The sequence below is a fragment of the Diadema antillarum genome, unplaced genomic scaffold (assembly GCF_040938485.1).
Source record: "Diadema antillarum isolate AM-2024a unplaced genomic scaffold, OU_Dant_1.0 scf00000162, whole genome shotgun sequence".
Taxonomy (NCBI): Eukaryota; Metazoa; Echinodermata; class Echinoidea; order Diadematoida; family Diadematidae; genus Diadema; species Diadema antillarum.
In genome coordinates, this window is record NW_027271051.1 from 1628781 (window position 1) to 1772959 (window position 144179).

Here is a 144179-nt window from a genome sequence, read left to right on the forward strand (position 1 = left end):
CATCTAAAGAAATCAAATTACCTACAGGTGCTAAATTAAGGTACAGTTCTAGAGTTTAGGCTGAACGTATGTAACATGGACGGACAAAACTGTAACGTCCATGCCTTTTCACATGTTGCATACGTTCATTGTTTCTAAAAGTGTACTATAGTGCACAGTTAATTTGAATTTTTGGGGTGATATTGTATCTTCTTATCCATATCAGTTGTTTTAGTAAAGAAAAGCTCAAAAATCCTGACATTCTGGTCGTCACTGGCTTCCGCTAAAAACATGGACTGCACTACTGCACCATGACAACTAAGTCATGACACAGGTGAAGTTTGTGGTTTTGATAGGATAATGTCAGCTTCTTTGTATTGTGGCCAGGAATGGTTTCAAGCACGCAGGCTCGGGAATGCATTGTTTTGGCTTGAGTGGCTACCCTGAATGTAATCAGCTCTGTACATTGTGGGGATTAAGTGGATAAAAACTTTTGTCTGTGGAATCTTTTGTTTGGCTCTCTTTCTTGGAGGAAGGTTTCAATGTTGTTGATGAGGCAATACACAGCTGTCAGTACTTAGTGTCTGTAACTTTGCTCAGTTAGGTGTCCCATACAGTCCCACATGTACCGGGTAGACAAAGCCTTTCATAGTTATGTGGAGGGTTCTCTTTCTTGGAGAAAGGTTTCAATGTCGTCTCATATATAGGGTGTACAGAATGATGAGTGTACAGAATGAAGCTAGAGAATTGCTTCTTAGGACAAGTTCACCTTCATAGACATGTGGGTCAAGTTAATGCAGCAATATTAATAAAAGACATTGGTGAGATTTTGAGGAAAGTTGAATAGTTTGTTCAAAAGCTATAAATTTTTGAAGTTTCTGCTCAGTCATGGGTGGATGACGTGACTACCGTACTATAACTATTTAAAGCAGGAGATATTTCTTCGTTAAATAACTATCGCCCCATCTCAATCTTATCAACCATGAGTAAAATTATAGAAAGGGCCGAACATCAACAACTACATTGTCAGTGAATTCTTGAATGCAAATGATTTATTACACCCTAATTGATCTGATTTTAAGATGACTGTTTCACTGAACAAAGTAATTGGGTGGATTATGAAAGGGAAAATTTCATTCTTTCATTGAATGGTAGTCTGATTAGAATAGTTCATCTCACCAAATGTTTAGATGTTTTGATATATGAAGAACTGAAATGGAGATTTAAAAAAAAAAAAATCAACATTTCCATCACTTTATTCAAAATTAAATTTTGTGAAAATCTCTCTTTGTTTTCGTTCTATCGTACGCAGGTTACATCGTACACTTTAGTTGTCTTCTCATCCTGTAGTGAATGCTCAAATACTTGAAATATTCATAACGGATTGTCCGATTTTCCTCAAACTTTCTCTGATTTCTCATGTAGCCCAAAGTTGCCTGTATTGCCGTAGATTTTACATACCCTGGTATTTCTTTTCTCTTTCTATTTTTTTCTTTATATGAAGCAGGACCAGTGGAGAGTTCCAGTGTCCAGAGTGTCCACAAGTCTACAGTCACCGCGCCAGTCTCTTCAAGCATCGTCGGCAGAAACATCCACAGTCTGCATCAGCGGGTGGCCAAGTGAGGTGCCTGGAGAGTGAGTGTCAGTTCACTACCCACAGTCGTAAAGGTCTCCGCCAGCACCTCACCGTGGCTCATCAGATATCCATGGAGGAGATTGAGCTCACGTTGAATCCAGAGAAGGTAAATAGATTAAATGTTTTCATTTTTGGAGCCATGATGAGCAAAACCATAAGTGATCTAATGCTGACAAAGTAATCCTGGACATGTAATGAGCAAAGATTTCGAGGGAATGTCAAGCTTTTCTCTGATGTATATTGTACTACAAATCTATGCAACTATCGTTGATTTTCTTTCAAATAACCATTACCTACATGATTGTATAGAAGGCATGACTTTACTCACAAATGGATGTAACTAAGATTTGGCAAGTAACTTAATTTATCCATTATGGATAGTTAAAAGCTGTTTTTAATAGCCACATTACAATTTGTACATCAATTTGTTCTTTATCCATTCATCTGTTATGTTACTCAGTTATGTTACTCAGTTACCATGTTATCTATTAAATCAAGATTGATTTGATTTTTTGTTGTCTTCTTGTCTATGTTTGATAGGATTAACTCTGCTACTATTTCGTGTCTCCATTTCCTTTGTTGAATAGATGTCACCTGGGCTGGCAGTTGGAAGCAAGTTCATGTTTCAAGTAATTGCATTGTTAGTAAGTGCAAAAAGTCAACACACTGATTTCTTTTCCAATGTGGTTTTTATTCATTATTTATCCTTGCCCTGCTCACATGCGGCAAGAAAACTCTTTTTCTTTCTGCTGATATGTGGCAAGAAAACCTTTCTTTCCACTGGTACGTGGCAAGAAAAAATTCTTTCTTTCCACTGATATGTGGCAAGAAAACCCTCTTTCTGTCCACTGGTATGTGGTAAGAAAACCTTCTTTCTTTCCACTGGTATGTGGCTTGAAAACCCTCTTTCTTTCCACTGATATGTGGCTAGAAATCCTTCTTTCTTTCCGCTGGTATGTGGTAAGAAAACCTTCTTTCTTTCCAATGGTATGTGGCAAGAAAACTCTCTCTTTCCACTGGTATGTGGCAAGAAAAGCCAATTTCTTTCCACTGGTATGTGGCAAGAAAACTCTTTTTCTTTCCGCTGATATGAAGCCAGGTGTATCGGTATCATCAGCCTCACATAGGAAAGGAGATTTGACAGTTGCAGTGCTGTTGCAAATTGTTAAAATGCAATGAGTTTTTTGGGGCCATAGCAGGAGCGTTCTCGTCGCGGTCCCTGTCAGTTTCTAAATGAATCTGCGAATCCTGCTACATCACAGCATTATGCTATTGTGTGTATTGTTGTGTAATGCTAGAATTGTTGAATCCAAATCCAAGAGTACTACCTCCTTTATAAAACTAGTGATGCCTTTATTTCAGATTCACTGTTTTGGAGCCGGAGATTTGCCATGTCATCTTGCAGTCATGACTACGCGTCATTAGATGCGTCACTATGGACACTGCGCGCTACCTCTATCTGTTTAGCGCGGTGACTTCTTTGAAAGGTGAGTTTCAAAATCCGTCTGCCCATGATCAGACATGTTTTCATGTCTGTTTCAGAAACGGGTTTGATTAGGATCTTTTGTCACACCATGGGCACTGATGAAGAGTGTGACCTTGCCTTTCAGTATCTGAGAGCTATGCTCCGTTTTTAAGATCTTCAAGATCTATGATTTATTTTTTGACGGCATTCTTCTACTAATTGTTTTACTATATATATATATATATATATATATATATATATATATATATACATATATATTTTGTACATAAAATGTGATGTGATATGCAGTAGGAGCTAGTGACCGGCATGTTGCCATATATTCAGTAGGAGCTAGTGACTGGCATGTTGCCAAATGATATATTCAGTAGGAGTGACCGGCATGTTGCCATATGATATTCAGTAGGACTGACTGGCATGTTGCCATATGATATATTCAGTAGGAGTGACCGGCATGTTGCCATATGATATTCAGTAGGAGTGACCGGCATGTTGCCATATGATATTCAGTAGGACTGACCGGCATGTTGCCATATGATATATTCAGTAGGAGTGACCGGCATGTTGCCATATGATATTCAGTAGGAGTGACCGGCATGTTGCCATATGATATTAGTAGGAGTGACCGGCATGTTGCCATATGATATTCAGTAGGACTGACCGGCATGTTGCCATATGATACATTGTATATTCAGGAGGAGTGACCGGCATGTTGCCATATGATATTCAGTAGGAGTGACCGGCATGTTGCCATATGATGTTAGTAGGAGTGACCGGCATGTTGCCATATGATATTCAGTAGGACTGACCGGCATGTTGCCATATGATATTCAGTAGGAGTGACCGGCATGTTGCCACATGATATTCAGTAGGACTGACCGGCATGTTGCCATATGATGTATTCAGTAGGAGTGACCGGCATGTTGCCATATGATATTCAGTAGGACTGACAGGCATGTTGCCATATGATATTCAGTAGGACTGACCGGCATGTTGCCATATATGATATATTCAGTAGGAGTGACCGGCATGTTGCCACATGATATTCAGTAGGACTGACCGGCATGTTGCCATATGATGTATTCAGTAGGAGTGACCGGCATGTTGCCATATGATATTCAGTAGGAGTGACCGGCATGTTGCCATATGATATTCAGTAGGACTGACAGGCATGTTGCCATATGATATTCAGTAGGACTGACCGGCATGTTGCCATATATGATATATTCAGTAGGAGTGACCGGCATGTTGCCATATCACAACTGATCGACTGGCATGTTGCCATATATATGATATATTCAGTAGGACTGACCGGCATGTTGCCATATGATATTAGTAGGAGTGACTGGCATGTTGCCAGCATACATGATTTATTTAGTGGAACTGACCAGCATGTTGCCATACATGATATAGTCAGTAGGAACTAGTGACTGGCATGTTGCCATATATTATTCAGTAGGACTGACCGGCATGTTGCCATAATGATATATTCGGTAGGACTGACCGGCATGTTGCCATATGATATTAGTAGGAGTGACCGGCATGTTGCCATATGATATTCAGTAGGACTGACCGGCATGTTGCCATATGATACATGTATTAGTAGGAATGATCGGCATGTTGCCATAATGATATATTCGGTAGGACTGACCGGCATGTTGCCATATGATATTAGTAGGAGTGACCGGCATGTTGCCATATGATATTCAGTAGGACTGACCGGCATGTTGCCATATGATATTCAGTAGGAGTGACCGGCACGTTGCCAAATGATATTCAGTAGGACTGACCGGCATGTTGCCATATGATATTCAGTAGGAGTGACCGGCATGTTGCCATATGATATTCAGTAGGAGTGACCGGCATGTTGCCATATGATATTCAGTAGGACTGACAGGCATGTTGCCATATGATATTCAGTAGGACTGACCGGCATGTTGCCATATATGATATATTCAGTAGGAGTGACCGGCATGTTGCCATATCACAACTGATCGACTGGCATGTTGCCATATATATGATATATTCAGTAGGACTGACTGGCATGTTGCCATATGATATTAGTAGGAGTGACCGGCATGTTGCCATATGATATTCAGTACGACTGACCGGCATGTTGCCATATGATATTCAGTAGGATTGACCGGCATGTTGCCATATATGATATATTCAGTAGGAGTGACCGGCATGTTGCCATATCACAACTGATCGACTGGCATGTTGCCATATATATGATATATTCAGTAGGACTGACCGGCATGTTGCCATATGATATTAGTAGGAGTGACTGGCATGTTGCCAGCATACATGATTTATTTAGTGGAACTGACCAGCATGTTGCCATACATGATATAGTCAGTAGGAACTAGTGACCGGCATGTTACCATATATTATTCAGTAGGACTGACCGGCATGTTGCCATATGATACATGTATTAGTAGGAATGACCGGCATGTTGCCATAATGATATATTCGGTAGGACTGACCGGCATGTTGCCATCTGATATATTCAGTAGGAGTGACCGGCATGTTGCCATATGATATATTCAGTAGGACTGACCGGCATGTTGCCATATACAGCTGCATATGATATATTCAGGAATGACCGGCATGTTGCCATATCACAACTGATCGACTGGCATGTTGCCATATATATGATATATTCAGTAGAACTGACCGGCATGTTGCCATATGATATCAGTCGGACTAACCGCCACGTTGAAATGATATATTTAGTAGGGGTGATAACTGGTGCATGTTGCCATACTATTGATATTCAGTAGGACTGACTGGCATGTTGCCGTATGATATCCAGTAGCTAGGCCCTGATGACTGGCATTGACTGTTGACCTATAATCAAATAATTCTTACATTATCTTTCAAAATCTGTTTGCCTTACTTGGAAGTTTGTTTGTTTTATTCTATTTATACAGTTCATCTGACATGAAGATCTAATTGTGGTTGCAATTAATGGTAGATGTCTCTGTCTGCTCCGAGAGTGAGAGACTTGGAGCATATCGAAACTCTCCATTTCAGTACACTAATGAAACGACTGTTGTGTAAAGTCTAATGAGTAGATGCGCTCGCACGTACTGTACTTGTGCGTTTGATATGCAGCACACCACGTACTTGCCGCCGTATGCCGATCCAACAGTAAACGTGAGCCAGAGGCAGTGAACTTGTGGTATAATATCTCATTCGGACCACTAATTTTAGTGTTGTATCGATATATTTGTACTTGGTATCTGATCCAAAACCAGGCTTGATTTGCTTAGAATTCTGTTTTGAATCCTTTAAAATTGTACGGTTGCAATTATTGGTAATTCGCCGGGGATTCTACGTACGGGATCGCACTGTTTTCGTGCTTCCGCACGTCCCTAACGGACCAATGAGAGGATGGCACTCCGTCGATCGCTAACGGACAGTTGTGTGGGATGTTTATCACGTTGTGGGTCGTTTCCGAGATTGTTTGTTCGTGATTGCTCATTTGCAAGGCGCACATGCACTTCATTTTCTAAATCTAGTGTAGCAAGTATCTTCAGCGGTAAAGGTGATATCGGCAAGAACATCGAAACAAAGGTAAGTTACCTTCACACTAATAATTTACACTGTTTCAGTCGGGGCTCAGTGATTGTTGTGTAGTCCTATATATAGACTTTCATGTTGTAAGTCTTTGTATGTATGTCATGTGATCTACCGCTTGCGTTTAGCTCTAGTCTAATACATTCTAGGCACGGGCAACGGGGAGGCGGAAAGCTAGCGGTGTACTTCCGACAAAGTACGAGTCAACTCGTTTGTCCTTCTTCGTCGCAAGGGCCATCGAACTGGGAGCTGGAAAGGGGGGGGGGTGGCCCGTGGTCAGTTCGGGAAACCCACTCACAAGGGGGGCCCCTCCTTATAAGTAACCCGTCCCCCTTATAAGTAACCCCGTCCCCCTTATAAGTAACCCCCGGGGCACCCCTTATAAGGAGTCTCCACGCTTTTTTGCAATGCAACGCGAAAATGAAAGGACTGCGGCAATTCGCTTGATTATGTCCATAAAGCTTCACAAGTTTCCTAGTTACTCACGAAATTTGAGCAAAATCGGTTTGAGGCATCATATCTAAAATCATGGATTTAAATGCGATGTCAAAAGACCCATGCGAATGCTGAAATGCGAGCGATTACTGGCGTGAGTGTCGCCAGGCGCGGCGGCGCGGCAAATGCTTGAGTGCAGACGTGGCGACTGTGTACATGTACTCAGTCGCCACGTCTGCACTCAAGCATTGCCGCGCCGCCGCGCCTGGCGACACTCGCGCCAGTAATCGCTCCTATTTCAGCATTCGCATGGGTCGTTTGACATCGCATTTAAATCCATGATTTTAGATATGATGCCTCAAACCGATTTTGCTCAAATTTCGTGAGTAACTAGGAAACTTGTGAAGCTTTATGGACATAATCAAGCGAATTGCCGCAGTCCTTTCATTTTCGCGTTGCATTGCAAAAAAGCGTGGAGACTCCTTATAAGGGGTGCCCCGGGGGTTACTTATAAGGGGGACGGGGTTACTTATAAGGGGGACGGGTTACTTATAAGGAGGGGCCCCCCTTGTGAGTGGGTTTCCCGAACTGTGGTGCAGCTCATGCTCCACACACATTTTGTTTTTGTTTTTGTTTTTTTGTTACTTTTTTTTTGTCTTGGAGAAATTAAAAAAAAAAGATATTGGTCTAGAGAGCCATAGAATTTGACCCTTGAGTAAAGCTTGACTAGAGTCTACTTGATCACGATCATGATAATTCAGCATGCTTTCCATATTGATCGTTGATGTAGTCTTCAAGTTGATCCCAGTATAGACTATACCGTAGTATCTTTGACTTCCTGTTATGAATGCCATGATTTTTCTGATAGGCATAGGCCTATGTTTGATGTAATTTGTATTTACCTGACATATTTGGTAAGCACAACCATTGCATTTATTCTAACCCAAACCCTTTACCACAAAATTATGCTGCGCTGTGATGACAGCATTTTTTAATATAAGAAACCATGTACTACATACTTCACTTGTATTTAACATTCTAACCACAATTCCTTTATGTCATACATTTCCTTTTATTTGAATGCTGATATTTCTACATCCTATTTCTAATAATAAGGCCTTCTAATAAAGTCAGTCAGTGCAGTGGCTTCAGTGCAGTGCATAAATAAATGAGAAGTGCCAGTGGAGAGTTCTTTCTGCAAGTCTGCAGACTGTTTTACGCTTCCTCCACCCCACCACACACATACATTAAAACAACAACAACAACAACAACAACAACAACAACAACAACAACAACAACAACAACAACAACAACAACAACAACAACAACAACAACAACAACAACAACAACAACAACAACAACAACAACAACAACAAAGAAATATGATATGATGATCAATACCTGTCATCTCCATAGACCTTGATAACTCACAGCTCCTACCCTTTCTCACTTGAAAATGGAGAGGGATTTTAGTGAATGCAGTATTTTGTTTTGTTTTGTCTGGTCAGGTCTGTTTTTTTCACTTTGTCTTTTTTTTTTTTCTCTCTCTCTCACTCTCACTCTCTCATGAGCAGGCATGGGTAAAAGGACAAAGAGTGCACAAGGATGTCATGTTTTTAGACATAAATGATGGCTCATGCTCCAGAAACCTTCAAGTCGTCGCAAAGCCGCACGTCATACAAGACAGCAGGTGATGACAAAACCCAAGCATGACAACTTTATACTGTCCTCTATCTTCAGTTTGTTGTTGGGTTTGCAGTTTTTGAAAAATCATATTCAAGCAGCTTTCACAACATGTGTGTGTAACTGTAATGCATGTTTTCAATTTTCCAGCGGTTCTTGGCCATACTGCATTAGTGAAGGGTGTTTAACCCGGTGAAGTGGCCCTACCTCACATCCAACTGGACCCCATGGAAGACCAGCCTAACGTACTGAATATGGGCTATCCAGCCATCTTCTCAGATGGAAATGAACAAACAAATAATCAAACATGTTTGGAAAAATGTAAGCTTGTGCATCTGTGTACTTTATTGTATTATGGTTATATACAATGTACATACTAATAGTTACTGACTGAGGAAATTCTAACCTGTTGCATACATCCTATCACATAGGTGAGCTATGCCTGTGTATTATTCAAATCTTTATGTTGTTGTTGTTGTTGTGTTCTTCCAGCAAGCATCAGCTCTATGGCAGCTCTGTGGAAGTCAAAGGTCAGTTAGTTGAGAGCAAGTCCAAAGGTCAAGACATAGAACTTCAAGCTTCCTCTGTAAACATCACAGGTCCGTGTAATCCTGAGGCAAGTATCTTCCACTGACTGTGTCTTTCTTGATGGTTGATAGGTGTAGATTTGAAGCTTAGATTTCACGTAAGAATAGAAAAGTGGAAATTCGTTTTGGCCTGCTTTTTGTGGGTTTTGACCTAGACAGTCACATATGATTGTTTCAATGATGATGGTGGTTATTATTATCATTATAATAGTAGTAGTAGTGGTAGTAGAAGTAGTAGATGATGATGATGATTGTCGTTGTTGTTGTCATTTATTCAGCATTTAAAACATACACAAACACAAGACAAGTTTGAATCAGAATGACAAAAAATTAAATAAATCATAACACAGCAACAAAGCAGAAATGAAAAAAAAAAACAGGTCTAGATCTTGACATAACAAACAGGGCTGCCAGGGGCAAGAAAAGGTAAACCTGAATACCGTGACCTGCAGGTCTTCTATCGTCATCAACATGGACATGATCTTGATGTAATTTCAGCATTATGTACTTCCACTGTTACTCTGTTCACAAATGCAGTACTGTACTGTCATTTTAATTATGAGTACTATTATATGATTATAGTCATATCCATTCAAGGCAAAGACAAGACACCCTGCAGAGTACACGAGGCAATTTCCTCACCTGCGCTCCAGAACACCCAACTTTGCCGCTCTCACCCGGCTGAGGAGCTCGGTGACAGCAGCGGTCCATGCATTCTTTCAAGACCAGGGTTACGTCAACGTTCACACACCGATTCTTACTGCGAGTGACTGTGAGGGTGCTGGAGAAATGTTTAGCGTGAGGGTAAGTGACCCAATCAGGATATCAATAATATGTTGGTATAGATATGCATAAATGGATTTGCAGCAGTGTAAATTTTTCTTTTGTTTTATTTTGTTTGTTGTTTTGTAGAGGCATTTCTTCTTTTCAGTGATCAGAGATTGCATCATTATACTGTAAACGAGGAATATTTGTGTGCCTTTTATTTTCGCGAGAGCCCAGATTCACGAAATTAAAATGCATGTAAAAGTTCTTATGTATGCTCTATGTATTGAATGCCAGTGGCAATTTGCGAAAATCTCATGCCGTGAAAATGGCCGTCGGCTCCAATTCGCAAAAATTTCATGCTGCGACTATATCATGTTTTACAGTAACTATTTTAATTTGTGAACCAGTATTGCATGTTCAGACATGTTTACTGTCGTGTTACCAGTACTCATATTGACATAATCATTTAATGATCCATGCTGTGTGTTCAATCTAGCTTCATTCCCCTGTGAGACTAAAGGCTTGAAGTATGTGCCTTATCTGGTAATATAAGCCCTTTGATCAGTGACCTTTGTTCAGACGTATTGATGTGCAAAGATTGACATTATGCTTTATCGCTGCTGCAATGTCATTTCCATTTGTAAGAGTGATAAACAATTAGGTATGATCATGTACCGTAACAAAGAGCATTAGTTATACAGGTTATATTTGTTTAGATTCAGAATGGTAAGATTGTCAAATTTATGATTCTTTCTGTCTTGAGGCATTTACTTTGTGTTTGAGGAGATATTTCATTGATTGCATTAACATGCCGCTTCCTAAAAGACCAATAGTTGTACAGTAGAATTTCTACACTGCAACCTTTCTTCAGACACAAATATGTACGCTGATAAATTATTTACTTGTTTATACCACATTGTGTTTATTTATTCTCAATCTTTTCAGTATTAAAAAGAAAAAAAAAAGATGTCTATGAAATGAAAAAACCAACAAATGATACACATACTACTTGGGTGCCAATGTTAGTATCTTTTTGTGTTGAATCACAACTTTAGGCACCTGGAGATAATGATGAAACAGAGGGGGATCATTTCTTTGGAGTTCCTGTACATCTAACAGTGTCGGGCCAACTCCAGCTGGAAGCTGTTGCATGGTGAATTGATGTTCCTCAGAGTTTTAATCTTTCTTCTGCTTGGGGGCACTTTTCATTGCTGAGTTTCTTAGTTTTAACCAACTTTATCATTGACTGGCTAGTTTTGGTTCTCCTTGGGACTTTCTAAGGCTGAATAATTCTCTCACACAACTTTAAACAGAAAACTGCCCAGTCAGATTATGATAATGATGGAGATGATAATGGTGGTAATGGTGGTGATGGTTTTGGTGATGGTGATGATGATGATGGCGATGGTGCTGATGATGATAGTGATGGTATATCACACAACTTTCAACACAAAGCTGCCCAGTTAAATTATAGTGATGATGATGGTGATAATGGTGGTGGTAGTGGAGTTAATGATGGTGATGATGATGATGACGATGATGACGATGATGACGATGATGACGATGATGACGATGATGACGATGATGGTGATGACGACGCCGATGATGATGATGATAATGAAGATTATGATGATGCTGATGCTGCTAATGATGATTATCATTGTTAGTATATAGCGTGTTGCCCTCAGTTTTATGACTCCTTCCCTTCCAGCTCACACTCCAAGGCATACACGTTTGGTCCGACATTCAGAGCCGAGAAGTCAAGGACGAGAAGGCATCTGGCTGAGTTCTACATGGTGGAGGCTGAGCTAGCATTCACACAGTCCCTGGGAGATATTACACAGGTACAGAATCATACATTCCCTACATAGATTTACTTTACTGTTAAGCTTGCATTTTGTACCCTCTCTGTTGTACAAATGCATTACTAATTGCCATAAGTAAAGAGGCTTATGTTTTGTATCCACAGTTCCTGAAAGCTGAATAAGATGTGCATAATATTTGAATCATGTTTTCATTTTCTTTTTTGATGATGGAAATGAATAAACTATTGAATTGAATTGAATTGAATTTCAGTAAAAGGACAATGAAACCGAAATAGGTATGTGGATTTATTAGGTGAAATTAGTAGAACATATCAGTAGATTTTTAGGAAAAGCTGACAATCCATTCAAAAGTTATTGATTTTCAAATAAGTTTTGGTGCTGCCATCACTGGATGACAAGACTACAAGAGTGTGTGATGTCACTGCAGGTCAACAATCATATTAAGGAGAATTCAACATATTGTTTACTTTTCTAGCCAGTGAAAGAGCATTGACTTATCTCTTTCAGAAAGCAAGGTAATGATATTACCCTCAAGACATATGTCGGTAACAAGTTGAGGGAATGTGTACTTTTCATAACGAAATAAAATTTTGTGGAATTCTCTTTATATTTTCATTATTGAGTATTGTCGTCCTGCAGTAACATCATATAATATTGTTGTCTTCTCATCCAGTGATGGTGGCACCAAAACTTTAAAATTGAAAGCTTTTGAACATATCTGATTTTCCTCAAACTTAATTGATGTGTACTACTTACATTGCTGAATTCACTTAATCAACATTTTAGTTTCATTCCCCTTTGAAGCAAAGAACAAGGAAGGAAATAGAAAGACTACCAAAACAACAACAACAACAACAAAAATGATAGAGATTCAGCTGCCCAGGTGTAGTTAGGCTTTATTCAATTTCACTATGCACTGATTACATTTAGATCTGTTCACTATCCCATCATGTTTGCAAATGAAAGTGGTATGTAATATAAGTTGGAGTACACATTTTGTTCAATGCAGATAAAGTCTTCACATAACTTTCTTTGTGTTAGTTTTTAGGTGGTTTTTTTTTTTTTGTTGTTTTGTTTATCTCTACCAAAAACAGGTTATGGAAGAGTTTGTGAAATCTGTGGCAGACAGTGTCTACACAAGATGTTCTGAAGATGTGCAATGTGTCACTGATCAAAATGTCAAAGGTCACCTGGTGAGTTCTCTTTTAGCAAATTCATGTATTTGCACTTAAAATATAAAAACAAAATATTTATGACAGGAACTGTTAAATAAAACTATAAGTTTCACGTACTGTCATCGCTGACTCTCCTTCCTGTTCAGTTGTACAGCAGTTGAAGAAATGTCGAAGAGCACTGATAAGAGATAGGGTATGATTCCCTGTTACAAAATTTGAAAAATAATCAGTTATACCAGCATAGATATTTTAAAAACAAAAATGTATGTAATCTGCCTTTCAAAATCATACCAATAAACACAGCACAACTGCATAAATGCACTCTCCGAAGTTGAGGATTTTTAGCCAGTCATTAATTTTAGGTTTTTTTTATTTTTTTTATTTGTGTGTGTGTGTGTGTGTGTGTTTAAAAGTCTTGCAGTTATCGTTGTTAAGTCATTGAAAATCAAGTTTATAAAATGTCAATCTCTTGCTCTGGCTGTCATGGCAGGATGAGGTCCAGCGGGTTCTGGCAAAACCATTCCAGACGTAAGTATAGCCGTTCTTGGTAGCAACTTCTCTCAGGCAGTTAATAGCATTTAGAGGTAAATGCATTTCAAAGAGCATGCAATGTCTGACAGTTGACGGATCTTGGCCGTAGACTGCTGCTGATGAAATCATACTTGTGCAGGTTGCACCAATGCAGTATGAACAGTGTGACTGCTGTGGAATACACTTTCTAAATAAACTCTTGAAAATGCCCAAAATTTCTCTCAGCTGAGATGGGATACATTTTCTCAATAAACTCTTGAAAATGGCCAAAATTTCTCTCGGTCAGTCTTTCACCATATCTAGTGTCTGCTGATAAACTTCAGGTAAACATTACTGAAAAAAAAAAGAGACAGATCATGATGCATTTCAAGTACCAAGTAGTTCTTAAGATATCTTATTACAAATATTATTCTATGATTTGTGATAATGAATATACTTGTTTCATTATGACTGTCTTCTGTACAGATTGTCCTACACTGATGCGATTTCAATTTTAGAGAAACATCAAGATGAATTCCAGTTTCCTCCATCCGTAAGTACTTTATGAACTAAATGTTAAGAAAAAGTCAATATCAGTCAAAAACGCATTTAACCAAAAGCAGAGAAGTTTCTATGAAATCTTAATTTGTGCATCTAAATAGGTTATAATAATCAAAGTTTTCACTGAGTGTTTTGGAACTTGTGTATAAGATAAGTGATTGACCCAGTAATGATTGACACATCAAGTGGACTGAGAAAAAATGCTGGAGGGTTTTGCTTATCTTTAATATAATTTCACGTTCAGTGCTTGAAGCCCTGGTACAGTTTTGGGAAGTCACCAGGAAAAAGCCGCAGGACTCATAATTCTCTGATTGACTAAAAGGGGATGTAAAATGGTATGTGTGCATGTTAAGTTGACACCATGTAATTGGTCTATTTGTTGATTCCAAGATTTGTCTTGTTTTGTTATGTTTTGGTCTGTTGTTTCTTGTTTGTGTTGTTTTGTTTCATTTTGTTTGTTTGGTGTTTTTTTATGGGGTGGGGGGGAATTAGCTGTAAACTATTGTATCTTTGAAATGGCTTGTTGATTTACTCTAATTTGTACTTTCTTTGGCCAGTGGGGCATTGACCTGCAAACGGAACATGAGCGGTTCCTGGTCCAGCACTGCGACGGTGTCCCAGTCTTTGTGACAGATTTCCCTGCTGAGATCAAGCCATTCTATTCCCGCGACAATGGAGATGGCAGAACAGTGAGTTTACCTCGCCGCAGGAAGGCTGAAGATGCATTTTAATGTACCTGTGGAAAATTTGAGTGTAATTCTAAAGGAACTTTAATGCCTGCAGCAACTGGTTTTTGAATTCCCTTTTTTTTTTACCTACAATCTCAATGTAACAATGAAACGTTGAAAGCTGCATTCCTAATTTCTGCATATCTTTGAGTTTTGTCATTGCCATTTGGTGTGGTAGGCCTACAGATTATTCTATGATTCATTACCTTGTCAAAGACAGAGTGCCACAAAAGTTCCATGCCCCACCCTTGGTTCAACTGTCCTCGTAATTTCAATATCTAATCCTAACTCTGAGATATAATCCTAATCCTATAACGTAGTACCCCATTGGGTGTGAACCAGCATTTTCCCTCTTCTCTGGATAGGCGGCAGCTGTGGACTTACTCGTTCCCGGAGTAGGTGAACTAATCGGAGGGAGTCTCAGAGAGGAGCGTCTGGAAGTTCTCCAGCATAGATTACAAGGCATGGGACTGGAGGATGAGTATCAATGGTGAGCTCAGGCTGTGTGGTAATGAATATTGATGGATGCTATACTCAGGGCAGACATCATTGACACATCTAAATTAGGGATATTCCAGTGAGGTTTCAGGGAGATAACATGAGTGCTACCCACCTTTTATTAGGATCGCTTTGTTTTACTTTGTTTCTGCTGGATATCTCAGCCATTTCAAAACCGATTTTCATCAAATAAACTTTGAATTCCTCTTAGAATTGTATGCTCTTTAACATTTTATAAAGTGTTTTCTAAGCATCTTGCAAAAAGTTAAAAGCTGAATCCTCACCTCAACCAACACTATACCATCCATTTAATCACCTTTACCTTGTCCAAGGTACCTGGATCTGAGGCGGTTTGGGTCAGTGCCCCACGGAGGTTTTGGACTCGGCTTTGAGAGGCTGCTCCAGTTTCTTCTCGGAGTGGAGCACATCCAGGACGTTATACCATTTCCTCGTCTCTTTGGGTCATGCAAGATGTGATGGAGCCCATGTACCATGACCAACTCGACATGTGTTCCGAGACATTTTGTATTCCTCGGTCATGCCAACATGACCACTACCTATTCGACGGTGCCCACCTTTCCTGGGTTTTGATCCAGACTATGTGCTAAATTATGTTTTTTGCTCTCAGCTGCTTACGCAAAGAGCCTCACATCATTTAGTTGAGGCATGAGATACATATGGAACCTGCATCATCAGCTTTATGTGGGACTACAGAGAGACGTGTACGCACAGTCAAGAATCATTCCTAGCTTAGGAGAAGCAATTTTCCACCACCCAACCAGGTTTGCAAATCCTCGTCAGCTCCATTGCGGGTTTGTGGATGGCGGCAACACAGACGATGCTCAGCTTATATCTGTACTTGCTGAGTGACATTTTTTCAGAATCATCCTTTGTTTTGGAGGATAATAATTTACATAGTCAACCTCAAATCCAATGGGGCCAGAGGAAATTCTTTGCTGATGTTGATTTTGACTTTGACAAAATAATTCACACTTTTCTATCCATCCAGGGCGGAATTTTTCTTCCACTAAGACTCAACTTGTGCAAGGTCGACTTACATGAGGTTGACTGTATGTATTTCTTCTTACACTAATCACAATTCACTCTTGAAAGTCATGAGCTAACAAGCTCGATTTGCTATTTTAAGTGTTGTGCTTGCAAAATATATGGTGTCATTAATATTCCAGTTTTGCAATTAATATATTTTCTGTCGTATGAGAGGCTAGTAATGTATATGTTCATCTGACTTACCAGCAGGTTACTGTTTCACTGAACCACTGGCCACTGAGATCCAATAATAATAATAATTCTCAATACTTGTGTAGCGCATTCTCACTTTTATGAATGTCTCTAAGCGCCAGCATGGGGAAAAAAAATCTGTTGCCAATCAGATTATAGTGGTCATGAAACTCTCGATTTTGATATACTGTACCAGTATTTGAAACATGAAGTATATCCCTGGGACTGTACGAGTGAAGAGCTTTTTGCCTTAATGGCCAGATTTCACAATCAAGAAGAAAGGAAAAAAAAAAATAGGACCATTTTGCTTACAATTCTTACCATGAAATTGTTTGTGACAAACAATCGATTTAAAAATCTTTTTGTACCTGCCTATCTACCTATAACTGTGAAGAACTGCATCTCTTATGTTTAGTCCAGTGGTTATGCAAGGTTTGGCATAAACTAGTTTAACAGTTCAAAGTATTTTGATGTGATATATGGCTGTTTATCAATAAATATCAAGACAAAATCATGAGTTTTCATTGCAATTTGCTATATTAAAAAATAATAAAGACAAATAAATGTATATTGTACCATCACATAAGAAACGGAAGAATGTGTTGATACTGCATGAAGTCAATTGAGTTCTCACCCTCTAGCCTTCTGAATTATATCAAATCAACTACCAATATTGCAGCAAAATACTTGACGTACATTGTCAGGAGTTATGTCATTAAAGAATCATTTTATGCCAGGAGTTGATTGTAATTATGTGTCTGCTCAACTTTATGCCCATGGCAGTGAAGTCTGAGTTAACAGGGAACAGAGGAGAAATTCTGCTGAGATATTGAGCAGAGGAAGTGGTCACCACAGTACAAATTATTACAGTGTACTCAGTCTTGTTATAACGAACATGGTTGTAACGAAATTCTGGTTACAACGTAGGTAAAATTCAGGCCCCAATATGATTTTTCTGTACATTTTTTTATTGGTTACTTGTTCAGTTTTTGATAAATTTTAATATAACAAATGACAAATGCTAGTCCCAAGGACTTCATTATAATGGGAGTCCACTGTATAAAGTGAAGATTGTTCTATTGGATAGGATAGCAAAGAGTGTGGCAATTTTTTGATTGAGGCAGTGTGATCCTGATTTTACACAAAGAGCTGACACATATGACTGCAGTAGTGGGTTGGCTTTTGGGTACAGGATGGGGGGGGGGGGGGGGGGGGGGCGGGAAATGGGAATGGGGAATGAAAGGTATGTCGTAGTCATCATAGGAAAGTATCAAACCCAGGCAGTATAACACAGCAATACTGTCTTGGTCATACCCAGTTTCTACACCAATCTGTAGCAGGTAAAGCGGCAATTGATGTACTTAATAATATCACACAAAGATACATTAATGAGAAAGACACTCTATAATGAGATATTACATTTCCTTTTTCAATTTATTCCCATCACCAGGTAAAAAGCACTTTAATATCTGTCTTGGAAAAATATGTTGAATTTTGTACAAAAATTATGAAATCACTCCAATCAAACAAATTTTGTTGTCTCCTTACAAACGGTGGGCAATCAGTGGTACAAGGTGAACATTGACAATTTAGATCTCTGACAATATCTTTCATATAAAAACATGACTCACTCAGGTGAAGAGGTTAAAAGATGAATGTTATTCATACTGGGTAAGAAAAAATAGTAATGTATACGAACCAGCTGCATGTGTGAGGTTTTGTTTGTTCTTTTTCCTTAAGAAAATCTACTTTGTCATAAAAAAAATAATAAAAATGGTAATAATGAAGTGTGACTTGCGTAGCTGCTTACTTTTCTTTTCTTTTTCCAGCAAGATCACAGGCAGAGACAAAGAGAGAAAAAGAACAAAACAAGAGTAATATCTGCATAGTTACAAGGCTTTTGTCTTTTAAATCCAGCAAACAGAAATCTTAAGTCATGAGATAATAATCGCCAAAACTGAACTGCCTATGGTCACACAAACTAAATGACAACATTTGAAGTCGGCGTGTTCACACCTTCTGAAGTAAGCATGGACATACCAACAGTAAGAATACAGTGGCTTATTTTACAAGTCCTTGTACACATCCATTGTTGCAGTCACCTGCCTCACTTGACTTCACTAACATGTGTCTTCACACAGTTCTACTTTGCCAGCTGACAATAGATTCCCTGTTCTAACTATGAATATGAAAACAGTCAGTGATTTGACAGTGTGAATTCCACTATTTAGCCAGCATACCCATGAAAGACAAGGCATTTTGCAGTATTGATGATTTCTAGAACAAAGACCAAGAAAGCAAATGTGGGTAAATACTGCACTCAGTTTTTCCTGATATCATTGATACTTGGCCAAGCCTTGAAGCACAAATAATCATTGGTACTGAGACAATTTACTTGTAGAAAAAGCACACAAAAACAGCATTTTATATCTACAGTTAAAAAATATATATATAATCATGATGTATGTGGAGCCACACTTTACTTTAGAATGACAATGTAAATGATTTCTGAGATACAAAACACTTCAAATATTGCCAGTTTGCTACATCAAATTTTGAACTGAGTGAGGCGATTGCTATGTAAAGGAAAATATTGCCAAGGACACTATTGCAGGTGAAACTTTGTAATCTACGTAGGTATTGCATCTGTCTCACAACACTAACTTGATGTACTTATACGGCTCTAAATGTCGTCATCTCATGAAATGGTATGAAGTCACAGAGTGCCAGCCCACATAATGCACCATTGTACACATTGCTTTTTACTGTATGCCTTGCCCTACTTCCCTGATTACTGTCTAAGTCAATGCTCTCCAATGAAAAGGCCTTGGCCAACATCAATTACTGCTCTTCCACGATTGACTGGCGAAGCACAGAAGTGGTCATGATGATACAACCATGTCTTTAATACTGCTCATATGTTTGCAATGCTTGTATTGAAATTTGCCAATGTAGATGTAGAAAGGGGTGTTGATTGTTTGTTAGATATCCCCCAAAAAGTTTACCTTAAAACACTTCTGAACTTGTTGGCCCCAATTAATGAAGGTGGTGTACATTTAAACCATGGTTTATGCAAATTTCTTCTGCGTAAATACGATTGACAGATTGCATATGCCCACAGACGTCCAGTAACAGACACGTGTTAATATGCGCATGTCAATTTCACAGTTATTTTAAACCATGGTCGAAGTTTAAACCACCTTCATGTATTCTGGCTGTTATGTTTGACACCACAGAACATCACAGCACAGGACACACATGGTTAGTACACTCTCTCTCCTAATTACACGTACCAGGGGGCTAGTGCCATTCCACAAAACTAGTGGGATATGCATGATACAGATACCACTAGAAATACCTACAACTCCACCACATTAAGTTCTTTTTTTTTTTCAAAGTATTTTTTTTCTTCAAAACTTTGCATAAAAACTGAGAATTAAGAAATCAAGGTTGACAATGTAGTCTGTACAATACCATGAAGCTTTGAACAACATATTTACACAAATGACTGTACCAGGATCATTTCTCAACCCATAGATAACATCAATACTCATCAAAATCCTATAGTCTAATGGTGGTCAGGAATGAAATACACACTACGGTGGGCAAATACATTGGAAATACAGTCAAACTCGGATACCTCGAAGTCGTCGGGACTGAAGAAATTGGTTCGAGGTACGCGAATTTCGAGGTACGCGTACGTCGAATTTTCTTCGACTTATCCGATTTTTGTCGATGTTCAACATGGTATCTGTTACAGTGCCTACCGATCGTTTGTATGCTTGTCAATTGGATTTGAATCAACTTTAATATGAATGAATTGAATGAAAATCGATGTTCTTCTTTCATCAGTGTTTTCTGGTGAACAATTAAATGACTTAAATCACCATAAAAACAAAAAGAAAATACCGGTACGTAATCGAGCGCAAGACAGGGTTGCAGAACATGCGTGCTGAATGTACATTGTCGCGTCGGCGTAGGTACCCCCTCGATCACTATTCGTTTTTCCTCCTTTTCTCTCTCTAAGTCATCATCTCGTACACAATATCCAACACAAGAATCAGTCTTAGCTTTGCAAACTATTAAAATTTCGCACAACTATGGGTGTACATGTAGCTCACCAAGACTGTGTAGAGCTACAGGGAGCGACGGCAATGTCGCACCGCTACGCACCGGTCTTCCATGTGTCTACCAGCAGCACTCACAGTCAGCAGGCGATACCGTTAATCATTTCCAAATGTAAAAGCAACGATCAGTTATTTATTTTAGTATCATACGGAGCAGAATATTACTGTTATTCATTTCTAAATTTCCAAGCAAACATCCGACATTCGTTTTACTACCATACGGAGCCCAATATTACTGCTGTCCACTTCCAAAAGTGAAATGAATTATCTGACAATCATTTTATCATCGAATGGAGCTGAATGTTACTGTTATTAATTTCGAAATGTATAATAGCAAATATCCGACATTTATTTTAGCATCGTATGGAGCAGAATGTTACTGCTATTCACTTCCAAATGTAAAAGCAATCATGACTGTGATATTTATTTTGGAATCTTCCGCAGCCGAATGTTCTTGCTATTTACTTTCGAAAGTAAAAGCAAACATCCGACATTTATTTAATCATCGTACGGAGTTGAATGTTATTGTTATTCATTTCCGAACGTAAAAGGGATCATTCGACATTCATTTTAGCCTATCCCGGAGCCCAATGTTATCGCTATGTACTTTCGAACGTAAAAGCAAACATCCGGCATTCATATATTATCATCGTACGGAGTTGAATATTATTATTTATTTCCGAACGTCAAAGCAAACATTCGAAATTTATTTTAGCATCTTCCGGAGCCGAATGTCATTGCTATTTATTTTCGAATATAAAAGCAAACATCATACGGAGTTGAATACTATTGTTATTCATTTCCGAACGTCTAAGGGATCGTTCGACATTTATTTTTGTATCTTTCGGAGCCGAATGTTATCCTTGTTTATTTCCAAACGCAAAATCAAATATCTGACATCAATTTAAGCACCGTACAGAGCTGAATCTTACCGTTATTCATTTCCAAAAGTATAAGTAAACATCCGACATTTATTTTAGTATCGTATGGAGTCGAATATTACTGTTATTCATTTCCAAAATCAAAAGCAATCATCCGACATTCATTGTAGCAACTTTCGGGGCCGATTGTTACCGCTGTTCATCTCCAAAAGTAAAGGCAAACATCCGACTTTTTTTTTGGTGGCCCGACGTGCGTTTTGGTGGCCTCGGGCCACTGTAAGTGTCGAGCCCTGAATAAGTGCAGCACAGTACATTAAGGATGGGCTACTAGTGAGTGATATCGCTAGATCAGATTCCGGCTATGGCTTCTGAGGACAGTGCTATTGCTGTAATCATAAATATTTACTGAAGAGGATTGTTCGCATTAAAAAAAAAAAAAAGAAGCGAAACAATCTTAGGGGGCCTTGACGATTGTGCTAGAAAAGAAAAGAAAAAAATACCGAAAACTCGAAAAAGATTCAATTCAAACAGGGGTAAAATACATGATGATTTCTTTCTTCTTCTTTTTTTTGTCTGAAAATCGTAAAGCGTATTATTCCGTTACTTCGAAATTTATCAAAATAAACTGTTGTTAAATCATATCTATACTATTCTTTATTATGCTAGGCCTATACTTCCAGATCATATACCACACTTATGCTTCATAATCGCATTGCTGAAAAAAAAAATATTCAGAGCTTGCGTTCTCGGGGAGAATTAATGAAACAAACTTCGTGAAAGGAAAAAAAAAAAAAACTAGCGGGAGATTGATGTTTGGACAGTGGACCTTGATTAATGCCAAAGATATAGCTGTTAACACCTAAGCAGGTGCGCCACGACGGTTAAGAAATGCACGCGCACGGCATGACTATCACGATCGCAAATCAAAACAGAGCGTAGTGCTATTGTAAGCTCTCCATTTGCACGGCTGCTACAAGTACTGTATATGCATTCCGGGTACGTGTGTAGGTACAGTAGGTGTTGGGGATTTTCCTTGTCAGCTGTGTATCGGGTTATTTGAGCGCACGATCGTTCTGGGGCTCAGAATATTTACAATCGAGTGTGAAAAGATTTGTGACATGTCTTCGCTGTCCACGCGCGCTTCATCGGAAATGCTGAGTGATGTTTGCAATTTCAATTCGAGCAACATGCTGGGAAAAACAATAAGTTAATTAAGATCGGGACATGAGATTTCCCTTCGAGGTAACCGAACTTCGAGTTAGTTTTTTTCGAGCTACGCGAATTTTAACACACGAAAACTCCATAGGAACAATCGGGACTTTCATTTTGCCTTCGAGGTAAGCGATATTCGGCTTATCCGAGTTCGAGGTATCCGAGTTTGACTGTAATGCAAAATTCACAGTAAAATATCTAGCTACTGTTCTGTCTCAAACAACATCATGGTGAGGAAAAAAAACGAACAAAGAATGGTCAGGGAATGTGTTGCGGCAGAAAGAAATACAAAACGTAAGAGGAAGTCTATGCTGGCAGGACGTCGAGGGAAGTGCTACCCTTGACTCCAGGGAGGAGGTCGGAGGTGAAACTGGCCAGGAACTTGCGATAGCCCTTCCTCTTTGGTGTAAGGCGGACTTTGTGGGTGATGCTCTCGTGGGGTTGGATGATCCTGTGCAACATGTAGAAGATTCAAAGAAAGCGGGAGGCAGATGTTAAGATACTGAGCTGTTATATGTGCACGAAAACACATATACTTTGGGTATTAATCCAATCAAAAGCACAGTAACACATGTTTAATAGAATGCAAAACTTCATATACTAAATCCTGTTCAGCTTACCTTCAGCAGAACATGTAGGGGGCTTTGTATTACTGTCTGTACACAAAAAGTGCCAAACTTCAGAGTGCCATAACTTTCTTATTGCTTGACTACATCTCAAATTATCTGAGTACTGATTCTGCTATCATCTCTCTTCAATTTCTTAAAGAGCCCCAACCTCAAGCAAAGCAGAGCAAAGCAAAGCAAACTTATAGCTCACTGATGAATATTTACCTGAACTTGTCAACCTTGTAGCCATCAATGCCGGGTCCCTCGATACGGAAGGAAGGGTTCCTGAGAGGCTTGTCCAATGGGTTGGTGAAAGAGATGGCCAGGCTGATAGACTTACCAACTTTCACTTCATCTGCGGTCTGTAATGCAAAAAGAAAAGGCAACATCATATACACAATTTAAATAGCCATCAGCTCATTACAAACTAGAAAAGCACTCTGAGAGCGCAGACCTCCGCCAAGCATGCAGCTCATTTCCACCACTGCGTGCTCTTCCGTAGAGATATCAGTGATTTCCACACATACGTACTTATAGATTTGTGTGCTGAAAGACGCCCGCCTTAGTTATGTCATAAACCCTCAGCTGCACGGCGCGCCGCGCCCTAGCAGAAACTAGAGCACGCACTTTAGGGCATGCAAACCTCAAATACGCGCAGCCTGAACTTCCAAGTTCATTGACCCTACCTGCCAAAATATCAAAAATCCTTCATAAATTCCCCCAAAATTCTCGGATCACTACCAAAAGTTAATTGTTTGTTACTTGTGTCATTCTCAACCTTTCCTGCAAGCTTCATCCCAATCCATTCACTACTTTTTGAGTTATTTTGCACACGGACAAACTAACTAACTAACTAACAAACGGTAACAAAAACATAACCTCCTCCCTTGGCGGAGGTATTGAAAGAATAAGTTAACTGATGCCATAGTTGCAAGAGCTTATAGCTGAAGAATCACAATTTTTCAAAAAACCACTCACCCTACTTAGCACTGTTATGAAAAGCATGATGGCAATCAATACTCAGCTTGATTTACCATGCAAGATAATATTTTATCATGGCCATGCAGCTTGGCAGGCATGAAAACTATGTGTAGGACAGAACGCTCCATAGTAGCTCACAATTCTTTTGCTGGACAATGCATAAATGTAGCTCCCTCCATGCCTAACCCTCTGATGAAATAAATTGTTCAACAAATACACCATCAACTGTGATGTGAAATTTAGCCTCCTGTGAAAACATTCATATACATACACAGCCTGAGCTTGTTCGTAATATCTATGTGTGTGTAAGTAACTGTATAATGTGTAGGCCAATAAATTGAACTTTGTGTAAGACATGGATGACCAATTCTGACCCATTTTTATTGGGATAGTTTTTTGTTGGGATACACAAAGGTCTTACTCTTGAATCATCCACATTAACCCCTTGAAAACGAGTCCTGAGTATACTTGGGCAGGTGTCTATGGGAAATGAATGTTGTAGCAAAATCAGCCTGTCTTCAACGGGTTAATCAGTGATCCCTGTATACTTGTAAAATACTTTGGATGACTATATATACCCTAGGTTAATGACATAATAATGATGAATAAAAGAAGAAGAAAATACTGACACTTAAAAAGTATTCAGCCATCTCTCACCTCTAGCTTCAGGGTAGGCTTCTTGAGGACAAATTCCTTTTGGGTGCTGAAGGCCTGCTGGGTCTGAGTCACCCTGGCCATGGCAAAGAAGGTGAAGCCAGCATACTCCGTCAGCTCAGGCATGTAATCAGCAGCATCAATGGTGAATGTCTCCGTCTCACCTATTTAGAGATGATAGTGGAAAGGGGGGGGGGGGAGATAAGGTCGTGATTAAAATTTGAATAGAAATTGTGATGGTGAAACTGCTACAACCCTCACAGATCTAGTCTCTTCAATTTCATATGATTTACAGAATGTTAGAGTCATCACATTTGATGCATATGTGTACGGCTGTTGTATCGCAAAACATCCTACCATATAAAAATTTTGCAATAAAGCCTAAAATATAAGGAGATATCACCATTTTTATCAATAAAGCATAACTGTAGAGGTTTATTCTGGAAATGATTATCATATTATGACTATCATTCACATTTTGTACATTTAACAACACTTAACACTGATTATACTTAAAGGGGATGGCTAGTAACTGATCAGTGGGAATCAGAGGGAATGCTGGGGGATGATTGTTCCAATCCTTGTGGGATTCATTTAAGAGTACATTATATATCTATTGTTGTGTGAAAATTATTTGCTTCAGAACGGTCTCATATTCAAGTAATATGCATTCTAATGCCCCGTCACTGTACAGGCATGCGAACCTGGAAACATTAAACTGCACATTACTTGAATATGAGACCATTCTGAAGCAAATAATTTTCAAACAACAATAGATATATAATGTACTCTTAATGATTCCCACAAGGATTGGAACAATCATCCCCTAGCATTCCCACTGATCAGTTACTAGCCATCCCCTTTAATAACACCGTTACACTTGTTGTTTCTATCCCCAACTCACATTTTAAAACTAATTTGAAGCACTAAGGCTGGGTTTCTGTTTCATTTGAAAATAGTAAATAATGCCTTTAAGAAGCAATCTCACAAGGCAGACTTCAGCTGGGAGTGACTCACTTTCTCCCGGGTTGATGGAGAATGACCTCTTGGTGGAGATGACCTTGTTCTTGCGGACACCTGTGTAGTAGACTGTGCTACCGGTCAGTGTCACTGACCCTGTGCGCTTCTCAGTACCAATGTTCTTGGAAGTCACCTGAATGGACGAGGAGACATAAACGTACATTCACATATGTAAAGTAGATTTGAATACTACAGTCAGAACTGCACGAGATCAAAGTGATCCCTCAGTTTCACTCTGCTTTAACTTCAAAAAAAAAAAAAAAAGAGTGTACAATCAATCTTGCCAACATTGGTGGACCAACAAAATTTGTAAAAGCGTGGCACACAGGGCATTATTTTCATGCAACAAAATAATATGAGGTAGTTCTACACTGTAGTTTACTCTATCCTGTCATTCTCTGGGTCATTCTGACACTGTTCTCCACATGCCACAACGCTTCATTACCTCTTACATAATCCCTGCCATATTCTCATCTTACTCCAATTTCTTCCTCCCTGTTGACTCAGACCGATTGCCGTGTGTATTTATTTGATAAGAAGCTACATTCATACGAAGGGTAATCATCAATCATAACAAATCGTCAATGATGATAACAGCTTACCCCTAAACTATGATGATCATCCATATGATACCAAATTTTAAGATTAAGCAAGAAAGCAAGTAAGCAAGAGTCTCGCCCTAAGATATATTCAGAGAACCAGAAGATATACATACACACACATCACTAGTGATAGACCATATACTGTGTGATGATACAGTCTGTTGCATACTGCACATGCATGCGCTGTGTTTTAATACACTCTGGAGGTTGACTTGGATGGTCAGGAGGTGTAGGTTCTCTGAGAGGTCATGTTAATTTTCCTGTTTGGCAGAAGACCGAGAAGTTTTAAGATTGCAAAGTCTTTGTGCTCTTTTGTCATCCAGTCACACTAGCAAAAGATTTAGAAGTTTGGAAGGGGCATGGGGGAAATACCCCCTGTTGGAGTGGGAAGTTTTGCGAAAAGGTTTGTGGTCGCACAGGCAAAACTTTGAGATCTTCACCTGTTGCGGATGAGTCCAAAGTATATTTGGGCAGGTGTCTATGGGAAATGCGTGTTGTAGCAAAATCAGTCCATCCTCAATGAGTTAAAGTTTGCAATCTTAAATTTCTCCATCTTTTGTAAGCACTTTATAACTCTCTCACCTTGACAGTGAAGTCACTGCCGATCATGACTCCCTTGGGAAGCTCCACAGTGAACTGAACGTCCTGCTTGATGTTCGCGCGGAAGTTCTTGTTCTTCTTCACATAGCGACTGGCGGTGTACACAGCAACACGCTCGAGAGTAGAGCCTGACGGTGTTAAGAAAACAAACATGAACAAACACTTAATTCCTTGCCTCTTTATGTGCCATGGTGTAAACCCCCTGTGTGCCACATTATTCTGAGGCAGCGACACAGTCATGCATTGAGAAAAGATTCTGTTTTTCAAATCTATGGAACTTTCGTAGATTTATTCTTTCTTGACAATGTGAGAGTCCTGAAAAGGACTGTGAACCAGAGGCGAGAGTAAGGAGAGCGAAGAGAAAGAATACTTCTCCTCTCACTCACTCTCTTTCTCGCTTCTTCCTCATCACTTATCTCTTATCTCCTCTTCCAACAGTCCTTTTCAGGACTACCACATGGTGAACCGCAAACCCAATACCCATTATCGACACCATCATACAAACCTCCTCCAACAAAGATCATCTTTCATAGATTTTTGTTACTATTGACACGTAATGAGCAAAGTTGTAGAGAAACTGCCAAGCTTTGCTCAGATATATATTGCATGACAAATCTGTGATTGTTTTTTTCCTGTATGGCCAGTAGCTGCATTATTGTAGGGTCATGACTTTTGCACACAAAACAGTGAAAGAAACTTTAAATTTACTTAGCAAATCCACTAGGAAATACTGCCTGACAGTTAATCACCACATAAAATGCCATCCATGACAGGATTGGAATCGCGAGAAACACTTTGGATGTATCTTGGCATTTGGCAATTTATCAATTGGTTTGGGCGGATTTGTGCGCTTGAGCAGAATATGCGAACTTGGCACGCCGTCAACTGACTCAAGCTGCCAATGTGGCACACGAAGAGTTCAGATATAAGTGTTATGCTTTGTGCATGATTTCACAAAAGACTTAATACAAATACACTTTCTAACTTGATTTAAAAAATCAATGTACAGAAAATTCATACAACTTTAGTTTTCACAAATACTGTGATTCTGACCCAGCTGTCATGCACGCTGGTAATAATGTTCAAAATGTCATCTCCAATATTTATTAGGTGATCCGAGTATCCTCTCGGATCACCTTCTGTTTTTGTACGGATTCTTTCTTCTTCTTCTTCTTTTTCTTCTTATTTCTCCCCAAAAGTTGTGCATCGATTAGCTCAGAAAGTCCTGGTCCTATCAATTTCAAACTTATACCATATACGTATCGTCTCCCAAAGACGGCAATCGAACTAAAATCAAAGTGATCAGTCGACCGTGACGTCACTATGACGTCATTATATGAAAACACATTCTCAATCATATCTCATTTATGGAATGGAATTTTTCTATGAAATTTACGTCACATATATTTCAAGTCAAGCGCATTCTACTCATATTCTCAAAATTCATATTTATCCTTAAAGCGTGCGCGTACGCGCGCGTTGAAATATTTGTATGCTCAAATCGAGCTCAAATTTTTTTTGCACACGTTTCAGACCATTTAGAGCATTTTTTGAAAAATTGAAAAAAATTTACGGACGCGTACGCACGCGCGCATATACGCACGCACAGCTCATATGCAATAGAAATTTCCCGTTTTTTTCACACTTATCGCCTGCCTGAAATGTCAGGGAATATGTCCACCAAGTTTCAAGTCAATCCGACTCAATATGACGTCATACGGGCCCGTCAAAGTTGAACTTCCGCGCGCGCGTCAATGGCGATATACAGTGCAACAATGCCAAAAAACCGCCAATTTTAAATCCGATTTTACTCGTTAGGATGGACGGTGACACCCCATTTTCTTTACATATTCTGAAAGCTGATGAGTTGTACATGTCATTTCATGGGTTGGCGATGCTGGAAAAGTGATTAAAAGATATCACATTTCTTAATAAAATAAAAAGAGTAAATTTTCAAAATGACGTCATCAAATTACAAGTTCACTCGAGCGTATCTCACTTATCCTTTGCCCATTTTCTCCCAGATTTCAGTATGTTGTAGCTTATTAAATGATCTTTCATTAATAATATTACAACATTTTAATTGGATGACGGCATCACCTCGTAAAAATGGATTGAAAGTAATATTGTCAAATTTGACCAGTTTACGTGTTATCTCTATGGGAGAGCAGTTTTTCTGGCAGTGAAAATTGACATGACTCTCTTTTTCGAGCACTAGCTCACTTATGCTTCAGTGAATTTCTCCCAGATTTTAGTATGTTGTAGCTGAGACTTTGGGCTATCGTAACTGTGCCCTCTATTTTTTCATACGACGTCGGCATCACGTCGAAAAACTTGGTTGAAAATGGCACGAGGCTTCGATGCAGCGTCATTTTGCTTAGTACACAGGGCCTATGGAGAATGAAATAGGTCATTGCGTAGCGCATCCGACTCGTAATCCTAAGGTCCCTGGTTCGAGGCTCACCCCTGCCAATATTTTTTTTTAATTTTTTTAAACACTTTTTTCTTCTTTTTCTTTAGTTAATCTCAATCTCCCTTTCCTCATTTTATCTTTTTCTGATTTTTTATGCTTCTCCTTCAAATTTCTATAAAATAACATAATTTTTCTTTATTTTACTTTCTTTCTACTACTTTCTGTGCAATAGATGAACAACAACAATGGCTATCAATCCCATATTTTGCACATGTTTAGTACATGTCACGTACATTATTTCATAAAATAACAACTACTTGATCGGACACCATCTTGGGTATGTAAATTAGGGTCAAAAGTCATAAATGTTTCATCCTGTATCTTGGTGAATACATGTCCTATCTTTCCCATATTTGGCACACGCAAAGACCATGTTACAAGAATCATTTCATAAATTAATCACTTTTTGCTTAGACGCCATCTTGGGTGTGCAAAGTGAGGTCAAAGGTCAAATATACTTCATTCTGTATTTCCGTTAGTGTATACGGAATTCGGTAACAAAGATGGCAGGTCTCACTCCCTTTTCTAAATGAGAATCCAAACATCACACGGTCAATGTCAAGTCAACACAGATGAAATAAGATATCCGGCTCACATGGTGATAACATCAGAGTTCCAGCCTTTCCTCTAGTTATATTCAACTCCCAAGTTATGAAAAGAAAAATCAAAATAAAGACACATAATAACACATTACTAGACAGCACTTATTGATTAAATTGTGTGTTCGTTAGGGGAAATAACATCTGGCAAAACTATCAAAATACTTTTTGCAAGCAGTGACTGGTCAACAAGTCTATGGCTCATCAGCAAGTTGCCTGTGAACCATACTGGATAGGATTACTTTAGGCAAGTTTAAAAGAGTATATAATTATGTGACTTCTGATCTTTCACAGATCTATACCAATATGCCATAAAGAGTGAGATGTTCTGGTACATTTTATATCTGAATTAACCCGTTGAGGATGAGTCCCAAGTATCTTGGCAAGTGTCTATGGGATATGCATGTTGTAGCAAACTCAGCCCGTCCTCAACAGGTTGAGCATGACAAGTGGTGATATTTTATGACTATATAAACTGAATTACGCCAAATATTCTCCAAATATTTTCTCTAAAAATGTTGCAAAATATACAAAATCCATAAATCTGACTCATTGTACACTGGACAAAGCTGCCTATGAATTTCTAACCTGATTTATGGAGTATTGTGGGGAAAAAATGGCTTTGCGTTTTTTTGATTCTCAAGAATCTACAAAGCTTGACAGAACGTGGCTTGATCAATTAAAATCTTCTCCATCATACTGCAAAACATGATATATCTGCGGCATGAAATTTTCACGAATTGGAGCCGATGGCTTCCTTTGCGGCATGAAATTTTTCGCAAATTGCCACTGGCATTTAAAACAAATAGTGTAGATAAGAACTTTTGCGTGCATTTTTATTTTGCGAATCTTGGCTCTCGCACAATAAAAATGCATGCGAACATTCCTCATTTTACAGTATCTGAAATGTTTGTGCAGCCTGATTTATATCTCAATAAATTGAGGTCGGACAGTGAGTTGCCATTCGTGTTTAACAGTCACTCCACTTGTAGCACAAAGTCCCGATAAGCATACAAATCTCATCATACGATTGGTGCCATCAGAAAAGGAGTGCATCACATCGGCCTGGAAATGTGGCAAGACCGTAGTCGCGTTGTACTATCATCGTATCATCGTTGCCTTCAGGGTGGGTGGATTGCAGGAAAGTGGCAGTGTAATCGCCTCGTAGGCCGGAAGCGGAGTTGAAGGGCGATACTTCTCCAGTTAGTGAAATTTTCATAGTTCACCACAATTGCCATTGGTGCCTTTCTAGCAAGATGGAAGTCTAAACAATTATTTCATTGTTCTAATCTCATTAGTGAAACCCTGTTCACAGCATCACGTGATGAAACATAACATTGCTATGACGTCAATAATATTGAAAACAAAATGCAGATGGAGACAAATGCAAACATACCATGACATCATGCCTAGTAGTATACAAACTCTAGTGCAGTATACCATTTATTGGCATCATTTATGCCAACTTTTTGAGTCATAGGGAACATTTCAGACATGAAAGTAGTAACTTAAAGGCACACATACATAGATCCCCAAAGAAATACTGTAAAACAAGGAATGTTTGCGTGCATTTTTGCAAATTTTTGCAAGCACCAAGATTCGCAAAACTCAAATGCACATAAAAGTTCTTGTCCACACTAAATGCATTGAATGTCAGCGGCGATTCGCGAAAATTTCATGCCACAAAAAAGGCCGTCGGCTCCAATTCGCGACAATTTCACGCCGCAAATATATCATGTTTTACAGTAAACAACAACTGAAAAATTCACATGAAACATAGAATTTGACATGATCTTGACAAACATCTTCATCTCAGATCACAATATTTGTTTTTAACCCTTTGAGGACAGGCTGACTTTGCTTAAACACACGTTTTCCACAGGTACCTGTCAAGTGTACTCGGGACTAGTCTTCAACAGGTTTAATAAATGATTTTGTTTTCCTCTTCCTCTGATCTGGAAACATGATAAACATGATGTATTCATACAATGCAAATAAAGCTAATCAGCCTTGTCAGAACCACCATCTGAAATTGTAATTGACATTCAATAAAAAAAGGCAGATGGTTGGTAATTTGGAGAGAGTTACAGGCATCTATAAACAGAAGGACTGATTTGAGAGCTCCAGCAATAACCACCTTTCTCGCAAGCTGGGCTCAGTGGCATATTAAAAAGTTGAGATCAAATTTGAGTCAGAGAAGTAAACATAAGTCTCTCAACACTCAATTCTGGTTGGCTGATACCTGACGTACACTTTACGTTGCTTTTCTGACTTATGCTCAATTGCAACTTTTAAATGCAACAGGGCCCCGGGGCTTGTGTAGCACTGCCTACTGTTTAATATCCTTCTTGCATTCTGGGTTTGCAGAAATCTACTCCAATCACAACACATTTAAGATTGCATGTATTATAATTTTGCAATCAATCATATTCAAATATATTTTGCATCACTCAAAACAGCAAGTTTGGTGTTCATATTGTGTGTGTAAGACAGCATTTTCACATATCATCAATGTCACTGCATTGAACAGCAAGCGGATTCCTATCTACATTTGCATGATAATACCCTAATTGATTGATTGGTAGCTCTTGTGGCAATGCATGCGGGTGTATAAATCTGGCATGACCACTGTATAGGAAGGGCCAAATACACTTTCAGATGACCGATAGGCAGCCAATTTCTTTCTCTCAACAGCTGAGGCATACAATACCTGCATCTCTGTTCTCCTATTTCAAAAATAAAATTAGGGGGCTTTATTTATTTGAGTGTTTACAAGCTGAGACTAACATAGTTATCCAATACTGGCCATGACCAATATGCAAAGTTAGTGTAGCTAATCTTTTGTTGTTGTTTTTTTCTTTCTGTCTTTCTTTTGTATTCCTGGGGTTATACGAACTATCAGAACAGGTATCATTAATCCTCTATCCACAGAAAACAAATAGGAAAATAGGGGTATATGTCGTACTAGGAAGATGATTAATTGCATGATGAGAACTTTATGGGACTTAACTGTGTATTAACAAGAATGAAACAGGCAAAAACAGCATGAGGGTGTATATTGATGAATTGATATATTTGTTTCAAAGTCCAGGCAGTGCACAGGTGATCCACCAGTACAATATATCTAACCCTCATAAAGTCACTTGATACAACTTTTGTATATCCTCAAAAGGTCCACCACATGATAAATGAGTTACCTCCTCTCCAAATGTCAAAGTCTTTGCTTTGAATCTTTCGGGTGTTTATGAAGCACTAACTTGATCATTGCATCAGGGCCAGATTTGCTGCAACTGGCTTTTAGAGCTGTGCGGATTGACAGGTCACAAGACCTTCTGCTGGGTTATGCGCATGGTAGTATTATGACGAAACCAAATACGCACGAAATGTTGTTTACTGAAAGGGCACTCCCACAGTGGAGTATAAAGGAAAGTTGATGCGAGGCTGGCCCATGCATCCATGAGGAGTGCTGTTGCTCAGCTAGCCTGAATTACATGTGTAAAAGGATTGCAAAGCCGCCTTGGGCCGGTCCGAGGCAAGATCCAAAAAGCACTCCTAGGGCTGAATTTCACATGTAACTGTTGTCTCAGATATTATTTACTACAAGTTAGTTCTTCTCTCCCTATCTATCTCTCTCTCTCTAATCAATTCACGCTTGATCATACTCATGGAAAATCGAACTAGTCTGTAAGCCTGACATGACCCTGATTCGCATAGTCACTTAAGACATGCTGGCAGTGCTGCAAAATCAAAAACCAAAGAGTGATAGCCAAACATAGATTGTTACTTCACAAATGCAGCAAGCAGAGTGACCTTCTACAAAAGCTGCAGCAAAGCTGTCACTTTATCATGAAATCTGCGACACACAATACGAAATGTAATCATGCATCTCCATCAGAGATGTGTAGATATTAAGGAGCTATAGATTTGAGACATGGACGTTTGAGATGATGATCGCATTGGCCATGATCTCCTCTCTCCCCGAGTTGTGTTGCAAACAGCTTTAGATCACACAGAGACGTAACTTTTTCCCAAGGAAAATGGCCCCCCATAGGAACAGGGTATCTAGCAGCTCTCTGCGTCGTTACTTGAGCGGATGTAAAAATAGCCTAGAATGTGTAGTTGAAAACTTAGTTGAAAACTTAGACAACGCAAGCTAAAAATAGATTGATTTTGATGAGCAATTTTGCGCATGCGCAGAACATCCTTTTTTCCTGTGAACGTCCGCATTGCAAAAATCTAAAGCTCTCTAGTATTGACACTGGTGTGCAACAATATCCATCACCTGCGAAGGATGTGGCATGATAATTATCCACATCTGATGTCACGGCATAATCTTCGTTCCCCAGATGGAGCCTATCTGCGCAGAGAACTGCAACTCATATGTCAGTTTGCCAGCTTATCTCAAAATGCATTCATTTCTTGGAGACCTATAGGTAGGTATGCATTTTTCAAGTCACCTATCACTGCATTATGCCTGATAAAACCTGAAATCCAATGTGCATTCATTCATTAATGCTGTGTTTGGCAAGGCCTATGAGAAGTCTGTGGTTATCATGACAATGCATTTTTAAAAAAAAATCCTTTGTTATAAAGGTATGAATTAAAATGTGAAAACCAGTGTGTTCATCAAACCGATAGCGGAAAATATGGCTGCAATATTTCTTGAAATAGAAAAGATGTTATACGTGTGACTGGATGGCAGTTACAAGTAACCCTACAGAGAAACCTGTAAGAGCAGTGTTTGCCTGTAAAGGCAAGTGCTGGGCAAACTAACTACAGACCCATGTGCCAACAAGCATTTACTGTCAGTTTATCCAACAAGACAGCTTCATAGTAATGTAGCTCTCTGTCAATGTTTAAGGTCTCAAAGTAAAAATATAGTGACCAGCATGCTATCTTGCAATCATTGTAAGCAAAGTCAAAGAAGATGGTGACTCCCAGGCCGTACCAATATTTACCAAATTTGTCTTTACGTAGCATCTAGACACAATTGACCCTTTATGCATCCAGGCACGTTCTGGTTAACTTACATAATAGGTGCATGCAAAATAGACATCCCCATACTGAGAGCTCTCCAACACATGAAGTGTGCAAGGTACACCTATTTCGTCCTTGTTCAGTCCCTGGATAAAATGTACCATGATGGTAAACAATGTAGATTTGATTTCAAACCATCTTTGTGGGTGATGTGACATTTGCTCCGGCATGCTCTTGTCTTATTTTCTCAAGGACTTCAAGGACAAGGGCTAGAGTTAGTGTTGTGAGAGAGATTTAAATTCATTTTGATATGAGGAAGAGGATTACGGTTAGGGTTATGTTTGTGGGTAGATTTTATGTTTGGCTTAGTGAGCAGATATTTCATGGGAGCAATTGTCGCAGAAGCAAATGTCACGGAGGCCCTTAGTGAATTATCAGGGCCCGTGAGATCATTCTTATTAGAGATTCCAACCCTCTCCCCTATCAACTATGAAATCCTGAAAAAATTTTAAAATTTTAAAATTTGAATTTAGAATTTAGAAATATCCTGCTACACCTGTCGACTGGAGCTCTTACCAAGGCTGACAATATACGGCAAACGTGAATGGCGCTGGCTCGATTGCGGTACGTCATCCCTGACTTGTGGAGCAGGCGGAGGGCGCATTCCAACGCGACCTCCTCAAACTGGACAAATAAAACAAATAAACAAACACACAAACAGGAACATATTCAGTTGGTGAGAAAGGGTAAAGCCTTAGTAAATATAAATAAAAACAACAACAACAAAATCCTACTGAACCATCTCATAAAGTGTCAAATTTTTGTTCAGCTTAGCATACTGGATTATCCCATCTGTAAAACATTAATACAGGTTCAATATGGAATCAACTGGCAGACTAAATACTTTATGCAGCATATTGCACAGACAAGAAATTCTCAACCTCCTGACTTCAATAACAACTACTTCATTATTGAAACCCCCAACCCACCACCACCCATCCCCCACAAGAACAATATGGCTGTTGAATTCAAGGGACGGTACAGTATTGGTGGAGATGAGAATTGGGCTTTTACGTTTTTGCAAGATACCAAGAAAACACTTATGAAATAGTACGGAGCATACTATTTAAGAGGAATTCAAAGTTTATTTGATGAAAATCGGGTTTGGAATGACTAAAACATCCAAAAACAAGTAAAACAAAGTGATAGTGATAAAGTGTGGGTCCCACACTTTATTAGAATCACTCTGTTTTGGATATCTCAGCCATTTCAAAACTAACTTTCATCAAATAAACGTTGAATTCCTCATGGAATTACATGCTCTTTCATATTTCATAAGAGGTTTCTCACTATCTCACAAAAAAAATGTTAGAAACCTGAAATTAGGTCTCAACCAAAACTATACGATCCCTTTACCAGTGGTGCAGTGGTGGGGAATCAGTATGTAAAGCCAGAATCAGATCAATTCACCTGTCCCTGGTACCAGTCAGAGCCTCCAATGTCTTCAGCTGTCCCGTAGAAGTACATGCCTTCTTCGTTCATCACATATTCCTTTCTCCAATCATCCTTCTCCATGTAAACTTCATCCTCTACAAAAAAAGTAATGCAACAGAAAAGGCACGGAAGCACGGTCAGCCGTGATCTCAAGATCATACCTTACGCTCTTATCTGCAAATGCACACAGAAAAAGAGTGCGTTTGAAACATCTACTAGCCGACAGCACTTCTGTTACCATTGGTACATAAAATCGTACCTCCATTACGAGATCTAATGAATACTGAGTACAATTACAAGATCCTTTGACTGCTGAACATGAATACAAAGATGAAGACTTGGTGCATCACAACTTTGTGGATAAGAAACGAAAGAAACTGTATCGTTTTGGATAATAATGGAAGGCACGATTAGGGTTCTGGCTATGTGGCTAAAGGGTCAACTGACTGAAATTATATCTTTAATAGAGGTGGACTAATGTGCCCTTGGACATATTCAGATCACACCTATGAAATCATTTTCTTACTAGAATTGGGGTAGCTGCCATGAATCATGGGTTACACTGTTACGGGTCCAGAGGGCCAATCACATGCTTTGAAACAATCAACAGTAGAGAAAGGGAGAATAAGCTTCCACCTGGTGTAGTCCTATGGCGTGGGAAAGACTTGAAGTATCTATTTTAAAGCGAGTACTACAATTTAGTACTACATTTAAAAAAAAAAAAATCTGATTCTAACTACAATTAATGCTTCATTCCATTCTATTCACTGAAGTCAAACTTAATTTTAACTTGAGTTTTCCTTTAATTTGTCCAGCATAACCTTAATTTTGTTGAGTGGAAATTTGGGCATAGCTTTGAACAATGTGATGCCACAGTAAAAATTAAACCTGCAAATATTCCATTTGCTTTTCACATCTCTTACATGTGAATTTATACTACTATCAACTAACTGCAAAATCAAACATGCTTCATCAAACTCAACCGAGTGGGGGAAAAGAAAATAAATTGTATGAGTCTATATCTCTCCTATAGTATGTCTTTTGTCTGTCAGCCACTGGGTGCATGGGTAATTTGCAGGCACGAACCCTCGTTGGTCATAAAAAAGTTTGCAAGCACCAAGACTACTGTATGCACTACTGGCACTGCAGCCCCTCAATACAAGGCCTACATTGTACATGTATATGGGACAGTGCCAGAGGTGCATGTAGTAGTCTTGGTGCAGACTCCTTTCAAATCAACGAGGGTTTGTACCTGCAAACTAGTGCATGGGTGGGGGAAGGAGAGAACTCACTCTTGCACCAGGGGTTGAAGAGGATGATGACTTCATCAGGGTGCTCGAAGCGGTATTCGTCCTCCTTCTCCGTCTGGGTACAGACCACCAGGGTGTACTCTCCGACGAGGGCGTCGCAAGCAAGGTAAACCTTGAGGGAGACCTTGCTGCCGCTGCTGCTGACCACCTGCAGGCCAAAGTCATCTGCATCGGGTGCCTTGGTCACCAAGTCGATGGGGACGCGTGTACCAGAGCCAACACTGGGGCGGGTCCCTGGGGAGGAGAGGGGAAAAAAAATGATTTTCACACTTCGTTCTAATGCAAGTTTGACTATGATGCACAAGATATCTCTATGCATGTCACATTAACCGACCCACTTTAGATATACACACACATACAAACACATGCACAGTGCCACACAATGAAATTTCAAAATTTCTCCAAACTGGCAATGACCTATAACAGATTAGACAACAGCAATCATCTGTGTCTATACAAGCAAATCTCTTAAGATTTGGATCGCAATGAAAATCTTGAGGTTAATATCTCACTAATTAATGTCAGTGCAACTCTCACTCACCCATGAGTAGCTCCAAGGACAGAGTGTCCTTGGCACTGTTGTAGGGCCGGTCAAAGGTCACGCTGAGGTTAAAGGTCTGACCCCTGCGGAGGATGAGTTGATCCATCTCGTACTCATCGGTGTGGTGGGCCTTCCTGTTGGCCTCCTGCAGAGTATCCAGTTCCTTGACCTTCAGCTGCTTGACTGACCATTGAGAGAATGCGACAAAAACAGAATTTTAGGCCTATACCGAGGAAATGCCAAGCTGCAAACTCTGTCTGTGTGTTGCAAGAGAATTCCCAATCTTTTTACACTGCAAGGTTGATATCTTAAACTTCAGCAGCTTTTGGAAGGACACAAAACTGGTGCAAACTTTATACCTGATGAAAGAGATTATAAAATGCTACGTTTAGAAGTAGACTGCATCTGTATGCTACATCAGAATATACTCTCTTACTCAACTTTCTGTACTCTCTTAATATGTCCCTGTTGTAGTCTCATAGCTTCAATTTCATTGTCATATGATTACAATTTATGATCAGTTTAATGATTTATATGCAACAAAGTACATGTACATCATAGAAAGATATGTATACATGTACATTGTACATACCTATGTGTGTATACTGTATGCATACCAGATCATATACGATGTATATTTTGCGGAGTTTATATTTTTTCTTGAATTTTGAGAGCCCCGTGCTATTTGCGAATTTAAAAACATGCAAACATGTTAACTGATCTCAACATGAACGTGACATGTATGCTATACACTTCTTCAATCTTAAGTGTACTCTATGATCACAAATATAACTACTCATGAAATTGTTGGGAATTCCCAATTCACACACACACAAATAGACTTGTTATTTACAATGTAAAATGGCAGATGCAGTATACATATGAATACAATGTACAACATGTATAATGGAGACATATATCTACAAGTATATCGACACTGTATATAGACATGTGTCTATTACTGTAAAAGTGGAAATTCTCATGCATATTCCATGACCAAAAAAAGCATAAAAACAAAAGCACATGAACATATTTGTATGTTATGCACAAATGTATGTATGTATGTACAGTGTATGGTCTTGATTCTGTGACATTCAAAACATGCAAAATTTATCATACTTGGCATAGTGCAAAGAATTACTTGTATGAAAATATCAAATTTTACAGCATAAAAGAAGACATCAAATTGCACACAAAGGATAATTTAGCTATTATAACGTTTTCCTGGCCTTGTATTTTTCTTTCCTTTCCTACTACCCCTACGAAAGTAATTCTTCCACTGCATAAATCTTGTAATGCTATCACACCACCCTCCTTCAATGGCTGTGTAGTTAATTCCAGCTCCTTAACTCCTAAACTCTTCTCCTGCAACTAAGATAGAGTTCATTAACAGGACCTTTTCCCTTCCTTTGGCTCTGCCCTTTTAGTTTCGTTTTCTTTTTACAATCTAAATATATACAGTTAAGTCTTGTATGGTGTGTTGCCATTTTTCCTTCCATTGTATAATGATTTCACCAGACTCTTTCCTCCTTGAACTCCGTTCAACACAGCTTGATTGGTGATTTTTGTCCTTTTTTTTTCAATCCTCAAATGTAATCAACCTAAAAATCTAGTCTTACATATTGATTTGTGTTTGTGTTTTTGCTTTGTTTTGTTTTGTTTTGTTTTTTATTTTTTTTTTGGGGGGGGTGGGGGGGTGGGATAGACATCTCCAAACTGGTAAAAGGAAGAAGAGGTTCGATGCCAATGGAATTCTGTTCTGTTTTCAGTCAACTCTGATATATAGTAGGGCCTATAACTTGCTACAAACATGGACCTACAATGATACAAGAATACTTGTCTATCACAACATCTTAAGTGTTGAATTGCAAGTGAATGGACATTTTACACTGAGCTGAAGAATCAGCCATCATATCATTTGTAACAGAAGTCATACAGTGAGATGCTAATCATTTCAGGGTCTCTAAATGACTTACCTGTTTCCTTAGCTTTCTCAATCACAATTGGGTCGATGGAGATGTCCCTTCTACCAGGGTCAGATTTCTTCACAGCCTTCCTGGCGTATGGCTCGAACCGGCTGGAGTAGCCGAAACGCCTGGTGGTGTGGCGGGTGCGCGAGGAGCGACGGACCATGATGATAGCTGGGACTCAACCTAAACATGGTGTGAAGATAACATACAAAGTAGTGAGGTATAAGCAACATGATTGCAATGAAGACAATGTCATAATTTTAGATACAGGTACATTGGCCGCGTTTGAGCGCTGATCCGAAGTGAACCAATCTCATCTGTACCGTACCAAACCATGTCAGATATGGAGTGTTCAAGCCATCTCTGAAGAGTAAGCATACAGTACCTCACGAGTTACCTTTAGAGGGGTCACACATTTTGTAGCATCAGGGTCATGCACCTGGTGCACTTTTGTTCGCTCAGTATAGTACAGCACAATGAGTTTGCTTCTTTGCTTCAGGTTGGAACATTGTTGCAGGGAAAGTTGCAGCACTTTTAATCTCAACTATCATATACACTGTAATATGCATTTCATACAAGTAGTTACCTTTAGAAATGAAGTAGGCCTACACATACTGAATCATCTTTTTTTTTCTTCACTGTTAAACTTTCAACTTTTCAACATAAAGTCACAATTCTGACATATTCTTTTTAAAAGAGTAGGCCTACATGTTTCTAGACTCTGCACTACATTGTATCTAAACAATCTTCTACATGGGTAGCAAAAAAGTCTACCTGTGGTAGTTGAAAACAACTTACTGACATACCAAACCACTGAGTCAAAACTAAATAGGAATGAGGTGCTGCACTGTTCTGGGGCAAATGTTTGAACAAAGCAGACTACAGATGTTGGTAATACCAAGGACGTTCTAGAGAATGGAGTCACAACCGTCTTATATCCTTTGCTAGATGTTCGAAGCCGCCGCTCAAAAATATTTGAAGCATGTGGCAAACTTGATCTGCCACTCAGATAGGAAGACAATTGACTCGTGTCTCACTGCATAATCACCAGCCACTTTCAAAGGAAGATATGTCTTTGTGATGGTAATTACTTTTTGCTATCCCTTCTTATAAAAGGTAGGTGGTACAGACACGAGGATGCGCGAATAGAAATTGAGCAAAAAATGCTGAAATAAAGATGAAAATTACTCGACTGGGCACACCCGGGCACTAATCTGATATATCTATCAATAAAGAATTATACTTGAAGATTATTCCATATTAGTTTCATTTGTGGAAATTATGTGGAAAAGTGATAAAAGCAGCTTTCCAGGATGGTACAGTTTTAAACATTTTCACATGATACAGCTCTGATTTACACTTTTGCGCAAATTTCTGGACGGAATTGACTTTCGTTTTACATGCTTTATCAATACGTAAAATTTAATTTAATTTAATAAATAAATAAGCAAAATATGGCCAACATTATGATAATGTTCAAAATGAATCTTCAGATTGCTTAGCAAGACGGCGGCTTGGAACATCGATCATCAAAGGCACAAGTGCACCTGTGGAATTCTTTTGTACATCAATAGAAATCTGACAACTGTTTGAATAATAGCAGCCAGTTGGAACTCCAATGTATTAAACCTCCTTGGTAATACACAACACTTGACTCTGATCCTAGTCTGGTCTTTACTACCTTGGTACAGTATTATCAATTTTAGTCTGGCTTCCAGACCCTCTGCTCCATGTATTTTGCTACAAAGTGTATGATGCCCTCAACGTCGAAAACTGGAGTAGGTTTCGGTGGATTTGTCCCCGCGGAGTCCACTTCGCAAAGGGTCTGGAAACCAGACTATATCAATTTAAGACAAGGAAGGTCATGTACACTGTAAGTACTCTTGCACATTCTATAATCTTTACGTGTGCAATGCAGCATTCTGGGAGAGGAGAACTCTTTGTGCTGTACTAAATGTAGTTGTTCCAAATGTTGTACTTGGCGGATGTGCCAAAAGGCATCAGGACAGTATAATGTTACCTCTCCAGACTCGTAAGACATGATGGATTGCACTGCAGTGTGCAATGTATACTGTACAACTGAACATCACTGGACTTGAATTTTAAGAAAAAAAAAATCAACAACACAAATGCACACATGCATGTACACTCGATACCTACAGTACATTGTACAAAGGTAAGATGACACTTAAAGGAATGGTAGGGCCTATAGTTTTGGTTGAGACAGGGAATTCACATTTTAACTTTTTGCGATATAATTAGAAACCTCCTAAAAATTATACTATCTAGAGCATACAATTGTAAGAGGAATTCAAAGTTTATTTGATGAAAATTAGTTTTGAAATGGCTGAGATATCCAAAAACAAAATAAAGCAAAGTGGTTCTAATAAAAGGTACAGGTACGCCCCAACTTTTTTTAGGACCTCTTACAATTCAAGATATCTTAGCCATCATCAAATAAACTTTGAATCCCTCTTAGAATTGTAAGCTCTAATATTTGATAAAGAGGTTTTTCATTATCTCTTGTTTGAAATCAGTTGTTAAAGTACTTTAGGCTCTTAAAAACACACCAGAGTACTTTTTCATCATTTTGCATTTCATTGGATGGCACACAAACAGTCATGTATGCCTACTGTCATTTGATTTTTAAGTCAAACATACATGTATGTTTGTTTGTTTTTTTCTTTGTGAAAGAACCATTATTTCCCTTCTGCAACAATAATGACCTCTGATCTCAGCTTCCCACTGAATAGCTGCTTATTCAAAGTTTGAACTAGCCTGATTGGTCAAACATTCACTCGCATTCTCTGAGCCATTTGACCTTTGATATTGACCTTCCCAAGTGTAATCTCCATTAGCGAAGACTGCACACCTTCTTTTCTGAGTTTGCAGGATTCATAAATTTGAGGCAAATATTTGAATAGTCTAGACACCAATGTGTGTTGCCATGATACAATTATAATGGCTGCCACTGCAGCAGTGTTTACACATACAGTGAGGCACTTGTAAGCTTTGTGCAGCTGAATAATACCACAATCTATTCAGCTACGCATATATATTACATTTATTTGTACACCATCTATGCATGCTTTCAAGGTAATCTCAGATAAAGTCATAATGATCTATAAAGAAGCCCCACTAGGCAAAGAGACCAACAGTGAAAGGCTCTATTTTTAGCTTTTTTGTCTTCCAAACTAGAACAGCGACATCACTGAGCAGATCATGCGAAACCAGAAATGAACTAGACCCCTTGACTGTTTCGATGTACAAATTTGTACTACAGTGTGTAACACACTTTTTCTATGGCATGCACAACAGAACACCCCCATCCCTAGTTTGCAGGCACAAACCCTTGTTGGTCGTAGAGGAGTCTGCGCCAAGACTACTATATGCACCACTTCGGCACTGTCCCATAGGCCCTGTGTTGTAGCTTCTCACTGGGAGAGGCTGCAGTGTAGTTTTGCGCGTATTAGTCTTGGCACATGCAGACTCGTAATACGACCAACAAGGGTTTGTGCCTGCAAACTACCCCATCCCCCCCCCCCCCCCCCCCCCCCCCCCCGTCATCACGCAAGTGCATCAGTGCACATACCAAAAAGAGCAGATCATGCCATAAATGAACAAACAAACCTCATTTCGACTCACCCGTGGAAGAGTGGGGGGGATTGGGAACCACCAATTCCCGCCAAAAGAAAATCCTCATTCACCCACGCATAACGATGAATAGACTTAATCAATACAGGCTTACAGAAAACAGCCCTAGTCCATCAAAATAGCTACACATGGCTTATCATGTCTGTTTCCCCACCTTCTTTCTTTCTTTCTTTTTCGTCTGATCCTTTTACTTCATATTTTTACACTGAATTTATTTCCTTTTTTTTCTTCTTCTTCTTCTTCTCCTTCTTCTTCTTCTTTAGGGACTCAGGGAATAATCGTACTTCTCAAATATGATTAGCAATTTTGATCAATGGGAAAATACTTTATACAAAGTTCTGTATAGTCCTATGTAAAAAAAAAAAACCACACAAACAAACAAAACTGAACAACATACAGAAAATTTTGCATAGCAGTAGTATAAAAAATGCACATAAAATTGTAATTCAATACCAGGAAAATTATTCCATGGGGAGTACAGGAGTCTGTACATATTCCAATCTAATGACAAAATATTTTGTTTCTCCCTCCCCCCCCCCCTTCTTCCACAACTTGTGATCAATAGAGGGCTTTTTACACTTGTAAAATTTTGCTTAGCCCCGGACCAACGGTGGGGCTAAGGGGGGGGGGGGGGGGGGGGGGGTCTTAGCCCCACCGTTGGTACGGGACTATCCTTAGCCCACTTTCTGTTTACACTCGTTTTTGCCAAAGTGGGCTAGCCCCACCGATAGTACGGTACTATCTGGCCCTGCAAAATAGCAGGGGTTAGCACCGCAATTGCGGTGCCAAGCAAGTGAGTGTAAACAGAACGAAAAAATAATCCTGGGCTAAGCGACGGAGACGAAGTCCGACCCTCACTGACCAATCAGAAACGAGGTTATCAAGTGCTGCCGGTGCGTGCGTGTACGTGTACAGTACACAGCGTAATTATGAATATTCATGTGGTTTGGAAAGTCCGGGGCTAAGAAATACGAGTGTAAAAAGGTCAGTTTTCTCCTTAGCCCCGGACAAGAGATAGTACGGGACTAACTGGCCAGTGTAAAAAGCTGAAAAAATTGGTACGGGACTAACGATAGTCCTGGGTCAGAGAAAGTCCAGGGTTAAGAAACACAAGTGTAAAAAGCCCTTAGGTGAAGTCCAGTCCTGAGAGACATGAAAAAAAAAATTGAAACAAATATACACAGTGTTACTGTAAATCTATGCAAAAGTAGTGAAATATTCATCGGTTTGAAAAGTACTCTCATCTGCTCCATTGAAACCAATCTATATTTTATGCATCCATCATGTAAATACCTAGATACAAATAAGCATAAAGAAGAAGGAAGGAAATAAATACTGGTACAATGTAATTGAAATGACTACTGACACAGCCAAGAAAGAAAAATCAAATCACAAACAAGACAGGAAAAATACAGCAGATTACCATGTACAAAACTAGAGATTGTAATTTGTCATCACTGACAAATTAAGGAGATCCGATTTTTTTTTTAATCGATGATTCGAGTCCTGATCGCAATAGGCATGACCATACAAGTTTCATCTGTGTTTAGAGACATTGGCCGTGTGATGTTTGCATTCTCATTTAGAAAAGGGAGTCATATCTGCCATCTTTGGTACCAAATTCTGTATACACTGAATAACGAAGATACAGCAATGAATACATATGACCTTTGACCCCACTTTGCACACCCAAGATGGCATCTGAGCAATTAATGGTTATTTTGTGAAATGATTGTTGTAACATGGTTTTTACGCGTGCAAAATATGAAAAAGATAGGACATATATTTACCAAGATACAGGATGAAACATTTATGACCTTTGACCCTAATTTACATACCCAAGATGGCGTCTGATCAAGTAGTTGTTATTTTGTGAAATAATGTTCGTGACATGAACTAAACATATGCAAAATATGGTGGTGATAGGGTATGTTTTTCTTGAGTTATTGCACAGAAAATTGCAGAAAGAAAGAAACATTTCAATACATCGAAGATAAGCTTTAATTTCAACCAAGTTTTTTTTTACGTGATCCCGACAATGTATGAAAAAACGAAGGGCATTTTAATGATAGCCCTACGTCTCAGATACAACATATTAAAATCTTAGAGAAATTCACCGAAGCATAAGTGAGCTAGTGCTCGATAAAGATAGTTATGTCAATTTTCATTTCCATAAAAATTGCACTCCCATAGAGATTACACGTAAACTGGTCAAACTTGACAAGGTTACCTTCAATCCATTTTTTTGAGGTGATGTCGTCATCTAATCAAAATTGTGTAATGACACTTATGAGAGAGCATTTCAAAAGCTACAACATATTGAAATTTAGGTGAAAATTGACAAAGGATAAGTGAGATACGCTCGAGTAAACTTGAAAATTGATGACGTCATTTTGAAAATTTACTTTTTTTACTTTATTAAGAAATTTGATATCTTTTAATCACTTTGTCAGCATAGTCAGCCCATGAAATGACATGTACAACTCATCAGCTTTGAGAATATGTAAAGAAAATGGGGGGTCACCGTCCATCCTGACGAGTAAAATCGGATTTAAAATTAGCGGTTTTTTGGCATAGTTGCACTGTATATCGCCATTGACGCGCGCGCGGAATTTCAACTTTGACGGGCCCGTATGACGTCATATTGAGTCGGATTGACTTGAAACTTGGTAGAAATATTCCTTGACATTTCAGGCAGCCGATAAGTGTGAAAAAACGGGAAATTTCTATTGCATATGAGCTGTGCGTGCGTATATGAGCGCGCGCGTACGCGTCCGTCCAATTTTTTCAATTTTTCAAAAAATGCTCCAAATGGTCTGAAACGTGTGCAAAAAAAATTTGAGCTCGATTTGAGCATACAAATATTTCAACGCGCGCGTACGCGCACGTTTTAAGATATAGATGGATTTTGAGAATGTGAGTAGAATGCGCTTGACCTGAAATATATGTGACGTAAATTTCATTGAAAAACTCCATTCCATTAGTGAGATATGACTGAGAATGTGTTTTCATATAATGACGTCATAGTGACGTCACGGTCGACTGATCACCATGATTTTAGTTCGATTACCGTCTTTGCGACACGATACATATATGGTATAAGTTTGACATTGATAGGCAATGCACTTTCTGAGCTAACCTCTGCACAACTTTTGAGGAGAAATAAAGAAAGAATCAGTACAGATACAGAAGGTGATCCGAAGGATACTCGGATCACCTAGTTAACATGTGTATAGTACTTGTATCTTAGAAAATTATATAATCCCCCCCCCCCCCATATATACATAAATATATGTACATAAATACGATTTATAAAGAATCCTGAAAATTAAATCATGCAATCTCTGGACAATCAAAGAGGTTGTTTTGAAAATGCATATATAGGTGGCACAAAGATGCACATGCGTGCAATACCTCATTGGGAGTAAGCATGGACCCTACTTTTGTGGTAGGGTTCATGGTGTAAGTGAACAAACTGCATCCAGATTTTCCATAAGATACAATTGATTTCAACTGTAAGTCTATGGCAGCCTGTGTGGTAAGGAAATTTAAAATTGATTTTATCTTTTGATAAAACGGGGCCCAGATTTACTATACAATGTACGTCATTCCTATCCCAATACATTAAGTTTTGATGACCATAACTAATGCACATATACAGTTTATTACCTCAATGGTGTAAAGGATCTAACCAGTGTATGCATGGATGCAAATCTTTTCTATTCTTGATTAAGTGTCGACTATATCAGAACAACATAATATGCACTGAACATACAAAAAAACAACTACAATGAACGAATAATTCCTGAATAGGCATACACACCGTAGCATGAAAAATTCTAGTTAAGTGTGCCATGTTCGCACATCCGACTCAGTCGACGGCGAGCCAACTTTGCATATTCTGCTCAAACGCACAAACCGGCCCAAACTGATCGAAAAATCGCCAAATGCCATAGTACAATGAAAGCGCTTCTTACAATTTTATTCCTGTCACATGTAGCTTGCGTTTAATGTGGTAAATGGCTATAAAAGGGGTGTTCCCTACTGGATTTGCCAGTAAATTCTAAATTTCTGACATTGTTTTGTGTGCAAAAGTCATGCCTCTACAATAATGTAGCTACTGGTGATAAGAAAGAAAGCAATGCATAGATTTGTCATACAATTTACATCAAAACAAAGCATGGTATTTTCTCTATAACTTTGCTCCTGACATGTCCACGTAACAAAAATCTATAAAAGTTATATACAGTATGTCCCCCAAAAAAATTACAACAGGGCCCTCCGCAATCATATCTTTTAAAATAGTGAATCAATCTACATACAAAGTCAGGGTATGAAACTATAACTCATTGCCCACATCTTACAGAAAACCCCACTCGATTTGCTACAGTGGTCAAAGAGAAATACGGAATTTTGTAGAGGATGTCGGGAATCTCTTCTGTCCAAGTTCTGTCTATTATTCACACACAAGATCATCGAAATGCTAAACTCGGAAGAATCAGATTCATGACATGCTTTACAACAATCCACATTTCTCTGTGACCGCTTAACCAAATCGAATGGGGATTTCTGCAAAATAGAGCTAAAATGTTATATTTTAAGACCCTGAAGTAGCATTAAAAAAGTTTAATCATATTGGGCATTATCAATGCGAAAATCTGATTGTAATTTTTTTTTTGGAACATACTGCAGTAAGTCGCCCCCAAAATTACAACCAGATTTTCGAATCGATAACACCTAATATGATCAGCCTGTCTCAGTACAGGGTCTTAAAATATAACATCTTAGCTCTATTTTGCAGAAAACCCCATTCAATTTGGTTAAGTGGCCACAGAGAAATGTGGATTGTTGTAAAGCATTTCATGAGTCTGATTCTTCCAATTTTAGCAATGCAATGCTCTTGTGTGTGAATAATAGACAGAATTTGGACAGAAGAGATTCCCGACATCCTCTACAAAATTCTGTATTTCTCTTTGACCACTGAAGCAAATTGAATGGGGTTTTCTATAAGATGTGGGCAATGAGTTACATAGTTTCATACCCTGAATTTGTATTTAGATTGATTCACTATTTTTAAAGATATCATTGCGGAGGGCCCCGTTGTAATTTTTTTGGGGGACATACAGTTGAACCTCTCGTATCCGGACAAGTCGGGACCGGGGCTCATGCGGATAAGGGATTTGGCCGGATACGGGAGACTCAATGCTTTATACATGTACATATACATATAAGTAGCCCATTGTAGTACCACATGTAGTAATGCGTATGCTGCAACCTTTTCATTGTTACACTCAGTAACAGACCCCAAAATAGAGGTTCGTGTTTGCAAGAATGAAATCATTTTCTTTTATAAATTCTTGGGATGATTTACCTAAATAATCATTAAGAAATGTTTCAAGTATATGTAATTCATGCGTGTTTGTGTAGGAGTTCTCAAGGAGTTGGGAATCCCCCTTTCCTCCTGTAATTTAAAAAAAAAAAAAAAAATCACGGTGAGATTGCGTCCGTATAATAGAGAGATCCGGATAAAGGGAGGCCGGATAAGAGAGGTTCAACTGTACTGTACAGTAGATTCGAAAACCAGGATGTCTTCCCAAAGCACAACTACATTGCTGTCTCAGAAGAGTGAGGCACACAGGGAGTTTACACCATGGCACATAAAGAGTTAAAACACACACACACACACACACACACACACACAGAAAAAAAAAAAATAAATGTTGACCATGCAAGTGGCACTACATTTACAGTATGTTGCCATCTCTCTTATTGATGCAGCCTTGTTACCTCTGCCAAGGGAGGAGGTTATGTTTTCGTTACCATTGGTTTGTTTGTTTGTTCGTTAGTTAGTTAGTTAGTTAGTTTGTTTGTCTGTGTGCCAAATAACTCAAAAAGTAGTTAATGGATTGGGATGAAACTTGCAGGAAAGGTTGAGAATGACACAAGTACCATGTAACAAACGATTAACTTTTGGTAGTGATTTGAAAATTTGGGGGGAATTTATGAAGGATTTTTTATATTTTGGCAGGGAGGGTCAATGAACTTGGGAGTTCAGGCTGCGCGTATTCGAGGTTTGCAGGCACGCACTAAATTGCCTGCTCTAGTTTCTGCTAGGGCGAGGCGCGCCGTGCAGCTGAGGGTTTATGACGTAACAAAGGCTTCTACAATATATTGGGAAATCGGGCGACTTTCAGCACACAATGCTATAAGTACGTATGGGTGGAAATTACTGATATCAGCTCTACTGGAAGAACAAGATTAGTGGTGGAAAATGAGCTGCATGCATGGCGGAGGTCTGCGCTCTCAGAGTGCTTCTAGTTTTCTGCTAAATCTTTGTGAGAGAAGATTTAGCCTTTATGCACGTGTGTGTGTGAGAGAGAGAGAGCTTGTGTGTCTGTGTGTGTGTGTGTGTGTAGATGAAAAAAAAAAGTGTGTGATGTGGTTTGTGTGTGTACTTCCCCAAAGTAATTATATTACAAACCACTGTGTAAATAGTTTTAAAGACCTACCAGGAAAAATCAATATACCGGCCATTCAAAGACATGATCCCAAATGAGGATCAATACCTGCTGGCAGCACATTGTGAATAATGCCAGGGATTAGACCAGGACCAGTTTGAAAGAAAACTTGTGGCTGGAGAGAGGTGAAAGCCCTTTAATACGCTTGGGCCATTCATCAATGCCATCAACATTTGGAGTGCACATTCCATGTGACTCTTATGGGTTCATAGTACTTTGGATACCAAACTGCACTCACACACTGGGCAATTCATTTACGAGGGGCTTGTTTGGTAAAATATTATAGCTGAATAATACACATTATTTCTACTTGCAGTTTACAAAGTCTTTGAATTTTGGAGAAGAGGTAGTGATGGTCAGACCATCACAAAGAAATGTACAGAAACCTTCTGAATTTACAACTTTCCACAATTTCTGTGAGATCTCATAAAAGACCACAATCCCATGTCAATCAATCAGAATCAATCAAACTATGTACATGACTCCCCTATGGCTATGAAATATTCCCTCACAGCTTTGTAAAAACTGAAGTTACCCAGTATTTACAAGTAGAGTTTTACTTTTTTGACCAGCTGTAAAATCACATATGATATGTCCTGACATCATTTTGACATGACCTCCATTTTAATACTGACAACAGATCTGTACTTGTGCTACTTTTCTAGAACTAGAAAAGTTTAATTTTTGTGTGAAGATCAATGTATCGATCAATGATAGACAGTATGCAAACTGTTCAGGGAAAACCATCGAAAACTATGAGCAAAGATTGGACAAAATATCTGACCCTGAGGATTTTTTTTTTTCAATCTGGACTGCCCCAGAAATGAGAAATGTACAGGTATGATGCAAAACTTACTCTATCCAATGTTTTTTTTTTTTTTTTTTTTTTGTGGGGGGGATTTTTACATTTGAAATTCTCTCTGCAGATGACTGACTGTATAGCACATCTGAGTCATTAAATCATTTATGTACAAATGTAAATAAAGGCAGTTAGTTTACATTTCTTCCACTTGTTTTACAACATTCTTATCATCATGCTGTTTGTGATCTGTCTCGAATGAACGATTATAAATATTGTAATGGCAATCCAGGGGTTTCTGGGCTGTGATGATGAAACGGCATTTATACAGCACCATTTATCTGCAGAAACAGTCAAAGGTCACACTACAGTCATGACCTCTGACACTACGACCAAGTGATAGTAGTTTAAATGCAGAATGGTCATCTCACATTTTTAGCATATCAACACATGATGTCATTATAATCCAATATTGGCTATGACTTCTTAGCTCCCAAAATCTTGTCATAAATTCTGCTGGATGCAAACCAAACTATTTTGTATAAATTGCTCACTCTTCTTTGTATGCCTAGGTGTTATGTTCAGCTGCAATTAGCCATTGGAGTGTTGTTAATTGTTCCTTCCCTTTTTCTTTTTTTTTTGCTCTGACAGTAAAACATACAAATAATTCTATTGAATATTTATATTATATTGGATGGCTATGAATGGGATACCAGGGAATATTGCACGAGTTAGGGGGAATATTGCACGAGTTAGGGCCAATATTGCACGAATCGAAGATGAGTGCAATATTGACCCTAACGAGTGCAATATTCCCTGGTATTCCATGAATTAATGCCATCCAATAAGTTATTATCATCTACAATCAAGTAGAGAAGGCATAAACTGCACAAAAATACCGGGCTTCTACTCGTCTTTGAAGTTGACTTGGTGGTCACATCCCAGCCCTGAAAAGGGGAAGCCCCTAAAACTGCGTATGAAGCATGCAAGCAACTAGCAAGATGTTTGCGCGCTTGTGAATTGTAACAAAATGACACACACTATTGCAAGCATTTGCGCACTCAGCAAGCGCTCGCGCAACACACGAGACAGGATATGGTGTGATCTTGAACAGCCAGTAACAATTCAGTAGTCTATGGGGAATTAATACATTGGCCTATGCGTTTCGTTCAATATGCTCTGATATTGAATGGTAAATATTGAGTGGACAACAATACGCGTTTTTAATGTGCCGCTAAAACGTCCTATATAGATGATAATGTCTTTTCTCGGGAGTGACAACAGATGGTTTTTAACCTTGCATTACAATTTGTACAGTGGTGTAGTTGTAGATCTAGATCTACCATGATCTACAGGTCTCTCTCTCTGGACGTTCGTTGTGTTGACCAACAGAAAATCACGATTCTATTAAATGCTGGTGGGTGCGACGGTAGCTATGGAGATCTATTTTTTTGAGTGACATCACATCACAGTTTCAGTCATTGTTTGTGAGAGTTGGGGCACTGGTTGGGGTTGCTTTCTGCTTGTGCTGATGCAGGTTACAAAAAAAAAAAATAAGCATGATGTTAACATACTGTTCTCAACAGCAACTTTTCTGGATTTCTCCAAGTGCGCCACACCTGCTCTTACTGTTTGACGGCAGACAGTTGTGTCTGTTGTCTACCCGGTAATTGTCTTTGAAAGCAGTACAGTAGGGTCCAATGTCACTTTTCCAAGGATGCAGTGTCCTTAAACTGTTTTCATTGTCCCCCTTCTGTCCAGATCTATAATTGCCAAGGTCTAACTCCATCTGGGCAATCGGCCTTCATCAGTTATCCTTACCACATAGTCTACCCATCTTAACCAGATCTTGGTGACTTTTGATTCGATGCTAGTTGAGTCAGCTTTTGCAAGCTCACAGTAGTAATAAAGACAGCTGTACAGCTGTATGTTCAAAACCAACAAACCTTCATCCGGCTTCATCTCCCTATCTACAACTTGCACAAGCTCTAATAAGCATTATTAAACCATCAAGGTAGAATACATAAAACCAGAACTTGACTATCAATAAGTCTACTCTATCCTAAAACTCGCCTGCACATGATTAATAAGTTGGTTGAATCTCAGTCCTCACATCGATCATTTGCAATGTTTAATATCATTGAAAATGAGTGAAAATTTACCAATTAGATCTAGCTCTATATCTAATTTACGTTTAAAATTATTCCAACAGGATCATTACATTAATAGAAAAGAGCCATAATTCCCAGGCCCAGCGATTCCCAATGCTTTTCAATGGATTATGAATCTCTTTCATGCTGCTACCTGTATTACTGTATCACATCACAGTCACAATGTCTGATGCTGTTGATTACGGCTCTGCCTATATAGATCTAATGGTAATTTCTTCCTACAACAAACAATACAAAGTTAGAAAGAATCAGATAAGAATGGGGTCTAATCAATATTATTAGGCCTACATGTTACTGGTACAACAATAACTGTTAGTGTTTGAGCTTGACTCACCGGGGGGGGGGGGGGGTTGTTTCGTCAACGTTTGTCAGCGCTGACAATTTCAGCAAAATCCTTGGTTTTGATTGGCTGAGATGCTCTGGTCACTGACTGTTACTACTACATGGTGATTCAAGATCAGTTCGGGAAACCCACTCACAAGGGGGGCCCCTCCTTATAAGTAACGCGTCCCCCTTATAAGTAACCCCGTCCCCCTTATAAGTAACCCCCGGGGCACCCCTTATAAGGAGTCTCCACGCTTTTTTGCAATGCAACGCGAAAATGAAAGGACTGCGGCAATTCGCTTGATTATGTCCATAAAGCTTCACAAGTTTCCTAGTTACTCACGAAATTTGAGCAAAATCGGTTTGAGGCATCATATCTAAAATCATGGATTTAAATGCGATGTCAAACGACCCATGCGAACGCTGAAATGCGAGCGATTACTGGCGTGAGTGTCGCCAGGCGCGGCGGCGCGGCAATGCTTGAGTGCAGACGTGGCGCCTGGCGACACTCACGCCAGTAATCGCTCACATTTCAGCGTTCGCATGGGTCGTTTGACATCGCATTTAAATCCATGATTTTAGATATGATGCCTCAAACCGATTTTGCTCAAATTTCGTGAGTAACTAGGAAACTTGTGAAGCTTTATGGACATAATCAAGCGAATTGCCGCAGTCCTTTCATTTTCGCGTTGCATTGCAAAAAAGCGTGGAGACTCCTTATAAGGGGTGCCCCGGGGGTTACTTATAAGGGGGACGGGGTTACTTATAAGGGGGACGGGTTACTTATAAGGAGGGGCCCCCCTTGTGAGTGGGTTTCCCGAACTGAGATGTCAGCGCTGACAAACGTTGATGAAACAACCCCTGCTCTCTCCCTGCCTTGGAAACTCACTTCAATCTGCTTTTCTTCACCCATATTTATGATCTACAACTTACAAATGCGATTTTTCTAACACGTTAGATCACTCTAGTCTATTTGCATAGACTAGACTCTAACATTAGAGTCTAGATCTAACGTTAGTCTACAAGTTTCAAGTTTCAAGTTTATTCATCTTTCTTCCTTCGTTACAATTTATATAGTATACATTGAATTTGTCGACTAACAAGAGAATAACAAGCATACAAATATAATAGAATACAATTTAGGCATTAAAGTTACACTAGTTAAAGCAGAAAGAAGAAGAAAGACGAGGAGACCATACAGAAAAGCAGAGCTTGTGAAATTAGGGGTCCTCATAAGGAAAACAAAACAATTTGTAAGGAGATTAAATTGGCATCTTGATCATAATGATATAAAAACGAAGAAAAATAACATTTTTTTACCTGGTGTTCAGACGATACAACGCAAGAAAACACTGCTGGGTCTATCGACAGCAAAATTGCCAAGGTAGATTGCTAACTGCTGCTACGGCTTTTCAGAAGGTAGACGCTCGCGCTGGGCAGGATGTGTACAATGATAGATTATTACGAGAGTGAATCCGAATTACGGAAGTCGAATTGTAGGCACGCCGTTTTGACAAGCGACGCGCAACGCTTCCCTGGCGGGAGGCTGGGCATGGGCTGGGTTTTATGAGACTGGACTCAGGCAACTCACGCCACACACACACACACATGGCCGGTTCTTCTAGTCTCATAATCTAGACTTATTACGAGTAATATGTAACAACAGCAAGCTCGTGATTTTGATACCTGAAAATTACTATCTCATTAGCTGGCGTTCCCCTGCGAACGCACGTACACAAAATTACGCAGCTAAAATACAGTGCGTTTTATGATACATTTTTGTACAATAATGAGTGGTTAGATGTGAAAATGTGTCGGGATGAATGTAGATTTAGAAATCAACAGATGTAGTACAGTAAATGTAAATAGACTGTCTACGCAGTCTGAACTTTTTATTATTATCATGGCTGTTTAATTCTACTGCTGGTACCGGTAGTGATTTAAATATTGAACAGTACAGTAAAATACATTTCTTATTCTTCTTCTTCTTTTTTTAGAACAGATTTCCCCTCAGGTGTCTCCGTTTAGCCAAGTGACATGTGCCTCTATCTATCTTTCTCGCACCGTAATAGGGCCTATATGCAAGCAGGTTTTTTTGTTTTTTGTTTTTTGCTTGTCAAGCTGTACCTGATGAAACCCAGAAGTGGCACCAGAGTCCCCTAGCCCTAGCTTGTCGCGCTACCAATTTTCAAAAAAAAAAAAAAGAAAAAGAAAAAGAAAAAAGAAGCATAGGCTTATCTTTTGATGGTGTGATTTTACAACTAAGATTCAAAGTGGATTTCTCTGTTTGCCTTTTATTCGGACCCATACATTTCTTTTCCGGGCCACCACGATTTCAGATCTACATATAGGCCTATATCCTACATCCAACATGACATGGTAAATGGACTATCAGAAGGAGGGAAATAGTGTCGTGCCCTGCCTCGCACACCACACACACACACACACACACACACACACACACACACACAAAATTATGCTTTATTGGCCAAAAATGTATACCATGCAGTTTATATACATATATATATATATAGGCCTATATATATATATATATATACATATAGATACGTGCAGATGATATGATGTCTACAGGTTTTGTACTTTATAAATTGATATATATGTGTATATGTAATGAAGAAACAAACTGATAATGAATTTTTGGCCAATAAAGCATGAGTTTATTCGACTCCAATTTTCGGCGTCCTACGCATTCTGTCTTCATTTCTTCGTGGAGCCAATACGTAAAATCTCAACATGTTTGAACCTAAACTATATAGGGATATGGGATATGATACCATCAAGCTGAACTTAGGGCCTAATCTGGGCCCCATTTCATAAAAGATGTTAGGATGGCAACTCTTGCTGGAATGACAACTTCCACTGTTGAATGGCAACAGCCAATTAGGAAGCTGGAGAGTACTTGGAGTGGCTGGATTCTTGTCGTTACTATGACAATTGCCATTCCAGCAAGAGTTGCTATCATATCAACTTTTTATGAAATGGGGCCCCGGTTTCTATATGATATGATAGTATGATTTTCCTCTTCCTCTTCTTCTCTCTACCTCTCTCTCTCACACTCTGTTTCAAGCTAAAAATGACATTCAGATCCGACGCTTGCAAAGTCTTACATATTGGGAGGGGAAAGGGGCTTAGAATAAGAGACTACGTAATCGGATTTACTCGTAGCTCGACGGGTCAGCAAACGCCGGGGTCGTTGATCCACAGAATAATACATAATCTCTGTCCGCGTATCGATCTCTGAACCTTCTTCTTCTTCTGATTAAGTCTGCCTCCTTCAATAGACTGAAGATTCTTGCAGACTGGTGCTATTTACATTATAATACAATTTATTTACAGATATTTACAAGCACATAGAAAATTTGACGAAAATACTAGCCACTGTGATCAACCGTTAGACGGTTTCGAAATGATCCCACAGATGGCGCTGAAACAATTTCTGACGACAGGGAATTCCAGTTCCTTACAGTTCTTGGGAAGAACGAATGGCGATGCGATTCAGTTCTCGAATATGGTACCTGATAGGAGTGTGGTTGCGAGGCTCTCGTTAACTGAGTAGCCTGTTTGATGATATAGTCCTGTGCTGAAAGAGGAGTGAGATTATTGTGTATTTTGTACATCATAATTAGCCTGTCATTTTCTCTGCGCTGTTCCAGAGTGGTCCAATTAAGTTCTTGTAGCATTTTGGTGACACTCGAGGTGTTATGGTAGCGATTTAAAGTGAATCGCGCAGCTCTTCTCTGGACCATTTCCACTTGGTGGATTAGGTTCTTGGTAGATGGGTCCCAAACTGTGGAAGCATACTCAACAATTGGTCGAACCAACGTTTTGTAAGCTGTGGCTTTAACATAATGGTAATGGTAATGGTAATGGTTTATTAAAAAAAAATTCATTTGCAACCATGAACATGGCTGAATTGCAGAATTTTGTACAGTGTAATATTTCATTTTATGGTAATATACATAATCATACAATCAGTCTACGATTAAAAGATAAAACTACACAATTATATACATACATATAGAAAGCCACCTGATAACCAAAATAGCAGAATTAATCAAATACACTTATACACACACATTGAGAAATATGCTAGGAAAATTATACATAATCTTCATATCACCATCATATACATACACAAACGTATAGACAAAAATATATCAAAAATACACAAATCATTACACTTCTCCGACAACTTTCAAATTTTGTTTACATCTTGTTTACATCAAATACATGTGCTGAAAAAAAAAATAGGCCGGCAGTGATAACATATAAGAGATGTCAAACACTCGTGTATGGAAACGGAGATATATATATATATATATATATAAAAACACACAAATCATTATACTTCTGCAACAACTTTTATATTTTGTTTATACATGTGCTGAGAAATAATTTAAGGGGGCAGTGATAACAAGAGATATCAAACACTTGTGTATGGAGACGGAGAGAGAGAAACACAGAAGGGGTACTTGTAAAAAGGAGATATCAAGAAAGATAGAAAGAGACAGAAGAGAATACTAGGGAAGAGATATGCAAAAAGATATAAAATATCAAATATATTTGTTTTCATCTTCTATTTCTATCAAAATCATCATTTCAATCCATATAATCTCTTAACTTTGCTATCTTTTTAACAATACTGTACATCATTATTGATCAAAATTAGATAAAAACCAAACTACCTTATCCATATAAATCGTATAATAGATATAAAATATCAATCTTATGAATGCAGATGTGAAATACACACAAAATATATGGATCAGAAAAAAAAAAACATTCCAAAAACTCACAGAAAATATTACAATATCATAACATTCAGGAATAATTATTGCACAACAAAAATATTGTAAAAATGTGGCTTATTAAATTTCGATCGCATGATTATCATTATGACCACTGATGGACGGGGAGGGCGCCCCATGAAACCGTATCAAACGGACATTGTCATATTGCTTGGTATACTCTTTTGATGTAGAGGTATGAATATTGCAGAAAGATCTCTAAAGACAACCAATAAACTCTGTACACCCCTGAGAACCATTATTTAGATGGCGATTTTTAAAACGTTGCGCTATTTCGCGTAAAAGTAATTTGAAGAGAGGGAGAGAGAGAGAGAGAGATAGGAAGAAAGAAGCGAGGGCAAGAGAGAGGGAGAGAGATAGGAGAGAGCGAGATAGGTATAAAAGCCCATTGCCATAATGCCTCATAAATAGTGCATCCGAACAATAAAATATAAATTATGTAAATTATGTAACATACAAACAATCTGCAACTTAGTTTGTACAAAATACCATACAAATAATATATCATTACCAACCTGATTAAAAAGAATTCAACAAATCAATGGGATACGGTACTGATCTGTTGCGGAATCACTGGGTTTTGCATCTTAATTGTTCTCTGACATTTGATTTGCGTAAATCTCTAATGTTCTTACATAGGGGTATGAGGCAGGGAATCTTATCATTTGAAAACAAGTTCTCAAATCTCAAATGATAACCAATGTACTCTGAACACCAATGAGAACCATATTTGTAAGGTAATTACAAAACTTTGCACTATGTCACAAAAAAGTGGTTTGAATAGGGGAGAGATAGAGAGAGAGAGAGAGAGAGAGAGAGATGGGAAGAGAGAAGCGAGAACGAGAGGGAGAGGAGAGAGCGAGATAGGTATAAAGGTCCAAAGAGATAATGCCTCGTGGATAGTGCAACCGAACAATAAAATATGAATTATGTAACATACAACCAATATGCAACTTAGTTTTACAATATATAATCATAATCATAAGCCTGACATCAGAAGATTTTATGCGAAGATTGCGTTTTAGAAATGCAAGCACGTTATTGGCTTTATTCCAATTGGACACGAACGCACAATCCGATTTCCATTTATTTTGTCGTTGTGTTGATTCAGGCCCGGATGAGTGTATGGAAACACAGAGACGTTGATTCATTGTGAGGATGGATGGGTATCCAGACACCTTGGATGCCACTGACATTTATTGTGTCTCCAACGTCGGCTGACAAGCTTTGATAATAAATGACGTTATAGGTAACTTGCACTTGTTGGTTAACTCGCACTTTCCTTTTGTTGCCTCTTCTTGACACACCAGGCTAGGGCTTGCTGCTTGTTTAGCAGAATAATAAATGTCCCAGTGGAAAAAAAAAAGAGCAAAACAAGCAACAGAACAAAACAAGCAAAGAAACAAATGTCTACACACTAGTCTTCTGGATACCATTTCCATACCAAAATCAGCTTCACAGTTTTTGATGCCACTCCTCTGTTGACAAGCACAGATGATTCCCCAGCAAAAAGTCAAACCCTATATTTCCTGCAAAAAAAAAGTGTGTGTGTGTGTGTGTGTGTGGGAGGGGGGGGGGGCAGACCGATGTACTATAAAAAAAAATAGGGATGGTTCTCCCTGGGATAATCTTTTAATTTCCCCCAAATAACCCTGAAAGAGGGTTCCGAATTATAGGATCAGTTTCAAACCTCAGTCTCCCGAATGTGTTTATACTGATTCATATTATTTTGTACAGAGAAGGATTTATTCATAGCAATGAATATTGTTGATAGATTAGCAAATATATCTGGTTTAAAAATCAATGAAAATAAAACCAAAGAAATATGGATAGGGAAATGTAAGAATAAAGAAGATAGAATGTTGTCTGAAAGGAATCTTCATTGGGTGTATGAAGGAGGTTTTAAGTATCTGGGTATACATTTTTGTTGCTGATTTAGAGAGAATTGTTCAGTATAATTATTATGAAAAAAATGGAAGTGATTAGGAAACAAATGAACTTTTGGCGTAAACGCTCCCTAACGGTGCTTGGTAGAATTGTAGTTATTGAGTCATTGTTATTATTAAAATTGAATTATTTGTTTTTGTCTTTGCCAAGTCCTAAAGGTAATTTTTTGAATGAGATAAATGATATGTTTTATAGTTTTATATGGGAAAGGAAGCCGGATAATATAAACAGAATTCAAAAGATGTCTCAGACATATGCACAAGGAGGAGTGAAAATGATAGATATTTACACACAGGTTGCAGCATTGAAAATATCATGGATTAGGCGATTGTTATTTACAACGGATAAATGGTCAGAAAAATTATGAGTATATTTTTACCCCAGACCCATCAATTAGGTATGTCTCGGAAATGATTTTTTATTTGGACAAGCCTCACATTGATACGTGTAATCCCTTTTGGAAAGAAGTATTCACAGCTTACTGCGATTTACTTTCGGTTTATTGTAATAATTTTCAGTGCCAACCTTTGTGGAAACTGCTTTTAAGAGGAAATATGATGTTGACGTTAATTTTTTAGATTATTTTGGAATGTGTTATGCGGTTAAAAAAGCAGGTTGTGATGGAAGTATGAATAATATGGAAAAGTTTTGTCAACCAATTATACCTGATATTTCAAAATTGGTTATAAAACATCGTAAAGGATGTTCACATATTTATGCTGTTTTGTTAAAGAATAGAAATTATGCATATCAATGTAAAGGATTTTTAAAATGGCGACAACGGATACAACTTGAAGAAAAGAAATGGCAATCTTTTTCGTTGGCCCCGTTCAAGAGCACGGAGGATGTTAATTTACGATGGTTTCAGTTTAGAATAGTTAACAGAATTTTATATACAAATAAGATGTTGAATGTAATTGGATTGGTTGAAAGAAAAGAATGTTCATTTTGTAATGTGTACAGTATATGTTGAGACTTTAATACATTTTTTGAGTGAGTGTCAATATGTTGATAGATTGTGGGTTGAAGTAAGAGAATGGATTAATGTCAACACGGGGTTAGAAATAACATTTACGACGGAAAATAAATCATTTGGTTTCGGGGGTATTAACAATCCGGCATTGAATTGTATTACCATGCTTGTGAGATATGAAATTTATGTTTGTAAAATGAGAAAAATAACACCTCGTTTTGATTTATGTAAATATAGTATAAGGGAACTAATATTATGATAAAGAGAAAGTTATTGCAAGAAATAATCATAAGTTGCAAGTGTTTCAGAAAAATGGTGTCTCTTTAGACACCTTTTCTCTTGATGTATATTGCATTGTAGGCCTATTTGAAAAAAGTATGATGTCATTTGAAATATGATGTATTACGTGCACAGATGAAAGAGAATAATAAATATCCCAGTAGAAAAAAAAAATCATTTTGCCGCAAGCTGCAAAGCATGCCGGGCCATGGCAGGACATTATTTTCGCCACACGCACTGCATGGATACGTCATGCTACATGCTGTAGTTTGCTAAATAGCTTTCCTTCCAAAAGTCCGTTGAAGCTCCTTGGTGACAGGGGGTCAAAATTCTTAGGGGTATGATCTCTTAGAATCTGGAACAAGCATATTATAATGTGTATGCATGGTTGACCTTCTGGGTGGGATGTGGGGGAGGGGGGGGGGGGGGTTGGTTGGAGCTATACGTCCCAGCATAATGTTTCGAAAACGGAGCATGTGTATTCGGGACTGACGGACCGAAGGATAAACATACCATATCAAAAGTGTAACACTGAATAATCCTCTCTCGCATTGCCACTCATTTTTGTTTGTTTGTTTATTAATTGCTTTGTTTTTTCACATAGGCAAATTAAATTTCAATCATGCACTTTCCTACGCTATGTCTTATTGTTGGCTATATTAGGGTAACTATGTGTCGCGTGTTCGTAGAATATACATTTTGGGATTTTCCAAGCAAATTATGTCCACACTTTGAAAGATTTTGTTTCTGTTTTTGTTCTTTTTTTTTTCCAGAGCAATTCACTCCATGTTCGAGTTAACTTGTCTGTAGAGATGTTGGCGAGTTCATGTTCGTATGTCAGCATCTTTTTTCCCCGTTTTTTTTAAGTGACTGGGTCAATTCAATTCAAGTATGTGGAGTGTATGAATGTATTATGTTTGTTGTTTGTAAGTTGTATCGAATGTGTGGGTTTGAACATTATTTATGACACGAATGCTAAGTGTGTGATATCATGCAGCTGTGCGCTGTGTGTAATTTATAGGTCCTACCAGGTAAATGTGAGAGGAAAAGAAAAAAGTGCCGAGTGAATCAGTGATATGAATCTTTTTATGTATAGGCTTACGTTGTCTCCCAAAGAAACCCCATTTTGTGAATAATCTGCATGTAACACCAGACCTAATTGTGTTATGTAAAATCATGCTGTTTTAGTACACTGTATAGTGTTATCCAAATATGAACAAATTGTATGTGATATTGATATGTGTATTGTTATTATTCTACCCCCTTGCTACCGTATAGTTTTTAAATTATTAACAAATTTAAATGAAATGAAATGAAATGAATACATGAATAAGACATTATGGTGACATCATCATTTTTTCAATATTGCATTTACATGCTTGCCACCAATATCGTATCCGGTTAAATCCTATATTGTTTCTTTATCATGCTTTAACCTTGTTTGTGTGAGTGTGTGAATGTGTGTGCGTGTGTGTGTATGTTATGAAATTTGTACATGAAAGTTGGATATTCTACAAGTTTCTATGGACATTCTGAAAGCATGTGGGATATTTAATTGAGAACGAGGGAATTTAAGTCCGATCATATTTGATAATAGGTATATCATGTTTGAATTCTAAAATTGTCATTGATATTTCATTTATTTCAAAAAGAAATCTATTTAGAATATCATTTATTGAACGAGGATCCTGTAAAGCCTGAAGAACACTTCTGAGTCTCGGACGATGACCAGTAACGACTTATTAATGATTAATGAACATTAATTATTTTTAACGTATATACCACATGATGGTATGAGAGGGCGTCTGCTACAGTTGAATATGTGGATATGGCAACCTCTGATATGGAATTAAATATTTGCCGGGGAAAAATGAAATTGAGAGATATTAATTCAAGAAATATTCATGCACTTTTGGTGAAAAGAAAATCTGCAAAACTCTTATTACAATTTGCAGATAATAGATAGTCAAAGCAGTTTTGATTATAGCGATCCCAATTTGTACATGTCAACGGCTTTGACTCTCAAAGTAAAACAATTGCATGTGGTGTTCCACAAGGGAGTTTATTAGGCCCATTGTTATTCATTATTTATATTAATGATTTTCATAGATCCTCGGAGAAACTATCATTCATATTATTCGCGGATGACTCTAATCTTTTTTTTTCCCACCCTGACCCAAATATCTTAATAAGAACAGTCAATGAAGAATTGATAAAGGTCATACAATGGATATACGCAAACAAATTGTCATTAAATATTCAAAAAACAAAAGTTATGCTTTTTAGTAATTCTTTAGATAGCCTCCCAGGCAATATAACATTTGATACTACTCCCTTAGAAGAAGTTTCTTCTTTTAAATTTCTTGGTGTTTGCGTTGATAATAAGCTTTCATGGAGGAATCATATTGATGATATATGTAAAATTATTTCACGTAACATTGGCGTAATGAATAGATTAAAATATTATCTTCCTTCATCTGCATTATTAACTCTTTATTCTAGTTTGATACTCCCTTATTTAAACTACGGGATTCTTGCTTGGGGTAATACTTATCAGATGTTACTTGATAAACTTCTTTTATTGCAAAAGAAAGCGCTTAGAATTGTTTTTAATTTACATACCCGAGAACATACAGATGCTTTGTTTTCTGACCGTAAAATATTAAAAGTAAATGATTTGTATGTGTTTCAACTTGGTCAGTTTATGTTTAATTACAACAGTACCTTTTTACCTAAAATATTCCACGATTTATTTCATCGAAACAGTCATGTTCATAACTATCCCACGCGACGATCCGACGAATTCCATCTTCCGTTAATGAGAACCGCACATGCCCAAAATACATTTCTTTATACCGGACCCAGACTTTGGAATAATTTAGATAATAGTTTAAAAGATTCCCCCAAATTTGTCACATTTAAATATAAACTCAGAAAACATTTACTTTCTACTCATAATCTTAGATAATTTAAATTGCTATAATTTATGCTTGAGCTTTCACCTGTCCTGATGTCGCAGCACTTGGCGTGTTCTGTGTGCAGACCTCTCTTCTTTCTTCTCTCCTTTTCCTTTCCTGTCTATTGTTCTTCGTAGACTTGTATTGTTACCGTCTTCTCTCCTCTCGGTACTGTCTCGCGTCCAACAGTGTATATGCGTGTGGGTAATTGAATGTGTGTACGAATGTATTGTCCTTGTCATATTTTCCCGGTACACGTGGTTCAATGAACAGTGTCCGGGCACTATAGCATTGGTATTCTATATTTTTTTCCCGACCTGTGTATCTCAAAATAACTACATGTATATTGTTATAGAATAGTATATCATTCACTCATTATTTATCTAGCGATCCACGTCCGACAAGCTTTGCTTTTTAGTGGATCACTATTTTCCATGATCGAATTTATTTTCCGCTCGCCCACGTAGTATTTGTACAGTGTTCCTCTTTATTATTGTACATATATATTTATGTTGTTCTATAATTTGTCTCGTATATTACATGAATCTTTTGCAAGCGTTTGAACAATATCATTTAATGACATGTATACATTGTACTATGTTTTTGATTTTCGTTGATTGGAAATAAACTATGATTGAATTGATTGAATTGAATTGATGAAGATCTTAGAAAAATGTAACACCTACATGTACGATTCTCCTGAATAAACACGTAATTTCAATATAAGCTATAACACAATATAATTTGAACCAAAGTAAAACTTTTAAAATTTTGGTTTTGTTTGTATTATTGTAAGAAAGGAAAAATGTATAAATATGGAAAATTCTAATTACATATGAGGTAAAGGCTTAATATGAATCTGGTGAATATGGAATTATTGGACAGATATATTTGTAACACTGTCCGAAAATTCTTTTTTTTAAATTATGAAGTAGTGTGTTAATTATTTGATAATAATGTTTGAATATCATTCAAGTTTTAAGGTAAAGTTATTTTTCCATCTTCTGATAAAATCAACCAATATCATTAGCATGTGGAGGATTGGAAAAAAGGAGATTGACCTGCGCAAGGGGGAAATTAGGGGAACGTTTCCTGGAATACGAATATTTATGTAGGGTGTATCGCTGCATTGTTAACAGTTCAGATTTGGGTTACCTGCAGGTATGAAACAGGCATGAAATCCACGGTTTTGGATTTTAATGATAAGAATTATTATGGGTTGCGCCCTCTTTGTCCATAGAATTTTAATGTTCATAAAAACGCTATGGGCAGGGCCCACACGGGTAAATAATTCCTCATAAAGACGTGTGTTAAAATTCAAAATTCACAAAAATTCTCTAAAATAGCTGTGAGAAATGAGTTGTTTCATCTTCGCTGACCTGGATAAGTGAGATTATATCTTTCATCCATCAAATTCTCAAGGTGGATTCTTCAGCTCAAACTCTGTCCAGGGGTCCGCAAAGCCAGACTACGAGTTCTTTTCACTTAAAAATCACCCATTTTCTGTACATGCACCCAATGATATATAGTCCCTTCAAATTCTATGAGAGAAGCTTTCATCTTCCAACGAAAAATGCAATTTTATGGGATTTCATACTCAATATCTCCAGCTATTCAGTTTTTGGCCAAACTGCATTGTTGATTTTCAATTAATTTTTTTCCTTCATTTATTTTGGTATCTTTGGTACGGATTTGTGAAGGGATCTGGGACATTCCATTTCATTTACAGGTGTGAGCCCTTGTATTCTGTCAGACATTGTTCACATCTTGATATTTTTGTTTATGACAGAGAAGGGGATTTGATATAATTTTTATTATTGCCACAGTGACTTTGATGATGATGATGATAATGGTAATCATTTTTTTTTTTTGGTTTCTGCTCATCATTGTCATAAATCATCCTCATTATCATAGAATTACTATTGTTGGTATCTCCCGATGGCGCAGTTTGATTGTGTCGAATGAACACTGATGAAAATGTACTACTACTACTACTACTAAAAAAAACACCTCGTATGCAAAGGTGAACAAGAAAAGCTTGAGAACTCAGCTAGATGAGGGGAGTTTTTGCCATTTGAACTGATTTCATTTCATAGTCACTTTACTTTTGTTAACGAATTCAATTTTGAATAACTTAATAACTCAGTTCGATATTCATTATCTTGCAATGTCTTACCTTACAGATAAATTCATCTATATACAGTACAACACTAAATTCAGAAGAAGACATAGATACTAAGAATGTTTGTTTGTCCGGCTGTTATTTTTTTAAAGCTAGTCCCTCTTTCAAATAAAATATGGATGGGTTTTCTTCATCATAATCAATTTAAGCATGTATTTTTAGCATTCACTGTCATTCATTATTGCAAAACATCATCCATTCGGTAACGTGATTTGATTTAATTGATTATTCATCTGTAACCATCACGTGTTACCGAGTCATGAGAAATGATTGTTTCAAAAGGCAAGAATGGTATACGAATCATGGTATTGCCACAGTTTTATTTCACATTCACTCATGAAAATAAGAATTTCTTTGATCACATCAAGAAAGATAGAATTTGACATAATACAACAAGCAATCAAGGCAGTTACGAATATCAAACATCAATAAATCATTAATAGGCTCAAATTCAAACTTAAATATGAGAGAGAGGGAGACGCAGTCTATTTACAGGATGGTATTACACAGGAATACCAAGTATGTTATTTACATTCACATATGCGATATCATTATAACAATCATTATATTCGGCTAATTTGATATATACACGGGTAAAGAATCCCAAGCAAACTAAAAGAGAAGAAACACGATTATAACCACACAAGCGGATACTATTATTCTTATATAACTTTGATTAGGCATCATTGCAAACATCTTTCATTCCTCAAATCAGTTCATAAGCATCACAATGATATTTGGGCATCTTATCACTGAGTTTACAGGAAATACAACGTAATATCTAAATGTACATAATGATAAGACTACAACAAACCTCCCTTTGCTCGAAAGTGAAAGGGCAAAATAAATATTGCAGAATATTGCATAGTTACATTTCGATAAAAGACCCATTTAGTCAATCTCTACTAACAGCAGAGGTAAAACACATGAGCTATTGCATAATGTCCAGTCAGGTGTACTCGACTGTATACTTGGGCAGTGAACGCGCTCTGTGTAACATCAGAGAAAACAAAAATGTGGCGAGTGTATTTTCTGAATAAATCACGTTTTTTTCTATGTTGCGGATCCATCATAGAATTATGAACGTTCATCCAGTTCCGCTCGAGAGCACAACACGAAATAAGGCAGTAAATTTCAAACTTAAATACGTTTCACTCCAATTGGAATCATAATACAGACTATATTCTTCACATGAACATCATCTTTCCCGCTTTCATCCTACCAGCACGTGGACACTCGTCATCCTACAGTTTAAGTCTGAGTAATGTCGTGTCGAAATTATGTCATAACAGTCTCAAGACAAATGGCGGAATCTTCTTATCGTTCGCACCGCTGACCGTTGAACATGTTGAAAGGAATATCAAAAACTATTGCGTTATTTTTCTCATGAAAGTCGCCGATAGAACTACGAGAATCTCATGGTCTCCATCACTCTCTGAAGCACCGATATCGCCGTCGTCATCGTCGTCGTAAAGCGTTGTCACGCCGGCTTACCCCTCCTGGCATGATTCTCACACGTATGTATGCTTCTTGAGGACCTATAACAGATAGAAAATTATATAAAATAAGCCAGGTTTGAATCATTATTCTACGATGTCACTATACATGATCACTATGATACTTAATTCAATATTAAAGTTTTGCAGACTGAACAGTGCGCCTGAGAGACACATCTTACATAAGTTAATGAATGCTGCTTTACCTGGGGGTGTTTCATAAAGCTGTTCGTAAAGTTACGAACGACTTACGAGCGACTGGTGATCAGTTCTTGTGCTGAATTATGAAAATTCTGATAAGTATAGCACATAAAAACTGATCACCAGTCGCTCGTATGTTGTTCGTAACTTTACGAACAGCTTTATGAAACAGGGCCATGTCCTCATAGCATGAGGTCAGGAATTAGATTTTATCCCAGTTATGAATACTATAGACTGTCAAAAATAGGTACTGTAGAACAACACGAAGGGTGGCATTAGAAATTACCTTTGTCAGCGCAATTTGTGAACATTAGCAATATGTTACGTACAGACTGATGTTTGAATGCCATGTATAATCCTCATTCCAAATACATTCAAGTCGTCAGTGTCAACCTATTTATGGAATTAGAGTCCTTTTTCGGTGGCCCACTACTAATCAGCATTGTTGACGTAAGTCGTAGGCCTTAGACTTTAAACAGTTATGTCGTCTACATCATCGTATCTTTTTTTTAATTTCTTCGTCAAATATTGTTTGAAAAGAAAATGTAGAAATAAAATTAAACCAGTAATTTCTACAGAAACAGACAAAGCGATATTCAGTAGTAACCACTCGACGAAAGACTACTGATGTAACAGTCACTTTCTTTTTTTAATTATATGTAACAGTCACTTTCTTGCAAATGTTGTGACATCTTCCATCTTATTATTATAGTCTGTGTTTTGTTTTGGTTGTTCGCTTGTTTGTTTGACTCACCGTGAGATGCTGCGACTCTCGGTGGACGAACTTGATGTCGATCTTGGCTTCCTCGATGCTCTCGACGTCGGTGCTTGTCTCTGACCCGTCCATCTCGCAGAGTTGCTGGAACCGGGCGATGACGCAGAAGAAACTTGCGATCTGCAAACAAAAAAAAAAGGGGGGGGAGGGGGGAATAAGGGGATTCCACCATTAAGTCATTCCTACAACAAAAATACCACCATGAATTGCAACGAAAATATTGCTTAAGGTAGTGCAACATAATTCAAACGATCAGTGTGTACAAATCTATGAGAACATAATCATGCGAATGAATTCACTCTATCATGATATGTATGATTATTTGATCTTTAACCCTACTGACTTTTTACTTAGTATTAACCATAGAGATAGAGTATATACATCTCTTTGGTGTTTATCCATGTCTTCCGAAATGGCGAACCCATTATGCCGGCCTTGCAAATCTGATGTGTCATCATGAAATATTCGGAGATCACAAGACTTCTGGACGCTTAAATTTAATTGTCCATCTGTTCGTAGGTCAATGTTGCCCAATAGAGCCAATTTATCCTTGACATGCATAGATGCCGGCACAGTTGGGAATATCTCCCGGTTCTGATTTTCTCAAATGGACGTGATCACAACGACCCATTCAGCCAGCATTGATAATAGTTACTAGTCTGTGGTTCTAATGATAAGAATGACGACATCAGAAAATGCGGCTTTTAATTTCCTATTCCGGTGCTGCGGTGGAGGCGCAGCAGCAGGGTGAAATTGAAGGCATTTAAATTCGGCGGAATTGTGAAAAGGACCCGTGTGTGAATATTACTCACGTTTAGACAGATGAGCGGTATAACGAACAACAGATGCACCAGAACCATGAGATTGACGTAATTAGTCTGCGAAAAGAAAAGAAAAATAACAATCATTATATTCAATTACGTTGTAAGGATTTTGTAGAAAATGAAAGAACAAAATGATGGCTATCTTTTGGTCACTGAGAGACAAGCTTTTACTTGGAAGACCTTATTGTATATCTGTTTTTCTTTAGAAGGAACTTGTTTGTACTGGAAAATCAATGTTAAAAATGTAAACCAACGGAGATGGTGGGGGGGGGGGGGGGGGACGGGTGAGGAGTGAAAATACTGAACACATAACAGATCGGTTAAACATGCCTATGTTATTTTCATTTCTGAAACTTTATAAGGTTCTTTGGCAAGGAGTTGCTCCACATTCTCTGTTACCCGTCGATAAAGAAATTAGTTTCTATTGGCCTAAAAAGCACTTTCGGACCCGTCCGGAACAAGATAAAACGTTAATGACAAACATGTCGACAGGAACAGCGGTCATGACATTGATTTCAACACAGACGCAGCCAAATAAATTCCCTTGGCTCGTGATGGCTAATCAGAAACATGTTTTAAAAATTAGATATGTACTTGTTATGTTAAACTGAAGGTGCGATCCTCATGAGGGATAAAGTAGAAGCATACTGATGCGCGTTCACGTTAAGATAGCATCTTGTGATTTTGAATTGCACCATGGCTTAAGTCAGCAGACAAGTAGTTATGTTAGTAATCTTTGAAGTTGGATGCAGTTTATTGACTCCACTGACTGCAATCACACTGGAGTAAAGAGCCGGGGGGAGGGGATGTCAAGCTTAAAATCGTTGGTTAAGTGTTCCGTTTATGACAAAAGTTAAAAATCACAACCATATCTATTTCTACGTGAAAACAATGCCCCTCTAGTGAAGTGGGAGGGTAAACTTCATGCTTCTATATAGTCAGCTGTGAAGAATAAACCTTGGTGAGCAAGTATGGTTCCTATAGCATACGTTGATGAACCAATTAATGGGTGGTTGTATATTCACACTAATGCTTACTGGACCTGATAAAGACAAGCTAGTTCAAAACTGTTATGTGTATCCATATGTTGTCTCGTAAAATTTCAACATCACAGCCCCGTAACGCTGGAGCAGACGGGCGAAACATAATTGCATCTCGTAGTCATGACAACGACTTACATGGATGAAATGCCAGAGCAGGAAGACGCTGAAGGGCACCTGAAGGACAATTGTGATGAGGATGACGATGAGGTAGGGGACCATACAGAAGCGAATTCCCTGAGGGGAAAGAAAAGAATAAACCCAATATATTTTTCATATCATTATTTGGTATACTATGACCATGTTAATTATGATATATTCACCACTTTCACTGTACTATAGTGAAAATGCGAGACAGCTTACCTTCATGACTTTGTTACTGTTGACACGGGTTATAAATGCCATAGGAAATACTCTCCATACGGCTCGTAGTTGCGGATAACCAAATTGATAAGATCATAAGAAATATAATGGCATGTGACTCTCGACAAGGGAATTGATAATTGACTAAAACTTGCTGATAGACTTGTTTATAGGTATGTTAGGGTCAAACATTACATAATAATAGAACACCATATACTTACAACCATGATTGATGTAAAATTATAAGATATTTTTGCATCTCAAACCCCAAGTTTAAATAGATGTCGGATGGCTTTATACAATTATGTTCCCACAGAGTCAACCCGCTTTAGGCTTTGGACAACTCAAGTCAATTCAGGTCAAGATTAGTGAAAGCCAGATTTTCGTCATGTCAAGACATAACTTGAAAAGCAGACTAACAAGACGACATCAAGTCAACGTACATTGTATTAAATAAATGACCGCGCATTATGTAGAGTGGAATCATAGTCATCGAACTCACTCACACCACGTCGAATCCGAAACCTACCTTTAACGTTCCCACTAGGAGGACCATGGCAGAAGCGACGAGGGAGACGGTAAGGACGATGGCTACGATGTAGGACACGTAAATGGCCTGGAGGTGGATCTCTTGACTACCTTCCATCTCTGTGAAAATTAGAGTTTGAAAGCTTAATAGTTCAATGGTAAATTGATAATCAGCACAGACATTTGATACAGTTTCCATCCTCTCTATAACCCTCTAACTCTTCTCAACTTGAATTCTCATGGTTGAGTGCAATGGTTGTGTTTCAACTGCCTTCCAAAGTGGCAAAATTGTTGCCTATATACATAATAAACTATACGTTTTACAATCCACTATCCAGTATCTCTATCAAAGTCTATCGAACAATCGGCAATATTTTCGCCACAGGTCTCTATTCTCCTTTGTTGGGAATGTCCAGAGTTATAGATGCACACTTAAGGAACACAACAGCGTATTTGACGAGTTCCTGAAACTTTTTGATCCTATTAAAAAATATCTATCATCTTATAACCCATGACACACATAACAATACATGACAGATAACTACACGAGAATTAAACGAGTACAGGTTTTCTGAGAAATCATCAAAGACTTACGACATTTACAAGAGAAAGAGACGGAACAGATTGTGATCAATCCAGATATCTGCATCATAATACATGATTTCTTAACTAATCTAATGTTTCATGTGATTTTAAAGGGGATGGCTAGTAACTGATCAGTGGGAATCAGTGGGAATGCTGGAGGATGATTGTTCCAATCCTTGTGGGATTCATTTCAGAGTACACTATGTATCTATTCTTGTGTGAAAATTATTTGCTTCAGAATGGTCTCATATTCAAGTAATGTGCAGTTTAATGTTTCCAGGTAAGCGTCCCTGGTCAGTGACGGGGCATTAATCTGCACATTACTTGAATATGAGACCATTCTGAAGCAAATAATTTTCACACAACAGTAGATATATAATGTACTCTTCAATAAATCCCACAAGGATTGGAACAATCATCCCTCAGCATTCCTACTGATTCCCACTGATCGGTTACTAGCCATCCCCTTTAAGTGTTGATACTATCATACATTGAAAGGCCATTCTACTTCACCATTTCTTATGACAGTCATCATGAATTCATGATGAAAAGGGTGAATTCATCTGTTAAACGATCAGTCTGATCCACACGGGTGATATCAATAATTATGATGGGATCATGTTTATGCAGGTGGCAGAATGCTCGCTGGCACAAAGGGCACGTTATCTCTTTAGTCATAAATGACACCGTCATTTGCTTTTAAAATGTTCTAGTTAATGACAACTGAATAGCGATGTCGTCATTACTCATGTTCACTTTTTTTCTCTCTCTCTATCTTGGTATCCGTGAAGTATCCATGGTAACAGGGATGTACCTAGCTAAAGCAGCTGCTGAGTCAACGTCACTAGTTAACCGTAATGATCTCTTGTCCTACAGTCATCCTTTCGTGGTATCTTTCTTACCTTGGAAAACCATCTCCAGGGGCTGGATTCGGTAGGTGACCCAGCCAAACGCTATGATAGAAGTCAGCTGAAATGACAAAGCAGAGACGGGAAGTAAAGGAAACAAGAGTGAAACTGTCGGTTAGCTTTCTGCCTCAAGGGACTGGGCAAAAAAAAAAGGTTTGCCAAGAAACGTTAAACAAGATGAGTGAGTAATGACAGGAGTAGGCCCACTTTAATGGGATGGTATAGGTTTGGTTGGGATTTGGCTTCAGGTTTCCAACACATTTGTGAGATAATGAAAAACCTCTTATGAAATATGAAAGAGTATATGAATCTATTAGAGAATTTTACAGTTTTATATGGAAATTGGTTTTGAAATTGCTGGGATATTCAGAAACAAAGACATCCTAATAAAAGATGGGACCTAGCATTGATCAGGACCACTTTGTTTCACTTTGTTTTTTGATATCTCAGCCACTTGAAAACCAATTTTCATCAAGTAAACTTTGAATACCTCTTAGAATGTATGCTCTTTAATATTTCATAAGTTAAAGTGGTTTCTAATTATTTCGCAAAAAGTTAAAATCTGAATCCCCCATATCAACCACAACTATACCATCCCTTTAATACATAGATGTGGAGGAGGTGGGATGGGATGTAGAGTAGGAGGGGCTGGTTGATTGCAGGTGGGTGCAGGTGTGTAAAACGTCAACCTGTGACTATTTATTATAAAACTATAAACACTTATCAACGTATACATTTTCAATCCTCCTTCCTGTAAAGTTCTGAAAATGAACAGAAAGAGTTTCATAGTGTCACATGCAGTTTCGTCTACACACGGAAATAGGTTCACGTATACCCGTGTAAGCAAACGTTTAAAAATGATACATGTGTATTGTTAAAATATGCGTCTTTACATTATGACGTATATAGGCCTATACATAGGCGAAAGATGTCTTCTGCACAGAGTAACTTGTAGGTGGCAACATTGCACGTATTAGGCTTCAATAATAGTGAAAACGTACTGCTTTGTCATAAACATAATAAGTATGCATTATTATGAAATATATATATATATATATATATATATATATATATATATATTATACTCTCATGCAAAGATATAAATACAATTTTTGTGGTCATTGGATATATACAGAAAACCATCAGCATTCCGGTATCCACGATTAGGTACAATTACATTAAATGTACACTGTCTTTAAAGATCAAGGTGGGTATCTAAAAAGACAGTATCAGGTTAACAAAAAGCTCCAGCCTGACAATATATTAAACAACCTATATCTCTCTATGCGGGGAGGGCAAATGCGATTGCTGTTTGATATAAGTACCCTACACTTGATACAAAGTCGTAAGCTTATGACTAAAGAACATTTTGGAATTACACGGGACTTTTTGTGTGCATGTGTGTGCGTCATTTGGCCCAAGTTTCCGGAGTGTAGTCAATAGAGTTCGGGTAATCCCATGCACCGACAATTTGGACACAGACATGCCGTTGCGACAATATGTCTCCATGGCGCTTGAGTCATTCTCAGGGGCATAAAAACTTTTGAGTCACCTCGTTCAGTGCACTTGTATATAGCTGTAAAATACTTAATTATATGCGTTCTACGTTTAACTAGCCCAACTCTGATGAGGTCGAACACAAGCGGTCAAATGCGCAGCTTTCCGCGACCATCGTAATGTAATTGACCCTTGATGTGTCATCGCGCGAATGTTCAAACATCCGCGCTCTGGGCATGCTCATATCGAGTCTTATCCAGCCCTTTGTTTTACCACCCATTCCAACCCCTTTACGATATTAGCATTATCTCAAGAACACTGTCTAGCACGTTCGGCCGCGTGGTAGTTGCTAACGTCTCATCTTGGTTCTAAAAATATGACTCTTCTATCCGAGGTTTATTAACAGTTTATCTCCCCGTGCCTTTGTAAAGTTTAATCATTAGCGGGATTATTCTAATTTGTCTTCCTTGGGTATAAATAGGCCTTACTTTAAAATAATATTGATTTGATTTAAACATGAGCCACACGTGATGAGATGAGACGGTGCACATTACACCCCCAAATCTAATTTGTCTGCATGGAGCTGCACGATGCAGTATCTGGATTGCTAACACTGCAGTAATGTAGGCGCTGCATAATACCAGTGGTTTTTGCTTCATGAATATAAAAATCAGCAGAGAGTGTTGTGAGTGATGGGTTTTCAATCACGTGACCTGACATCCACTTTCGGACAATGTCAAGGCCAATGAGCACTATACTTTCCTACATCCTTCCAAAATTCATGTAACGCTCTTTGTGCAATATCGGTAAACATAATTGTGTGTAGATTGTCCTGGAGGTATGTGTGATATCGGTAAACATTATGTGTAGATTGTCCAGAAGGTATGTGTAATATCGGTAAACATCTGTGTAGATTGTCCTGAAGGTATGTGTAATATCGGTAAACATCTGTGTAGATTGTCCTGAAGGTATGTGTAATATCGGTAAACATCTGTGTAGATTGTCCTGAAGGTATGTGTAATATCGGTAAACATCTGTGTAGATTGTCCAGAAGGTATGTGTAATATCGGTAAACATTATGTGTAGATTGTCCAGAAGGTATGTGTAATATCGGTAAACATCTGTGTAGATTGTCCTGAAGGTATGTGTAATATCGGTAAACATCTGTGTAGATTGTCCAGAAGGTATGTGCAATATCGGTAAACATCTGTGTAGATTGTCCTGGAACTATCTATACCTATCATCGGTAAGGGGAGAGAGAACGGGAAAGAGAGAGAGAGACTCGAATGCAGCAGGGAGTGTTGTTTCTGCTGACTTTAAAGCATCTGCGCTTTGTAAACACAACAATGTCTTCTTCTTGAAGCATAAGAAACTGCGTTACTGTTTGTTACAAACAATATTTTGCGGGAAGTCTATTTTTCAGACTGATTACTCCAGCATTTCATAATTCCATGGCAACGAAATGTGTTTAGACATCTCTGTACACATCCGAGAGTTAACGCCTTGACAATTTTGTCAAAGAGAATGAGCATGTAACCAGTCGTATTTATATAACCTATTGGCTTTCTGTGCACTGTACGATGGCTCGTATCGTAAGTACAGTATATCTCGTGTCAATACAAATCCAGGATTAAACAGATCTCGTTGTCATAGAGACAGAACATTTGCGGTATAACGTGACACTGCTTTACTCAGTGCCCAAACCGGCCGGGGTTTAGCATCTCGCCGTCACGTTTCTCATGCCTGGCCCTTGCGGGTCAGCTTGTACCAGCAGCTCCACAGAACGGTTTTGTTTCCTGCGAGCGGAAATTATCAAATCTCCTCACCGAAGCCGCGAGCAAAATGACACCGCACAAAAGAAAGGATGTTCGCGACGGCAATCCATACAATGCCATCTGCCCCTTGGCTTGACTTTATGATACCTGGGCAAGCACCAACTCTTAGAACGCAGTCATATAGGCCAATAACATTAACATGGAAAACAGAGAAACTATAGCAGAAAAGCACTGAGAGAGAATAACAAGAACACCAACAACATCAGCATCAACAATAACAACGGCGTATAGACGTGAAAAAGTCTATATGAGAGCCAAAGCGCCGATGCTTTCCCAGGTCAGTGCCGTATATACGGCACTGGCCCAGGTCAGCGTCCTTGGAGCATGACCTGACCCGGAAACGGATGTCATGGTAATGATGGTTTATATACGTCCCAGGTCTGAGATGCAGCAAAGATCACTCTCCTCTCAGCTGATAGCAGTTTGTGAATTCTGACCAAGGGTCAGAAAGCACGAATCATATTCCTGATTACGTCCTTCATGATTACACGCATAGTAACATATTTAGGTAGGGTTGGTACAGACTGCCAGCATATTGACGTCAACATCGTCATGATGACCGTTTGCATCATCAGCCTCAACACCATCATCATTACGTTTTCATCATTGCTATATATCATCCACATCGCTATCACCGCCATTGTCATCATCGCTATCATTGTCATCACCATCGTCAAAATATCGACATGAAATTTCATTCTCTCTTATCACAAAAAAAAAACTCAATATACAAAGCTCAAGACCATACCAATCCTAAACACGCTCTTCCATAGGTGAAACACCATCATTCATAACTCATTTTGAGTGCAAATGGTGTACACGTCGTATTGACACATGCCAATCCGAATACTATTCACGGCACTATTTTTACGCTTCCAATTACTTTTACACATCTTGTAATTGATGCGCCCATCCGCATTCCCTATGTTTTTCGAAATTTGAACATACGCCATTTTAGCTGGGAAAGATATCTGGGCCAACCAACGTGACCGGATATAACTCATTTCCAGACATCTTGAGTCTAAATATATCAGTATATAGCCATATGTCCCAATAAACGCCGTAATGTTTGTCTCTGTTTCCTTCTCGGAGTCATTTTCAGCTGCATAATCAAAATCCGTTCAAGCTCAAGTGGAAAAACAAAACCGCACGCACACAGAAACAAATACTCCTGACAGTATGCCTGGTGATTTTCCTTTTAATCACAAGTCTAGGTGCGGGATAGAAACTGAACTTTGTTTCACCGTCAAATGTCTTCTGATGGCTGTGGCCTATTTCGACGGAGCTGAATCCGAATCTGAACGATGCAACTCTTGCATCCGTTAGGGTTTGAGATGATAAAGTTAGCCCCAAAATGGCAGCTAAATCTGATATTATATATATATATATATATATATATACATACATACATATCAGGGCTCGACACTAACGGTGGCCCGGTGGCCCGGGGCCACCAAAAGTGAAAGTCGGGCCACCAAATTTCAAAAAAGGGCAAATTTGGTGGCCCGCCTCGGGCCACCAAATTTTTTTGAAAAATATGTCAATAAATTCGTAACTTTTTGCGCCGGAAATTAGCAGTTAAATTTGTTTAAAGGATGGATGAAAAGGACTGAATGAGTGCCTGAGAGTGAGTGTTGCAAGTTTGTTGAAGTTTATTTACGAGTAGATATGTCCAACTTCTAATTCTTACTATCATAAAACTTGAATATTTGGCTCATTAAAAAAAAGGACTTTTAATGTTTGTTGTTTTTTTTTCGGGACACCAAATTTTTCTCTCGGGCCACCAAAAATTTGAAATTTAGGATTTCGGTGGCCCCATCGGGCCACCAAACAAAAAAGTTAGTGTCGAGCCATGCATATATATATATATATATATATATATACATATATATACATACATAGGCCTATGTATTTCTTTACAAATCGATGATCTTTCCCTGTTTCGAGAGTGTCGAATCCCGTATCCGGGCAATTACCCCCAGAGGACAATTACCCCCCCCCCCCCCCCCCCCGGCTAAATACTGGTTACTGGTAAGGTTGCATCCCTTGAGGGTTTTGAGATCTTCAAGATGGCTGACAAAATGGCCACCAAAAATCTTGAATATATCAAAATCCTTAAGGATGCAAGAGTTGCATCATCCAGATTCGGAATCAGCACCTTCAAAATAAGGTGATACCATAAAAAACAAACAAACAAACATGGGGGGGGGGGGGGACGGGAAAAAATATAGGCCCAAAAGCCGACTTTGGCACCCAGACTACACAGGTTACCTCGTGACGGGACAGGAGACATCGCAAGTCATTTTGAGGGCTGACCTGGGGAACAAAATCAGACGATCCTTGGCTCCCTTTGTCTTGTTGTTCATGTCTGCGCAAGCCCTGCCAGTCAAACAATTTCTAACTACATTTACTGCTAACGTAGTTATTCATGTCCGTGCAAGTTCATCCACACAGTTTTCTGATTTCCAAGCTTGATTGTTCTAACTTTCGACCTACAAGTATTTCGATGAAAGCTTCAAAACCATTTCTCGGCATTTCGAAATTCAGCTTGTAAAAAAAAAAATGTATAGTACGTGAGAAAAATCCTTAATATTCCATGTATTCTAAACTCTAAAAGAATATATCTTCAGTTTATGTCTGATTGAGTATGGAACTAATCAACATAAGGTCCTGACAGTATCAACCTAAACCACTCGAAAGTTAACGCCTTCACCCCCCCCCCCCCCCAAAAAAAAAAATACATCATGGGACTCTGAAAGAAGAAGAACGGCGAGATATTCCCACTTGAACTAATACATGTAGCACCTCACAGCTTCACATACACTGTAAAGCAAATTGTAAAGTAATTTTGATTGATGCTAAAGTAATTTACTAATGATGGCTTTACATGCACAATAATGAGGCTGAAAGATGTCTAGTCTTATCAAGGGATAATACCTTTTTTGCTAGCTGGAAGTTTTGATTTTGAGTCATAAATTCCTATGTCATCAAAAACCGGTTGCCATGATACTATCACCGATCGCAGGACACATCGTGGGAAAAGCGGGGGAGTAACGTACGTATCTACGTATCTCGTATCTGCGTTGCTATTGTGTTCCTCTAAAGGCATGCTGAAACAATTAAAAAGTATCAGTCTGTGAATGAAATTCATCGCCAAACTAATAATTTGCTACGAGAATTCCGATCACGAGAGACACCACTCATGCATTCTGACAAATACACCAACACAACTGAAAATGACCGTCATTGATATAGAAACAATAATCGAAGTGACCATTCCCCTACCTCACCCTGGAAGCATGTACACCTCTCTATATCACACACATACAAACACGACACACACACATACACACATACATACTCTCACAAATGAAACTCATGAGGACGTACACATATTAGGCACATGCAAACTCCATTGCAGCAAACGCAAGAGATAGTCATTCCATTGTTCATTGTCGTGGTAACAAAGACAGAAAAACACATCATTTTCTGAAACAAAGTATAAACATGAGCTGATTAGGGCGCTTGATATATATTCCAAGTCTAGTTCGCCATCAAGCCTCAAAAACAATAAACCTGATAGAAACATTTAACCGTTTAATTCATCAGCATCAGGATATTTTCATTCATAGGTGCATTGTTCTCACAGTTGAGGTAGAGAGTTACGTCAAATACCGGAGTCTTACCATGGCGTAGATGGCGGTGGCGATAGTACCCTTTTCGACGGTGTCGAAGCAGCAACAACTTGTCATTATGATTGCCATTTTGGGAGATGGACAGGCGAGTAAAATCCTCTAAGCACAAAAATGTCAGCTTTTGTAACACGCTCAGGGCAGATCACTTCCAGAGCAGACGATGTCTTCTGACAGAACTATACTTCAGCGTCAAATGGCGGGAACACTGCAATATTATTTTGGCACTCTTAACTCTCAATGGGGACATCCCTTTGGCACAGGACCAGGCGAATACAAGGTAGACGTCGCAAACAGCGGACATGAATGAAATTAAATCATAGATTTAAGTCTCACCAAGTTTGAATACAAATAAGGTACATTTGGCGCGATTTGGCATGTGTCCACTCTCATTCTGTAGGCTGTAATACACCACCTGAAATTTTAGTGCTGAAGTTCCCACCGCTTCTGGCTCGATCAATGGGTCTATACTGATTCATATAATGGCAGGAGTGGTGATTCCTGGCTGGGAACTTGTTTTGACGGAAAGGTTGCGCTATCTGCTGATTGGAGCATCGACCGTTCGCTGATTATGACGTCATCGATAGGAAACTTTCCCGATAAGTGGGACTGCCTAATTTTTGTTAGTACGGTACGTGTTTTTAGCTCACCACATTTCCATTGTCTTGTGTAACCGTATGACACCTATGTTGAAATAGCAGGTCGTCGGCGTTCTAATTGCTATCGCATCTCGTGGACGCGAAGCGAGGGAAATGCTTCCTTATGTACGCAGCTACATTCATCGATTTTTTTTTCAGCTTTTATATTTTTTATTTTATTTATTTATTTTTTTGTGCATGGAGGCGTCATGATCTTGGGACAGGTTGTCATGGTTGTGATGAAATGCAGAACGAAGTAATCCTATACAGGTTGATGTCACATAAATCAAGCCGCGTAGAGTGGCCTGACGTTATTGCTATAATTTACAGACCACTACTTGAACTACTGTAACCTTCAATTTCACCTATCGCTTTCACCCTTCAAGTCCTAGAATGACATTTCTCTGCTTTCATGAAGATTAAGGTTGGTATTTCTTTCTCAAATTGGCAATTCTATTTGGAGGTTTTTTTTTTCTTCGTTTTGGGCAGATTTATTGTGAGAACCATGCAGTTCCTACAACCTCTCTCTATACAAATAGGATATATTACATTGAAGTCTCACTTATATGTGCAATGCATATTAATCTCTCTATAACAGGAAGTAAGTGTATTGCAACTTTCTTTGATTTCATTATATTTGTTGAACTACTTTCAAAATCATAGTGATTATTATACTGTGAATCCATGCATTATCTAAATTTTTGTTCAAAATACACTTGTACCAAAGATTATGTATGATTCTCATGAAAACAAAGGCAGAAAAAAAATCAAACTGAACTTAACTGAATGAAGACAAGATGATAATATGAATCTGCAGCAAAAATACTCCAGAACTGGGTGAGTTAATTCGATAATGCCGTCCGAGCACCTGTAAAGACGCGGCAATGGGATCCCCCGGAATCAACCACCTGACTCTGGGATTCAATACTGGATTAGTTCTTGTCCAGTCGCGGTCGTGGCGGTTGCTGTCTTCCCAACTCCGCCGGTCTTTTACTCGTTTGCTGCTTCCTTTAACTGTCATTAAGTCCCTTGCATGCTAAAGTTTAGCGACAAGGAATAAAGTGACCACCTAAATCTTCGTTTCTTGACGGCCGTGGAGACGCCATTCTAGAGTCCTTTCATGGTTACCTTGTGGACTCTCATGCGGATCTCAGCGATTTTCACGTGATATGTGTAGTGAATTTCTAGGGTTTTTCCTAATGTATAACATCCATCTCATCTCGGTTGCGATGGGGCCGTCTTTGTAGCTCTGCCTTGATCTTCTTGTGGGAGACTGGCATATCATGGGGGAGAACCAGGTTGGATCTTGGCACAACGACCGAACAACCATCTTAATTAAAACAAAGGCCTTCATATTCATCGTCATCATTCTATCAGTATTAAATTACAAGCTGGCGCCCCCTGATGGTTTGATGGTTTCACAGAACGGTTGCGTTTATCGTCTGCCATCTTTCACCATGTACCAGAAGTCTTTTGGATTCTTCTTGTTGGTGGACTACATAGATCTTGGAGGTTTATATCATTGAGTATTATCGGGTAAAAGTTATGAATAACTCCGTTATGCCTTGCAGAATATTATCTTACGCAGTTGTTGTTGTTGTTTTTATATTGTTTCTCTTCAAAAGCTGTGCCCATGAGAGCATAAAGTCTTTACTTACTCATTTAACTCGCATCTCGGGTCAGGGGAATGGTAGATAGAGGGACATGACGGATAAGCCATGAACATAAGTTGTGGTGTTTTTGCTGTATATGTGACCATGTTACATTGTGTCATAAACAACTAACATTGTCATAGACTTCATCTGATAACGACACTCACCCCTCCCCCACCCCCACCAAAAAGAAAGAAAAAAAAAACCACTTCACAGTGCGTATAAGAAAACAGGTAATCTAACTTTGGAGGTCTAGATTATAAAATTGTAGCCCTCCAAAATCGGATTACCCTTTTTTGATACGCACTGTACAGTATGTCCCAAAAAGAAATTACAATCAGATTTTCGAATTGATAACACCCAATATGATTGACCTGTCTAAATGCTACTTCAGGGTCTTAAAATATAACATCTTAGCTCTATTTTGCAGAAAACCCCATTCAGTTTGGTTAAGCGGTCTCAGAGAAATGTAGATTGTTGTAAAGCATGTCCTGAGTCTGATTCTTCCAATTTGAGCACTTCGATGCTCTTGTGTGTGAATACAATCGGACAGAACTTGGAGGGAAGAGATTCCTGACATCCTCTATACAAAATTCCTTATTTCTCTTTGACCACTGAAGCAAATAGAATGGGGTTTTCTGTAAGATGTGGGCAATGAGTTATTTCATACCCTGAATTTGTATTTAGATTGATTCACTGTTTTTAAAGATATCATTGCGGAGAGTCCCGTTGTATTTTTTTTTTTTTTTTTTGGGGGGGGGGGGGGGACATACGGTATTTCACGAGATATAACCAACCTAAACTGTTCTGAAGATTGCATCATGACAAACATGATTCAAATATTGATGTTGGCTTATTTAGCAGAAAATAGATCCATACACTATGAAATCGAAACTTGAGCAGGACTGGATATGGAAGTGGGGTGGGGGGTGGGAGGAGTAAGTGGCTCTCGCGAAAAAAAAAAAATCTAACCAAAATAAGTGTCTTATAGGAGTGACACCCATGCACTTTCCTTTATAGTCCTGGCTGCGCAGGAGTTCACGTTCTTGAACAATGGTTGCACCTACAACCAGGGAGGTGGAAAGAGATTCTCTTCCCACCTCCCTGCTACAACTGAGCTGAGTCACAAACTATACAGCAACCACCTGGAACGAACCTGACTCAATCAGTAGAAGATCACGGACCCTAGATCTCAATCAACCCATGAGAGAAGAATACCTATGTGTTTTTATTACTTATCTCGCCTATTTGCCGCCTGTTAGCAAGTAACCCGGATGTTGTATAGTTCATAACATCCAGTCATTGCACTCACAGGGAAGTATAGCGTGGCTTTTTATTGTGTTTCATTGCAGTGTATCTAACCTGCTCATCGTGATTGAAGGTTGTTCGAAAGTCAATCAGTGATAAGTTTTGTGTATTACATGTGTTACAGATTGGACATTATCATGAGCTCTGACGCAGACAAATCCGCCATTACAATCAGGTCATTGTATGATAGTGCATCGCACTTCATGTTGTGAAATCGCCTCTTCGGTTTTTTTTTATATATTATGCACATTATGTATTTTATAGCATGCGATTGATGATTGTTCACGTATCATTGGTTTATGATTGATTGCTGTAATAGATCATTTACCTTTTCCAGTCATCATTAAATCATTGTCAATTTAAACATTTAGCTACTTTATGTGTCATGACATTCCTCCAATGACTGCTGGACTGTCCATTTCCATAATTCTTTGCGACAGCGCTACAATACTATAGTATGTGCGACCCTGTGGGGTCATCCCACTAGACCGACACCCACGAGTCATACAGCCCACGAGTTCGACATTGAAAACAGGTCCATGAGTCATACAGCTCACGAGTCATACAGCCCATGAGTTCGACAATAGGCAAATAAAGCCCAGGAGTTCGACACTGTAAGTAAAAACAGCCCACGAGTTCGACAGATACAACACGGCGCTGAATGTGTCGGTCTCGTGGGCCTTTTTCGCCTATAGTGTCGAACTAATGGGCTGTATGACTCGTGAGCTGTATAAATCATGGGCTGTATGACTTGTGAGCTGTATGACTCGTGGGGTGTATGACTCGTGGGTGTCGGTCTCTTGACGTTCACCCGACCCTGTCCTACAAAACCAACAAAAGTCGCCAGACATGAATTTTTAGTTAAGGGCAGATTCTGAAAGAGTAGACTTTAAGCTTTGAAATGATGTATAACTCAATTCAAATGGACTCTCTTTACCTATCTAAATATTGGAAATAAAAGAAAGCTCATACTCTGGCAATGGTGTGTGCACTAACTGAGAAAAGATGCTTTGAAATGCAGGGTCTATTCAAGTACCTGGTACTCTATAGTACTTAATCTTACCATCAATCAGTTTTCTGAGCAATGGATTGGACAAAAACATGATATATAACTCTTAGTAAAAACAATGAAGAAATCAGATTAAGCTGAAATTGACAATGCTTTATTAATACATTCCATCCATGACTAACACCAACTTACAAAGCAGTAGCATCATGCATTCAAAAGTTATCAGAGTTGCATGTGAAGAGTGTGATAAGGGTCTTTTTAGTTTTTGTTTTTAGTAATGAAAACGGGACTTCAAGAAACATCGAATCACAATATTCTCCAAGAAAATGTGGGGAAAACTGCTAAAAAATATAATTTTCCATTCATTTTATGACCCCAAACTTAAGAATAGTGTAGAAGAACAGCTGTTATTGCTCTTTAAATGAAAACCTCAAGACTGACTAGTTTGATCATTTTCACCAGTCTTTTTTGGGTCCTCACATAAAATCAGGGTTGCTACTTTATGTTGGTTTTGTGATGCACTGTCAAATACTTTATTGTTGAATTCATTGTTTTTCAGCGATGTCTTAATTTCACAGAGATAGAAACAAAACATCATAATTAATTGACAGTAAGTGATTATTATCATAATTACTATAATTATTGTAACTCTTTTCTATTCGATATTTTAACAAAGGAAGAGGCACAATACAATCCCAACAAACATGACAGTGTCACTTGAGGAAAAGAAGATTTTGATACAGGTGGAGGCGTTAGATTGTCTATATATAGATGACGGAAAATACCTAAATACATCTTATACCCTCGATCTGGACATTGGTAACATATTAAAAGAAAAAAGATGAAATGTTAAAGGCGATGAATATATTGTTGATTATAAAGAAGTTAAGGCAAATTTTCATGTATTTTAGATATGCGAGATTTTCAGATACTACAGTTTAAAAAAAAATCGCTATCCCTGTTGGGCATGGTGTTCATTATTTTGTACAATATCTCTCTCCGTTAGTGTCATATGCAACAGATAATGCATTTTCTTTCCATTGATCTGCTAGTGATGGGCTTGTTTATTCCTGTCAAACTTTCATGTGCAGATGAACCCTGCGTTACGTCAAGCATCGTCCTCGACATTTTGTTTTCCTTACTTCCAAATTGCCGTATTTATGGCTTCTTTTTATTATTAGTTGACATTGAAATGGTCTGTTGCATTTATTGTCACCTCTCCCCTTGGTATTCCGGTCACGTTTATATTTGCGTGAAATAGCAAAGGGTGATTTTTATACATGTATAAAGATGGTGATGTATTGTGTTCCGTAGGGTTAGACAAGTACAGCTGGACGAATGATGTGTTACTCTAAATTTCGACGCCATACTTTATAGGGAGAACATCGTTTTTGTCTAAAAAATCATATTTTAGTTTCAGTTAATCTTAGATATTTCTAGTCTCGTTTGTTATTTCTTTCACTCTTCCTCTTGGAAGAAACGAGTCTTTTTCGATGGTGACGCAATATCGTCTACTTTATTGTATTCTCCATGTTTTGTCAATGGTATGTGAAATATGTACAGCATAGATACAACGAAACCCATACAAAAGCATGTAAAATTGAGCCTTTATATAAAGGTTATGATTGTCTGTGTTTTAGGTTCATAATATCGGAACGATAACGTAAATATACGTTTACGCATACATATATAGCATGCGCAGTATATTAAGGCATATAATATACAATGTTGCAAAATCAGGTTTATTGTATCTACAAGAAAAAGAAGAAGAAGAAAAGAAAAAAAAGGACAAAACTCCACAATATACCCAAGTGAGAGAACTAGTCTGAATATTTCTCAGTATAGTTGTGAAAAAAAAAATTATAGTGGCCTATATGGTTAGAGCATAATATGCAATGCAAATTCATATTGACTTGTATTGATTCATGATACTCTCAGAATCAGTTATGAGGCTAAGTGAATGTGAGAATACGTGCCATATATTTCATAATATTTTTCTACTATTTTATTTTTCATATTACTTGGATGCACCCCTAAAACCTTTCCAAATATATATTCTGTCAATGATAATTGGTATCTGTTTCTGAAGTACTATGATTAACAAAAGACCCTGGTATATGCACCTTTCCAAAGACTGAACATAACTTGCATCTTTATATGCTACTATAATGATTAGACATTGCAGGGAAGCATGCAAGTTATACTCGGTCTCGGGAAAGATGCATTTCTTGTCTTTTATTGAATCATATTACAGTAATACGTTACCAGTGATTAGCAGATCATGTCATTGTCAGAATCTTAGTTTTGAAGGGGTGTTTTTTTAATGTGTATGTGAGTATGCAAGTAGTCTGAAGAAAAATGGTATAAAAATTATTATAAACATTTGACACATAATCTAAACAGGCTTTTGGCCATAGGAGATGATCAGGGTAATATATGAATACGAGTCAACTGGTAATTACTAGTAAATTGCACGGTCTCTTTCTTACCCTGTCAGTATAGTTGGCGTACACACACTAATGTACATGGAGTATACACTCTAATGTACATGGCGAATAATGTTACTACATGTATATCCTTTCAATGATTGAATATCAAGCGAAGAGAATACACAGCTATTTAAAGACATAGCATATTAAGTATGATAATAATTGTCTGCACTACTTTGGCGTTTACTTATCATTATCATTGAACATAATTGACAATCGGTGTACTGTATAGATCCTACACACACACACACACACACACACACACATATATATACATATATATATACATGTGTATAATATTGTATTGTATCATACGTAAACACAAATGACTTTACGCAATGGTGACTAAATTCGACATGTGTGTATACAAGCTATTAATGAATCATTGTATACGCCTTATACATGTAGATTAGCTAAGATCTTGAGGGCACAAACCACAGAAATCCAAGCTGCCATATCAACGAACAAAATAAAACGAAATGTTAACAAATGTATAATAGATACCCCCGCAGGATAGGGCGTGTAACTCAAGAGGACCTACGGGGTAATTCCTGTACTTTTGAAACATGTGATCTGCGCGCTGTCAACAAGGAAAACCAGTTCTAGGCAGCTGTTGGCAGGAAAGCACTCCGATTATGGAAGGTAATAGCGTCATCAGTATATTACCTGAGCATTGTGTAAACCAGTGACGAGGTGACTTTAAACAAAAAATCCCACAAGAAATGCCGAGAGGTCACAATCTTTTTTTCGTTTACCTCAAACCTATTCCACAAAGACGTGACGCTTTTATGAACGGTGCATTCAATGGTTACGAATATTTTGATTTTCTCTCTGTGGTGTTGTTTTAGTGTCATTGGGGCGTTGAATTGGAGACACGTGTTACTGAGATGACATCACAGCCATTGTATTTTCTCCCCCTCATTAAATTGTGCGGAATCAGTCTCGACTTTACACACTACAAACTTAAGGACTACGGATGTTGCTTAGCAACAAAACTCCTATTTTTAGGCTTTAAGCAATACTAAACATTCTTTCAACAACCAAACATGATTGGATGAATTAACAAAACAAAAAAAAATAAAATGAGTAGACAATATAATAATCTTACCACAGTACATGTACATGACAACTATCATTGCATAACATTTGTGTACATATAATCATACCGTTGAAAAATCAGTGCTAAGAGCAAAATTTCTCCAACATGCCCTCTTTATACGTCTGATAAATGCTAACATGCTTTAATATCATTCTTTAAATGTTGAAACAGCACCTGCGGGCTCCCTTTCTGTCGGGAGAAAAACACGGTTGAAAGTTCAGTTTTACGATTGATAAAGATCGATTCCTTGTTATCATTCTCTCTGAGCAGATTTCTCTTATAAGTTCTTTAAAAAACCAACACGCACTGACAAGCTGCTACGATTGAGTCAAAATAATATACATTAAACCAGTGTGAGACTTTTCCTTAATAGCTGATATATGAGTAGTAGTGACTTGACTTAACGTTCTAGCTATCAACTTACACCCACCTTTTCAGCCAACTAGCACTGTCATGAAGCAGGGGTGGATCCAGGAATCCCGTAAAGAGGGGGCGCGTTGACAAAATTAAAGGGGGGGGGGGGGCGCACGCACCCCTCCCCCATTTTTTTCTTTTTATTTCTTTTGTTTCGACAAAAAATAAAGGGGGGTTGCGGTCCTCCCTGGATCCGCCCCTGATGAAGTCATATTAACTCTGACATCACCATCAGTGACCGTTTAGGTGCAATAGCAAATTACATTTTAAAAAGCTGGTCCTCAATGGTCTTTATACCACTATTCACTTACCTGCCTGTTATGTGATTAGCTAGCCTTTGATATAAGTATCTGTTTTACTAGTATTGCCTGATTTTCGGATTTCATCTTAATTAAGCATAATTATTAATTTTCAAAAATCTGTTTCATGCTGTAAGGGTTCTCTCAAACGACATGATATCATTGATTAAATCGAAAAGTGATAAAAAACCCATTAAAAAAGGTCTGTGGTTTGGGGATTAACTTGTAATGCGTCGCCAACAGCAGCTGGTCCGTCCCTTTCCTGGTTTCGATCCGCGAATTCTGTACACTCAGCCCATCGTCGTTCGATCCTGGTCGATATGGTTTCTTCGAATCTAGACCAGACGGGAAAGAGAAATATTAAGGGAACATGACAGTACAGATTTTTGATAAACAACAAGAGATGGTAATGGTGTTTTCGTGGATTAAAATTAAAAGGGGAATTTAAAAAAAAAAAAAACAAAAAAAAAAAAAGGGAGCAAAATTTGAATACCCTTTAAGAAAAGAATCTTAGCTTTCTTTCCATTTTGGGGGTGTTTTTATTTGTATCACTTCGCTGATTTTTCTACAAAAACTTTGTTTCACTGAGATACATCAAGTCTTATCATTTGGTTTTTGGTCTTAAAAATGAAAAAGGATCAATTAAGTTATGTTTCACAAATCTCAACAATTTTATTTCTGAAACCAAAGTAGGAATGTTTCATCAGCATTTCACCTTGAATAACATGAATACCCAGGTGTAGTTTGAGAAATTATGAAATCGAAGATTCTGGTCATATGGTCTGTGTTTGATTTCTGTTATAACGGCTGTAAGCGCATCGAAACGACTGTTGTCAGCTTCCAACCTTGGACAATCGACACCAGTCACAAAGACTATTCCTTTGAATTTGCAATGTTCCACTAAAAACCCCTACAATGCCCCAACATTTCCTATCTAGTGCGGTTTGTGTTGAGGTCAGACATAGAAACATATACAAATATATTACATTCGGACGTATCTTCTGTCAGTCAGGAAGTGTTTGTTTCCTTATTTTATTATCAGTGCAGTGTCTCGCGCATGAAGGGCGTACGTTGAACCAAGAGGATTCCTAGAGTCTGGCTTCAATGAAATCGTCAGTTGTAAGTAATAATGTTACGTAAAGTTATAGTAGATATCTCATTGGGCTGGAGATTCAGATGGTCGAGACTGGGGTCTCCTTGGTCGCGGCAGGGAGGTGACTCACCTCCCTGGTCGCGGAGACGTCTCCGTAACGTCTCCGCTATGTCTTCACGACGCCTTCTGGAATCTAACCGAGTCTCCAGGGAGTCGTGAGAGAATCGAAAATATTCGATTTTTTTTTTCTTTTCGGAGACTCTTCCCGGTCATCAGCTGGTCGCAGAGATCGATCCTTGGTCACCGCAAAGTCACGCAGACTAAAGTCTCAAAGACGTCTCCGCGACTTTACGGAGACCCATTGTCGATCTACCGGAGACGTCGCGGAGACGTCTCAGCGACTAAGAAGACGTCTCAGAGACGTCTCGGAGACGTCGTGGCGACGTCGTGGCGACGTCGCGGCGACGTCGCGGCGACGTCTCTGTGCCTTCATGACGAATGAAATAATCAACTCATTTGGAGACGTCGATGAAGTCGCCGTGTAGTCGCCTTCTTGGTGAGAGAGCACGCCATTTTTTAGTCTTCGAGTGGCACGAGTCGCTGCAACCATGGACCATGCTGCAACCCCTGGTCAGCTAGTCAGCTGTTACCTGCCTCAGATAAGTACGAGCAATAATCAAACGACAAAATGGATAACTGTTAATGTCAGATGCGGACTGCTCTCGTCGAATATTGTGTGAATGTTTTGGCCGGGTGTGGGTGGACAATTATGTTTTGACGCAATCACGTCAAGGAAGCTGAAATTTAGATAAGCAGGTAAAACAAACAGAAAATGCTCTAAAAATGTACCAAACCAGTCAATGGAGGAAAGTCTTTTTTTTTGTTTAATCCTAATAACGAACGATATCTATGTATCCCCTTTTATACCTATATGAGTATACCTGATTGTCTATTCACACACACCACCAAATTCTCTCCCACACAAATACACACTCCACCACCACCGCGTATCATATTGTGTTCTCTCACTAATCTGACGTATTACACTCTCTTACCCATTCACCTTACCCTTTCTTTTCTCCCATGCTCGGCCCACCCCAAACCCTCTCTCTTTCTCCTTTTCTTTCTTTCCTTTCACCTTCTGGTTAAAGGCATAATTTACCATTTGCAAATGAAATAAAAACCCAGCACTAATGCTTCAAAATAAGTCTTAAATGTGAGTTAGGAATAGAAACAACCAATTTAAAAATTTGAATTAGTATAATCACACAAAATGTGAACAATGGTTATAATAAAAATGTTTCCAGACTAAACCGTCTACAGTTACGGTTTATTGAGAAAAATAGTGATTATTATCTTCATATATTTTAGGTTCTATTGCAAAATTCTTATATGGTAGGATGTTTTGTGATGCATCTGACCTACACATACGCATCAAAATGTGATATCTTGAAAATTTTTCAAATCACTGCTGCCAAAGGTAAACTGGACCTTTAATGGTGGAAACAAAATATAACACAGCGCACATCTATGTCTGTTTAGCTACCTCTATCACTCTTTATATATTACCATAGGTGTGTGTGTGTGTGTGTGTGTGTGTGTGTGTGTGTGTGTGTGTACATGTGTGACGGGATTGAACTCATAACCAGTGCGTAATTAGGTCTATGTGTGTTAGATGCTTGGTGGCCATAGAGCAATATGCACTGCTCTGCTTATGTGTACAATATGATGTGTGTGTGTGTGTGTGTGTGTGTGTGTGTGTGTATGTGTGTGTATGTATGTATGTGTGTGGGGGGGGGGGTTGCGTGTGTGTGACACCTTGGTAACTGACGTTTGTGGTTAAATGTTGACTGTGGCTTTTGTCCAAACGATAATGAGTGCCAGATTGGCGAAGGTTTTTCATTAAGAGGTCATTGCTATCCAATGCAGCCTTGGGGGAAACACAATCGTCACCCACATACACACACAACACACATACTAGCAACACACACACACACACACACACACACACGCACGCACACACACACACACATACACACACACACACATGCACATACACACACACACACACATTATATCCCATAAATTACTTAGTAACGTATACTATTAGTGAACACATCCACACTGGAGCGATTCTTAAAAGCTGGTTTGGCGGGATCCGAGTAGGCGTACACACTGCTTGTTTGATGTAGTGTGGAGGGAAACTATGTGGATAAGTTAATTGGCAACCTGGCATCATAATGGTACACACATTCACTTATATAGCGACAATGAATTGTAACAGTGAATGGTTACAAAACAGTGTGAGAGCCGTGTGTTATAGTAGCCTTCTTATGATGCGAAAATATTTGCTGCTTATCACCACAGTGTGTTCCCCTGTCACATTGATCTTTATGAGATTCGATCACATGGGCTTTAAACAGTGTTTCCACATGTAGTACACACATTCAAATATATCTCGAACTGGCTGGAAACAAAATAATCTATGAAAATGAATGATAACTACCAATTAAAGGACAAGTTTGCCTTCATGCACATTTATATTTGAGAGAATGCAGCAATGTTATATAATAGAACACATCAGTGAAAGTTTGAGGAAAATCAGACAATCCGTTCAAAACATGAATTTTTAAATTGTTTCTGCGCAGTCACTGCTAGATGAGAAAACTACTACAGTTTATGATGTCACATGCGTAGAACGTTAAAAGGAAAATGATTATAAAGAGAATTATACAAAATTTCATTTTTTGAAAAAAAAGTACACATTCCCTCGACGTGTAACTGACGTATGTTAAGGGTAACATTATTCCCCTGCCTTCTGATAGAGGCAAGTCAAGTTCTATTTTATTATGCAAGAAAAGTGAAAATATGTTGAATTTTCTTTATTTTTTCATTATTGTGTACACATGTGACATCATAAGCTGTAGTAGTCTTCTCATCCAGCGATGGCGGCACTCAAACTTTAAAAAAAAAAAATTCATAACTTTTGAACGGATTGTCCGATTTTCATCAAATGTTTACTGATGTGTTTTTATTAATATTGCTGCATTTTCTCAATCCATATATATATATATATATATATATATACATATATATATATATATAATTATATTATATATAGTGAAAAAAATTAGACTTGAGGTGGACGTTGCTCTCGATCTTGTTCTCCCTTTTAGTCCTTTAAGTGCATCGAGACGTCATCAGCAGCAACAGAAATGGAATATATCAACACCAAAAGATTATGCAGCCAGTAAAAAGACACGACAGGACACTACGGTCTCATGATCAAGTTCCAATGCCTGTAGACCAGGCTGCACGCACTCTTTCAAAATTTTCACGGAGTTACAAGTGGTAGATGACGTCCAGTGGTCAGGAAGGTAACAGTAAATAAACGGAATAAAAACAAAACAAAAACTCTTAGTATGACTTCATTTCCGGGAGATATAATTGCATGTTTCAGATGTCTATAAGAAGAAGTATATTACTTTTTTTTAATTGTTTTAGCATAACCAATATGTGTGTTATCATGATTGAACAGACTATAAAATACTCATATCATAATACCATACCATATCGATTATGCTAATGTGGATTATCTATTATCATATCATATCATATCATATCATATCATATCATATCATATCATATCATATCATATCATATCATATCATATCACATCATATCACATCATTGTATCATATCACATATCGAGCATATCATAATCTCTTAACATTTTAGAACAAAATTTGCATGATAGATCCGTAAGTTACAGCTAGTTGTCATCTTAAAGAGGAAATCCAGTCCTAATTACTTTGATAAAAAAGAGTAAAATCTTACGAGTTCAACTGTAAAAATTTGACTGAAATCGGATGAAAAATAAGGAAGTTATGACATTTTGAAGTTTTGATAATTTCTCCAAAACAGTTCTTGTACAGTGGATATGAATATGAAAATGAGTGAGCTAATCATGTCATACCCTCACAATTTTCAATTGATCGTGTACCAAAAAAAAAAAAAATGACGAAAATTCAATGTTTCTGTCATTGAAGTCTGAAACATAATCATTCCTGGTTGAATAATGTCAGAATAGTGATCAGTTAGATATACGAGGATTTGAGCCTGGGGCATAATTGCTTTTGAATGAAAAATTTCATGTACAAACTATATATATTGTAAGTTGTGAGGGAATGACATGCTCACTTTGCCATTTGCATATTCATATTGACTGTTCAAGAACCGTTTCCCCCCAAAATAGTAAAACTTCAAAATGTCATAACTTCCTTATTTTTCATCCGATTTCAATCAAAATTATACCGTTGAACTCGTAATATTTTACTCTTTCTTATCAGACTAACTTATATTTGGACTGGACTTCCCCTTTATGCTATCCTTAAGAGCCTGCTTCTGTTCTAAGGCCTCACTCTCCGATGCCCCTTAAACCCCTCCCCCCCCCCCCCGCCTCCCTCCATAACCGCCACCACCACACGAGGTTTTGGTAGTGATGCCTATAAGCCGCTCTGCCACATGGAAGTGAGTAGTTCATACAACTTTTTTTTTCTTCCTTTTCTTTTCCTTTTTTGTTCTCAATTAAGCTCGGATTAAACATGAGCGGATGATGGTGAGGAAATTTTGGTTTAAAATATCGCAGGGATTTACACCGCCAAAAAAGAGCTCAGTTTAACACAAATGCCTGTTAGAAACACACACATGCAGAGTGGTGGGTATAATCTATACACAGAATAAGAAATACACAGTGTAAACATTCATTCCCTTAAACAGTTTGTTTACGTATAGGTAATTACTTTTTCATATTTTATCTTCAAATGAAAAGACGTATAAACATACCCTTTTTGTAAGAACTTGCTCATTGTACAAACTAAAGTACTACTACGATTTGCCTGGATTCCACACATACCACAATTGTGTATTATCATGTGTATGTTTGCGTATGTATGTAAACATAATCATGTATATGTGTGAAAACGACGTCTTTAAGAAATTCCCCTCATTTAATCCTATGGCTATACACAACGAAGTGTGTATTATTACAAGAAGAAATATTGCCATACTCTAGTATACAAGACAGAAATATGTGTGTTCATTGTATGTTATTATCTATTAATCGTGGCAAGGATGTTCTGATAGCACATGCAAAGGTCGTTCTGCGATATATCTCACCAAGCAAGGACCACGACCCAAGTGAGACAAACGACTGGTACATCAGTATGAAAAAACAAAAACAAAAACAAAACAATGTGTCTGACAGGCGCTATTAAAGCGCTCTTATATATACAAGTGTCCTTATATATTCGATCGACTAGCCATAATATTTCGGCATTCATGCAGAGACTGGCGGTCGAATGAACAATCTTTTTCTTTTCTTTATGTGATACAGGTAGAAGGCTACTTGGTTATGTCACATGTGGTATTAGTCTTTAATTTTGTAGCATTTGTATTCATGTCTTGAATCCTTTAAGATTCGCCTGGAGACCTGTACTTATTATTCATCAATGTTCATCACCATGTGATCCTGATAAGCTGCAGACATCAAAGCCGATAAAGCTGTAAAAATAACTTAAATTGACTGAATGATGAACTTGATACCCGTTAAAACTTCAAAATTTAGTATCTTGCCAATCTGATCGTCGAATTTAAAAGTCTTTGGCTTTTCGATCAAAAACTTTGATTTTTATGAAGAATGTTATTACCATGAGTGTAATAGACATGGTGGTTTGAAATTGCCCCGTCGTCTGCTGCTTTGACGGCACCTCAGCTTCAAAACAAAGCCGGCGATTCATTCAAATCTTTGTTCATTTGTGGTGGCACGTTTTCTCGCCACCGCGTCTGTAGAGTAGGATCTCTTGAATATTGGGAGATAAATCATCTCACACTGAAAGGCTTCGACGAGTCCCTGCGAATTTAAAAATATCAAAAGTTGGATATCCTTCATTGGCCATTTCCTGGGGTTTCGCGGTAACGTGTCAGACTGTTCCTTCGTCCTCCTCTGTTCTTTCAGCGACCTTTAGATCGGCGATGCGAACGCTAAGACGACGCCAATTAGGCAAAAATGATGTTCTGCACATTCGCGAAGCAGCTGCTGTCTGTATTGTCCAACCCGAGAGGCTGCGTCGTCTTAGCGTTCGCGTCGCAGATCTTAAGCTCGCTAATGAGTGCTCTTTGTAGACAATGTATCTTTATTCATCTGTAGCGCGCATAGACTCCCACCGCGTGCACCTTGAAAGTATATTGCTTGGTAAAGTTGGCGTATTTTCAAATTCCTGTACTTCGTTGCTTTTCTCAGCTGAAGAAACTTGCAATGTCAGGAAAGGTGGCAACTTGCAGAGTATCATGGAAGTTTGCTATTGTGTCTGCACAAGAAGTATTATGTCTGTCTATCTATGGTGTGGCAGTGAACAGCATGTCTCATTCATTCCAGTCATCCATCTCACCGACACCCTTCCACAGTCAAGCTCTTATCGTTCTCTGGTTTCTTCCTCTCATCAAGATTTTCTGATATGCTGACAGCCACTTTCTATTCCCACTTCCTTTCCGCTCCCCTTGTCATTTGTCTTCACCTCATCTCACGATATCAACGATGTAAATGTAAACAACGCCGGAAAGTCACCGGGACATGTTTTGTAAACATGATGTACAGTGATGTATCAAATGTAATGCATTGGAATAATATACTAGAGAACAGTGAATAAAGAACACTTGCATTCTGAATCCAGAGCCAAGCAGTCATGCCTCCATTCTTCTCCTGAGTACACAAGCATCTAACAAACCCCACAATCATAAAACTTGCACAGAAGACAAATTCTGGTAACGAATACAATGTATAATGCTTCCATGTAATAAGTTAACGTTCATTATATTTCGATATAACGTACACTACTTTCATGAAAGTTTCAGTGTTATGAATTGATGCTCTAATACAGGCCCTAATGACTGCTGATTAGTATAGCTAGATCACATTCTGAACGCTTTGGGACGCCAATGTTTCATTCATGCTTATAGGTGCTGCTCATCATGAAATGAAACAGAAAATCCTCCACCCCACCCCACCCCATCCCCCCAAAAGAGAGAAAAACCTAGTATTCTGCTACATGACTCTTTCGAAGATGATGCAGCATATTAGTAGTTGTACCATAAATCGGCTGTATCCTGATGATCGCATATTGTTAGGAGATTACCGAGTGCTGGCGCTCTCTTTACTTTGCAACCTGTTCATACATAGTTGTTGCTGTGCGGCAAGCAGTGCGAGCCACGGTCATGCTTACTATATCTTTTTGTATTCTCATTACCGCCAAGTCCACATCGCTGGGCATGGTTTGTAATCATATTGAATCACACTTCAGGGGGATGTTTCATCAATTTAGTCAGTCAGCGCTGACAAGTTGTCAGTCACTGACAATTTCAGCAAAATCCTTGGTTTTGATTGGCTGAGATGCTCTGGTCACTGACTGTTACTATGGTTATTGTCAGAGACTGACAACTTGTCAGCGCTGACTAACTTGATGAACCCCCCTGATCTATAACAAGGGCTGTAGAACCCGAGGGAGTGGGGGGGGGGGGGACCATTCAAAAACGTCTGTCGCGGCTGTATAACAGTGATTATTATCATTACAGTGACGATTTTTTAAAGCAAACAAACAAATAAACAAGCAAACAAACAAACAAACGAGTAATTTGATTTTAATTCATATTTCCTTACAAGTAATGATATTTCCATATAAATAATGACATAATGGTGATGTTTGTATGAAGAGAGAATCCATTAGAGAGAAAACGTTGTTTCAAACAAAGGTAGTACAGTTGTAGAAGAAAACAACAAGCGATTATGTCAGAAGTAGAACTGTGGAAGAATAGAAGCAGTTGGGCCTGCGAAAAGAGAAATTTGAGATCAAGTTTGACACATTTAAAAACGTCTTCATAAATCGTAATTACAGTTAGGATTTTCGAAGTTCGCACATGAAATTAATGGAAAAAGACTTACATTCTATCATTTCACACCTTGGAGAACCATCCATGATGGGTTCAGAATACAATGAAGACCTTATTATTATCATTATTTTTAATCATTCATCATCGCGACACAAGAACTTGAATTTTATTCTATATTTTGTGATAAGTGGTATGACATTTTGAGACTCTTCAGGAGTGTCAAGTCGGATTTGAGGTATTACCTGATAGCGTCCTCAACGTTCACCTTTCACAAGCTGCTAAGACCGAGCTTGAACGATCGGAGCCGTTAGCGTGCGAGCGGAAAAAATGAAAAAATGAAAAATAAAGGGAATAAAAGTAAACAGAAAGAGAGAAAGAGAGAGAGAGAGAGAGAGAGAGAGAGAGTCAGAAAAGAGAGAATGAGATGAATGAGGCTACTGAGACGAAGATCATCAACTCTCCCTCATAATTCTTGTTAATTTTGAACAAACTGAAACACTTTTTAAAATGATTCTTTTTTATTGGAATTCCGTTTGATGTCACCATAGTTTTCACAATGAAACGAATACAAATATTCAACTAAATCAACGTAATCAACCTGAAAAAAAAAAAAAACGCTTCTGCTTCATCGTACAAGATATACAAATGAAAAATCAGCATGGCATGCAAGCCTACTTAATGGTACAAAATAGACAAATGAAAGGATAGCATGGCAGAGAGCCTCAGCAAACTAAAATCTCACAAAGCATTCTTGAATTAATCAAAACGAAATCCCTTTTTTATTATTACATCAAAATAATAACCCATGTCCCTAAATCCACCCTAACCACCAGTTCCCCATCCCTCACTCTACCTACCTAAAACAGTTTACTCATCCCTGTTCACAATTATCACACTCCATTTGCGAAAAACACACAAGTGTATGCACACACACACACCACATACACAACGCCAACACACACACAAACACACACACACACTTTTTTGATAATTCTTTATTCGAATTTCATTCAATTTCATATCACAGAAACAGAAACGTTCTCAGAAACAAAAACAAATCATTATACAAAGACAAACTGCATTATACACAAATATTGTACAAAATAACGTCAATCTTACACTATAAGGACAAAATGCAGTAACACCAACATTGTGCAACTAATGTCAAACTTACATTGTAATTCTTTTAACCAAGGAAACGAAATTCACTTTTTGTTTTGTTTTTTAACACATATTCTCGCAAAAAGCCCGCAAAACGGGAACATGATAGATAATTTGCTCAAAACAAAACGGAGCATATTTTATTGCTTCTAAAAAGAAAACTAGAAATGTCGCTATGGCGACTGATGCCTCCGCCATAATGCATGATTCTCCCAATAGGCGTATAGTAATGTCTTCACAATGTGTGATCAATGACAGTTTCACATAACTTGCAAAATATTGATATGACAGGTTTGTCAGAAATGACTTGAATGTTCACTTTCCTTGAACTGGGTTTGCTATAATTGTCGAAGAGTGCAGGTACACATATTAGGGGAATTGAGAATTTTTACTTGAATTCTGACGGACCTTTTTATAAGTTTACTCTCTAAAAAAAAAATCGAGTGAAAATATTCACTCTTAAAGGAGTGAATACAAAAAAGAGTGAATTTAGAGTGAATTTTGAGTGAATTTTGAGTGAAAATGTTCATTTTCACTCGTTTTAGAGTGACGTCAGGGATCCCTCCAAAATCTTCGAGTGATCCCTGAGGTCACTCCAAAATGAGTGAAAATGAACATTTTCACTCAAAATTCACTCCAATTTCACTAGTACGTGTACATTTCAGTAGTACATGTCTACACCAAGTTTCAAGAAAATACCTTGGGGCATTGCACAGATATTGGGGAAATAGCAACATTTTTAGCATTTGACCTTGACCTTTTGACCTTTGACCTCTTGCAAATGTCCCTAAAATCTACTCAACTAACTGTCCCATCATATATCATCCTTGGACCAAGTTTGGTTAAATTTGCTCGATCCAGTCTTGAGTTATCGCGTAAACGGATACAATTTCATGATTTGACCTTGACCTTTGACCTTTGACCTTTGGCAGATTTCACCCAAAATCTTATCAACTAATTGCCCCATCATACTTTATACTTGGACCAAGTTTGGTAGAATTCAAGTCAATATTACTCAAGTTATCGCATAAACGAAAACGGACGGACGTACGGACGGACGGACGGACAACCCGAAAACATAATGCCTCCGGCACCACTTCGTGGAGGAGGCATAAAAAAAAGAAAAAAACGAGGCCATTTGCGACAAACACACACACCCTCACAACGCCAACATGCACCCCCAACCCACCCCTATGCCTTCAGCCCTCAGGATTCAGGTTTTATTCACACTTGAATAAACACACACACACACACACACACACACACACACACACACATATATATACATATATATATATATATATATATATATATATATATATATATATATATATATATATGTACACACACACACACACACACACACACACACACATATATCGGATGATACATGTATGCTATAATTTTGTCATAATGATTATGTCTGTATCTATTTATATCAAAATATTTTTGTAGTTTTCTATTCACCTCTCTATGTTTCTATGAGTGTGTAAATATTGACATCACCTAATAACAACAAAAAATGTACGAGCACAAACATCAAATCTCACTTACAGTCGATGATATCCAATGTATGCATCATAAAAATGCATCATGCATAGTCATACACTGAGATCAGATCACATAATTATGTATTTTTACACGTTCCCTTGCATGTTGTATGTCAAGTTTTCTGTTAATCATTGGATAATTGACAGAATGGTTCACATCAGATGAATATCAACAGAGAAACTAGTCGTTGGGACACTGTCGGTGTTTGTTTGGCATTTGCTCTCTTCTTTCAGAATTCCTGTAAATTCTCGTAGAAATTGTAGTGAATATGAAAATGACACCTGTTGACAAAATCCACCTTTCTGCGAATTGTTGTGGGAGTGGGCGGTTTTCTTTCCCCCAGTATGCAGCGTGGGTGTTTATGATGAGATAATATGCTTCAAAACAGGAATGAGGAGACAAAAAGAAAGGACGTCAAGTTGCATCCTGGGAAACGTGCAGAGCAGCTGTTTTCTTCCTGTGCTTCCCTGGACCTCTTCCCGCGCGCATAAATATTACCAAACGAAACTTCTCCAGGCAGACGATTCCATTTCCGGCTCTTCGATTTTCTCATTTCTGGAAACCTATGGGCGAAATCCGAAAGGACCTCTTTGGTTAATATGAAAACATGAAGGTTGCTCTTCTTCGACGTGAAACTAAAAGACCCTTTCTCTGGGCGATTACGCCTTCGCAGAACCAACTCTGCTAGAGGCCGTGTGCCCTTATCGATCACAAACGATACTGTCGATGCAAAGAAGCCCGATTGCTACATGATGTATGTCAAATATCTCAACTTCGAAAAACTCGCCAAACATGAGGCGAATCAAACAAAGAGTGTTAACATCTGTCATATTTTGATGAAATGTGTGTCTTCGAAGTATCACTGCACTGCTGGGTTGCCATGGTTACACGACATGGATTGTCAATACATCATTCCTGATGTGTGTTTATTGTGAGCCTGGCGGGTATCTTGAGGAAGACTGTGTGTATCTCTTCTCTCACAACGCATACTATGTCATTCAACAGATCGCATACACGGAATATAGGTGCTTCACATACTACTTTAATAACACAACTTGGAGTTGTCCTCACAATGAATTCTCGACATCATGAATTACAGCAGCTTTATCTTTAAAACAATTACATTTGATAACAAAAATTAAACATCAAATAATTCTTCATTTGTTTTTAACCTCTTAAATAAAGTTCTTTCAGTACCTGTTACGAGTAAAAAATCTCACACTGCAATATTGCTCATGGACCTTCAAGATCTTAATCTTGTCCATTTTTACATCAAGTCGTAAGTAACATATACGTATTTAAAGGTGAGCGTATAGAAGGATGTCAGCACCATTGCAGAATAATGATGACGTGTCTCTAATGATGGTAAACTTTCGTCGTAAAGTTTGTAATAATAAAGCAAACAAGGGCAAACGTACACTGACTTTGAACAAGAACAAAAGAACAAATCTACACTACATAACATGCATTACTATTTCAGAAGACTGGTCAAGGCTCGGTTCTGCTCTGGTTCTTAAATGTCACTATCAAAGAATGAACAATCTCCAACCATAGCAAGCTATGGTTGGATGTAGTACTGTCTACCTAAAGAAAGACAGAAAGAAAAAATCGAGAAAGCAACCTCTCATTTTTGCCTCCTTTTATCGATTATGTTTGGTGTTTCCTGTTGTTGCTTACATATCTAGAATAGTGATTGTACTCGATAAAGAAATAGTTGAGTGACTCTGATCAATGATCGACGTGGGTTGATACAATTTTTAATCCCTCTTGCATTATGTACATGTACTAGTAACTTGTTCTCATTTGGCATAACAAATAAGGTATATTGATAACGTACTGTACAAAACGTAACTCCCAAATACGCATTTTGTGAAACAAGCACTGACCCTAAATCATTGCAAGTCGACAGCAAACAAACTACCTCAGTTTCCTATATCCACAAATGAATTATTATCTTTTGATTGACAGAATATTTGAAACTGGAAAAGAGAGAATATTTCTAAAATGATCTTTGTAGTAATCGCTTGTGATCGAGCAGGATTGATGATTAACTTGCTTTAAGGAGTAAATCTACTTTGGTAGACTTCCTCGTAGAATTTCATCCCCCGATCGACGGCTGAGAGTACGTCCTCGGTCAGACTGGATCTCTCAGGCCTAGGCCTGCTCGACGCTCTCGGAATGAAGCACGAGCTGGTGATCGCCGTCCCGTGGAAGTCGGACAGACTGTTGTCCATCATCTGGGTCACGCCACCGGGATTCTTCCATTTCATGATTGGATCCGTGGACGCGTCCCACCGGAGAAGTCCCTCGTGGTAAGGCAGGCCGGCTTCTGCGCAGATCTTCTGCAGAAACGGCTTAGGATTAGCTAAGAAGTCCTCCGTGTCGATGACCAGCGGGTCGGGGTCTAGTTCTTTCGTCACGTGCTGCCATACCGTGTGCAGTTTCTCGTAACAGGTGCGCTGACTGGCGTAGTAAGGGTCGTCGACCTGCAGATCGAAGTCCTTGTCCTCGCCGTGGAACTTGTCCAGCTTCCTCCACGAGCCAATCGATGCCTTCCTGAAGGATGAGATGGCACGATACGGATCTCTGATGATGAAGACGAACTTGAAGCCCGAAGCTTTGGACGGCAAATACTGCAGGCGCTTGTAAAACGATGTCGCCATGTCCTTGACGATCACGACTTTCTTGGAGGCATCGTCGATGGCTCGTTTCACTTCAGAAAACCTGTGGTGGAACAATGAAATATAATCATGGCAAATTTGAAAGAGTGATGGAAGTTGATCCTCAGCATGGGAATGTATGGCATGATTCCATCTAACTATTTCTGTATTATCTGTGTATGGCACAAGTGAAGGCTGACGCGACCCTGGCGTCGCCACACATACTGGAGTATGTCATAATCATACCTATTGTAAGACATAATTATGTGTGTGTGTGTGTGTGTGTGTGTGTGTGTGTTCGTGTGTTTGCATGTGTGTGAGAGTGTTTGCTTGAATACGATCACATTATCACTAGCCTTGTCCTTCTGCAAAAATTTATTTAATGTACCCATTTTAAAACAACTCCGCGAGAAACGCTTTCAATACATATGTCTGTAACAGAGCCTTTGACAGTTCATATTTGACACCAGGCTCTTTTTTTAAAAGTAAATCGCTATCCCTTATGCAACCACACCTTCGTGTGGTATTCGACCGAAAGGAAAGTCGGATAGGTTACACTCATGCTACAGCCAAGGAGTTATAGCCAGGGGTTGGCATGAGAAATTACAAAGACTGTTTGTTCACCTACAATTACTAAACCCCATCATTTCCTTATGACAGGACATGACTGATGAGATCGTGAGGTGAGACGAGTCTCACCTCCCTGATGAGATAGGATATCGAGCGCCTCACTCATCACCTTTTCCCTGACCTCTAGCCTAACGAGGTCCAACAAGACTGACAAAAGAAAGCAATGGCGAAGCACACTACCACATCCTTTTTTTTTTAAAGATCGCAAAAACCCACAGTGTATAGCTCGAACAGTTCACACTATACAGTGAGAATCAAACTTGACTGACACACATTGCTCCAAATCCAGGCACCATTTTCAGACAGTCCATCAAATTGAATATAGCCTTTTGTCAAGGCCCTCTTGCTGTATGGTGAAGAGAGCCCAGCTGAGTGGGGTTGCGCGAGGTAGCCTTTTGTCAAGGCCCTCTCGCTCTATGGTGAAGAGAGCCCAACTGAGTGGGGTTGCGTCGCGTTCGGCTGGGCTAGCTTCGCTCGCCCATTACAGCGAGAGGGCCTTGACAAAAGGCTAGGAGGAATAGTACTATTTGAATATACCGAAAAGCAGCAATCTTTAAACCCCCCCCCCCCCACGTATTATGGTACCGTAGTTATGGGTAAACTCGGCCCCCAATGCGCGCATTACAAGGGGCCGAGTTTACCCCACTAGGCCGAGTTTACCAATAACTACTGTACTTAAAGTTTAGAAAAATCGGAACAAGCTGCTAAATTTGTTCTCAAGTAAATGTCAATAAAATTCAAACAATCTTATCAGGGCATTGTACATTGTGTTTTCAACCGGCCGCCTTGGCACAATATTGTAGCGTTTTTCATATAATGAAACACAAAATGAAGATGTAAACGTCTGTATAAATAAGTATATGAGGTGTTCATGATAACAATCATGTAAAGGAGAATTTAATGAGGCAATATCTCTGCCTGAAACACTTCCAGTTAGAATATAATAGGCCTATAAACTCACGCAAAACGTTTCCCGCCTGTGGGTGGAAGCTGGTTGGAGGCTTGCATGGCGGCTGCGGCTCTGTCGAATTCGTCGGACAGTGTCTCGTCCCAGTCGGTCGGGAGCGACTTGCCCGTGGTCCAACCGTACTCCCTCATCACGATGCGGCAGATGACAAAGGGCTCGAACCAGACCTCGCTCTCGTCGAAGAAGCTCAGACATTTGAGTATGGACGTAGAACCACTGCGGGGTATGCAGATGAAGTACAAGCGAGCCCGCTTGTCACTGGTGTCGTGTGGTGCTGACATGATCGTGGAAGATATAGGCTATTACAGAAATGTAGGTGAAATGCAGGTGTCTTCACGAACTCGGACTTGATGTTACCTGTGCAGTGTACAGGCACTGGAGACCCAGGTTATATAATTATGCTCTCATGGAGGGCGGCGAAAAGCTTGATAGCAAGGTGTGTGGATGTCTTATGTTCTGCTGACGTTGGTACGACTTTTCTCAGCGCTGTAGTGCAAGAGTGGCGTGGACACGACGTACGAGAACGAAAAAGAAAGAAGAAAACAAAAGAAGAGCGCTCGAAAATGGATTGAAGATTCCCCCCCCCCCCCGTTGAAAGCAAAAAAATAATATCATATTTGCTATTCTCAGGGTCCAATCACTGTGTAAACAAACGGAAGTGGCGTATACCTGTCTTTGACACTAGGGGCGAACTTTTCTCGTAGCTACTGAACGCTGACTCCTCATTTTTTGTTTCATTACATTTTGAATCGTTATGTAACCGTTATACTTGAAGACAAAGGTTTTTTTTTTTGTATCACAATACGTGGTTAGCATTAATTAACAAAGCCGAACAATTATTTGAGTCACATTCTTATAGCACTCTTCTCACCATAGAACACCGTCAATGAGGAGAAAGTATACGTTGCTTTTTCGTTTTCCTTTGAAGATAAATTACTGTACAGCACAATGCATTAAACGTACAGGAAAGATTATCTGACAATGCCGAAGTTCAGTACACGGCGTTTTATCTATTTATTTTCAACAAAGTACTAGTACAGTGAAATAAAAGGGATATCTTTCTTCACGGACTAGAAGTAACTGAAAAGACATGCTTGCAAATCCCTTAACCATGCCCACATCCAACTCTAATGCGTATTGCACCATATTACGTGAGACGAGGCGGTTGCAAAGACGTTTTGTGATTGTTTACTGTACGTCGTTTGACGGAAAAGACTCAATTGAACTTTGCTCTCTGATAACATGCCTTCATTCACAATTCAAGACGTCGACTTCTAAAGGAGAATGAAATTCGAATATATACTGTGGATTGAGGGAAATACAGCAGTATCAGTAGGATACATCAGCAAACGTTGAAGAAAATCAGACGATCCGTTTAAAAGTTATGCATTTTTCAAGATTTGGTGCCCCCATCGCTGAATGAAGAGACTACAACATTTTGTGACATCACGGACAACGATACAAAGAAAATATAAAGAAAATGTAATATATTTTCACTTTTCTAGCGTAATGAAGAGCGCTTGTTCTACCTTTTTTCAAAAACAGGGGGAATGATATTACCTTTAACGTCTGTCAACAACAAGTCGAAGGGATGTGTAATAACATTGAAAAATGAAGTTTTGTGGAATTAATTTTTTATTTTCTTGACATCATTGCCCATGCATGACGTCACAAAATGTTGTAGTCTCAATTTTTCTCAACCTTAACCTCGCTGATGTGTGTTTTATGTGTGTATACTAATATTGCCTCATCACGTCGTATTTGGTGGTAAATTTCATGATAAAATGAAGAGGTCGGAAATGATGAAGAAAGCAACGTGATAACGTGAAAGGGCCATGTATAGCAATCGTAGGAATTACTTGATGGTAAATCTTGGTGGACATTGCTTTTCTTTTAATCAATATAAATTGAAAAAAAAAAGAAGAAGAATAAATTACAATCATGTACTTTTCTGTTGACGATCCCTCTTGATAACAAACTAAAATTTATTTGTTGTGTTTTATTGAAAAAAGAGAGAGAGAAAAGCGGGCTTATACAACAAATAATTTGCCCCAGACATACTGACATAAATCAGATAGAAAAGCTTAAAGATATCAAACACGAATATCAAATATACCATAATGATGTCTCCGCGAAGGAGCTCATAAAGTCTCCACGAAGGAGCTCATAACGTCTCCACGAGGGAGCTCATATTTGAAGTTTCCGCAAGGGAGCTCACAGAAGTCTCCACGAGGGAGCTCATAACGTCTCCACGAGGGAGCTCATATTTGAAGTCTCCGCAAGGGATCTCATAGAAGTCTTCACGAGGGAGCTCATAACGTCTCCACGAGTGAGCTCATATTTGAAGTCTCCGCAAGGGAGCTCATAATGTCTCCACGAGGGAGCTCATATTGTAAGTCTCCGTGAGGGAGCTCATGGAAGTCTCCACGAGGGAGCTCATATTGGACTCATAAAATTTATATCAATCACCTATACACCCTAACACAGGCGGACTTCTGCAAGCATATTAAAACACGCTGTTCTTATCGTTCAAATTCTGTACTATCAATATTGAGGATGTGTGGAAACCTTTGAAAAATAGCAATTAGATATTGTAGTTCAATTTATCAGAACGGATTTTCGCTTCAGAACGAATGCAATGATGCCCGATTGCTACATGATGTACGTCAAATATCTCAAATTCGGAAAACTTGCTAAAAACATGAGGCGAGTCAAACTAACAGTGTGAAAATTTGTCATATTGTGATGAAATGTCAAAAAATGTGCGTCTTCAATGTATCACTACACTGCTGGTTTGCCATGTTTACCAGATACGGATAGTCAATACATCATTCCTGTTGTGTGTATATTGTGAGCCTGGCTGTTATCTTGAGGAAAGCTGTTGGTCTCTATTCTCACACAACACATACTATGTTGTCCAACAGATAACATACACAGCATATAGGTGTTTCGCATACTGCTTTAATAACACAACTTGGAGATTGTCACACAATTATTCTCGACATAATGAATTATAGCAACTTTATCTTTAAAACAATCAAACTTTCATAATAAAATTTGAATATCAAATAATTCTTCATTTGTTTTTCAATCTCTTAAATGTAGTTCTATACCTGGAAGAGTATTAAGAAATCTCACATTGCCATAATATGAACCTTTAAAGTTTTAATCTTGTCTATTTTTACATCAAGTTGTGACATGAGTTTTTAGATGTGACCGTATAGAAAATGTCAGTACCATTGCAGAATAATGATGACGTGTCTACAATGATGGTAAACTTTCTTCTTAAAGTTTGCAATAATAAAGCAAACTAGCACAAACATACACACATTTTGAACAAGAATATAGAACAAAAGAATAAATCCACTTTGCATACTTGGCATTACTATTTCAGAAGAATGGCCAAGACTCAGTTCTGTCACCTAATTAAGGAGAATCAAACAAGAAAGGGAAGTTTTGGCAGGCTCTCAAAACTCGCCAAACATGACGCGAGTCAAACACAGAGTGTGAAAATTTGTCATAATGAAATCGAGTATTCGAAGTAAACCTAGCAATATTCTTACTGATCACTACACTGCTGGGTTGCCATGGTTACACGATATGGATTGTCAATACATCATTCCTGTTGTGTGTTTATAGTGAGCCTGGCGGGTATCTTGAGGAAGACTGTCTGTCTCTATTCTCACACAACACATACTATGTTATCCAACAGATCACATACACAGCATATAGGTGATTCACATACCGCTTTAATAACACAACTTGGAGATTGTCACACAATTATTCTCGACACAATGAATTATAGCGCCTTTATCTTTAAAACAACTAAACTTTCATAATAAAATTTGAATATCAAACAATTCTTCATTAATTTGTTTTCCAATCTCTCAAATAAAGTACTTTCAATTTCTGTTTAGAGTAATTTCAAATAGCTCACATTGCGAATTACCACGAGCCTTTAAAATTGTAAATTAATAATGGGTTTTTAGAGGTGACCGTATAGAAGGATGTCAGTACCATTGCAGAATAATGATGACGTGTCTATAATGATGGTAAACTTTGTTCTTAAAGTTTGCAATACATAATGTAGAATAAAGCAAACAAACAGAAACGTATACACTGATTTTGAACAAGAACATAGAACAAAAGAACAAATGTGCATTACGTAGCGGGCATTACTATTTTAGAAGACAGGTTAAGGCTCAGTTCTGTCAGCTAATTAAGGAGAATTAAAAAAGAAAGCAGAGTTTTGGCAGACTCTCAAACTCGCCGAACATGACGTGAGTCAAACACAGAGTGTGACAATTTGTCATATTATGATGAAATTGAGTCTTCGAAGTGAACCTAGTAATATTCTTATCACTACACTGCTGGGTTGCCATGGTTACACGATATGGATAATATAAACAGCATATAGGTGTTTCACATACTGCTTTGATAACACAACTTGGAGATTGTCACATAATTATTCTCGACATCATGAATTATAGCAGCTTTATCTTTAAAACAGTCAAACTTTCATAATAAAATTTGAATATCAAATAATTCTTAACTTATTTTCAATCTCTTAAATGTAGTACTTTCAATACCTGGAAGAGTAATTTTAAGAAATCTCACATTGCCATAATATGAACCTTTAAAGTTTTAATCTTGTCTATTTTTACATCAAGTCGTGACATGAGTTTTTAGATGTGACCGTATAGAAAATGTCAGTACCATTGCAGAATAATGATGACGTGTCTATAATGATGGTAAACTTTAATCGTAAAGTTTGTAATAATAAAGCAAACAGGCGCAAACGTACACTGACTTTGAACAAGAATATAGGACAAAAGAACAAATCTAAATGATATAATGGGCGCTGCTATTTCAGAAGATTAGTCAAGGCTCAGTTCTGTCAGCTAATCAAGAATAATCTAACAAGACACAAGTGTTTTGGCAGACTCTAATATATGTCTTGTATTCCATTTTCAGCCGCAACATAGTCACATTACTGTTAGTTAAAAACAACAACGACAACAACAAACATCCTTACAAAATGCAAACTTTCCTATAGGTCACACGGTCATGATCCATTACATGGCTAGGTACCCTATATGGGAAAAGAAAACGTTATTCCTATATACACTTCCACATCAGAGGGTTATTGAGTTTTGTTTGAATTAACGAGCGATCGTGAGTCATTTCATTAAGAAAACCTCACCCTGTTGACAATTTCGAGACTTCTTCTTTAAATGTCACTGTCAAAGACTGAACACGTATAGCAACCTATGGTTGGAGATTTATTATGCAAAAATATAGTACTGTCTACATAAAAAAGAAAGAAATAAAAAGTCCAGAAAGTAACTTTTCTTTTTTGCCTCTTTTAAGATGGGATTATGTTTGATGTTGTTGTTGTGTATAAATCTAGAATGCCGGATGTACTCGATAAAAAAATTGTAATACAAATTTCAAATTTTTTTCAAACTTTTGTTTAAAACTGCCGTCCTAAATTCTTGTTTTCTGAATCGTTTGTCGGAATTTTCTGTTGAAACTCGGATCTCAGCCTTTGCTGGAGTTTTCCAATTAATGTATGACTTATACAGTTTGTGTGTTGTGCACCTCTCAAGTTTGCCTTTTTCTTCTTCTCCTTCTTCTCCCCAAACCTTTTGCGGGGGGGGGGGGGGGGTGGGGGGGGGAGAGGAGTGGTGTAAGAGTTGATTGACTCTAATCCAGTACTGACATAATTTTTAATCCCTTTTACATTATGTATATGTAAGATGTTCTCATTTGGCATGACAAACAAGATACATAACTGTACAAATCGAAACGCCCAAATACGCATTTTGTGAAACAAGCATACGCTCTAAATCATTGTAAGTCGACAACAAACAAAATATTGCAGTCCCTTATATCCAGCAATGAATTATGCATTTTTAATTGAGAGACTGGAAGAGGGAGAATATTTAAAAAAATGATCTTCGTAGTAATCGCTCGAGATCGATCAGGATTGATGTTTAACTTGCTTTACGGAGTAAATCTACTCCGGTAGACTTCCTCGTAGAATTTCATCCCCCGATCGACAGCTGAGAGTACATCCTCAGTCAGACTGGATCTCTCAGGCCTAGGCCTGCTCGACGATCTCGGAATGAAGCACGAGCTGGTGATCGCCGTCCCGTGGAAGTCGGACAGACTGTTGTCCATCATCTGGGTCACGCCACCGGGATTCTTCCATTTCATGATTGGATCCGTGGACGCGTCCCACCGGAGAAGTCCCTCGTGGTAAGGCAGGCCGGCTTCTGCGCAGATCTTCTGCAGAAATGGCTCAGGACTCGCTAAGAAGTCCTCCGTGTCGATGACCAGCGGGTTGGGGTCTAGTTCTTTCCGCACGTGCTGCCACACCGTGTGCAGTTTCTCGTAACAGGTGCGCTGACTGGCGTAGTAAGGGTCGTCGACCTGCAGATCGAAATCCTTGTCCTCGCCGTGGAACTTGCCCAGCTTCCTCCACGCACCAATTGACGCCTTCCTGAAGGATGAGATGGCACGATACGGATCTCTGATGATGAAGACGAACTTGAAGCCCGATTCTCTGGACGGCAAATACTGCAAGCGCTTGTAAAACGATGTCGACATATCTTTAACGATCACGACTTTCTTGGAGGAATCGTCGATGGCTCGCTTCACTTCAGAAAACCTGTGGTGAAAACAACAAAATATCAAGTTTAGAAAAAGATCCAGATTAGAAAGAGCAACTTTGTCACACGTATATCATAATCATATTCATTATAACATATACACTCAGTAAAAAAAAGAAGAAAGTAAACACTTTTTCGAGTTCATGATTTTCATAGAAGATTTTTGTCAAACCAATGTATCATACACCATATTAACGGTAATTTAATTGGCTATCAACCTATAGTGGGTCAATATTTAGCGGAACTTTACGCTTGAGTGAACACGTTCGGTTTTTGTCCTCCAAGACACAAAAGTAAAAATTGCAAAAGTTGACATTTTGTCTTTTATTTGCAAATGCCCTTTAAGATAACAGTGATAACAAAAGACCAGTTTAACACAATGAGAGACATGAATGAAATAGCAAAAATAATTTTTTGTTCCCTTTATCTCTTTATAATTTCAAACAAAATTAAAGGGAGAAACTTAAGGGGGAAATAATAATTTTCTGACAACTCAAACTTAAACTGACATAGGGAGTAAGGGCACAAAGATGATTAAATGAACAGAATTTCTTTATTTCATTCATTCACTTTAGTTATTTAAGATTTCATGAGACGCATTCAAGAACCAAATATAATTCACAATTTTCCTAATTTGAGAAATCAATTAAAAAGCCTACCGTTTTTGTCAATATTGCTTCTTCTCTCATTTCATTTGAATTTGGATTTGACAGAAAATTCTTCCTTTTTCTCCATTATTTTAAAACTTTATTGATATTTCGGGCTTCAAAGATATTATAGAGATCATAAGTATATTTTTGCAACTGAATTCATGCTTTTCATTGTTTTAATTTGTCTTTTGTTCTTATTGTTTTATGGAAAAGGATTTACGCATGAATGGCAATTTGTTCATTTTTTGCATTTTTTACTTTTGTATCTTGAAAGAGAAAAACAAAGATGTTCACTCATGCTTAAAATTTCCCTTTTTATTGACTTACCAAATTCATAACCAATTAAATTACCTTTCATATGGTATATAATACGTTAACATTAATTTAGCCAAAAATTCTATGAGAAATATGTACTTGAAAAGTTTATATATGTGATATTATATGTGTGTGTCTGTGAGTGTGTGTGTGCGTGCATGTGAGAGAGTGTGCTTGGATATTATCACATTATCACTTGTCATTCTGCAAAAGTTTACTTGACTTTAGGGCTCCCACAAGAAACGTTGCAAATACAGGTAGGTCTACAAACCTCTGATCTAGAGCCACTGGCAATTTAGCTTTGACTCTAGGGTCTGTTTTTTTTCTTAAGATAAATCAAGATTTTTACGCAAACATACGTCCATGAGGTATTCGACCGAAAGTATAAAGCACGGAGCTATCGAAGTAGCTCAATGGTATAAGTCAGAGAAGTTACATTCTGCCTTAGCCAAGGGATTGTGGCCGAGGGGTCTGCACAAAAACAAACAAACAAACAAACAAACAAACAAACAAACAAACAAACAAAACAAAAAACGGTCGTGAAGATGTGTTCGCCTACCAGAGCCCATCCCAGCAGGCCCATCATTTCAAAATGACAGGAAAAATTATAGACTGAGGTAGACTATCGAGACCCCGAAAGCGACAGTGTCAGAGCTCCTCACCTCTCCACTATGACCTCTAGGCTAACGAGGTCCAACAAGTCTGACAAAAGAAAGCAATGCAAAGAGCACTAGCGCACCCTACCAAGGGGCGTACATTTACACGATCGCACAAACCTACAGTGTGTCGCTCTATATTCCATTCAACTACACACACAGTGAGAATCAAACTGGACTGACACAATATGTAAGGAATCCAGACACCATTTTCAGATGGTGCTATAAATTGACATTGAGTAGGAATATTACTATTTGAATATGTCGAAAAAGCAGCAATCACTGCCATCAACTAACCCCCCCCCCCCCCATCCCCGTATCATGGTACAGAAAGTTTAGCGACGATCGGAAAAAGCTGTGAAAGTTGTTATTAGGTGAATGCAAACCGAGAGGTGAGAAGAAACACAAGCGATCGTATCAGGGCACACTACATTATGCTTTCAAACCTGCCGTCTTGGCCCAAATACAGTGGCGCTTCTTCGTAAACCTTGACCATAAGCACACAATGAATTGATGCAAACGTATATGATATGATTATATATACATAATGTAAATGTGATGAGGCCACTTCTCTACCTAAAACACTTCCTCCGTCATACTTTATACTCACGCAAAACGTTTCCCGCTACTGGGTGGAAGTTGGTTGGTGGTTTGCATGGCGGCTGCAGCTCTGTCGAATTCGTCGGACAGTGCTTCGTCCCAGTCGGTCGGGAGTGACTTGCCCGTGGTCCAACCGTACTCCCTCATCACGATACGGCAGACGACAAAGGGCTCGAACCAGACTTCGCTCTCGTCGAAGAAGCTTAGACATTTGAGTATGGATGTGGAACCACTGCGGGGTATGCAGATGAAGTACAAGCGAGCCCGCTTGTCGCTGGTGTCGTCTGGTGCCGACATGACCGTGACAGATATAGGCTGTTACAAAAATGCAGGTGAAATGCAGTCTGTGTCTTCACGAACTCTTGGTTTGATGTCACCTGTGCTGTGTGCAGGTACTGTGATGGATACCCAGGACATTAAGTATGCTCTCATGCAGGGCGGCGAAAAGTTCGATGGCAAGCTGTGTGGACGTCTTACGATCTGTTGACGTTGGTACGACTTTTCTCAGCGCTGTTGCAAGAGAAGCGTGGACACGACGTATCATATATTCGGTCTTGAGCAAGCAAGAGAGAAGGGGGGGCGGTGGGAGGAGAGACAGACACTACCAAGAAAGAAAAAGACAGAAGAAAACAAAAGGAGAGCGCGCGAAAATGGGTTGAAGAGAACCCTCCCCCCCCCCCCCCCCCCCGAAAACAAAACATATATTATCATATTTGCCATTACCAGGGTCCAATAATATTGTGTAAACAAACGGAAGTGGCGTATACCTGTCTGTGACACTTAGGGGAGAACTTATTCTCATGGCTACTGCACGAACTGTTTATTCTTAGTTTCATTACGTTTTATTACTTCACTGAGACAAAGAACTTGATTAACGAAGCCGAAAGGTCATTGGAGTCACATTTCGTGCAGCACTCTTCTCAACACGGAACACCGCTGAGGAGGAGAAAGTACATACGTTGCTTTTATGTTCTATTTTGACGAGAAATTACTGTACAGCACGATGCACTAAACGCACAGGAAATATGTAATATGTGCACTACACGGTGTTTTACTTTTTTTGTCAACAAAGTACTAGTACAGTGAAATGAAAGGGTTAATTTTTCTTCATGGACTAGAAGTAACTGAAAAGGCATGTTTGTTTAAGTTCCTTAGCTACCTACATATAAATCCAGTGCGCATATTGCACCATATTACGTGAGACGAGGCGGTATACATTTTGTGATAATTTACTGTATAGGTCCGACGGAAGAGACTCGATTGAACTTTGGTCTCTGATAGCGTACCTTCATTCACAATTCACGACGTCAACTTTTAAAGGAGAATAAAATAGAAGTATAAGTGGATTGAGGAAAGTTCAGCAGTATCAGTGGAACACATCAGCGAAGTTTGAAGAAATTCAGATAATCCCTTTAAAAGTTATGCATTTTTCAAGTTTCGGTATACCCCCATCGCTGAATGAGAAGACTTCAACATTTCGTGACATCACGCATGGACAACGATACAAAAAAATATACCGAAAAAAGTAATATAATTTCACTTTTCTAGCATAATGAAAGCGAACTTGTCATATACCTCATTCAGAAAGTAGGTGGAGTAATATTACCCCATTAGCAACGATTAAAAAAATGTGTAATTTTCATTGAAAAATTATTTTCGTGGAATTATCTATTTTCTTTATATCATTTTCCAAGCGTGACGTCAAAAAATGTCGTAATCTCGATTTTCCTCAAACTTCGCTGGTGTGCTCTACTATTGCCTCACTAACGTACGTACTCATTTGGTATACATTCCCCTTTGATAGTCGTGATGAAACGGAGAATTCGGAAAGCAACAAAGTGATAACGTGAAATAAGGGTCATGTATAGTAATTGTGGGCATTTCTATGGAAAAATCCTGCTGGACACTGCTTTTCTTTCAATCACGATAAATTGAAAAAAAAAATATCAGAATGAATTACGATCATATACTTTTCGGTTGACGATCCCTCTTAATAACAAACCAAAATTCATATCAATCACCTATCCACCCTATGCAAGCCGATTTCTACAAACACATTTAAAACACGCTGTTATTATGATTTCCCAGTCTGTACTATCGATTGAGGAGGTGTAGAAACCTTTGAAAAATAGCAATTAAATGTAGTTGATTTTCTCGAAATGGGTTTTTGCTTCAGAACGCATGCAATGATGCCCGATTGCTATGTGAGGTATAAACATGACAAATATCTCAACTTCGAAAACTCGCCAAAATATGAGGCGAGTCAAACAAAGAGCGAGAAAATTTGTCATATTGTGATAAAATGTGCGTCTGCAAAGTATCACTACATTGCTGGGTTGCCATGGTTACACGACATGGATAATGAATGCATCATTCCTGTTGTGTGTTTATTGTGAGCCTGGCGGGTATCTTGAGGAAGACTGTCTGTCTCTCTTCTCTCACAACGCATACTACGTCATTCAACAGATCGCATACACGAAATATAGGTGATTCACACACTGCTTTAATAACACAACTTGGGGATTTTCACACAGTAAATCCTCGACATCATGAATTATAGCAGCTTTATCTTTAAAACGATAACACTTACATAATAAAATTTGAATATCAAATAATTCATCATTTTTTTTTTCAATCTCTTAAATAAAGTACTTTCAATACCTGTCAGAGTGATTTAAAAAAATCTCACATTGCCATATTGCCAATGAACCTTTAGAATTTTAATCTTGTCTATCTTTACATCAAGTCGCGATATGAGTATTTAGAGGTGAGCGTATAGAAGAAGTCAGTACCATTGCAGAATAATGATGACGTGTCTATAATGATGATAAACTTTGCAATACATAATGTAGAATAAAGCAAACGCAGTCTGACTTTGAATAAGAGTATAGACCCCCCCCCCCAAAAAAAAAAAAAAAATCAACATTACATAACGGGCATACTATTTTAGAAGAAAGGCCAAGGCTCAGTTCTGTCAGCTAATTAAGAACAATTCAACAAGACACGAGAATTTTGGCAGACTCTAAAATATGACTTGTACTATATTTTCAGCCGCAATCAGTACATTAATGTTAGTTATGAAACAAACAAACAAACAACCTAACTAACAAACAAAATACAGACATTCCAAGGTCGCAGTCATGATTTGTTACAGCGCTATATCGTGTAAAGAACACGTTATTTCCAATGCACCTCCACGTTAGAGGGGTTATTGATTTTTGTTTGAATCAACGAGCGACTGTGAGTAATTCCATCACGAAAACCTCACCCTGTTGACAATTTTGAGACTTTTTTGTTTGAATGTCACTGTCGAAGACTGAACAAATATAGCAAGCTATGATTGGAGATATACAAAATGTAGTACTGTAAGAGTTGATTGACTCTGAGTGGAAGAGTTGATCGACGTGAATTGACATCACTTGTAATCCCTCTTGCATTATGCACATGTGAGATGTTCTCATTTGGCATGACAAACAAGATACATTGATAAATGTACAAATCGTAACGCCCAAATACGCATTTTGTGAAACAAGCATATTCTCTAGATCATTGCAAGTCGACAACAAACAAAATATTGCAGTTCCCTATATCCACCAATGAATCATGCTCTTTTAAGAGAGAAAATTCAAACTGGGAGAGAGAGAATATAAGCAACAATAATGATCTTCGTAGTAGTCTTTACGATTGATCTTTAAGTTGCTTTACGGAGTGAATCTACTTTGATAGACTTCCTCGTAGAATTTCATCCCCCGATCGACGGCTGAGAGTACATCCTCAGTCAGACTGGATCTCTCAGGCCTAGGCCTGCTCGACGTTCTCGGAATGAAGCACGAGCTGGTGATCGCCGTTCCGTGGAAGTCGGACAGACTGTTGTCCATCATCTGGGTCACGCCACCGGGATTCTTCCATTTCATGATTGGATCCGTGGACGCGTCCCACCGGAGAAGTCCCTCGTGGTAAGGCAGGCCGGCTTCTGCGCAGATCTTCTGCAGAAACGGCTTAGGATTAGCTAAGAAGTCCTCCGTGTCGATGACCAGCGGGTCGGGGTCTAGTTCTTTCCTCACGTGCTGCCATACCGTGTGCAGCTTCTCGTAACAGGTGCGCTGACTGGCGTAGTAAGGGTCGTCGACCTGCAGATCGAAGTCCTTGTCCTCGCCGTGGAACTTGCCAAGCTTCCTCCATGCACCAATCGTTGCCTTCCTGAAGGATGAGATGGCACGATACGGATCTCTGATGATGAAGACGAACTTGAAGCCCGAAGCTTTGGACGGCAAATACTGCAAGCGCTTGTTAAACGATGTCGCCATGTCCTTGACGATCACGACTTTCTTGGAGGAATCGTCGATGGCCTTCTTCACTTCAGAAAACCTGAGGTTTGAAAAAGATGTAATCATGGCAATTTATTCCGTCTGTCAATAAATTTAGGAAAAGCGCCAGATTCTTCATCGAAACCACACCTTCCATGAAGAATTCGACGGAAAGTATAAGTCAGTTGAGAGAAGGTACACTCTGCCTTAGCCAAGGGGCTATCGTAGCCTATAGCAGAGGGGTCGAAGGGGTTCGCCTAGCAGTGATCAGGCCCGGGGCTCAGGCTCATCATTTCATAATGTCTTAATGACAGAATAAAATTATAACTGAGATAGAATGTCAAGAGCCTCAAGGCGACAATGTCAGAACTCATCAGTGCTCTCAAGTGACCTCTCGGCCTAACGAGGTCCAACACGACTGACAGCAGAAAGCAATGCCACTCCGGTCTAGCACACCCTATCAAGGGGCGTACATTCTTACGTTTGTACAAACTATTGCGGAATGAGGGAAATCCTGGTGGGGCAACAACATGTCACACATTCTGACACCGAAGCAAATCACCACCACTAATCAAACTGAAAGTAATGAAAACTTTATTCTTCCTTCGCCTCCTCAGACGGCATGGTCCCAGCCTCGAGACATCTTAGCGGTAAGCACTATTGGGGCACCCATCCCGCTTCGTCATGAATATTCATCATCTGCATGTATCCGTAATACCGTGGAAATACATGATTTTTACATTTCCCTGCACCGTTTTCACATTTCCCGGCAAAACTCAACATTTTCCTTCTCCCGGTGAGACGTTTTTACATCCCCAGTTGATGCAATTTTTCGAGATTTTTACATTTCCCGGCAATACGTTTTTACATTCTGTGGCATCTATCCAGCGTTCTGGGCACTTACTACCTCCCTGCTAGTATGGTTGGCATCCATTCGTCTCGAGAAACGATGGCGTAGCACTAGCTAGGCAAGAAGTTTGCACTGCCTTGAGTGGCTGTAAAGCCCCACTCTTGAGTGGCAATCCTTAGAGCACTTGCAGCAGATGAAGTCTGTTGGGGCCAATACTAAGACTGCCCGTGCCTTTCTCTTAGCTCTCCTGTCGGTCTGCTGTACGTGCCTTACAGCTTCAGCTCTCTGAACGCCCTCCCTGACGGTGCCTCTCCATAGCGGACGATCTTCAGCTACACCTTCCCATGTGTTGGTGTTGATGTCCATCGTCTTCATGTCACGTTTGCACACATCTTTGAAGCGAAGATGCGGCCTTCTCATGGGACGAGACCCCTCGCTTAGCTCTCCATACAGCATGTCCTTCGGGATGCGACCTGGTTCCATTCGACGCACATGACCCAACCACTTCAGGCGTCTCTGGCTGAGGAGTGAAAACATGCTGAGAATGCCGGCACGCTGGAGGACCTCTGCATTTGTCACCCTATCCTGCCATTTTATGTGCAGGAGTCGTCTGAGGCAATGGAGGTGAAAGGTGTTGAGCCTCTTCTCCTGGCCAGCATATGTTGCCCAGGACTCAGAGCCGTATAGCAGGGTGCTGAGGACGCAGGCTTGGTAAACGCAGAGCTTGGTGTTCTTGGTCAGCTGACTGTTGTTCCATACGCGCCTGTTCAGTTTGGCCATGACTGCAGTAGCTTTCCCTATCCTATTGCTTATCTCATTGTCAAGGGAGAGGGAACTGGAGATTGCTGAACCAAGGTAGGTGAAAGAGTCCACTTCTTCCAGATGTGTGACATTAATGGAGATGTCTGGAGGAGAGTCAGTGCCTTGGGTCAAGATCTTAGTCTTTTTCAGGCTGATGGTTAGTCCAAATTCGTTACAGGCATGGGACAGACAATCAACAAGCCTCTGCAATCCAGCTTCTGTGTGCGATACCAGAGCAGCGTCGTCAGCGAACAGCATTTCTTGGATAAGAACCTCTCTAACTTTGGTTCTGGCATGCAGTCGGGCGATGTTGAATAGCTTCCCATCCGCTCTGGTACGGATGTAGATTCCCTCTGTGCAGTCAACAAAGGCGTACTGAAGGAGCATGGAGAAGAAGATTCCGAAAAGTGTCGGTGCGAGGACACAGCCTTGCTTCACACCGCTGTTCACAGGGAAGGCATCAGAAGTTCTCCCGTTGTAGCAGACTCTACTTTGCATGTTCTCGTGAAAGGAAATGATAATTTGGAGCAGTCTCGGGGGGCATCCAATCTTCTGCAGGAGACTAAAGAGTCCACTTCGGCTGACCAGGTCAAAGGCTTTCGTCAGGTCTATGAAGGCAATGTACAGCGGCTTTTGCTGCTCACGGCACTTCTCCTGCAGCTTGCGTAGTGAGAAGATCATGTCTACTGTAGATCGGCCTGCCCTGAAGCCGCACTGTGACTCTGGATACACCCGGGAGGCAAGACTCTGCAGGCGTGCCAGAACTACACGTGCGAAGACTTTTCCCACAACACTTAGGAGAGAGATGCCTCTATAGTTGTTGCAGTCGCTGCGGTCTCCCCTGTTCTTGTAGACAGTGACGATACTGGCATCACGCATATCTTGGGGTACGTGGCCTTTTTCCCAGCAAAGACACAAGAGCTCATGGAGGTGTTGCAGTAGTACTGGCTTGCCGCTCTTTAGAACTTCTGGTGGGATACCATCATTTCCAGGAGCCTTCCCGCAGGATAGACGGTCAATGGCTTTGCTGAGTTCTTCTTTTGTAGGCAGGGCATCCAGCTCCTCCATGATTGAAAGGCTAGGTAAGGTGTCCAAGGCAGCATCTGTTACCTTATTTTGGGCTGCATAAAGTTCCAGGTAATGTTCTACCCAGCGTTCAAGCTGCTTACATTGGTCTGTGATGGCTTCTCCAGTCTTTGTCTTCAACGGTGCAGTCTTGATGGCGGTGGGACCGATTGCAGCTTTAATGCTGTCGTACATGTCCCTGGTATTTCCGCTGACTGCAGCTGTCTGAATCCTGTGGCACAGGTTCAACCAGTAGTCATTAGCACAACGGCGCGCAGTCTGTTGAACCTTGTTGCGAGCAGTTCTTAGGACATCGTGTGTGCTAGAGATGGGGTTCTGCTTGTAGGCCAGCAGGGCTCTCCTCTTGGCTTCAACATCTGATTGCATCACATCCCAGTGAGTTTCGTACCAGTCTTCGCTCCGACGTTCCTTCTTCCCGAACACAGAGAAGGCTGAGGAGTAGATAGTATCCCTAAGGTGACACCATTTACTATCAATATCATTGTCACTTGGAATTGAAGTGATCATTTTCTCACTGAACGTGTCATGAAATCGTCGACATCTCTCGAGGTCGTTGATACAGCAGGTGTTGATGCGTGGGAGACCTTTGGTTTTGGTTCGATGTATTTTCTTTGTCATCAATCTCACTTTGCTACTGACGAGGGAGTGATCTGAGTCGCAGTCTGCGCTGTGATAGCTCCGTGTGTGGAGAACACTGCTAAGGTCTGTACGCTTGGTGATGACAAGATCAAGTTGGTGCCAGTGTTGAGACCGTGGATGTCTCCAGGAGACTTTGTGGCGTTCTTTACCTTTGAAATAGGTGTTTGTCACACACAGACCACGATGGCAGCACAGCTCCAGCAGCCGCTGTCCATTATCATTCATCTTTCCCGTGCCTTGGTGGCCGAGGCAGGAAGACCAGGTGTTGAAGTCAGCTACCACTCTAGCATTAAAATCTCCTAGAAGATAAAGTCCTTCAGTGCTGGGGATCCTGGATATCATCTCATCCAATTCTTCATAGAACTGGTCTTTAGTCTCTGAGGTGTAGCAGAGTGTCGGTGCATAAATGCTGAAGATGTTGATGAAGCCCACTGTTGTAGACAAACGCAGAGTGAGTATTCTCTCTGTCCCGCCAGTTGGTGGTTCAATGGTGGAAACCAGAGAGTTCTTCACTGCGAAGCCCACCCCGTGCTGTCTTGGGTCGTCCTGTGACAGACCCTTCCAAAAGAAGGTGTAATTGGTTCCTTGATAGAACCACTGTCTGCCAGACGGGTCTCCTGTAGACAGGCAATGTCAACATTTAGTCTTGATAGTTCCTTGTCGATAACCGCAGTCTTTCGGGCATCATTAATCTGTTCGATGTCGTTATTAAAACCAGGGCACATGGTTCGAACGTTCCAGGTTGCTAGCCGAAGAGTTGGAGTCTTCATTTTCACTTCTTAACTTCTCCTTCTTACATTGTGTCGACGTCTTGAGACGTCGCTGGAGTGTCTTCTCCAGAGTGCTACGAGCCTGGGCTGATGTGAAATGGAGAACTTGTGCTGCCCATACGTCAAGTTCCCCCTCTCGGCGTAGTCCCTGCTAGTGCTAATGCAGTATCTATCTTACTGCCTGATGAATATGCATAATGAAGCGGGACGGGCGCCCAAACAGTGCTTACCCATCTTTTAGCTTCCAACGTAGGCCACACCCACTTTTCACCAACATGCATATGACAAAACCCACAGAGTATAATAGCGCCTTGGACCCCATGCCAAGCTCCACCTTACAACCTGCACACACAGTAAAAATCAAACTTGACCGACACACACTGTTCCGAATCTAGGCACTATCTTCAGACGGTGCTTTAAATATTACTACATGTATTTGAATATGTCGAAAAAGTAACAGTCACTACCATCATCTAACCACCCCCCCCCCCCCCCCATCATGGTCTCGGGATCATGGCACTGAAAATTTAGCAAAACTCGGGTAAAAACAAAACTGTGAAGTGTCAACTTATTCGGCCATCGGCCAAATCGCGCTGTCAAACCGGCCGTCTTGGCCCAAATAGGACTATTATGGCTTGAACACAAAATTAATACACAGTGAAGATGTAAATGTTTGTATAGATTTGGATATAATGTGTTCGTAACGACAACATGTAAAGAGGAATTTCATGAGGCCATATTTCTCTGCCTGAAACACACCAAGTCAGACTACTCACGCAAAATGCTTCCCGCCGGTGAGTGGAAGCTGGCTTACGGTTTGCATAGCGACTGCAGCTCTGTCGAATTCGTCAGATAGTGCCTCGTCCCAGTCGGTCGGAAGTGACTTGCCCGTGGTCCAACCGTACGCCTTCCTCACGATGCGGCAGATGACAAAGGGCTCGAACCAGACCTCGCTCTCGTTGAAGAAGCTCAGACATTTGAGCATGGACGTGGAACCACTGCGGGGTATGCAGATGAAGTACAAGCGAGCCCGCTTGTTGCTGGTGTCGTCTGGTGCCGACATTATCGTGACAGATATAGGCTATTACAGAAATGCAGGTGAAATACAGGTGTCTTCACGAGATTGGACTTGATGTCACCTGTGCAGTGTACATTCACTGGAGACCAAGGGCCTATATATGGCCAATATATAGGGCCTAATTATGCTCTCATGCAGGGTGGCGAAAAGCTAAATAGCAATGTGTGTGGACGTCTTACGTTCTGCTGACGTTGGTACGACTTTTCTCACCGCCGTTACAAGAGAAGCGTGGACATGACGTATCATATATTCGGTCTTGAACAAGCAAGAGAGAATGAGAGAGAGGGGAGAAGAGACAGACACTATAGCAGGAAAGAAAAAAAGAAAAGAAAACAAAAGGAGAGCGCGCGAAAATGGGTGGAAGAGACCCCCCCCCCCGAAAACAAAACATAAATATCATATTATTTGCTATTATCAGGGTCAAAGAGTTGTGTCAACAAAAGGAAGTGGCGTATTCACCTGTCTGTGACACTTAGGGGCGAACTTTTTCTCACCGCTACTGTACGAACTGTTCATTCTTTGTTTCATTACGTTTTAGTACTTCAAGACAAAGAATTAATCAAAGAATTGTATCGGTGGCTTAATTCATAAACGTGTAATACTTACTCGATATTGGAGGTTATTTTCAACGTCTTGTCACCTTTTTTCCCTTTTTTGCGTTTTATTCATTTTTTTGGTAATCATTACAAATCAGTTGTAAATCATTTGATCATGTTTGTGCTATGATTTAATAAAACATACAAATAAAAAAAAGAATTAATCAAAGAAGTCGAAAGGTCATTGGGGTCACACTTCTTGCAGCACTCTTCTTACCACAGAACACCGCTAACGACATGAAGGAGGAGAAAGTATATGTTGCTTTTACGTTCTATTTTGACAAGAAATTATTGTACAGCACGATGCATCAAACACACAGGAAAGATATATAGTTATGTTCACTACATGAAGTACTAGTACAGTGAAATAAAAAGGTTGATTTTTCTTCATGGACTAGTAGGAAATGACACGACAGTTCTGTAATCCCGTCTATACATCCAACTCCAGAGCGCATTGCACCATATTACGTGAGACTAGGGGGTTGGTAGAAGACGTTTTGTGATTATTGACTGTCGGTCTGACGGAAGAGACTCAATTGAACTTTGCTCTCTGATAGCAGGGAGGTGGGAAGACACACCTCCCTGCTGATAGCATGCCTTCATTCACAATTCAATGCGTCAACTTGTAAAGCAGCATGAAATTCATATATATTGTGGATTGAGGGAAATACAGCACCATCAGTTGAACACAACAGCAAAGGCTGAAGAAAATCAGACGATCCGTTTAAAAGTTGCCGCTATGCATTTTTTCAGGTTTCGTTGCCCCCATCTCTGAATGAAAAGACATTTCGTGTCATCACGCGTGGACAACGATAGATAGAAAGTGTAAAGTGTAAATGTAATATAGTTTAATTTTTCTAGCATAATGAAAGAGCACTGGTCATAACTCACAGAACGTAGAGGAATAACGATACCCACAACATACCGGAACAAGTCGAGGGAATGTGTAATTTTCATTGAAAAAGTTTAGTGGAATCATATATAGGTTTTCCCGGCCAATTTCGCACTTTTTAAAGTCCAATTTCAAATTGCTGCATTCAATTTAGCACGATTTAGCCTAGATGGCATGATCGGTATTTCAATTTTATAATCTTTTCATTCAAATTCATTTTGGAGCATTCAAATTACCTTTAACATCATTCGAATCAGCACTTTTTCAGTTCAAATTCGTAAGACAAGCACCATTTCACAAATCGTTCATTCAATTTAGCATGATATAGTCACGTGATCACGTACACGCTGCACTCGTTCATTCGAATTCATTCTTGGGCATCCAATTTCGCATTTACTGCAGTCAATTTAGCAGACACGTTTATGGTTCTATTCCTTTTTTTTTCATTTTCATTTATCATAGGTATTGTTTGCAAGCATCATAACATTTCATATTTTCATATTCATTCTTTATTCTGATATCACCTTTGCAACATTATACTTTCAAAATATGTGTATGTGTTTATGATGTTTGATAGCATTATTTCATTTACAGATACCTTAATTCTAAGTTTGTTTTGACATTAGTTGGTAGAAGGATGTTTCAATTTACATCATGATTATTTCTTTCATCTGTTTGTTTCATTATTTTCATTTGGTGGGTGCTATATTGCGTTAATCATCATTAGGAATAAAGTTCTTGGATCAGCTCTAGCCATCAATTTGTCAAGGTTATTACCCTCAAATGCTTCTATGATTCTTTCCCTGTCTTCTTGAGATATACGCCTGTATCTAACTCGTGCTGCCATGACTGGACATAAGAAAGTGAAGTGATCTATGGTACTGGTGCATGTATAGTTCTGATAACATGTATGAAAGAAGAGGGGAGTTACAGAACAGCAAAATTGAGTTATTTAGGGTCAAAGATACCTTTACTATATACTTAACAGTGTGTGGATGAAACAAAAATTCACATTTAAATACGCATGAATTACGGTTCTCACCTTTTCAAAATAAAAATAACATTACGCCAATTTGAATGAACATGTTTGGGATTTGACTGCCCATACGCGAAATTGAATGACTGAAATACCATTTTCCGCCAGTGCTGGCGAATTTGAATGACTGAAGAGCACGTGCCAATTTGAATGCCCGTTTTACGAATTCGAAAGGCAAATGTGTGAATTTCATTGATCGAAGTGCTAAATTGAACGAACAAGTTGCAATTTTGAATGACAGAATGTGCAGCGACGAGGATTTTCGCTAAATTGAATGAACCTTTTATCAAATGGACTGACAAAAGTGCGAAATTGGCCTGGAAACGTATACTTTTCTCATCAATGTGTGACGTCTTAAAATGTAGTTTCGAGTTTCACAGAATTTGCTGATGTGTGTTCTAGTATTTCCTCATTCACGTACATGCATATTATTTGGTTTACATTCCCTTTTAATAGTCGTGATGAACGGAGTATTTGGAAAGGATTAACGAAGCAACTAAATGGTAACGTGAAATATAGGCCTAAGGGTAATGTATACAGTCGTGGGAAATTCTGGTTAGAAATCTTGCTGGACACTGCTTTTCTTTCAATCACGATAAATTTAAAAGATATCAGAATGAATCACAATCATAATGCTTTTCAACACCTTACTGACGATCCCTCTTGATAACAAGCCAAAATTTATGTCACCTATACACCCTAACACAAGCCGACTTCTAAAAACACTATAAAAACAAGCTATTCCTATGATTTCTAAGTCTGTACTATAATCAAGGAGGTGTAGGAACCTATGAAAATAGCTATTAAATATAGGCCTATAGTTGATTTCCGTAAAATGGATTTTCGCCTCAGAACGCATAGGAGTTCCAATAACTCAGTTTTTAAAGTTATTTCAAAATACGTGTAATGTTTCTTGTAAATCCCGACAATTGGTCCTTTTCAAAAGAATATATAGGGGTGATTTTGAAAAGGCCTGACAGAATAATCAAGCGACGGCCCAACGTTCCTTATGTGATATCGAGTCTGGATCGGGTGATTGCACCGTATTGCATGAGACAGCTCCCTCTGATTGGGTCGTGGGAGAAGTTCACGCGAACTATATCCACCTCTCATGATTTCAGTGTGTTTGTGTGTGTGTGTGTGTGTGTGTGTGTGTGTGTGTGTGTGTGTGTGTGTGTGTTGGGGGGATGATGAATGGGGGAAGGAAAATAAGAAGTTAACAAAAACAGAAGAGAAGAAAATGCAATGATATGTTTTCAGATTTTGAAGAATGTGGAAAACACAATCATGTGCATATACCAACGTACTCCCCAGGGTCCTTGGACCGCGGCCGGCTGATGTTATATACTCGAAATAATTGGCGGCGCAAAAATCGTGATATCTGTACACCTTTGCAACAGCCTTGTCATCATTATAGACTAACACCAGCACCAACACATCGAATCACCTCTCCAATCTCTCTACCCTCTACAACCACCCCAAGATATCACAACATTGACAACTAATACAACATAATAATAATTATTTATACTCAAATAGCTTCACCATCATAAAACCGACGATAATCACAAAATCTTTACGCGCTAACAACCACATATCATAACACCGACCCTTGCATAATCTTTACACCCCTGTAATCACGTCTATAGAGATCAGTGCGTCACGTTTATGACACTGACACCCATCTAATACACTACATCTCCACATCGACTCACAATATGTATCTTCCATGCATACAACCATTATATCACATTCCTCTCGGTAAACTTCCAATCTACGCTAACGCTATATAATCTATCATCAAACTTCGACAAAGATCAGAGTAAACTACCAGTATCACCACTAACAAACAGCATGATATGAGCTCTTGCGATAGCTTTTCCTTTTACCGACGTGATCTCCTGTATGGATGGCATTTTATTGGTCATGTAAAAGCTTGGGGGTAGTACTGTATTCTTTTCACCTATAGATACATGATACATTGTATTAACTAGAGTCTGAATAGTGTGCTTCCAATATTCTATCAAACAGGTTATCTCTTTGGCAATTCTCTCTTCCCAATTTGCCTTTCTTTTGGGACGTTGTGAGTTGTGAAACATCGAGTGCTACAATGATCACTCTGGGTCCGAATACTTCTAGGCTCTGGACAGCCTTCGTTTATACCGATGCCATACATATAAACTACAGAGGGCGTCTTCGTACCAACAACCTGTTTCATGATTAGATCCCACCATATAGGTTTTCAAATGAGGGTTACTATAGTCTCCATTAGTTATCACAGTTTGGAGGTATAATGTACAGTTAAACTCGCATAAGTCGATCTTCTCGGGACTGAGCAAAACACATCGACTTAGGCGAGTTTCGACTTGTGCGTAAGTCGAAAAAATCGACTTAAAGTTGCACCACACGTACATATATGTATAATGTACATTGTCTACTCTGGAGCCGAGAGCTGGAGCGGTGTGCCCGATATTTGCCCTTCAGCAAGACACTTTATCCACATTGATGCAGGCCAGGGCTCCACACTAACTTTTATTTTGGTGGCCCCAAAATGATTGATTTTTATTTTTTGTGGCCCGGAGGAAAAAAAAAAACCTAGCAAAACTAAATCGGTCCTACGTTCGGTCCGAAAGTTACCGTTATTTATTTCTGATTGTAAAAGCAATCATCCACCATTTACAAGTATTTTAACACCTTCCGGAGCAGAATGTTACCGTTAATCATTTTCAAATGTAAAAGTAAGCAACCGACATTCATTCTAGGATCTTACGGAGCTGAATATCATCCTTATTCATTTCCGAACGTGAAAGCAAACATCCGCTTTTTATATTATCATCTAACTGAGCCGATTGATACCGTTTATCATTTCCAAATGTAAAAGAAACAATCTGTTACTTATTTTAGCATCGTACGGAACAGAATATTACCGTTATTCAATCTCCAAATTCAAAAGGAAACACTCGACATTTATTTCATGATCGGAAGGAGCCGAATGTTACTGCTGTCCACTTCCGAAAGTGAAGGCAAACATCCGGCTTTTTTGATGGCCCGGCGTGCGTTTTTGGTGACCCCGGTCGCAAATTAACCATTCCCGAAATCGTGATTCGATTCGCGAAAAGACTCCGCTAAAAATAAGGCACAGATCGCTACACTCGGCAGGGGCTACGTCGTCCTTTCACCAGGTCTCGTTACAAAACCAAAATCTTGCGTGAGTTCTTGCGTTACCTATCGTTAATGTTAACGAAACATCGTTAATTTGCGCTAGATATCGTTACTCATCGTTACTACAAACGTTAATTTTCCCGATCGTTAGTTTGCGTTACTAATGATTCAGGTGAAACCGCTCGCGTTAATGAAACGTTAATGTTTATTTACGCAAAGTTTCTTTTGGTATATACTGTATGTAAACAAAAACTGGCGTCTCGTGAGTTTGACAGTGATTTATTACACAATAAGATCTTATTCGACTTAAGGGCTTTTTACACTTGTAAATTTTTGCTTAGCCCCGGACCAACGGTGGGGCTAAGGGGGGGGGGGGGGGGGGGCCTTAGCCCCACCGTTGGTACGGGACTATCCTTAGCCCACTTTCTGTTTACACTCGTTTTTGCCAAAGTGGGCTAGCCCCACCGATAGTACGGTACTATCTGGCCCTGCAAAATAGCAGGGGTTAGCACCGCAATTGCGGTGCCAAGCAAGTGAGTGTAAACAGAACGAAAAAATAATCCTGGGCTAAGCGACGGAGACGAAGTCCGACCCTCACTGACCAATCAGAAACGAGGTAATCAAGTGCTGCCGGTGCGTGCGTGTACGTGTACAGTACACAGCGTAATTATGAATATTCATGGGGTTTGGAAAGTCCGGGGCTAAGAAATACGAGTGTAAAAAGGTCAGTTTTCTCCTTAGCCCCGGACAAGAGATAGTACGGGACTAATTGGCGAGTGTAAAAAGCTGAAAAAATTGGTACGGGACTAACGATAGTCCTGGGTCAGAGAAAGTCCGGGGTTAAGAAACACAAGTGTAAAAAGCCCTTATGGCACAGTGAATTCAATGGATTTCCGTGAAAGTGTTCTTGGAATTTCATCGACTAAGGCGAGCATTCGACTTACAAAATTCGACTTATGAGTGAATTAATACACGTAAGTCAATGGGGAGCAATCGGGACTTCCTAAAATCATCGACTTGCGCGATTATTCGACGTATACGACGTCGACTTAGGCGAGTTTAACTGTATAGTGTTCAAACTGGAAGTAACTTGCACCAGTTATACGAGTAGTTATCTATCGCAAAGTGTTTGTCCAATACGAAAGTTGTTGGTACATACACGAAGATAAATCACAATATACAAGTGTTATTATAGCGCAAATCTATTATTATTAACCAAAGTAATCATGCCGTGTGGTATAAACGTACAAAATGTATAAAGTAAGCAAACATTTAGCTTATCGATACACTCCGAAATTATAACAAGATACAAAACACGCAATTTACATGACTGTTTCGAAAATCCAATTCAACATCTCTGAGTACAAAAACAAAATGCAATGGTCCAAGATATTTAAAAACTTTCAGAAGTCTGTTACAGGAAGGAGTAAACAAACATTGCTAGAACACGAATCCTGGCAAGTAATATTCAATTTCACAGTTTATTCCCATATTTGGTCTGTTTCTTTCTGTTTAACGACTTGCCACATGCAAGTGCGTCTTGTCTGCAGAATGTGCAACGTTTCGGAGTTGTGATTTAAACCACACAAAGAAATTGCAGTATCCAAGGGAGAGAGGTTTGTGGCAAACACCATAATGTACGTAGTCCTTGTAGGGATCGTTGCTTGGCAGAAGAAGAGGCTAAAAAGAGGAGAGTTGAGGAGGGAAATTAAGCGACATAGGAGGAGGAGAAAAGTGAAACAGAAAGGAGGTGAAAGAGGGAGAAGTTGAAGGTTCTAAAATCATGGAGATAAGAGAGAGAAGTGAAGTAGAAATGAAATTTCGACCCATGTATCACAAAACCAATGGAGAGGAGCGAAGTAAGTGGACGATGTGGATTATGGAACGCCGAATCGAAACAATTAACGGAAGGAGGTCAAAATCAGGAAGGAAAGAGATAAGTCGAGGATACATGAAACTAAAGTGTAAGAGAAGGGAAAGAAAAGGAGGAATGGAAGCTAAGAAAGTGAAGGGGGTGGGGGGGGGGGGTTGAGTGGACCCTAGAAAGGGGTTGCTGTGGGAGAGAGAAACTACGTATACACTTGGTGTTACCGCAAACATCTCTCCAACATTTACTTCCCCATGCAAACCTTCGAACAACAGAAATTATCATATCTGTCCATTGTAACATTACGTTCAGGTGTCGGAATTGAAAGCATGATACGAACAGAGTACCGGGCATGTTGTCCCACTGTTACGGACGATGCATTCTGCCGTTCTGTAATGGTAAACGGAAGCAGGTCGGTAATCATTTGATTATTTATCCCTATATGCTTATTGATCTCTTTGTCAGAAAAGTTGTTGGAGTTCTTAATAAAAAATGATGTCCACACCCAGAATTACGCAGAGCCTGTTTTCCAGTCAAACTATATACGATGCTACAATTTGAGGGGTATTCATTGCCTTTTAATTTTTACATGCGGCTAAAGCAATAGCAGTGCATCTTACATTCATTCCAAGACGAAGTCTAGCAAGTGCTACAAATTATACTTTTACAGTCATTGCGCAATAAAGGGTTCGTAAATATTTGTACAAATTTGCTATCTCCTAAATATACACATTCCAAGAGCCCATGTCTATCTATCTGTGCTGAGATGCAGCACAATATTGAGCAATATACATAACATATACATTGATTTCATTTGTTACTAGCCGATAAAGGTAAACATAATTATCATCATAGTCAACAGTGTTTAAAAAAATATAAGTCCACACTTAAATATTAGTCCTCCGCACATGCGCACATTGTGTCAAATGTTAGTAACAATAATCAAGCTTTGTCGAGTGGTTCATTTATATTTTGAACAGTTGAGTCTCGATATTTACCAATAGAACGGAGGGATTTTTATACATGTATCGAAAATCGATAATGGGTGATGCTTTACGACATTGATAATGAAACCAAGGTAATAAAATCAAGAGTGTGGGGGGCGACCATGTTTTGTTCTGGACAAACGCGTACCACACATTTAAAAACCATGTGCATTTTACCTCAAGATATCATTGATATCGATCATGAACAGGTGGTTGCGGTTTTTTCTTCACCGAGAGGAATGCACGACCTGGTGCATGCATACAAACCAAGTGAAATGTGCATGCTCTTTTTTCCCCGTCACTTCTAAAGGTAAAGTTATGCAGTTGATACAGGTGCGTCCTGCTTGTCAGAAGCACGCACAATTTACGCTTTCGTTTCCGACTACAAAATATATGTATTGCCAAAATCATTTGATAGGCTGGAAAACATCGATGAATTATTAGAGGGTATTATACACACGACCTATTTGTGCGCCATTTGAATCTACATCTCTTGTCACTGGTCGAAAACACATCACATGACAAGACTGTAGCCACACGAACAGTGCCGAGTTGACAGACGAATATTTCTCGATTTAAAGGGACTACGCAATGCAAATGCATTTTGAATCGTATTAGCTCATAATACCCTGATCAGTTATGAGGCAAAAAACAATCTGAATAATTATGTTGTCTACATTATATGATCAAATTTCTACTATTTTTCTTCAGATTACTTGTAGGTCCTATACGTCCTAAATTATAAACTTTCCAGACCAAGATTCTGTCTGTGACATCTTCTGTCAATCACTGGTAAAGATAGGCCTATTGATATGGCTAAAAAAAGACATTAAATGCATCTTCCCCTAGACTGAGCATAACTTGAATGACACCATAGAGTGTATTATGTCAATTATTAGTAAAATAGAAGCATGCACGTTCCAATGTCTTTTGATAATCGTATTTCGTAGTACTTTAGCAGTGATTAATGGGTGAGGTCATTGGTGGAATCTTGCTTTGGAAGTTTTTGTGTTTGTTTTTGAGAGCGTTTGCAAGTAATCTGAAGAAAATAGAGAAGAGAGTAACAATATTTTAACAGAAGGGTTGTCGGGGTATATGTCGGGGTAATTACTCTAGCTGGCTAGGGTAGAATTTGGCAAATGTAATACAGCGACAGCGTCCAAGTAAAATTTTGCAGAGACCGTTTTAAAAGGGCAGGGTGAAAAAAAAAAAGATTGCCCGGACGTTGTCGCGATAACTCTGGTTTGAAAGGCTTTGTTAAAACGGGGTTTAAGTTGGTCAACTAAATGATGATCAGGTAATTGTAGATCAAGACAAGTCAACATGTATTTCTTAGGCCCTTTGATATCGATCATAAACAGGTGGTTGTGGTTATTCACAGAGTGGAATGCATGACCTGGTGCATGAACAATACAAACAGGTGAAATGTACATATCGGCTCTTGGTTTTTTTTCAGTCACTTCTAAGGGTTACGTTATGCAGTTGAAACAGGTATAGAAGCATACATATTTCACGCTTTTGTTTCAATTACACAAAACATAATTTTGATTAGCTCGTTTGGTTTTACAAATTGGAAAACAATACTGAATCTGAAGAGGATATTGCACAAGACCTAATTGTGCGTCATTTCGATTGGCTGGTCATGGACACTGTAGCTACAAAAACAATGTCGACTTAAAGATAAACATGAGAGGTGTCATACAAATCCGACTGGAACAGAGAAGTTTGCTCCACATGAGGGCGCCCTTCCGTCGATGTACTTTAAGTTCTCTGCAGGATTTCTTTGCGTTACAACTCTAATTCACCAAACGAGGTGATTGCAGAAAATAACTGTGCCCGTCTGATCAAATGCGGCGCCGTTTCACAAAGAACTTTGCGAGTATTGAGAGTGACCAGAATTACAGCAACGATTTCAATAGTCCCGGTTGACTGGATGTTGGTCCTTGTACGGCAAACATAACCATTGATACTCGAATGTTGCACGAGTTATAGAGTGTGTGTGACTCTATCATAGGAAAGAAGACATTGTAAGAGCATCCAGTTCGGACGGATCAATGTGATTTTCTCTTGGTTTTATTACGCTTGGAAAGCGAGTACGTACCAATTCGTCAAGAAAGAGAGAGAGAGAGAGAGAGAGGGAGGGAGAGCATTCACAAACATATACAGAGGTAGAAATAATAGTGTGCTACCGGCGTAAGTTTGTGCGAGGAAAGACAGCGTAATTCAGTTCAGTACAATTGTCTTATTGTCTTGAGTGTGGATATTGTACGAAACTTGACGGCATGGTGTAGAGTAAAAAAAAAAGTAGAAATAGTCAATTCCAAGTTGAATATATCCCCACCACGCCAATGAGTGTCTTTTAAACGATTTGTCTGCGTCATGATCGGACACAAAGAAAAATACATAGCATGACTACGATACGGAAACAACATGAGATAGGAGTGACTGGTCACTCTGGACATTTATAAGTAGAATTAAACACGTGACAATCCAATGATAATCTCTACATTCATTATATACATTTGTGCTATGTCGAGAATAGACGATGAATCCGAGCTTAGCTGGCTCTGATACACTTGAAGTAATTGGACAACAGAAGTCAAAATAAAAAAAAAAACCGCCCTTTCCTGTTAGCGAGCTGGAGCATATTACGTAATATGCACTGTGCCTCTTCTTTTTTCTTCTCTTACCTTGTATGCATCTCTTCAATTCACTGACTTTAAAAATCTGGCCATTATATGCCCAGTTTAATTGAAAAAAAAAGAAAAATCTAGACGATTCCAGTCATATTTCAGGTTTGCCTATCGACTAGTTCGGCCATCGACACATCAAGAAACAACACTCAGGCAGCATAAGGGCTAAGAGTACAGTTTGGGCATACACATCTTTACTTTGTTAATGTAAAATGGAATGTTTCATATCAACCATTTCAATTATGATAAATCATTCAATTCCACTGAGTTCACTGAGCAAGTGGACCGTCAAACCATAGTTGCGTGGCGAAAGTTGCCATCGTCTCTGACTCAAAGATACTCAAAGAACATATTACGCTCCCAGTTTTCATCCTTATTGGCAGTGGCCTGGAGCGATTCATCCAGCTCCTTTCGCTTCATGGCGAAGAAGCACTTTATGAACCCGGGTCCAAGCGCTTCTCTCATTACTTCGTCCGAAACCAGTGCTTCCATTGCTGCCTCCAGATTTGTCGGGAGTTCTCTCGTTCCCGCGGGAAGCGTATCGGCGTCATAAGCGCTTCCCGGGTTCTCAGGAGGGAGCGAGAGCCCTTTCCTTATGCCGTCCATTCCTGCTATGACGGTGCCGGCTAGAAGGAGGTAGGGATTGCTGCCGCTGGCGCCGATGCGGTTTTCAACGTACGTTCCTCTCGGCCCATTGAACTTAACCCGCATCGCCGTCGTACGGTTGTCGACGCCCCACGTCGCGTTGATGGGAGCAAATGTATTCGGTTTAATTCGCCTGAGACAGTTGACTGTGGGAGAGGCCAAAATCGTAAGCGCGGGAGCGTGCTCGATAAGTCCAGCAAGCCAGTGTTGCCCCACGGCAGAGAGTCTCGTGGGACTGTCGGGGTCGTAGAGGAGGGGTTCCTTTGTCGTCGAGTCCCAGAGCGAGTGACAGAAGTGGGAGGAGCACCCGCTTCTGTCGAGCCAAGGTTTGGACATAAAGGACGCCATGTAGCCGTGCTGCCGAGCTATCTCCTTAACGGATAACTTATATGTGTGAGCGTTATCTCCCGCACGCAGGCCGAAGGAGGGCCGATAAGTAATTTCAAGCTGTCCGGCACCTCCTTCACCTTCCGCGCTCTCGATGTCCACCCCGACCTTCGGTAGATCCCGCATCATTTGGTGAAGCAGTTTCGTGTCCGTGTATGTCCGTAGCGTCGACAACAAATTTGCGTCCTTCGTTAGGGGTTTCCGCGTTTCTGTGTCGACGACGTAGAACTCGTATTCGTGGGCTGACAGGAGGGAGTACCCCATTTCCTCCAGTTGTTGCAGCTGATTCCGGGCAATGAGGCGAGGATCGACCATGAATGGCTTGCCATCGACGACGGGTTCCATCAATATGCGCGCTGTGTTCTCACACCACGGCAACACCTGGAATGTTGTGAAGTCTGGGAACATGAGGACGTCACCGTAGCCGACCTCGCGACACAGTCCGCATCCGTACTCGTCGGCGCAAGAACCGGCCGGGTCGAAGGCGTACGTGGCCATTGGCATGAACAGACCCGACCTCGCCGTCCTCTCGACGTGGCGGGCGGGAATCGTTCTCGAGCGAGCGATGCCGTATACGTCGGAGATCTCCATGCGGACGAACTCGATGTTGTGCTTATCGATAGCATCTAGCACCGATGCCAGACTCATGGTGAAATTCGGTTGTGCTTACGACTGCCAGAACAGAATCTACATTAACGAAACAACAATAATGATGTAAGATTAAGGACGTGGCATAATTTCTACATGGAATCTCAGAAAATAAATTTTCCATATTTTGAGATGAGTTATACAAACGAATTCAAGCAAGCAGATAAAACACATACCGAATTCATATTCAAAATCGCAGTGACACAGACGAGGTATGGTCGGTGATTGAAATCTACTTTAGGAAAAAAAGAGATTTAGGATATTTTGTTTTCTTTCCTGTCCATGTAACATGCACATTACGATTATATTCAGACACTGTTTTTACACCGTTAGCATACTAGTGTCATATTCTCAAATTATGTAGATACGGGTTTCTCTGTCGTCTTTAAACAGTGTTATACGACTGAAAAAGGTTTCGATGTTCTGTTTCCCTCTAAATTTGTTTCCACTTTTTGGGCATGTTTTCGTCACTTTAAGTAATCATAGAATGTCGTCTTTAGCGCTGGGGTAGAACCTGATCGATATACGGTTATTGCAGACCTGCTTACTGTATAAAAGAAGAATCTGTGTTATCACGTCATTTCTTGCTATCCGTTCGATTGTCATGTCGATAAATTCTTCGAAAGCCGTTCTTAAATGAGGGGTGGGGGTACATGAATATGAAACAAGGTTGTTACCGTCATCTTCTGCTAAAGTATATTACTTACTCTAATGTAAAACAGTCCAAAGAAATCAATGAAACGATCACTATTCATTTCTTAAACCGACACAAGTGAATAATCCTATAACCTTGAAAGTGTCGATCAGAAATCAAATTGCTCACACACGTTATTAATACCATCTAGATTCTGTTGACCACTGTGTACACCACACACGAGGGATCGATGTGAGGGAAATGTGTTGATACCAAGGCAACTAACTAATGTCAGCATGGGTCTAGAGACACAGCATCAAAGCTCGTTCTGCCTAATACAGTGTATCTACTGTTGTACTTTGGAACACAGCTCTGGGGCCCGTTGCATAAAACTTACCATTGAATTTTGATGGTAACTACCGTCAAAATTTGGCATCACAACCAATCAGCATCAAGGATGATAAAATTTACCGCTAATTTGAAGACTTACCGCTAGAAAGGAGCGGTAAGTCCTGCGGTAAGGGTTTTATGCAACAGGGCCCTGATCTGCATCACACATAATCATAAGTAGACGGCTATACGGTTGTTATGTGAGTTACCACGACGCTGAGGTATTTGCGCGTTGATGGGGTCTCTGAAACGATACATTCATGTTGGACGTGCAAGTATCTTGGGCGTTGGAGTAAAAAAAAAATGTAGAAAGCAATTTCCATCCAGAACTTATCAAGAAATTTGCAAATTGATGATGACCTTGTGAGTGAAAGTATCTTGAGACTTTCGATATGGTCGTTTTCACCAACACTTGAAGTCGATCCGTAGGCCCTATTTGAGTTAAATTCTGTGCATTGACAAAAGGCATTTTTTTAGCTTTGCCCTCATCAAACACTTGTACGAAAAGAAGACATTGTTTGATATATAGTGAACGTGCAAAGGGGCTATGAAACATAAGATGAAGGCTTGGTCAAGCTTTTGATCAATTCAATGATTTGGGAACATGCTATTTATGGGAAATTTGCAGTAGGCCTATAAACTGCATGTTTCGTCACAGACATCTGTGCATGTGTATAATGCATCCTGGGTCTTTTTTTTTCTTATATTACTAAAGACATACGATAAAGAATAATATGGGCTATTATGATACCATCTGCTATGCAAAGTACACCTTAATATTCTCTTCAGAAAGTGTACTGTATCTTTCATGGGATTTATTAAGATACTGCCAGTGGGTTCAATTACCTTACATACATGTATAGCTCTTTAACCCTCCACATGCCAGGGACCTTTGACAGTGTGTGTACAACGCTGTAAATATTGTTTTCTGGGCCAATCGACATTCAAAGTACACAGACGAGGGTTAAGCAAAATATCAAGGATGATGACCTACTGCAGTGTTAGGGTTTCTTTTAAGATGAGCACTCTATCCGTACTTGACGACCCAGACTATAAAATAAGGTGGCTAAAACCCCATGGTATTCAGTGATTGATTTCAACGGAGGTCACTGTATAAAACGGCTTCCAAACGCCAGAAAGAAAGAAGGTTTTACTGGCAGAGCTCGACAAAGGGTTTATATATACCAGCACAAATGCAGTGCAGATAATTGTAGCACCATAATAATAACAAAATATTCTTCGAGCTTGCCCTCAATGATCCTATAACTTAAAGGGAAAAGGGAACGATTGTGTTTGGCAAGCCTATGTTCTGTTCCGAGGAATGACCTCTCGTTTGTATGATTTTTCCATCTTTCGCTATGAAGTTCCATTGTTATTCATTGTGACCTAAAGCCTTAGTAAGGGACTTTGTTAACTGGCCTCGTCAGTAAAACAGTGGCTAGCGCACCCAAGGTTTAGATGTTTGTAGCTTTACTCTTCTCAGACAATCTCTGTATTTTGTCTCGCGTTTCTTGATTATCTTCTTCTACTTTTTAAATTGGTTGATTTCTCTCTCGAGAACAGACAAAAAAAGGTGCGCTTGGCAATCCATGTCTTGTTCCGTGCATTCATAAGCGAATCAACACTTCGCTGCTTTGAGCAGACTCGGTTTCATGCCACTAAATTTGGAAATCTCGCAGCCGTATAGGCCCTACAGAACAGACAGCACCGACGGCAATCAAAGCTAGATAAATATTCAGTCCAGCACTCATATCGCGCGGATGATTCGAGTAATTTGTAACGTACGAAAAAAAAACCTTCTATGAAAAAGAAATTACCACTTTCAATGTTCACTTTAAAATCAATGGTACGCAGTAACTCCATGATACAAATCAATTCTCTTTATTTCACAAAACATTTCGATCGTAATCGCTCTCATCACATCTGACATAACGCCTAATCGAATGAGAACCATACGGAAAGAACGGAGAAAAAAAACAGTTGAAAAAAACAAAACAAAAACCCCAAAACACGAGTTGAAAGGGTACGCATGTATTATCACTACCCAAGCCACAAGAGAATGACCAACTACTCTCGTACGTTGTGGGCTTACAATATGCACCTGCCGTTCTACCCATCCATGAATATGGCGATTATACATGAGGTGTGGATAGGTTGTATCCCATTACACAGAAAACCTGCCTACAGAGCCAGCAGACCGTTAAAGCGCTCTGACTGGAATTAAGAAAGAAAAAAAAAAACAGAAAAAAGTTGCGTGTTTCAGGAGTAATTACAGATCCCAATTAATCTTGACCATGCACAGTTAGCTCCATTTGAAACGCAACAAATAATAACGTGAATACATTATAGGTATCTTCGTCGAGCATCGGGTAAGAAAACATGTTTTACATGTCTTTCTTGCCTGTAGCGAACACACATACACACACGCACACTGACACAACTAATAATTTGATAACGTAGTATTTGGCTCCATTCCTTCAAAACATAAGAAAACAAAACAAACAAAAAGACAAGATGGAAAGAAAATTGTGGCAAAAGAATTCATCACGTCATATCATTATGAGTGATAATAATTATGACAAAAATTTGATGGCAACAAAAGCATACATGTACTACCTTGATGCAGATCAACCGGAATCAATGTATGTACAGGAGAGTGAGGAAAGAGACCCACAGTGACGCCCTAAATAAGTTTTGGTCAGAATGTACAGCAAAAGCACTCGTCTCCAGGCAGGCGCGCCGGAAGCAGTTTTGGATTGGGGGGGGGGGGGGGGGGCAAACATTGGAGGGGGCTCAAGATTAGACCATGCATATGTTACACAATATACACATATACACACACACACACACACACACGCACGCACACACATCTATTATATATATATATATATATATATATATATATATATATGTAAAGCGGCGTACGGTGGGTCGAAACATGGGGGGAACCACAAAGTAATTTTGACGGTCTGTATGCTTGTGCGTGTGTGCGAGAGCAATAATGGGACTACAATACATTACGGAATGTGATACATTCAACAACGCAGTCATTGAGGAACATTGTAAGTTTTCCTTACATGGATTATGGAATGACGGTGTGAAACGATCGACAAATTATATACTGTCAGCAACATAAGGTGAATGGCACAACAATAAAATGCGAGCGAGCGAAACGAGCGAGCTTGAAAATTTTGATATTCTACAGTTCCAAAACTGGAGTTTTAATTGTAGCTATATATTATTTCGCTTTGGAAATAAATGGGGCGCATCGGGCGCAACTGCTGGTAATTATTGGCAGCAACATTAGGAGAATGGCATAACGATTCAATGCGAGCGAGCGAAGCGAGCAAGCTTGAAAATTTTGACATTCTACAGTCCCCAAACTCCCGTTTGTAGCTATATCTTTCACTTTGGAAATTAATGGGGCGGCGCATCGGGCGCAACTGCTGGCAATTACTGGCAGCAACATTAGGAGAATGGCATAACGATTCAATGCGAGCGAGCAAAGCGAGCGAGCTTGAGAATTTTGACATTTTACAGTCCAAAAACTCCCGTTTGTAGCTATATCTTTCGCTTTGGAAATTAAGGGGGGCATCGGGCGCAACTGCTGGCAATTACTGGCAGCAACGTTAGGAGAGTGGCATAACGATTCAATGCGAGCGAAGCGAGCGAGCTTGAAAATTTTGACATGTTACAGTCCAAAAACTCCCGCTTGTAGCTATATCTTTCGCTTTGGAAATTAAGGGGTGGGGGCATCGGGCGCAACTGCTGGCAATTACTGTCAGCAACATTAGGAGAATGGCATAACGATTCAATGCGAGCGAGCGAAGCGAGAGAGCTTGAAAATTTTTACATTCTAGAGTCCAACAACTGCCGTCGTAGCTATGTTTTTCGCTTTAGAAATTAAGGGGGAGGCGCACCGGGCTCAACTGCTGGATGCGAGCGAGCTTGAAAATTTTGACATTTTACAGTCCAAAAGCTGCCGTTTGTAGCCATATTTTTCCCTTTTATTCATATATATACTATTTATTTTATTTTCTTTGTTTATTCATTTATTCTTATTCTTATTCTTATCATTTTTTTTTTTTGGGGGGGGGGGGGGCTTTTTGGGGGGGGGGGCAAAAATGCGTTTTGCCCCCCCACTTTTTGGATTGGGGGGGGGGGGCGGCCGCCCCCCCCCTGCCCCCCCACTTCCGGCGCCTATGTCTCCAGGTACTATTCAGCTTGAAAGGGACTCGAGCCTGCATACATGACGTGCACAAAACGATAAAAGAACCATACAACGTAGACCTCAGAATGTGAGCTCTTTTGATAGTTGGGATCTGACGGTCGGTGTTCAGCCGTTCGCACCTTGCTGGCGAGTTCTGAAAGGCGCTCCTCTTTTGAATTGTGTTCTCAATCTTTTTTTTTTTCACTAGAGAGAATAGGTGTCGGAACTCGGTGGGAAGCCCCTGGGAAATTCGCATTGACCCTTTTTCTTGCTCGGTATATCTCGGGAAGAAATGAAGTACATAATAAGGTAGGTAACAAAGCGGACAGCACAGCACATTCAGAATGCATGATGAAAGGAAAGGAACATGCTCTATTTCCATGTCCGTTCAATATCATAAATCATTATTGTGCAATTTACTGCGCATCATCGTGATTTTATAAAATTGCATAATACTGTAATGTATGAAATCATTATCCGCATACATGATAGCTATTGAGCCTGAAGCTTTCAACTAGATCTTATTATTAATCGCATGAAGTCAGAAAATGACTAGAAGTACCTTGTCAAACCAATACGAAGTGACACAATAATCCGCAGTTCTGATTTGGAATGTAGCGGCGTTGCACAATGTGGTACAGCCCACGCAACATCGAGACGGGGTTTGAAACAATATGCTCATGGCGTTTAGCACGGTCATGTTCACATTTATGTAACAAGCGTAAAAGGCTTCGCCGTGAGCACGCATTGCATGAATGTGAGCCTCCCCCCCCCCCCCCCAAAAAAAAAAATAATAATAATAACAACAACGAACCAGAAAAGCTAAACAGCGGCACTGTGCTTTATCGTGTGTGCTGTCGGATTTAACGCGAGATGAATGCACTAATCCTATATGGAAATTCTCTATGTGGTTCTCTCGTGTATACGAAATCATCTGTTAGCCCCTCTAACAAAACATGGCGCCCGAAATAAATGCTCTGATTGCCAGTGTAGAAAATATGTCTCATGAGATTCTTGGAGTGTAGTACACCTCCTCTACTCCCATTGAATTCCTCCGCATTGCTTCCCGCCCTGCACATTTCGTCGGAAAACAATTACTTCCATGACCCGAAAGCTGCAAGTTTATAGCATGTCATCCCTCCAAGTCCATTTCCATAACTGTAATCCCAAATTTTCTTTCATCTGCATTAAATAATGCAGTTTGCTGTTAACATTCATAGGCCTACTGACTATGAATGAACATTGAGGGCGAAACACATCATAATTTAAATAGTTATGATACATTCACAATGTCCGATGCAAATACCAACCCATCTTTACAGTGTAAACCGTTCATTTCCACTTAAAACAAACAAGAGAACATCCCATCAGCGATTGATTTTCCTTACTAGGTATATACGCGCTACAAAGATGGCGTTATCCCTTCGACTTCTCACAACCCGTAAACCGATGAAGACTCACTCGAGTGATTGAGGAGAGGCGGTAGACGGAACTGCGAGGCCAGCACCGCGCCACAGAATTTGTAGGAAATATTGATACCTCGATGAATTCCCTCAAGGTCTGTGTCAGATCAGATT

At 39.2% G+C, this 144179-nt stretch overlaps 6 protein-coding genes across 6 annotated transcripts; 1 reads left to right on the top strand and 5 right to left on the bottom strand.

Annotated features, from left to right (window-relative positions):
* The first annotated feature begins 6494 nt into the window (after positions 1-6494).
* Positions 6495-16030, top strand: LOC139722267 (asparaginyl-tRNA synthetase-like). Its single transcript, XM_071633575.1, has 12 exons — positions 6495-6677; positions 8690-8805; positions 9291-9414; positions 9968-10189; positions 11209-11306; positions 11865-11997; positions 13074-13172; positions 13645-13682; positions 14151-14217; positions 14783-14914; positions 15319-15443; positions 15784-16030. Exons 1-12 carry the CDS (start codon positions 6495-6497, stop codon positions 15926-15928), a joined length of 1482 nt encoding a protein of 493 aa, XP_071489676.1. The 3' UTR covers positions 15929-16030.
* Positions 16031-23216: 7186 nt separating this feature from the next.
* LOC139722268 (protein-glutamine gamma-glutamyltransferase K-like) lies at positions 23217-40902 on the bottom strand. The gene is made up of 11 exons (XM_071633576.1): positions 40746-40902; positions 38770-38952; positions 38211-38462; positions 36895-37013; positions 36001-36108; positions 28246-28270; positions 27358-27503; positions 26171-26306; positions 25157-25317; positions 23744-23880; positions 23217-23361 (listed from the first exon to the last, which is right to left on the bottom strand). Exons 1-11 carry the CDS (start codon positions 40900-40902, stop codon positions 23217-23219), a joined length of 1569 nt encoding a protein of 522 aa, XP_071489677.1.
* Positions 40903-68584: 27682 nt separating this feature from the next.
* LOC139722238 (uncharacterized) lies at positions 68585-81188 on the bottom strand. Its single transcript, XM_071633549.1, has 7 exons — positions 81111-81188; positions 74087-74153; positions 72601-72719; positions 71847-71945; positions 70657-70722; positions 69824-69964; positions 68585-68910 (listed from the first exon to the last, which is right to left on the bottom strand). The coding sequence occupies exons 1-7, from the start codon at positions 81186-81188 to the stop codon at positions 68884-68886; spliced, it is 597 nt and encodes a 198-aa protein (XP_071489650.1). The 3' UTR covers positions 68585-68883.
* Positions 81189-102795: 21607 nt separating this feature from the next.
* LOC139722239 (uncharacterized) lies at positions 102796-106521 on the bottom strand. Its single transcript, XM_071633550.1, has 2 exons — positions 106025-106521; positions 102796-104497 (listed from the first exon to the last, which is right to left on the bottom strand). Exons 1-2 carry the CDS (start codon positions 106309-106311, stop codon positions 103831-103833), a joined length of 954 nt encoding a protein of 317 aa, XP_071489651.1. The 5' UTR covers positions 106312-106521; the 3' UTR covers positions 102796-103830.
* A 5227-nt stretch (positions 106522-111748) lies between these two features.
* LOC139722240 (uncharacterized) lies at positions 111749-115371 on the bottom strand. The gene is made up of 2 exons (XM_071633551.1): positions 114936-115371; positions 111749-112703 (listed from the first exon to the last, which is right to left on the bottom strand). Exons 1-2 carry the CDS (start codon positions 115220-115222, stop codon positions 112037-112039), a joined length of 954 nt encoding a protein of 317 aa, XP_071489652.1. The 5' UTR covers positions 115223-115371; the 3' UTR covers positions 111749-112036.
* Positions 115372-136018: 20647 nt separating this feature from the next.
* Positions 136019-137368, bottom strand: LOC139722241 (lengsin-like). Its single transcript, XM_071633552.1, has one exon. The coding sequence runs from the start codon at positions 137366-137368 to the stop codon at positions 136019-136021; it is 1350 nt and encodes a 449-aa protein (XP_071489653.1).
* Positions 137369-144179: the final 6811 nt, after the last annotated feature.

Coding starts and splice junctions, on each gene's coding strand:
- LOC139722240 (XM_071633551.1), bottom strand. CDS start 115,222: ATGTCGGCACCAGACGACACCAGCGACAAGCGGGCTCGCTTGTACTTC. Junction 112,704..114,935: donor AGTAGCGGGAAACGTTTTGC/GTGAGTATAAAG, acceptor TTTTCACCACAG/GTTTTCTGAAGTGAAGCGAG.
- LOC139722267 (XM_071633575.1), top strand. CDS start 6,495: ATGGCACTCCGTCGATCGCTAACGGACAGTTGTGTGGGATGTTTATCA. Junction 6,678..8,689: donor GCAAGAACATCGAAACAAAG/GTAAGTTACCTT, acceptor TCTCATGAGCAG/GCATGGGTAAAAGGACAAAG. Junction 14,915..15,318: donor ACAATGGAGATGGCAGAACA/GTGAGTTTACCT, acceptor TTCTCTGGATAG/GCGGCAGCTGTGGACTTACT.
- LOC139722241 (XM_071633552.1), bottom strand. CDS start 137,368: ATGAGTCTGGCATCGGTGCTAGATGCTATCGATAAGCACAACATCGAG.
- LOC139722239 (XM_071633550.1), bottom strand. CDS start 106,311: ATGTCAGCACCACACGACACCAGTGACAAGCGGGCTCGCTTGTACTTC. Junction 104,498..106,024: donor ACAGGCGGGAAACGTTTTGC/GTGAGTTTATAG, acceptor GTTCCACCACAG/GTTTTCTGAAGTGAAACGAG.
- LOC139722238 (XM_071633549.1), bottom strand. CDS start 81,188: ATGGCAATCATAATGACAAGTTGTTGCTGCTTCGACACCGTCGAAAAG. Junction 72,720..74,086: donor CCTGGAGATGGTTTTCCAAG/GTAAGAAAGATA, acceptor TAATTTTCACAG/AGATGGAAGGTAGTCAAGAG. Junction 71,946..72,600: donor TCCTAGTGGGAACGTTAAAG/GTAGGTTTCGGA, acceptor CTTTCCCCTCAG/GGAATTCGCTTCTGTATGGT.
- LOC139722268 (XM_071633576.1), bottom strand. CDS start 40,902: ATGGTCCGTCGCTCCTCGCGCACCCGCCACACCACCAGGCGTTTCGGC. Junction 23,881..25,156: donor AGCCTACCCTGAAGCTAGAG/GTGAGAGATGGC, acceptor TTTGCATTACAG/ACCGCAGATGAAGTGAAAGT. Junction 23,362..23,743: donor TACAAGGTTGACAAGTTCAG/GTAAATATTCAT, acceptor CATGTTGCACAG/GATCATCCAACCCCACGAGA.